Source organism: Oncorhynchus clarkii, chromosome 12, assembly GCF_045791955.1.
Source record: "Oncorhynchus clarkii lewisi isolate Uvic-CL-2024 chromosome 12, UVic_Ocla_1.0, whole genome shotgun sequence".
Taxonomy (NCBI): Eukaryota; Metazoa; Chordata; class Actinopteri; order Salmoniformes; family Salmonidae; genus Oncorhynchus; species Oncorhynchus clarkii.
In genome coordinates this window covers 92,268,680-92,412,858 of record NC_092158.1, presented here as the reverse complement: position 1 = coordinate 92,412,858, position 144,179 = coordinate 92,268,680, and the positions used below count along the sequence as shown (strand labels likewise).

At 45.1% G+C, this 144,179-nt stretch overlaps 5 protein-coding genes and 1 non-coding gene across 14 annotated transcripts in view; 3 read left to right on the top strand and 3 right to left on the bottom strand.

Annotated features, from left to right (window-relative positions):
• Positions 1 to 11,920, bottom strand: part of LOC139422359 (calcium-responsive transcription factor-like) — a 12,127-nt gene extending 207 nt beyond the window's left edge. Inside the window, exons 1-5 of the mRNA XM_071173563.1 lie at positions 11,772 to 11,920; positions 3,378 to 3,544; positions 1,437 to 1,547; positions 1,052 to 1,204; positions 1 to 953 (exon numbers count right to left, since the gene is read on the bottom strand). The exon at positions 1 to 953 is cut by the window's left edge and continues 207 nt beyond it. Coding sequence (XP_071029664.1) covers positions 321 to 953; positions 1,052 to 1,204; positions 1,437 to 1,547; positions 3,378 to 3,544; positions 11,772 to 11,889 — 1,182 coding nt within the window. The 5' untranslated portion in view covers positions 11,890 to 11,920 and the 3' untranslated portion in view covers positions 1 to 320. The remainder of the gene's footprint in view (positions 954 to 1,051; positions 1,205 to 1,436; positions 1,548 to 3,377; positions 3,545 to 11,771) is intronic.
• Positions 11,921 to 13,431: 1,511 nt separating this feature from the next.
• Positions 13,432 to 16,030, top strand: LOC139422360 (calcium-responsive transcription factor-like). 2 transcript variants are annotated; one of them, XR_011635731.1, is made up of 6 exons: positions 13,432 to 13,558; positions 13,752 to 13,918; positions 14,193 to 14,303; positions 14,468 to 14,620; positions 14,721 to 15,609; positions 15,694 to 16,030. XR_011635731.1 is itself a non-coding variant. In XM_071173564.1 (5 exons), the coding sequence occupies exons 1-5, from the start codon at positions 13,441 to 13,443 to the stop codon at positions 15,318 to 15,320; spliced, it is 1,149 nt and encodes a 382-aa protein (XP_071029665.1). In that variant the 5' UTR covers positions 13,432 to 13,440; the 3' UTR covers positions 15,321 to 16,030. The 2 variants fall into 2 exon arrangements, 1 of the variants encoding a protein (XP_071029665.1); XM_071173564.1 differs by having other exon boundaries at positions 14,721 to 16,030.
• Positions 16,031 to 32,098: 16,068 nt separating this feature from the next.
• On the bottom strand, positions 32,099 to 38,808 carry LOC139422358 (mpv17-like protein). 5 transcript variants are annotated; one of them, XR_011635728.1, is made up of 6 exons: positions 38,341 to 38,808; positions 37,546 to 37,976; positions 37,144 to 37,214; positions 35,883 to 35,912; positions 32,378 to 33,594; positions 32,099 to 32,305 (listed from the first exon to the last, which is right to left on the bottom strand). XR_011635728.1 is itself a non-coding variant. In XM_071173562.1 (4 exons), exons 1-4 carry the CDS (start codon positions 37,865 to 37,867, stop codon positions 33,361 to 33,363), a joined length of 657 nt encoding a protein of 218 aa, XP_071029663.1. In that variant the 5' UTR covers positions 37,868 to 38,497; the 3' UTR covers positions 32,314 to 33,360. The 5 variants fall into 5 exon arrangements, 1 of the variants encoding a protein (XP_071029663.1); XR_011635730.1 differs by having other exon boundaries at positions 38,515 to 38,808; XR_011635729.1 differs by having other exon boundaries at positions 38,270 to 38,497.
• A 2,269-nt stretch (positions 38,809 to 41,077) lies between these two features.
• Positions 41,078 to 77,396, top strand: LOC139421665 (cytokine receptor-like factor 3). Of its 4 annotated transcripts, none has more exons than XM_071172753.1 (10): positions 41,078 to 41,201; positions 52,363 to 52,499; positions 61,616 to 61,823; positions 63,582 to 63,669; positions 63,965 to 64,142; positions 64,870 to 64,927; positions 72,396 to 72,560; positions 73,839 to 73,977; positions 74,147 to 74,259; positions 74,806 to 77,394. In XM_071172753.1, exons 2-10 carry the CDS (start codon positions 52,383 to 52,385, stop codon positions 75,072 to 75,074), a joined length of 1,335 nt encoding a protein of 444 aa, XP_071028854.1. In that variant the 5' UTR covers positions 41,078 to 41,201; positions 52,363 to 52,382; the 3' UTR covers positions 75,075 to 77,394. The 4 variants fall into 4 exon arrangements, with proteins under 4 accessions (XP_071028854.1, XP_071028852.1, XP_071028856.1 ...); XM_071172751.1 differs by having other exon boundaries at positions 41,090 to 41,201; positions 64,870 to 64,939; XM_071172755.1 differs by having other exon boundaries at positions 41,117 to 41,201; positions 52,370 to 52,499; positions 74,806 to 77,396.
• Positions 77,397 to 84,556: 7,160 nt separating this feature from the next.
• On the bottom strand, positions 84,557 to 126,257 carry LOC139421664 (polycomb protein suz12-A-like). The gene is made up of 16 exons (XM_071172750.1): positions 125,490 to 126,257; positions 121,687 to 121,733; positions 121,123 to 121,187; positions 117,577 to 117,645; positions 113,778 to 113,827; positions 105,772 to 105,857; positions 105,105 to 105,348; positions 102,743 to 102,842; positions 97,977 to 98,082; positions 95,678 to 95,861; positions 94,716 to 94,807; positions 92,508 to 92,651; positions 92,023 to 92,180; positions 90,197 to 90,395; positions 86,829 to 86,908; positions 84,557 to 85,187 (listed from the first exon to the last, which is right to left on the bottom strand). Exons 1-16 carry the CDS (start codon positions 125,689 to 125,691, stop codon positions 84,773 to 84,775), a joined length of 2,241 nt encoding a protein of 746 aa, XP_071028851.1. The 5' UTR covers positions 125,692 to 126,257; the 3' UTR covers positions 84,557 to 84,772.
• A 14,417-nt stretch (positions 126,258 to 140,674) lies between these two features.
• Positions 140,675 to 140,746, top strand: trnat-cgu (transfer RNA threonine (anticodon CGU)). Its single transcript has one exon. It is a non-coding gene; the product is annotated as a tRNA-Thr (tRNA).
• The last annotated feature ends 3,433 nt before the right edge of the window (positions 140,747 to 144,179 follow it).

Sequence of the window (144,179 nt, the reverse complement as noted above, 5' to 3'; positions counted from 1 at the left end):
TTGTAACGTAACAAAATGTGGATAAAAGGGGGAAGGTGTCTGAAAACTTTCCGAACCAATGTCGTCAGAAATCATACAAACACAAATTAAGATCAAAAAGCAAATTTAAGGTTAGAAATGAGGGTTAGCAGTGTGGTTAACAATTAGGTTTAAAATCTGATTTTATGAATGTGCCAGCTAGTGAGCACTCCGCAGCGCTGCCTCCAGAATAACATTCAAAACTAAGAATGCTCTTCCCTCTTGACCCCCCCCCCTTATCAAGTGGTGTTGACAGAATGCTAATATTAGTTGAAATAAAAGTTACACTACCCAAAATATACTCAATTTGTGGAAGGACCCACACACTCGGTCCTCAGCCCTAGGCTCAATGCCAACAAGGTATCCACACTCACTATGTCCTCTGTATGCTGTTCTAACCCGTCTATGAAAGGGTGTGATGCACTCTTGGTTGGAATGAGGTCCATGTCCATCTCAGCTTTTCTCTTCCTTGGAGAAAAGGTCAGTGGAAGGTCTTTATCCTGTGGAACATGGGCCTTCATATCCAGCAGCACGCTTCTGAGCTGTGAAGACAGGTCAGTCACGTACTGTTCCTCTTGGAGATGATAAGTGAGTTCTGTGATCTCTTTAAGATATCCTGCACATTGCCTCCGTAACCGCAACAGCTTCCTAGAAGACCTCTTCTTTCCTCTTCCAGATGGACCTTCGTATGGACGGTCAATGTTGGAGTCTCCGGTGGCCCGCTTGGTCTTAAACATGACATTTCTTATGTCACTGTCAGTGGGGTAATAGCGCCTGCGAGTAGGTGGAGGGGGCTGCTCTCCATGGAAAAGCTCTTCCACCACAAAGGTGTTCAGATGACACTTCATTTCAGTCATCTTTCTCACACCAGACAGAGTCAGCTGCTCAATCTTCTCTCTCAGCCTGGCATCTACAGCTTCCCTAACATGAGCTGCCTGTTGGAGAAAGAACACATGGGTTTATCATAAAGGGGTCAGTGGGTCAGGGGGTAACTTAACCAACACTATTATATAGGTTCTATAGTTATATTTACCTCGCCATCAACTGCATGTGAGCTGTGCTCAGAGAGGGAGGGGAACCTGACGCAGTAGATAACCTCTGCCTTCACGGAGCTGGGTGTTTCACTTAGTGCTGCCTTCAGAGTTTGGGAGGCCTCCTTTTTAGAGCACACTGTACTTTCCTCAATCTAGACATGAAAAAGTGATATTTGTTACATATGTACTGGTACTATGTACGGTGTTAGGCTGATTCACACAGACAGTCCAATTCTGATCTTTTTCCCCCCCCCCACTAATTGATCTTTTGACCAATCAGATCAGCTCTTTTGCCCATAATTGGAAATGGGCTGGCTGTGTAAACACGGCCTTAGACTTTTTGACCAACTGTAGGCATAGACCTTAAAACCTTTTCATATTTACCTTAAAATCAGGAAAGCGGATAACTTGGGCGATGTTTATTATAGCCTTGCAGTCCACCTTTTTGGTATTTTGTACCAGTTTCCGTTTCTGTAGAAAGGTATGGTCTTCAAGCTACGGAATATATAATAATACATTTTATTTTTATAGCAAAACATTTAATAATAATAAAATACATTTACTTACCAGTTAAAAGTTTGGACACAGCTACTCATTCAATTTGTACTATTTTCTACATTGTAGAATAATAGTGACGACATCAAACCTATGATATAACACATATGGAATCACGTAGTCACCAAAAAAAAGTGTTAAACAATTCCAAATATATTTTTGATTCTTTAAAGTAGCCACCCTTTGCCTTGACAGTTTTTGTACACGCTTGGCATTCTCTCAACCAGCTTCACCTGGAATGCTTTTCCAACAGTTGAGTTCCCACATATGCTGAGCACTTGTTGGCTGCTTTTCTTTCACTCTGCGGTCCAACTCATCGCAAACTATCTCAATTGGGTTGAGGTCAGGTGATTGTGTAGGCCAGGTCATCTGCTGCAGCATTCCATCACTCTCCTTCTTGGTCAAATAGCTGGCTAGAGGTGTGTTTGGTCATTGTCCTGTTGAAAAACAAATGAGTCTCACTAAGCGCAAACCAGATGGGATGGCGTATCGCTGCAGAATGCTGTTAAGTGTGCCTTGAATTCTAAATAAAATCACTGACAGTGTCACCAGCAAAGCACCTCCACACCATCACACCTCCTCCTCCATGCTTCACGGTGGGAACCACACTTGCAGAGATCATCCGTTCACCTACTCTGCGTCTCACAAAGACACGGCGGTTGGAACCAAAAATCTCCAATTTGGACTCCACCGGTTTTCCACCGGTTTAACATCCATTGCTCGTGTTTATTGGCCCAAGCAAATCCCTTCTTCTTGTTGATGTCCTTTAGTAGTGGTTTCTTTGTAGCAATTCGACCATGAAGGCCTGATCCACGCAGTCTCCTCTGAGCAGTTGATGTTGAGATGTGTCTGTTACTTGAAGTCTGTTATGCAATAATTTGGGCTGCAATTTCTGACGCTGGAAACTCTAATGAACTTACCCTCTGCAGCAGAGGTAACTCTGGGTCTTCCTTTCCTGTGGTGGTCCTCAAGAGGCAGTTTCATCATAGCGCTTGATGGTTTTTGCAACTGCACTGGAAGAAACTCAAAGTTCTTGAAATTTTCTGAATTGACTGACCTTCATGTCTTAAAAGTAAAGATGGACTGTCATTTGTCTTTACTTATTTGAGCTGTTCTTGCCATAATACGGACTTGGTCTTTTACCAAATAAGGCTGTCTTCTGTATATCACCCCTACATTGTCACAACACAACTGATTGGCTCAAACGCATAAAGGAGGAAAGAAATTCCACAAATTAACTTTTAACAAGGCACACCTGTTAATTGAAATGCATTCCAGGTGACTACCTCATGAAGCTGGTTGAGAGAATGCCAAGAGTGTGCTTGACAAAGCTGTCATCAAGGCAAAGGTGGCTACTTTGAAGTATCTCAAATATAACATATATTTTTATTTAACACTTTTTTGGTTACTATATGATTCCATGTGTGTTATTTCATAAGTTTTGATGTCTTCACTATAATTCTACAATGTATAAAATAGTAAAAATAAAGAAAAACCCTGGAATGAGGTGGTGTGTCCAAACTTTCGACTGGCACTTTTCTAGACACCCAACGCTCTTCACAGTGTACAGGGAAACTCACCACCCTAACCCCACCTACATACTCTTGCAATAAGTGCCATGGCCTCTTTAGTGACCACAGCGTTAGGACAACCCGTTAAAGTCCCATCTTATTGAGGAACATTCCACTGTTAGTCCTTCCACATTATTCTAATTAAATGTCATATAAAAAGTGTGTGGTGTAAAGGACAGTGATCCGTCTATGAACTTACTTCCTTCTTGTCTCTTTCAGCAGCATATCTCTCTTTGGCTTTTGTCTGTCTGTCTTTGCCCTGGTGGCATTCATACGTCTTTGTGCCAACAACTTGAAACGGAACACCGTTGAACGGAATACTTTTACTCTCCCAGCTGAGTTTTTTCCGTGCCAAAGGCTGTGCATCTGTTAAAAAGGTCAACAATATGATATATTACTATTAGAATGATAGGCTTGTGGGGGGGGGGAACTAACAGAGTTGCTCTCTGTCAAATAACTCATCTGTTCTTCAAAATGGATCCTTTTATGCTGATGATGCAATAGCAATTTTGAGGCAATGAAGTTGAGCGTCGTTGCCATGGCAGCATTGGTTGCTGCAACCAATGTACTCTTAAGGAGTGTAGGTGAGTCTACCATTACTCTGTAGGTGAGTCTACCATTACTCTGTAGGTGAGTCTACCATTACTCTGTAGGTGAGTCTACCATTACTCTGTAGGTGAGTCTACCATTACTCTTTAAGGTCAAAGGACCTTATACACTACACGATCAAAAAAATATATGGACACCTGCTCGTCGAACATCTCATTCCAAAAATAATGGGTATTAATATGGACTTGGTCCCAACTTTTCCTGCTATAACAGCCTCCACTCTTCCGGGAAGGCTTTCCACTAGATGTTGGAACATTACTGAGGAGACTTTCTTCCATTCAGACACTAAGAGCATTAGTGAGGTCGGGCACTGATGTTGGGCGATTAGGCCTGGCTCGCAGTCGGCCTTCCAATACATCCCAAAGATGTTCGATGGGGTTGAGGTCAGGGCTACGTGCAGGCCAGTGAAGTTCTTCCACACAGATCTCGACAAACCATTTCTGTATGGACCTCTTTGTGCATGGAAGTATTTAGGGGAATATTCAGGGGAATATTCAGGGGAGTATTCAGGGGAGTATTCAGGAGTGGAAACTTTCCATGGGGATTATATGCAAATTCATATTAATACCGTTTAAATGTAGATGTGTTTTGCATTGGATATCTTTACCATATCATATGGAGACAGAAACATAAACCTTTTACTTTATCAGAAATAGATATAATTGCAAAATATTAAATCCTTCTAATAGAAATATGAAAAACAATTTAGTTACAAATTGAACTTTAATTAAATGAGTTGACTCTTCACGTGGGATGATTTCACTGAACAACAAAAGAAAGGGAATATTGAATGCTCCCCAATGATCCATCACTTCTCCCAAAAAGGTTTTCAACATACATCTGTAAAATTATAGTCTAGAAAAAGCTTTGGTTGTCTTCCTCTCAGGCTTCCATGTCTTCTCCTTGGACCTCCTCAATGTCCACCTCTTGACCATCAGACTCTGAGGCCTCATCTTCACTATCACTTTCCAACCTTGTTGAGGATCGCTCATTGTTAGGCTCAAAAAGTCTCAAATTTGTCCGGATGGCCACAAATTTTTCAACCCTTGTATTGGTCAACCTGTTGCGTGCTTTGGTGTGTGTGTTCCCAAACAAGGACCCGTTGCGCTTTGAGGCGGCTGATGTTGGTGGGATTTGTAGGATGATGGAGGCAACAGGGGAAAGAGCCTCAGATCCACAAAGTCCCTTCTACCAGGTGGTTCCACCAGGAGATATGTTGGCACGACTGCCATATTGCATCTCCATCCCAAAGCCCTTGCTTGGAAGTGTACTTCGCTAGACTGCCAAGAACCTTGACCTCATCCAGGCCAAGGTGGCGAGACACGGTAGTGATGACACCATAGGCCTTGTTGATCGCTGCACCAGACAGGATGCAGCATACTTGGGGTCCAACATGTACGCTGCGGCGTGTTTGGGCAGAAGTCTTCACACTTTTTGGTGTATTTCAGAACTGAAGTTTCCTCTGCTTGGAGCAATACTGAAGTGGGCAGGCTAGTATGGATGTCTTCTCTTACATCTGCAAGCAGAGTCTGAACATCAGACTGCACAGATTGAGGGAGACAATGCCATCCTATGGTTACTGCTATAGGTTTCAGGAGTTTTGGGCGGCTTACCACTCTCCCAAAATACATCATTCAGGAGGATCCTCTTGATGGGGCTGTCCATATCAGCAGACTGTGATATGGCCATTTCTTGGAGAGACTCCTTCCCCTCCAGGAGACCGTCAAACATGATGACAAAACCACCCCAACGGGTGTTGCTGGGCAGCTTCAATGTGGTGCTCTTATTCTTCTCACGTTGCTTGGTGAGGTAGATTGCTGTTATAACTTGATGACCCTTCACATACCTAACCATTTCCTTGGCTCTCATTGTTTTCAGTGCCATGATGTCCTTGAGAAGCAGATTCAATGCATGAGCAGCACAGCCAATGGGTGTGATGTGAGGGAAGGACTCCTCCACTTTAGACCAAGCAGCCTTCATGTTCGCAGCATTGTCTGTCACCGGTGCCTTCTGTGGTCCAAGGTCATTGATGACTGCCTTCAGCTCATCTGCAATGTAGAGACCGATGTGTCCGTTGTCCCTTGGGTCTGTGCTCTTGTAGAATACTGTGCAAAATAGTGCTATTTTGTTCATTTTTTTGCGTTGTTTGTAACTTTTTTTTGTTGTACTTATTTTGTACATAATGTTGCTGCTACCGTCTCTTGTGACCGAAAATAACTTCTGGACATCAGAACTGGGATTTACTCACCACGAACTGGAAGAAGATTTCTCCTTTAACGAGTCCAACGAGAAAGATATACTGCTCTCCCGGGAACAGGCCCAAATCCCCGTTATTTGGTGAAGAAAAGACAGAGGAAGCGGATTGGGCTGCCTTTTGAGAATCCATAGGCCAGCGAGTAAACTCCCCACTGCCATCAATTCTACTTGCTAACATGCATATTGGAAAATAAAATCGATGACCTACAATTATCCTACCAACCGGACATTAAGAACTGTAATGTTTCACCAAGTCGTGGCTGAACGACGACACGGATAATAGAGCCGGAGGGATTTTCAATGCGCCGGCAGAACAGAGAAGCTAAGACGAGGGGTGGGGGGGGTGTCTTTTTGTCAATAACACCTGGTGTGCGATGTCTAATATTAAAGAGGTCTTGAGGTATTGCTCGCCTGAAGTAGAGCACCTTATGATAAGCTGTAGACCACACTATCTATCTAGATTATTCGTAGCCGTCTATTTACCACCACAGACCAATGCTGGCACTAAGACCGCACTCAACCAACTCTATAAGGCCATAAGCAAACAAGAAAATGCTCACCCTGGAGTGGTGCTCCTTGTGGCCGGGGGCTTTAATGCAGGCAAACTTAAATCAGTTTGACCAAATTTTTAGCAGCATGTCACATGTGCAACCAGAGGGAAAAAAAACACTAGACCACCTTTACTTCACACACAGAGATGCATACAAAGCTCTCCCCAGCCCTCCATTTGGCAAATCTGACTATAATTCAATCCTCCTGATTCCTGCTTACAAGCAAAAACTAAAGCAGGAAGTACCAGTGACTCGCTCAATATGGAAGTGATCAGATGACGCGGATGCTACGCTACAGGACTGTTTTGCTAGCACAGACTGGAATGCGTTCTGGGATTCATCCAATGGCATTGAGGAGTATAGTACCTCAGTCATCGGCTTCATCAATAAGTGCATCGACGATGTCGCCCCCACAGTAACCGTACGTACATAACCCAACCAGAAGCCATGGATTACAGGCAACATCCAAATCGAGCTAAAGGCTAGAGCTGCCGCTTTCAAGGAGCGGGACACTAATCCGGACGCCTATAAGATATCCCGCTATGCTCTCAGATGAAACATCAAACAAGCAAATCAACAATACAGGATTAAGATTGAATCCTACTGCACCGGCTCTGACGCTCGTTAGATGTAGCAGGGCTTGAAAACTATTACGGACTACAAAGGGAAACCCAGACGCGAGCTGCCCAGTGACGTAAGCCTACCAGACGAGCTAAATGCCTTTTATGCTCGCTTCAAGGCAAGCAACACTGGAGCATGCACAAGAGCACCAGTTGTTCTGGATGACTGTGTGATAACACTCTCGGTAGCCGATGTGACCAAGACCTTTAAACAGGTCAACATTCACAAAGCCGCGGGGCCAGATGGATTACCAGGACGTGTACTCAAAGCATGCGCGGACCAACTGGCAAGTGTGTTCACTGACATTTTCAACCTCTCCCTGACAGTCTGTAATACCAACCTCTCCCTGACAGTCTGTAATACCTACATGTTTCAAGCAGACCACCATAGTCCCTGTGCCCAAGGACGCAAAGATGACCTGCCTAAATGATTACGGCCCCATAGCACTCACGTCGGTAGCCATGAAGTGCTTTGAAAGTCTGATTATCATATCAACAGCATCCTCTCGGATACCCTTGACCCACTCCAATTTGTATACCGCTCCAACAAATCCACAGATGATGCAATCTCAACCGCACTCCACACTGCCCTTTCCCACCTGGACAAAAGGAACACCTATGTGAGAATGCTGTTCATTGACTACAGCTCAGCGTTCAACACCATAGTGCTCACGAAGCTCATCACTAAGCTAAGGACCCTGGGACAACACCTCCCTCTGACGGGCTGCCCCCAGGTGGTAAAGGTAGGCAACAACATGTCTGCCACGCTGATCCTCAACACTATGGCCCCTCAGGGGTGTGTACTTAGTCCCCTCCTGTACTCCCTGTTCACCCACGACTGCATGGCCAAACACGACTCCAACACCATCATTAAGTTTGCTGACGACACAACAGTGGTAGGCCTGATCACCGACAACGATGAGAGAACTGGCATTGTGGTGCCAGGACAACAACCTCCCCCTCAATGTGAGCAAGACAAAGGAGCTGATCATGGAATACAGGAAAAGGCTTGCCGAACAAGCCCCCATTAACATCAACGGGGCTGTAATGGAGCGGGTCGAGAGTATCAGGTTCCTTGGTGTCCACATCACCAATGATCTATCATGGGCCAAACTAGAGGTTGACCGATTAATCGGAATGGCCGATTAATTAGGTCCGATTTCAGGTTTTCATAACAATCGGAAATCTGTATTTTTGGGCACCGACTTTGCCGTTTTTTTTATACCTTTATTTAACTAGGCAAGTCAGTCAGTTAAGAACACATTCTTATTTTCAATGACGGCCTGGGAACGGTGGGTTAACTGCCTTGTTCAGGGGCAGAATGACAGATTTTCACCTTGTCAGCTCGGGGGATACAATCTTGCAACCTTTCAGTTAACTAGTCCAACGCTCTAACCACCTGCCTCTCATTGCACTTCACGAGGAGCCTGCCTGTTACGCGAATGCAGTAGAAGCCAAGGTAAGTTGCTAGCTAGCATTAAACTTATCTTATAAAAAAAATAATCAATCAATCATAATCACTAGTTAACTACACATGGTTGATGATATTACTAGTTTATCTAGCGTGTCCTGCGTTGCATATCATCGATGCAACGCTGGGGGATGATTTAACAAAAGCGCATTTGCGGAAAAAAAGCACAATCGTTGGACGACTGTACCTAACCATAAACATCAATGCCTTTCTTAAAATCAATACACAGAAGTATATATTTTTTAAACCTGCATAGTTAATAGAAATCCAGGTTCGCAGGCAATATTAACCAGGTGAAATTGAAATTGTGTCATTTCTCTTGCGTTCAGTGCACGCAGAGTCAGGGTATATGCAACAGTTTGGGCCGCCTGGCTCATTGCGAACTAATTTGCCAGAATTTTACGTAATTATGACATAACATTGAAGGTTGTACAATGTAACAGCAATATTTAGACTTAGGGATGCCACCCGTTAGATAAAATACCGAACGGTTCCGTATTTCACTGAAATAATAAACGTTTTGTTTTCGAAATGATAGTTTCCGGATTAGACCATATTAATGACCAAAGGCAGTCTGACTGAGCGATGGTAGGCAGCAGCAAGCTCGTAAGCATTCATTCAAACAGCACTTTCGTGCATTTTGCCAGCAGTTCTTCGCAAGCACAGCGCTGTTTATGACTTCAAGCCTATCAGCCTAATGGCTGGTGTAACCCATGTGAAATGGCTAGCTAGTTAGCTGGGTGGTCGCTAATAGCGTTTCAAACGTCACTCGCTCTGAGACTTGGAGTAGTTATTCCCCTAACGCTGCTTCGAGCGTGGCTGTTGTCGATGTGTTCCTGGTTCGAGCCCAGGTAGGGGCGAGGAGAGGGACGGAAGCTATACTTTTACACTGGAAAAACTATAGTGCCTATAAGAACATCCAATAGTCAAACGTATATGAAATACAAATGGTATAGAGAGAAATAGTCCTATAAATACTATATTGAGTACAACCTAAAAACCTCTCACCTTGGAATATTGAAGTCTCATGTTAAAAGGAACCACCAACTTTCATATGATCTCATGTTCTGAGCCAGGAACTCAAACGTTAGCTTTTTTACATGGCACATATTGCACTTTTACTTCTCCAACACTTTGTTTTTGCATTATTTAAACCAAATTGAACATGTTTCATTATTTATTTGAGGCTAAATTGATTTTTATTGGTGTATTATATTAAGTTAAAATAAGTGTTCATTCAGTATTGTTGTAATTGTCATTATTACAAACAAAATACATTTTAAATCGTCCGATTAATCGGTATCGGCGTTGAAAAATCATAATCGGTCGACCTCTAGGCCAAACACACCAAGACAGTCGTAAAGAGGCCAAGACAAAACCTTTTCCCCCTCAGGAGACTGAAACGATTTTTCATGGGTCCCCAGATCCTCAAAAAGTTCTACAGCTGCACCATCGAGAGCATCCTGACCGGTTGCATCACCGCTTGGTATGGCAACTGCTTGGCATCTGACCATAAGGCGCTACAGAGGGTAGTGCGTATGGCCCAGTACATCACTGGGGCCAAGCTTCTTGCAATCCAGGGCCTCTATAATAGGCAGTGTCAGAGGAAAACACAAGCCATAAAAGACTGCTGAACAATTCATCAAATGGCCACTGGACTATTACATTGACCCCCTCCATTTGTTTTGTACACTGCTGCTACTCGCTGTTTATTATCTATACATAGTCACTTCACCCCTACCTACATGTACAAATTACCTCTAACCTCTACCCCCACACACTGACTCTGTACTGGTACCCCCTGTATATAGCCTCATTATTGTTATGTTATTGTGTTAATTTTGACTTTAGCTTATTTGGCAAATATTTTCTTAACTCTTCTTGAACTGCACTGTTGGTTAAGGGCTTGTAAGTAAAGCATTTCACTGTAAGGTCTACACTGTTGGTTAAGGGCTTGTCAGTAAAGCATTTCACGGTACGGTCTACACTGTTGGTTAAGGGCTTGTAAGTAATCATTTCACTGTGAGGTCTACACTTGTTGTATTCGGCGCATGTGACAAATAGTTTGATTTGACATTATCATAATTGACTGTAGCACATATAAAACGCCCACAAGCTACCAGTGGCTGAAAACACAATTGCAGCGGGATGTACGAGTGACGAATTTCCGGGCAAGGATGGTCCATTTAAAATGAATTCCTTCCTCCCTCGCCCTGCAAGTGTAAACTCGTCAGACGTCATGATAAGTCATCCGAAGTGTCCACTTAATTTGAGGGTTGAGGGGAGAGTGTGTTTTGAATGCAGCCTTTATTGTACAATCCTTACTGTTGACCAATCACCGACGAAGTGGCTTAGACTTCGGCTTGCCTCTAGAAAGAAATGTTGTGTGCCCGAACAACAGACCGAAAGGGTGAACCAGACACGTCTTCGGGGCTATAAAGCTGAAGCGTCCCTTTAGAATGGTAGTGAGAGGAAATCCAGTCGCGGGAGCGGATGGAAGTAGCGGAAACTGGGCCGACATTCTGCTAATTTTGTCGTCGATGAAACATCCGATCTCAATACATTTTTAATGTCCCAAAAGTACAATATGTTACGAGCACAGTGCGTTAAGTTTTATAGACTTCAAGCTTTGCCGAAGTTTAAAAAAATTGCGTTTAGGAGTGCAAGGTCGAATTGAGTTTGTGCTTGGCTTTGCCCACTATGCTCATACTGTAAACAGCACAGATGAACTAACTTCGTTTTGGAAACAATTTCCAAAACAAACGAGAAAGCCTAAATGTCATAATATATGCACGAATTTTCCAAACTGTTCGGCTGGGAAGAATCCATGGAAAGACTGACTGAGACGGGCAAACCCCACTCCGTTGCCAGCAACATTGCATAGCAATATTGCCCCCCCAGAAATGGCCAGTGTATCATTAGCCGTCACGTAAGTAACTTAGTTATTTCAACAGTAATTAATGAAAATGTCTAATTTATTGGGCTAGTGTATCATCAGCTTTAGGTCATTTTAGATGAGTATCAAAAGTAAGCTACTAGCTACCTAATGTTAGCTATGTAACGTTGTGTTTTTAAAGATAACTTACCCTTTTGCCCAAAACTTTTGTCCTTTCTCAATGTTATGAATTTCAGTGACGTTTCCAATTCTTGTTCCCGAATGTATTTAGTTATTTCGTCCTCAAACTTGAACTCGAGGTATGCCATTTCGAAAATGCGGCGTTTTCCACCATAGATATTAAGCAGTGTGCTAGCACAGTTTCTAAACCTAGAGACGCAACATCGCGATACTTCCGGGAACGCTTGCGGACCAGGTCGACGCCTCGATCACACCAACAGTTTTCCCCTCCCCCGTTTTGGAACACCAGAAGTACATTCATTTCCGATTTAACGCTGTGTTTGCATTACAGTATTACTGAGGCAGTTATATATATATATATATAGAGAGAGAGAGATGTCCTTGTTTTTGAAAGAAAAACACTTTTTTTTGTCCATTAAAATAACATCAAATTGATCAGAAATACAGTGTAGACGTGTAATTGTAATTGATTCAAACTGTAATTGAAGTGTAATTGATTCAAACTACATAATAGGCTGATACACAGCCAATACAGTAGGTGGCCCCATGCCCCTAGAACAATTGTTAGAAGAACAACAATAACAACGTTTGGCCTCACACTCCAGAACAGTAGGTGGCGCCAAGTGGTTTGTGCTGATTGTACGGAGATTGTGACAGCCTGGTTAAATGGTGTCCCTTGACAAGGCAAGAACAAGATGTATGTCAGGAGAAGTGCAGTATTATCATAAGGAGACTTATACTTGGAAATGGAGGAGGAGTGGAGGGAAAAAGAGTGGCAGAGGAGGTCTAAGAGAGAGATGGAGGAAGAGGGTGAACTTGAGTCAGTTAAAAATGGTGGGGGGAAAAAAGTGGGGTGGTCGGTGTGGTGAAGTTATCAGAGCCCGAGGCGTGCACCGAGAGTCAGGATAAAGATGAGCCTGTGACAGCAGGAGTAAAGTTTTTGGAAAAAGTGGACGCCTGCCTTTTGGCTGATCCATTTGTGGTTTCAGGGTGAGTGAAAACGGAGTTGGGTGCTGTGGAATCGGTGAGGGTAACCAGAAGTGGTCTTGTGGTAATTGTACGTGTTTCTGCTGGTCAGAGGGAGAAGGCGCTCCGCGTTAAACGAATGGGGACAAGAGGTGTGAATTGTTTTGCTCTCAAGAAAAGGGTGCCATTGAAAGGAGTGATTACTGGGGTAGCAGTAAAAGCTGACCAACTGAAGGGGAAGATTCCCGGTGTTCGTGATTTTTTAAATTTATTTAACTAGGCAAGTCAGTTAAGAACAAATTCTTATTTTCAATGACAGCCAAGGAACAGTGGGTTAACTGCATGTTCAGGGGCAGAATGACAGATTTGTACCTTGTCAGCTCGAGGGTTTGACCTAGCAACCTTTCAGTTACTGGCTCAATGCTCTAACCACTAGGCTACCGTGCCGCCCCAATAGTGGAGCATGGTATTTATTATGATGTATTAATATTTTGTGAGTGTAGTGTGAAATTGTAGGGTATTTGTTGTAATTTTTTAATATACATATATATATATATATTTAGCAAAGTATAAGGGAGTTACTCCAGTCTATTGGTAGCGGTAGACCTCATCGGAGAATAACAGTAGGTGGCAGTGTATGCTGCTAAAGGTTGAATGCGATCCGCCAACCCAATCTCAAAGAAGAACGTATTCGCTAACGCCGCATTTTCGAAATGGCATATCTCGAGTTCAAGTTTGAGGACGAAATAACTAAATACATTCGGGAACAAGAATTGGCAACGTCACTGAAATTCGTAATATTGGGAAAGGACAAAAGTTTTGGACAAAAGGGTACGTTGTCTTTTTTTATTTTATAACTAGTAGCTAACTTTTGCTACTCTCATCTAAAATGATGCTAGCTATGTTAGCTCGCTAGCATAACAGATTCCATTCCAAGCGCTCGACCAGAGAGCAACTTTGTTAGTTTCCCTACAAGCCTATCATTCTAATAGTAATATATCATATTGTTGACCTTTTTTAACAGATGCACAGCCTTTGGCACGGAAAAAACTCAGCTGGGAGAGTAAAAGTATCCCGTTCAACGGTGTTCCGTTTCAAGTTGTTGGCACAAAGACGTATGAATGCCACCAGGGCAAAGACAGACAGACAAAAGCCAAAGAGAAATATGCTGCTGAAAGAGACAAGAAGGAAGTAAGTTCATAGACGGATCACTGTCCTTTACACCACACACTTGATATAACATTTAATTAGAATCATGTGGAAGGACTAACAGTGGAATGTTCCTCAATAAGATGGGACTTTAAAGGGTTGTCCTAACGCTGTGGTCACTAAAGAGGCCATGGCACTTATTGCAAGAGTATGTAGGTGGGGTTAGGGTGGTGAGTTTCCCTGTACACTGTGAAGAGCTTTGGGTGTCTAGAAAAGTGCTATAAAAGTCTTAATGTATTATTTATATCTTCCGTAGCTTGAAGACCATGCCTTTGTAAAGAGACGGAAACTGGTACAAAATACCAAAAAGGTGGACTGCAAGGCTATAATAAACATCGCCCAAGTTATCCGCTTTCTGGATTTTAAGGTAAACATGAAAACTTATATCAAGGCCTTCTGTTGGTCTGTCTAAAAAATAAAAAACAATGTATCAGAATTGAGCTGGATATGTAAACACAACCTGTGAATCAGCCTAACACCGTACATAGTACCAGTACATATGTAACAAATACCACTTGTTTTTATGTCTAGATTGAGGAAAGTACAGTGCGCTCTAAAAAGGAGGCCTCCCAAACTCTGAAGGCAGCACTAAGTGAAACACCCAGCTCCGTGAAGGCAGAGGTTGTCTACTGCGTCAGGTTCCCCTCCCTCTCTGAACACAGCTCACATGCAGTTGATGGCGAGGTAAATATAACTATAGAACCTATATAATATTGTGTTGGTTAAGTTACCCCCTTACCCACTGACCCCTTTATAATAAACCCATGTATTCTTTCTCCAACAGGCAGCTCATGTTAGGGAAGCTGTAGATGCCAGGCTGAGAGAGAAGATTGAGCAGCTGACTCTGTCTGGTGTGAGAAAGATGACTGAAATGAAGTGTCATCTGAACACCTTTGTAATGGAAGAGCTTTTCCATGGAGAGCAGCCCCCTCCACCTACTCGCAGGCGCTATTACCCCACTGACAGTGACATAAGAAATGTCATGTTTAAGACCAAGCGGGCCACCGGAGACTCCAACATTGACCGTCCATACGAAGGTCCATCTGGAAGAGGAAAGAAGAGGTCCTCTAGGAAGCTGTTGCGGTTACGGAGGCAATGTGCAGGATATCTTAAAGAGATCACAGAACTCACTTATCATCTCCAAGAGGAACAGTATGTGACTGACCTGTCTTCACAGCTCAGAAGCGTGCTGCTGGATATGAAGGCCCATGTTCCACAGGATAAAGACCTTCCACTGACCTTTTCTCCAAGGAAGAGAAAAGCTGAGATGGACATGGACCTCATTCCAACCAAGAGTGCATCACACCCTTTCATAGATGGGTTAGAACAGCATACAGAGGACATAGTGAGTGTGGATACCTTGTTGGCATTGAGCCTAGGGTAGTAAGGCTGAGTGGATACTTTGTTGGCATTGAGCCTAGGTTAGTAGGGCTGAGTGGATACCTTGTTGGCGTTGAGCCTAGGTTAGTAGGGCTGAGTGGATACCTTGTTGGCATTGAGCCTAGGTTAGTAGGGCTGAGTGGATACCTTGTTGGCGTTGAGCCTAGGTTAGTAGGGCTGAGTGGATACCTTGTTGGCATTGAGCCTAGGTTAGTAGGGCTGAGTGGATACCTTGTTGGCATTGAGCCTAGGTTAGTAGGGCTGAGTGGATACCTTGTTGGCATTGAGCCTAGGTTAGTAGGGCTGCATGGATATCTTGTTGGCATTGAGCCTAAGGTAGTAGGGCTGCGTGGATACCTTTTTGGCATTGAGCCTAGGTTAGTAGGGCTGAGTGGATACATTGTTGGTATTTAGCCTAGGGCTGATGACTGGGTGGGTTCTGCCACCAATTGAGTATATTTTGGGTAGTGTAACTTTTTTATTTCAACTAATGTTAATATTCTGTTAATGTAACAGATGTGAAATGGCTTGCTAGATGAAAGTTATACTGTTACATTAACAACTTCATAAAAACATGTTTTCTCATCTCAAGATGTAAAACAAATACATGACTATAGTAAGTCATTTAGGAGGCATATAAACACACTGTTCCACTCATCTGCAGCTACTCTCTACTTTATTGTATTATGGTCTGTCCTGATGCCTAGTCACTTTACCCTGATCTGGTACTTCCTGTATATGGTTGCACATTTATCTCCTTGATCTGGTACTTCCTGTATATAGTCGCACATTTATCTCCTTGATCTGGTACTTCCTGTATATAGTCGCACATTTATCTCCTTGATCTGGTACTTCCTGTATATAGTCGCACATTTATCTCCTTGATCTGGTACTTCCTGTATATAGTCGCACATTTATCTCCTTGATCTGGTACTTCCTGTATATAGTCGCACATTTATCTCCTTGATCTTGTACTTCCTGTATATAATCGCACATTGATCTGGTACTGGTAATCCCTGTATATAGCTGCACATTGATCTGGTACTGGTAATCCCTGTATATAGCTGCACATTGATCTGGTACTGGTAATCCCTGTATATAGCTGCACATTGATCTGGTACTGGTAATCCCTGTATATAGCTGCACATTGATCTGGTACTGGTAATCCCTGTATATAGCTGCACATTGATCTGGTACTGGTAATCCCTGTATATAGCTGCACATTGATCTGGTACTGGTAATCCCTGTATATAGCTGCACATTGATCTGGTACTGGTAATCCCTGTATATAGCTGCACATTGATCTGGTACTGGTAATCCCTGTATATAGCTGCACATTGATCTGGTACTGGTAATCCCTGTATATAGCTGCACATTGATCTGGTACTGGTAATCCCTGTATATAGCTGCACATTGATCTGGTACTGGTAATCCCTGTATATAGCTGCACATTGATCTGGTACTGGTAATCCCTGTATATAGCTGCACATTGATCTGGTACTGGTAATCCCTGTATATAGCTGCACATTGATCTGGTACTGGTAATCCCTGTATATAGCTGCACATTGATCTGGTACTGGTAATCCCTGTATATAGCTGCACATTGATCTGGTACTGGTAATCCCTGTATATAGCTGCACATTGATCTGGTACTGGTAATCCCTGTATATAGCTGCACATTGATCTGGTACTGGTAATCCCTGTATATAGCTGCACATTGATCTGGTACTGGTAATCCCTGTATATAGCTGCACATTGATCTGGTACTGGTAATCCCTGTATATAGCTGCACATTGATCTGGTACTGGTAATCCCTGTATATAGCTGCACATTGATCTGGTACTGGTAATCCCTGTATATAGCTGCACATTGATCTGGTACTGGTAATCCCTGTATATAGCTGCACATTGATCTGGTACTGGTAATCCCTGTATATAGCTGCACATTAATCTGGTACTGGTAATCCCTGTATATAGCTGCACATTGATCTGGTACTGGTAATCCCTGTATATAGCTGCACATTGATCTGGTACTGGTAATCCCTGTATATAGCTGCACATTGATCTGGTACTGGTAATCCCTGTATATAGCTGCACATTGATCTGGTACTGGTAATCCCTGTATATAGTTGCACATTGATCTGGTACTGGTAATCCCTGTATATAGCTGCACATTGATCTGGTAATCCCTGTATATAGCTGCACATTGATCTGGTACTGGTAATCCCGGTATATAGCTGCACATTGATCTGGTACTGGTAATCCCTGTATATAGCTGCACATTGATCTGGTACTGGTAATCCCTGTATATAGCTGCACATTGATCTGGTACTGGTAATCCCTGTATATAGCTGCACATTGATCTGGTACTGGTAATCCCTGTATATAGCTGCACATTGATCTGGTACTCCCTGTATATAGCTGCACATTGATCTGGTACTGGTAATCCCTGTATATAGCTGCACATTGATCTGGTACTCCCTGTATATAGCTGCACATTGATCTGGTACTGGTAATCCCTGTATATAGCTGCACATTGATCTGGTACTGGTAATCCCTGTATATAGCTGCACATTGATCTGGTACTGGTAATCCCTGTATATAGCTGCACATTGATCTGGTACTGGTAATCCCTGTATATAGCTGCACATTGATCTGGTACTGGTAATCCCTGTATATAGCTGCACATTGATCTGGTACTGGTAATCCCTGTATATAGCTGCACATTGATCTGGTACTGGTAATCCCTGTATATAGCTGCACATTGATCTGGTACTGGTAATCCCTGTATATAGCTGCACATTGATCTGGTACTGGTAATCCCTGTATATAGCTGCACATTGATCTGGTACTGGTAATCCCTGTATATAGCTGCACATTGATCTGGTACTGGTAATCCCTGTATATAGCTGCACATTGATCTGGTACTGGTAATCCCTGTATATAGCTGCACATTGATCTGGTACTGGTAATCCCTGTATATAGCTGCACATTGATCTGGTACTGGTAATCCCTGTATATAGCTGCACATTGATCTGGTACTGGTAATCCCTGTATATAGCTGCACATTAATCTGGTACTGGTAATCCCTGTATATAGCTGCACATTGATCTGGTACTGGTAATCCCTGTATATAGCTGCACATTGATCTGGTAATCCCGGTATATTATGTTATTATTGTGCATTCTATTCCTCTTGTTACAATCCCCATGTTTTTTTATTTTATTTTTTTACTTTGAATCGTTGTGAAGGGCTGTAAGCCAGAATTTCACGGTTTAGTCTACACACCCGTTATATTCGGCGCATGTGACAAATACAATTTGTTTTGAAGTGCCCAAATAAAGTAACTGGGTTGACTTTAAAAGTGTTGACGTTTTAATCTTAAATCAGACCATTTCTAAATATGCATTAACGACCGTTTCTTTGAAGCTGTGTACGTTTTACTTGTGGATTTTTTGAAAACAAAAATTTAAAATCAAGATGTATCAAATTTGTTTGTTTTTATAATGGCATGTAGATATTGGAGTAAACCTTTTTTGGGTTAAAATAAGTAACTCTTGTGTAAAGGCCAACATGATTAGCTTGCAATCTGATTGAGTGGTTGATCTGGTTGAGTGCATTGTTTTACAACTAAATATTCCCTTTCCTTGAATAAGCAACCTGGTCTCAGAGCATTTGGTATTATTCTGTACGTAAAACCGAGATGCTCCATTTTAGTATATGTTTCGTATGGAATATATTAATCTGGGGATGTCCATCACCCATTCCGTATGATATCTTACGAAGTACAATTAATATTCTATTTTACGAATTTGCAGAAAATATGCTATGTTACGAATTCAAGCTAGGTGGGTAATGTTAGCCAGGCTAGGGGAAGGGTTAGCTAACATGCTAAGTAGTTGCAAAGTAGCTAAAATGCTAAAGTTGTCCGTGATGAGTTTCAAACTCTCAACCTTTGGCTGTGTTACACACCTACCCAGCCCCCTGACTTCAGTAACCATACCAAAGGTAACATACGGTGCATTCAGACCCCTTTCCTTTTCCCACATTTTGTTACGTTACAGCCTTATTCTAAAATGGATTCAATTAAATGTTCATCAATCTACACACCATACCCGCTAATGACAAAGCAAAACCAGGTTTTTATACAGTTTTGTTAATTTATTTAAAAAAAATTTAATCTAAAACATACCTTATTTGCATAGGTTTTCAGACCCTTTGTGATGAGCCTTGAAATTGATCTCGGGTACAGCCTGTTTCCATTGATCAACCTTGATGTTTCTATAACTTGATTGGAGTCCACCTGTGTTAAATTCAATTGATTGGACATGATTTGGAAAGATGCATACCTGGTCTATATAAGGTCCCACAGTTGACCGTGCATGTCAGAGTGCAAAAACCAAGCTATGAGGTCGAAGGAATTGTCCGTAGAGCGCCGAGACAGGATTGTGTCGAGGCACGGGTCTGGGGAAGGATGCCAAAACATGTCTGAAGCATTGAACGTCCCCAAGAACACAGTGGCCTCCATCATTCTGGAATGGAGAAGTTTGGAACCATCAAGACTCTTGCTAGAGCTGGCCGCCTGGTCCAACTGAGCAATCGGGAGAGAAGGGCCTTGGTCAGGGAGGTGATCAAGAACCTGATGGTCACTCTGACAGAGCTCTAGAGTTCCTCTGTGGAGATGAGAGAACCTTCCGGAATGACAACCATCTCTGCAGCACTCCACCAATCAGGCCTTTATGGTAGAGTGGCCTGATGGAAGCCACTCCTCAGCCCGCTTGGAGTTTGCCAAAAGGCATCTAAAGGACTCTCAGAAAAAAATGGAAACAAATTCTCTGGTCTGATGAAACCAAGATTGAACTCTTGAAGCCTGAATGCCAAGCGTCCCATCTGAAGGAAACCTGGCACCATCCCTACTGTGAAGCATGGTGGTGGTGGCATCATGCCTTGGGGATGTTTTTCAGCGACAGGGACTGAGAATGTCCTTGAGTCTGAATGTTCTTGAGTGGCCCAGCCAGAACCTGGACTTGAATTAGATCGAACATCACTGGAGAGACCTGAAAATAGCTGTGCAGAGACGCTCCCCATCCAACCTGACAGCGCTTGAGTGTATCTGCAGAGATGAATGGGAGAAACTGCCCAAATACAGGTGTAGAGTCATACCCAAGAAGACTGATCGCTGTAAAAGAGTCTAGCCTGTCCATTTTGTTATGAGCCTGTCCATTTTGTTATGAGCCTGTCCATTTTGTTATGAGCCTGTCCATTTTGTTATGAGCCTGTCCATTTTGTTATGAGTCTAGCCTGTCCATTTTGTTATGAGCCTAGTCTAGCCTGTCCATTTTGTTATGAGCCTGTCCATTTTGTTATGAGTCTAGCCTGTCCATTTTGTTATGAGCCTAGTCTAGCCTGTCCATTTTGTTATGAGCCTAGTCTAGCCTGTCCATTTTGTTATGAGCCTAGTCTAGCCTGTCCATTTTGTTATGAACCTAGTCTAGCCTGTCCATTTTGTTATGAGCCTAGCCTGTCCATTTTGATATGAGCCTAGCCTGTCCATTTTGTTATGAGCCTGTCCATTTTGTTATGAGTCTAGCCTGTCCATTTTGTTATGAGCCTAGTCTAGCCTGTCCATTTTGTTTTGAGTCTAGCCTGTCCATTTTGTTATGAGCCTGTCCATTTTGTTATGAGCCTAGTCTAGCCTGTCCATTTTGTTATGAGCCTAGTCTAGCCTGTCCATTTTGTTATGAACCTAGTCTAGCCTGTCCATTTTGTTATGAGCCTAGCCTGTCCATTTTGATATGAGCCTAGCCTGTCCATTTTGTTATGAGCCTGTCCATTTTGTTATGAGTCTAGCCTGTCCATTTTGTTATGAGCCTAGTCTAGCCTGTCCATTTTGTTTTGAGTCTAGCCTGTCCATTTTGTTATGAGCCTGTCCATTTTGTTATGAGTCTAGTCTGTCCATTTTGTTATGAGTCTAGCCTGTCCATTTTGTTATGAGCCTGTCCTGTCCATTTTGGTATGAGCCTAGTCTAGCCTGTCCATTTTGTTATGAGCCTGTCCATGTTGTTATGAGCCTAGTCTAGCCTGTCCATTTTGTTATGAGCCTGTCCATTTTGTTATGAGTCTAGCCTGTCCATTTTGTTATGAGCCTAGTCTAGCCTGTCCATGTTGTTATGGGCCTAGTCTAGCCTGTCCATGTTGTTATGGGCCTAGCCTAGCCTGTCCATGTTGTTATGGGCCTAGTCTTGCCTGTCCATGTTGTTATGGGCCTAGCCTAGCCTGTCCATGTTGTTATGGGCCTAGTCTTGCCTGTCCATTTTTGTTATGAGCCTAGTCTAGCCTGTCCATTTTGATATGAGCCTGTCCATTTTGTTATGAACCTAGTCTAGCCTGTCCATTTTGATATGAGCCTAGCCTGTCCATTTTGATATGAGCCTAGCCTGTCCATTTTGTTATGAGCCTGTCCATTTTGTTATGAGCCTAGTCTAGCCTGTCCATTTTGTTATGAGCCTAGTCTAGCCTGTCCATTTTGTTATGAGCCTAGCCTGTCCATTTTGATATGAGCCTAGCCTGTCCATTTTGTTATGAGCCTAGTCTAGCCTGTCCATTTTTAAAAGCAGCCCAGAATATTTCAGTCACTACTCAGAGGATGTGGGCCTAGTCTAGCCTGTCCATTTTTAAAAGCAGCCCAGAATATTCCAGTCACTATCTCAGAGGATGTGGGCCTAGTCCATTTTTAGCAGCTGTCCTATTTTTAAATTTTTAGCAGCCCATAATATTCCAGTCACTATCTCAGAGGATGTGACCTAGTCTAGCCTGTCCATTTTTAAAAGCAGCCCAGAATATTTCAGTCACTATCTCAGAGGATGTGGGCCTAGTCTAGCCTGTCCATGTTGTTATGGGCCTAGCCTGTCCATTTTGTTATGAGCCTAGCCTGTCCATTTTTAAAAGCAGCCCATAATATTCCAGTCACTATCTCAGAGGATGTGGGCCTAGTCTAGCCTGTCCATTTTTAAAAGCAGCCCAGAATATTCCAGTCACTATCTCAGAGGAGGTGGGCCTAGTCTAGCCTGTCCATGTTGTTATGGGCCTAGCCTGTCCATTTTTAAAAGCAGCCCATAATATTCCAGTCACTATCTCAGAGGATGTGGGCCAGAAAATAGAGGTTGCGGTTATGCAATGATCTTTGCCTATCCATGTGTTGTCAATGACATACGAGGAGACTGCATGCCTAAACATATTGCAGAAACTGTTAGGGGACAGCGAGGAGACTGCATTCCTAAACATATTGCAGAAACTGTTAGGGGACAGTGAGGAGACTGCATGCCTAAACATATTGCAGAAACTGTTAGGGGACAGTGAGGAGACTGCATTCCTAAACATATTACAGAAACTGTTAGGGGACAGCGAGGAGACTGCATTCCTAAACATATTACAGAAACTGTTAGGGGACAGTGAGGAGACTGCATTCCTAAACATATTACAGAAACTGTTAGGGGACAGCGAGGAGACTGCATTCCTAAACATATTGTTGAAACTGTTTGGGGACAGTGAGGAGACTGCATTCCTAAACATATTGCAGAAACTGTTAGGGGACAGTGAGTCTCCACCTGTAGCTGAATGGAAGAAACTACAGTTAAAATTTAATGTAGCATTCTGTCAAGATTATGTTTTGACCATTTCAATGAAATAATGAGAACTCTCCAATACCTTTAACGTTAAATCCCTTTATTTGGACCCACTGCTGATCTATTCATTTATACAATGGGTGTCTTTCCACAAACCATCGTAACAAAATGTGTCACTCATGTTATGACCAAGGCATTTCCATTCTTTTCACGAATCACACACGGATCATCATTATAGTCAAAACACACACAGTTCATCATTACAGTCAAAACACACACGGTTCCTCATTATAGTCAAAACACACACGGTTCATCATTATAGTCAAAACACACACGGTTCATCATTATAGTCAAAACACACACAGTTCATCATTATAGTCAAAACACACACGGTTCATCATTATAGTCAAAACACACACGGTTCATCATTATAGTCAAAACACACACGGTTCATCATTATAGTCAACACACACGGTTCATCATTATAGTCAAAACACACTTGGTTCATCATTATAGTCAAAACACACACGGTTCATCATTATAGTCAACACACACGGTTCATCATTATAGTCAAAACACACACATGGTTCATCATTATAGTCAAAACACACATGGTTCATCATTATAGTCAAAACACACACGGTTCATCATTATAGTCAAAACACACACGGTTCATCATTATAGTCAAAACACACACAGTTCATCATTATAGTCAAAACACACACGGTTCATCATTATAGTCAAAACACACACGGTTCATCATTATAGTCAAAACACACTTGGATCATCATTATAGTCAAAACACACTTTGCTTTTAAACAACAAATTATAAAATCCAAATGTTGATGCATTCATTGGGACAGTTTCAGATGAGCAGTATTACATTCTCCATTTTGGCAGAGAGTAGACAGTAGGCCTTCTCTAGGGCCTAGACCACAGAGAGTAGACAGTAGGCCTTCTCTAGGGCCTAGACCACAGAGAGTAGACAGTAGGCCTTCTCTAGGGCCTAGACCACAGAGAGTAGACAGTAGGCCTTCTCTAGGGCCTAGACCACAGAGAGTAGACAGTAGGCCTTCTCTAGGGCCTAGACCACAGAGAGTAGACAGTAGGCCTTCTCTAGGGCCTAGACCACAGAGAGTAGACAGTAGGCCTTCTCTAGGGCCTAGACCACAGAGAGTAGACAGTAGGCCTTCTCTAGGGCCCTACACCACAGAGAGTAGACAGTAGGCCTTCTCTAGGGCCTAGACCACAGAGAGTAGACAGTAGGCCTTCTCTAGGGCCTAGACCACAGAGAGTAGACAGTAGGCCTTCTCTAGGGCCTAGACCACAGAGAGTAGACAGTAGGCCTTCTCTAGGGCCCTAGACCACAGAGAGTAGACAGTAGGCCTTCTCTAGGGCCCTAGACCACAGAGAGTAGACAGTAGGCCTTCTCTAGGGCCTAGACCACAGAGAGTAGACAGTAGGCCTTCTCTAGGGCCCTAGACCACAGAGAGTAGACAGTAGGCCTTCTCTAGGGCCCTAGACCACAGAGAGTAGACAGTAGGCCTTCTCCAGGGCCCTAGACCACAGAGAGTAGACAGTAGGCCTTCTCTAGGGCCCTAGACCACAGAGAGTAGACAGTAGGCCTTCTCTAGGGCCCTAGACCACAGAGAGTAGACAGTAGGCCTTCTCTAGGGCCTAGACCACAGAGAGTAGACAGTAGGCCTTCTCTAGGGCCCTAGACCACAGAGAGTAGACAGTAGGCCTTCTCTAGGGCCTAGACCACAGAGAGTAGACAGTAGGCCTTCTCTAGGGCCCTAGACCACAGAGAGTAGACAGTAGGCCTTCTCTAGGGCCCTAGACCACAGAGAGTAGACAGTAGGCCTTCTCTAGGGCCCTGTCCAGAAACAACACAAACAGCCCAGAGGCCTAGGCCACAACTCAGTCATGTGTTGATGTCAGTGGGAGACTAAATGAAAACGTAACATAAATGGAAGTCAGGGTTGAGACCAACCTGCTGACAGCTATCCATTCCTTTCAGAACTACGTGAAGTGGTTAGGCCATGGGTAGAGGGGTTAGGGGCTGTTTCTGGACAGGGCCCAGCCAGGTTCTAGGAGTTCAAATACTTTCTTTTACAGGGGTCGGAGGTCAGCCAAACAGGGATGTCTGGGTCACTTTGCGCCTTCAGAGATTACCAATGTGATCCTGGTTAATCCACATGCTAACTATCAGCAGGCAGGGCCCCACGCTGTTCTCTCACTCACTCACTCACTCACTCACTATCAGCAGGCAGGGCCCCACGCTGTTCTCTCTCTCACTCACTATCAGCAGGCAGGGCCCCACGCTGTTCTCTCACTCACTCACTCACTCACTATCAGCAGGCAGGGCCCCACACTGTTCTCTCGCTCACTCACTCAGCGTAGCCTAGTGGTTAGAGTGTAGAGGCGGCAGGGTAGCCTAGTGGTTAGAGTGTAGAGGCGGCAGGGTAGCCTAGTGGTTAAGAGCGTTGGACTAGTAACCTGAAGGTTGCAAGTTCAAACCCCCGAGCTGACAAGGTACAAATATGTCGTTCTGCCCCTGAACAGGCAGTTAACCCACTGTTCCTAGACCAGTTAACCCACTGTTCCTAGGCCGTCATTGAAAATAAGATTTTTTTCTTAACTGACTTGCCTAGTTAAATAAAGATAAACATTTTTAAAAACTCACTCACACACCAAGAGAAATCTACAGGATCTGCTCTCTCTCTCTTTGAATAGAATAGATGATGTTTAAACCACAGTAAACCATGATGTCTGGGCCACCATGTGGCATCACCACCACCAGCAGATTAAACAGATCAGTGTCTGTCTTCACCTGTCAATCACAGACTCATGGCACCCTATTCCCTACATAGTGCACTACTTTAGACCAGGTCCTTGGCGCCCTATTCCCTACATAGTGCACTACTTTAGACCAGGTCCTTGGCACCCTATTCCCTACATAGTGCACTACTTTAGACCTGGGTCCTGGTCCTGGGTGTCATTTTGGATGCACACTTAGTGACCTTCAGTGCGAGAGCAGTTGAGGTCAGAATGAAGTTGTTTAGCTTCACGTCCACCACACTAAGGGCTCAGGTTACGGGGTTGCCAGGGGATTCCACCACACTAAGGGCTCAGATTACGGGGTTGCCAGGGGATTCCACCACACTAAGGGCTCAGGTTACGCGGTTGCCAGGGGATTCCACCACACTAAGGGCTCAGATTACGGGGTTGCCAGGGGATTCCACCACACTAAGGGCTCAGGTTACGGGGTTGCCAGGGGATTCCACCACACTAAGGGCTCAGGTTACGGGGTTGCCAGGGGATTCCACCACACTAAGGGCTCAGGTTACGGGGTTGCCAGGGGATTCCACCACACTAAGGGCTCAGGTTACGGGGTTGCCAGGGGATTCCACCACACTAAGGGCTCAGGTTACGGGGTTGCCAGGGGATTCCACCACACTAAGGGCTCAGGTTACGCGGTTGCCAGGGGATTCCACCACACTAAGGGCTCAGGTTACGCGGTTGCCAGGGGATTCCAATATCACAAGGTAAAAGAACAGTGCACACTGATTGACTGATGCTCCTGTGTGGTTTATTGAAACAATGTGAGGACTGGGAACACACTGTAACGAGACACCCGTTAGTGACCCTCAGAGACATTTAGAGTTGGGACATGGACGTAGCATTTACATGACACCACAATATTCTAAAGGCGGCCATGTTGGTTCCCCATTAACATTTCACAGGGAATATTTAAACACGATGCTATACAAATGGATGTTCCACTTCAGTCATCGCCCTTTGCCCTCTTCCTACTGCGCAGCACCCTGACTGTGTGATCTATCCAGGTCACGGCAGTGGCACCGCTGTCAGAGCACGTCGTGTTCTACCCCAAGCTAGCCTGCGGGCCAATCTGCTTCTGCTCTTTCTGCCGACTACTCCTGGAGTTGCCATGCCAACAATGACAACGGAGGAGCAGGCCAAATCTCAACCAGACCTGGGGACCAGGCCTGACGCCAAGCGGAGCTGGAGCTCTCACAACGTTGGACTTTAATGGGCAACATCACACGTCACTCGTAGTCAGCCGACAACAGTCTTCGCCAACAGAGCAAGAGATTAGTCTGTCTCTCCATGACAGTTGGCTTTACATCTCAGTGAAGGTGAAGGTCACTGATGAACTCCAGCCAACATGCTACACCAGTGGTCCCCAATCCTGGTCTTAGGGACCCAAAGGAGTTTCCCCCCTGAGCACTAATACACTTCATTCAACTAATCAACAAGCTTTTTATTATTTCAATCAGGTGTGTAGTTATGGTGAGCCTTCACTCTGCCGATTACTACACCATGTTATGGTGAGCCTTCACTCTGCCGACTACTACACCATGTTATGGTGAGCCTTCACTCTGCCGACTACTACACCATGTTATGGTGAGCCTTCACTCTGCCGACTACTACACCATGTTATGGTGAGCCTTCACTCTGCCGACTACTACACCATGTTATGGTGAGCCTTCGCTCTGCCGATTACTACACCATGTTATGGTGAGCCTTCGCTCTGCCGACTACTACACCATGTTATGGTGAGCCTTCGCTCTGCCGATTACTACACCATGTTATGGTGAGCCTTCACTCTGCCGACTACTACACCATGTTATGGTGAGCCTTCGCTCTGCCGATTACTACACCATGTTATGGTGAGCCTTCGCCCTGCCGACTACTACACCATGTTATGGTGAGCCTTCGCTCTGCCGATTACTACACCATGTTATGGTGAGCCTTCGCTCTGCCGATTACTACACCATGTTATGGTGAGCCTTCGCTCTGCCGATTACTACACCATGTTATGGTGAGCCTTCGCTCTGCCGATTACTACACCATGTTATGGTGAGCCTTCGCTCTGCCGATTACTACACCATGTTATGGTGAGCCTTCGCTCTGCCGATTACTACACCATGTTATGGTGAGCCTTCGCTCTGCCGATTACTACACCATGTTATGGTGAGCCTTCGCTCTGCCGATTACTACACCATGTTATGGTGAGCCTTCGCTCTGCCGATTACTACACCATGTTATGGTGAGCCTTCGCTCTGCCGATTACTACACCATGTTATGGTGAGCCTTCGCTCTGCCGATTACTACACCATGTTATGGTGAGCCTTCGCTCTGCCGATTACTACACCATGTTATGGTGAGCCTTCGCTCTGCCGATTACTACACCATGTTATGGTGAGCCTTAATTCGTAAAAATCCAAATACCTTCACAGATCTAAATTGTGAAGGGTGCTTGTTCAATGAACCATAAACAATTAATAAAGGTGCACCTGTGGAACGGCCGTTAAGACACAAACAGCTTACAGACGGTAGGCAATTAAGGTCACAGTTATGAAAACTTAGTAGAGGCCTTTCTACTGACTCTGAAAAACACACAAAAAAAGATGCCCAGGGTCCCTGCTCATCTGTGTGAAAGTGCCTTAGGCATTCTGCAAGGAGGCATGAGGACTGCAGATGTGGCCAGGGCACTAAATTGCAATGTTCGTACTGTGAGACGCCTAAGACAGAGCTACAGGGAGAAAGGACGGACAGCTGATTGTCCTCGCAGTGGCAGACCACGTTTAACAACACCTGCACAGGATCGGTACATCTGAACATCACACCTGCAGGAAAGGTACAGGATGGCAACAACAACTGCCCGAGTTACATCAGGAACACACAATCCCTCCATCAGTGCTCAGACTGTCCGCAATAGGCTGAGAGAGGCTGGACTGAGGGCTTGTAGGCCTGTTGTAAGGCAGGTCCTCACCAGACATCACCGGCAACAACGTTGCCTATGGGCACAAACACACCTTCGCTGGACCAGACAGGACTGGCAACCAGACAGGACTGGCAAAAAGTGCTCTTCAGTGACGAGTCGCGGTTTAGTCTCACCAGGAGGTGATGGTCGTATTCGCGTTTATCGCCAAAGGAATGAGCGTTACACTAAGGCCTGTACTCTGGAGCGGGATCGATTTGGAGGTGGAGGGTCCGTCATGGTCTGGGACGGTGTGTCACAGCATCATCGGTCTGAGCTTGTTGTCATTGCAGGCAATCTCAACACTGTGCGTTACAGGGAAGACATCCTTCTCTCTCATGTGGTACCCTTCCTGCAGGCTCATTCTGACATGACCCTCCAGCATGACAATGCCACCAGCCATACTGCTCGTTCTGTGCATGATTTCCTGCAAGACAGGAATGTCAGTGTTCTGCCATGGCCAGCGAAGAGCCCGGATCTCAATCCCATTGAGCACGTCTGGGACCTGTTGGATTGGAGGGTGAGGGCTAAGGTCCCCCAGAAATGTCCAAGAACTTGCAGGTGCCTTGGTGGAAGAGTGGGGTAACATCTCACAGCAAGAACTGGCAAATCTGGTGCAGTCCATGAGGAGGAGATGCACTGCAGTACTTAATGCAGCTGGTGGCCACACCAGATACTGACTGTTACTTTTGATTTTGACCCCCCCTTTGTTCAGGGACACATAATTCCATTTCTGTTAGTCACATGTCTGTGGAACTTGTTCAGTTTTCGTCTCAGTTGTTGAATCTTGTTATGTTCATACAAATATTTACACATGTTAAGTTTGCTGAAAATCAACGCAGTCGACAGTGAGAGGACGTTTCTTTTTTTTTTGTTTAGTAACAAGATACACAGCATTAGTCAACAATCTCACACTGATTGCTTGTTCTGACATGCTAAAATCTATATAACATTATGTTAATGTCCTTTGTGTCTACACTGTGCATGCATGTCGTAGTTCTCCATAATGTATCCCATTGGAATAATATGGTATAGTATTTGAAGGATAGAAGATTTAGTCTAGGATGTCATCCCCCCTGGCTCTTTGTCAGCATTGTACCTTTTTAAAGGCAACGTTCCCTTGTCGCGGAGACCGCATTAATGGTCAACGCTACGTACGTCAGCTCATTGAGAAATTGATTTTAAATGGCGCGTAGCTGACAAGGCATGATCATTTGAATCCTGATCTTAGCCTGTGAGGTTTGAGGCTAATATACCTCTGTCTGTACAGTAAGTACCTCTACTAACGTGATAACTTCTACTTGAAGAGGCGAAGAAAAGGAGGTATGACTTGAGCTTGGATTTTTATTTCTCTATCTATTCATTCAATGTAATGCCATGACACAACTGTTCTATGAAACAGTAAACACAGGTCACAAATGTTGAGTACAATATGTGTCATATTAACACCTCTTATGTAGATTATACAGTAGGGTGGAACTGAGTAAATCCCAATATCCCCGGATATCTTTCTTTCTTATACCCTTCAGATTCCAGGAATATTTCAACCGGGATTTGTGGAAAACCTGGGAATTTGGGGAAAATTCCACAGTAAGGTTTGACTTAAGTGAAGAATGTTTCAGATCTTCACTACATTGATGGGATGCAACATTCCTGAACATTTCCCAGACTCCCAGGGTTGGAAAAACAACAAACTGGAATTGGCAAGGAGTAAGGAGGAAATCCGGGAATCCTCCAATGGGTATTTCTGGAAAACCTATGAATTTGGGGTATTTTGATTTTGCAGCCCTAATGGTGTGTATACCTCTTGTTCATGGATATATGTACGTTATAAGGTAACCGGGTCGATGGCAACCTGGTAGGTTAAAATAAATAAATAAGACAATTCAAGTAACAGGACAGGGTAGCACTTTATCCTTCGATGGTCAATCTGGAGATGAGTTATACAACACAGTACCAGTCAACAGTTGGGACACACCTACTCATTCTACGGATTTAATTACATTTTTACTATTTTTTTTACATTGTAGAATAATAGTAAAGACATAAAAATGATGAAATAACACATATGGGATCATGTAGTAACCAAAAAAGTGTTAAACAAATGACAACTTTGAACACACATGGCATTCTCTCAACCAGCTTCATGAGGTAGTCACCTGGAATGCATTTCAATTAACAGGTGTGCCTTGTTAAAAGTTAATTTGTGGAATTTCTTTCCTTCTTAATGCGTTTGAGCCAATCAGTTGAGTTGTGACAAGGTAGGGGTGGTATACAGAAGATACCCCTTTTTGGTAAAAGACCAAGTCCATATTATGGCAAGAAAAGCTCAAATAAGCAAAGAGAAACGACAGGCACACGTAACCAGCATGGCTACCACAGCATTCTGCAGCGATACGCCATCCCATCTGGTTTGCGCTTAGTGGGACTATAATTTTGTTTTTCAACAGGACAATGACCCAACACACCTCCAGGCTGTGTAAGGGCTATTTAACCAAGGAGAGTGATGGAGTGCTGCATCAGATGACCTGGCCTCCACAATCACCCGACCTCAATCCAATTGAGATGGTTTGGGATGAGTTGGACAGCAGAGTGAAGGAAAGAAGCCAACAAGTGCTCAGCATATGTGGGAACTCCTTCAAGACTGTTGGAAAAGCATTCCAGGTGAAGCTGGTTGAGAGAATGTCAAGACTGTGCAAAGCTGTCATCAAGGCAAAGGGTAGCTACTTTGAAGAATCAAAAATATAAAATATATTTAGATTTGTTTAACACTTTTTTTGGTTACAACATGATTCCATATGTGTTATTTCATAGTTTTGATGTCTACATTATTATTCTACAATGTAGAAAATAGTAAACATAAAGAAAAACCCTTGAATTAATAGGTGTGTCCAAACTTTTGACTGGTAGTGTATAAATATATACACACACACACGCAAAACACACACAGTTTCTCTGAGTAAGAACTAACTAAATCTAGAGCAGAACATGAAGGGCTCTTGTTACCAACAGAAGGCACAACCGATGGGACATAGAAATTGAGAGCATAGAATAAACACATTTTATATATATACATGAACATCAAATACACACCCTGAGGAACCTCTCTACAAATCACAACATCTAACACCTCTCCCTGAGAAACATCCCTGCAAATTACAACATCTAACACCTCCTCTCCCCGAGGAACATCCCTGTAAATCACAACATCTAACACCTCCTCTCCCTGAGGAACATCCCTGCAAATCACAACATCTAACACCTCCTCTCCCTGAGGAACATCCCTGCAAATCACAACATCTAACACCTCCTCTCCCTGGGGAACATCCCTGCAAATCACAACATCTAACACATCCTCTCCCCGAGGAACATCCCTGCAAATCACAACATCTAACACCTCCTCTCCCTGGGGAACATCCCTGCAAATCACAACATCTAACACCTCCTCTCCCTGAGGAACATCCCTGCAAATCACAACATCTAACACCTCCTCTCCCTGAGGAACATCCCTGCAAATCACAACATCTAACACCTCCTCTCCCTGAGGAACATCCCTGCAAATCACAACATCTAACACCTCCTCTCCCTGCGGAGCATCTAACACCTCCTCTCCCTGAGGAACATCCCTGTAAATCACAACATCTAACACCTTCTCTCTCTCTCATCCATCCAACATGTTTGTCTTACAAACAACTTCAAGGGACGTACATGTATATGTATCTCAGAGTAACTTGTTCTGTTTCAAGTAATGTATTGCACTTCTACACCTGTACAGTCTGAATGTCTGTAAGTAATGTGTTCCGTGTCCGACTGTGTTTTCTGGGTTGCCCCTGACGGGATTGATAAAGTTGCATTGAATTGAATCAGTGATGTAACGTCTGTAATGTAGACCCACTGTACGTGTTGCTGGCATTGTAATAGATGGATGTATTTGTATATGTACAGTAGGCTTAAATTATATAACTGTGCTCCAACGATGATTCCTCCTTGCCCCTGAGGATATCAATAAAGTTATATTCACTCCTCCTTGCCCCTGAGGATATCAATAAAGTTATATTCACTCCTCCTTGCCCCTGAGGATATCAATAAAGTTATATTCACTCCTCCTTGCCCCTGAGGATATCAATAAAGTTATATTCACTCCTCCTTGCCCCTGAGGATATCAATAAAGTTATATTTACTCTTCCTTGCCCCTGAGGATATCAATAAAGTTACATTCAATCCAACTGATTCAATTCTCACTGTTTTTTTGTGTTTTTTGTAAGGTGTGAGAGCCTGCCCTGGCCTCACATGATGACGTTGTGTTCTCACCCTCTAACCATGCCCTCGTTCCTTGCCTTGTTGCCCTTGAAGACAGGGAGATATAACTACGTTTTGTTGAAATTCAATTGAAATAACATTTTAGCAGTTCAGTTCTCAGTGCTCAGGTCTTCTTCTGTTTTCTGTTTCCTGAATTGAATCGAATCTCATTGAACCAATTCAGTTCAGTTCTCAGTGCTCAGGTCCTCTTCTGTTTTCTGTTTCCTGAATTGAATCGAATCTCATTGAACCAATTCATTCAGTTGTCAGTGCTCTGGTCCTCTTCTGTTTTCTGTCTCCTGAATTGAATCGAATCTCATTGAACCAATTCATTTAGTTGCCAGTGCTCTGCTGCTGTTCCTCCTCTTCTTTCTGTTTCTTGCGGGCGAGGTGGGCTTCCCGGGCGGCCTGCAGCCTCTGTTTGGGATACAGGACGAAGGCGAGGGCAACGCTGGCCGTACCGTCCCCACTCTGCCGGGAGAAACACAGGAAGGTGGCCCACAGGAACGCACAGCAGCCCATGAAGACTGTCCTCAGGTACAGAGGCATCAGGATGAAGTTTAGGAACTGGGGAGGGAGGGAGGGTGAGTGAGAGTGAGTGGGGGAGGGGGAAGGAGAGGGAGGGGGTGAAGAGGGAGGGAGAAGCAGAGGTAGGGGTGAAGAGGGAGGGAGAGTGAGGGGGGTGAAGAGGGAGGGAGAAGCAGAGGTAGGGGTGAAGATGGAGGGAGAAGCAGAGGTAGGGGTGAAGAGGGAGGGAGAGTGAGGGGGGTGAAGAGAGAGAAGCAGAGGGAGAGGGTGAAGAGGGAGGGAGAGTGAGGGAGTGAAGAGGGAGGGAGAGTGAGGGGGTGAAGAGGGAGGGAGAAGCAGAGGGAGAGGTGAAGAGGGAGGGAGAGTGAGGGGGGTGAAGAGGGAGGGAGAAGCAGAGGGAGAGGGTGAAGAGGGTAGAAGAGGGAGGGAGAGAGGAAGGGGGAGATAAAAACAGGTGTCAGTTTGAAGTGCATCAGAAAAGAACACTAGTATTGTATTACAGCACACTGCACATGCACCACTGACTGACAGACCAATACTGGTTCATAACATGTGACAGACCAACACCTCACGAGGCTTCTTCTCTCTAAGCTGAGACCTTGAAACTGAGATATCTTTCGTTCTCAAAACAAAGGTCTGGGCGTACTGACAAATTGCAGCTAAAGATAGTGAGGATTCATTCAGTCAGTCACTTGCATGAACACAGACATTAGTTATTACAGCACATGAATAGAACACAGACATTAGTTATTAGAACAGCACATGAATAGAACACAGACATTAGTTATTAGAACAGCACATGAATAGAACACAGACATTAGTTATTAGAACAGCACATGAATAGAACACAGCCATTAGTTATTAGAACAGCACATGAATAGAACACAGACATTAGTTATTAGAACAGCACATAAATAGAACACAGACATTAGTTATTACAGCACATGAATAGAACACAGACATGAGTTATTACAGCACATGACTAGAACACAGACATTAGTTATTAGAACAGCACATGAATAGAACACAGCCATTAGTTATTAGAACAGCACATGAATAGAACACAGACATTAGTTATTAGAACAGCACATGAATAGAACACAGACATTAGTTATTACAGCACATGAATAGAACACAGACATTAGTTATTAGAACAGCACATGAATAGAACACAGACATTAGTTATTAGAACAGCACATGAATAGAACACAGACATTAGTTATTAGAACAGCACATGAATAGAACACAGCCATTAGTTATTAGAACAGCACATGAATAGAACACAGACATTAGTTATTAGAACAGCACATGAATAGAACACAGACATTAGTTATTACAGCACATGAATAGAACACAGACATTAGTTATTAGAACAGCACATGAATAGAACACAGACATTAGTTATTAGAACAGCACATGACTAGAACACAGACATTAGTTATTACAGCACATGACTAGAACACAGACATTAGTTATTAGAACAGCACATAAATAGAACACAGACATTAGTTATTAGAACAGCACATAAATAGAACACAGACATTAGTTATTAGAACAGCACATGAATAGAACACAGACATTAGTTATTAGAACAGCACATGAATAGAACACAGCCATTAGTTATTAGAACAGCACATGAATAGAACACAGACATTAGTTATTAGAACAGCACATGAATAGAACACAGACATTAGTTATTACAGCACATGAATAGAACACAGACATTAGTTATTAGAACAGCACATGAATAGAACACAGACATTAGTTATTAGAACAGCACATGACTAGAACACAGACATTAGTTATTACAGCACATGACTAGAACACAGACATTAGTTATTAGAACAGCACATAAATAGAACACAGACATTAGTTATTAGAACAGCACATAAATAGAACACAGACATTAGTTATTAGAACAGCACAAACATAGAAAGTTCCAGCACACTATTATGACATCAGATCATCACTTCCGCAGAAGAAGGTGGTTATCTCTAACAGTAAATAAACCATCATACTGAAATAGAACTGTGTGTGTGTGTGTGTGTGTGTGTGTGTGTGTGTGTGTGTGTGTGCGTGTGTGTGTGTGTGTGTGTGTGTGTGTGTGTGTGTTTGCGTATGTGCGTGCGTGCATGCGCGTGTGTGTGTGTGTGTGTGTGTGTGTGTGTGTGACATTACTGTATTGACACAGCACAGGGTCAACCTGATGTTTATAGTAAATTCAGAGCATGAGGTTATGTCTTCACACAATATAGTTTATCATCAATACAATGGGATATTTACAGGACAGTGATACACTGTCTATCAATAGCATCCTTATCATTTACCTGCATGAAAGGCCAGTACATGAGTCCAGTCTGAAATTCAAAGAGACAAGATACATGTTAATAATCAAACCAAGTCTCATACAGTATTCCAAGAGCTCCGTTCTGGCACAGATCCTTCATATCATAAACTGACTAGCAGGTCTGGTCAGTCTGCCTCTCATGTCTTCCTTCCTTCCTTCCTTCCTTCCTTCTGTCTGTCTGCTCAGTTCATCTCTCCGTTTGTATTTCCTTCGTAAAGTGGATTGCGAGACTGTGATAACAAAGCAATTTAAATAAAGCTTGATTTTCCACTCATATAACAATCAGAGACTTCTTCCAGCAGCACCCCTATAGATCTACCACTCAGATCAATGGGACTTCTTCCAGCAGCTCCCCTCTCTATATGTCCAGATCTATAGATCTACCACTCAGATCAATGGGACTTCTTCCAGCAGCATCCCTCTCTATATGTCCAGATCTATAGATCTACCACTCAGATCAATGGGACTTCTTCCAGCAGCATCCCTCTCTATATGTCCAGATCTATAGATCTACCACTCAGATCAATGGGACTTCTTCCAGCAGCATCCCTCTCTATATGTCCAGATCTATAGATCTACCACTCAGATCAATGGGACTTCTTCCAGCAGCATCCCTCTCTATATGTCCAGATCTATAGATCTACCACTCAGATCAATGGGACTTCTTCCAGCAGCATCCCTCTCTATATGTCCAGATCTATAGATCTACCACTCAGATCAATGGGACTTCTTCCAGCAGCACCCCTCTCTATATGTCCAGATCTATAGATCTACCACTCAGATCAATGGGACTTCTTCCAGCAGCATCCCTCTCTATATGTCCAGATCTATAGATCTACCACTCAGATCAATGGGACTTCTTCCAGCAGCACCCCTCTCTATATGTCCAGATCTATAGATCTACCACTCAGATCAATGGGACTTCTTCCAGCAGCACCCCTCTAACGTTCTACACTGCCCTTTCATTTGATTTCAATGGGGGGAATATGTTCTACCCAGATGTCAGTATTATTTTACAACGGTTGTTGGGCCTGGAAGAGTTGGGCTCGACTGGCAGTAATAGTCATGCATTGCCGTATCCCTGGCCGGCTGCCCATTGCTGCGCAAAAGCGGTGCCATAATCTGGGTTAATCGGGGGTGAGCTCACACCAGGCGAGCGGAAGGTGACTTTCCTTCTCTGCCTGTATGCGTGGGCCGGCCGGCCTCTCGGTCGGTTCCGGTTCGTTCTGATTTAATCTTACCTTGTACGTGTTGAGGAACTTTTCTCTCCAGTCCTCGAAGACGTCGTCTTTATTCTCCAAGAAACTCACTCCTGCAGATGAAGACGGCGAGAGAGTACAAATTGTAGGTCACACTTGTGCCCATTTCACGCATCACTCAAACCTCGTGCATTTGACCTTTTGAACGAGTACACTTTAGAGCACTGTCCGTTCATCACGTTCAGCATTTACAAATACACACATACAAGGTTAGGCTATAGGAGAGTAGCCTAACCTAGGCCTATTACCCAATGGACATGACGCGTTGGTCTGTTTCTATATATAAGGTTATTCTTATGTAGGCCACATTAGAAAATTCGAAAATTGTTGTAGGCTACAATAGATACACTTCAATTAAACTTCCCACATTAAAATGCACGTTACCTGTGTAGAAGACACTCGTTGCCAAGGGTGATGCAAAACTTTGGTCCAGAAGCAGTTTGCGGAAGAGCATTCCGGGAGATTTTCCCGGGAAACGGCTTTCCAAAGCCCGCAACCAGAAATAATTAAAGTTTCCATGGAAGCTGATGGCCACTATGGCAACATTTCTGGTGTGTTTCCAGTCTATCTCTTCTCTTTGTGCGATCATCTGATGAACAAAGTCGCCGCCGGCAAACAGGCAGCCATACAGAGTAACGTTGGCAAGCCATGGAAAGCGTTTAACCGCTTCTTTTAATACGGCTTTCCTCATTTTCAACACGTTCATTTTGAACTGCGGTGTTCTACGACAACAGAACAGAGTAGAATATAATCGTGTAGTCCATTGCTGGGTGAAACTTCAAAAGTAAAGTTGTCTTCTGCCTTTCCAAACCCTCCTAGGTGAAGAAACACACACGTTGAGAGAGGCACCGGTCGGTCAGTGGCAGAAACAGCGGCCCTGGAGCAGGTTATAGGTTAAGTGCCCTACCCAAGGGCACAATGGCGGGATAGATATTTTAAAGTTCCTCCTATTCACACACTTGGCATGCCAGCTAAATGTAGTCTACGCTTGTATACCTGAGATTATTATCTGATGTTAGTGAGCAAGCAGAACTCGACAATACATTCATTTTAGCCAAAAGGTTTAGATGTTACTTCCAACCATTAAAGTACCGTTACGCATTCTTACATCTGCTTGTTTTAGTGAGAAAGTTAAACGGCTCCATCACAAACGTCCCACAAGACCGTGTTGTAACGCACCAAATCTGCCACCATTCCGTTGGGTCTCTTCATTTTGGAATCGAAACAGGAATGGTCCATATTTAGCTCTCCCGTCATAGCTCATCTAGCCTATTTAACGATTAGGACTACACACATTCTATCCTTATAACAACGGACTAATTTGATAATAGGAAGAGTATCGAAATAAGTTACATTTAAAGCATTTCATTCGTCCATTCTAGATCATCCCGTCCCTGTATACCGACGTCCCTGTATACCGACCAGTACCGTACAGTATCAGGTTGCTATCTACGAAATCCATCCTCTGCGTCAACCGCTAATCTAGAGGATTGTCCCGTGAGGCGCTCAGATGTATAGCGCGCTTCAACAACTCCACAAATCACAATGACCCCTGTTAGTTTTTAGAGTGGTGGGCATGCGGATTTTAAACCAATCAAATGTGTTGTTAATCTGTAAAACTGCGAGCACTGGACACCGTACTTCACTTTTACACGCATGTATGGTGGCCGGCGGGTACTTTTACGCACAGCTTGTTCTCTCTAGCTCTTACCCCTCCCTCTACCTCTCTCTCTCTCTCTCAGATGTTTGGCATCGGAAACATATATTTACATTGCCAAAGCAAGTGAAAGGGATAATAAATACAAGTGAAATAAACAATCAAAAATGAAAAGTAATCATTACACTCACAAAAGTTCCAAAGGAATAGATAGATACACTTCAAATCTCTCTATCGCGCGCACACATAGAACACTCACACAGAGCAATCAACATGTAAAACCACCTTCTATATTATTCTGATTGGATAAGCATACCAAGTTGTTGTTTTCTAAGAGGTTTTCTGCCTGAAATGCTTTAACCAACGATGACAAGTTTTGACAACAGTTTGATTTATAAAACCTTAGAGCTCAAATAAATACAGCGTCTTTGCCGACCTATCATCGATAGGTGCTCTGGAAACGGTATACAGACAGAGAGCCATTTCTGTCTATCACCACTAGGGGGTGCTCTTGAAACGGTATACAGACAGAGAGCCATGGCTCTTCATGTGGCTATATACTGTATATTATTCTGTTTTTAGATAGAGATTTTTTTTAGATCCCCATTAGCCGACTCCAATGGCGACAATGGCTTGTCTTCCTGGGTCCGACACACAACGAAAAAGACATCACAGACAAAAATACTTTACGATTGACAAACATTTTAAAACGTTAATGTGTCGGGGAGAGGGGTTGTGTTGTAAGATGTTGTTTTATTCGGGGGTTTTTAAAGCTAATTTAGCTGTTTGTTTGACTACTAATAAAACTAATGCAGACTGAACTGTATGCTATTTTGATACCATATTAATAGCATTGTGTTTTAGTCCACTGATTGATAAAGCCTCATGGTGATGCACCATCGAGAGCATCCTGACCATTTGCATCACCGCCTGGTATGGCAACTGCTCCACATCTGACCATAAGGCGCAACAGGGGGGTAGTGCGTACGGCCCAGTACATCACTGGGGCCAAGCTTTCTGCCATCCAGGACCTATATAACAGGCGGTGTCTGAGGAAAGCCCAAAAAATTGTTAGAGACTCCAGTCATCCAAGTCATAGTCTGTTTTCTCTACTACCGCACGGTAAGCGGTACCGCTCCTTAACAGCTTCTACCCCCCAAGCCATAAGACTGCAGAACAATTAATCAAATGGCCACTGGACAATCTACATTGACCCCCCCTTGTACACTGCTGCTACTCGCTGTTTATTGTCTTTGCATAGTCACTTCACCCCTACCTACATGTACAAATGACCTCAACTAACCTGTACCCTCACACTGACTCGGTACCGGTGCCCACTGTATATGGCCTCGTTATTGTTATGTTGTTGTGTTACTTTTTATAATTGTTTACTTTAGTTTATTTGGTAAATCATTTCTTAACTCTTCTTGAACTGCACTGTTGGTTAAGGGCTTGTAAGTAAAGCATTTCACTGTGAGGTCTACACTGTTGCTTAAGGGCTTGTAAGTCAGCATTTCACGGTAAGGTCTACACTGTTGGTTAAGGGCTTGTAAGTCAGCATTTCACGGTAAGGTCTACACTGTTGGTTAAGGGCTTGTAGGTAAAGCATTTCACGGTAAGGTCTACACTGTTGGTTAAGGGCTTGTAAGTCAGCATTTCACTGTAAGGGCTACACTGTTGGTTAAGGGCTTGTAAGTAAGCATTTCACTGTAAGGTCTATACTGTTGGTTAAGGGCTTGTAAGTCAGCATTTCACTGTGAGGTCTACACTGTTGGTTAAGGGCTTGTAAGTAAGCATTTCACTGTAAGGTCTACACTGTTGGTTAAGGGCTTGTAAGTCAGCATTTCACTGTAAGGTCTACACTGTTGGTTAAGGGCTACACTGTTGGTTAAGGGCTTGTCAGTAAGCATTTCACGGTAAGGTCTACACTTGTATCCGATGCATGTGACAAATAAAGTTTGATTTGATTTGATAGCTGTCATGATTCAGTCACTTAGGGTCGACTGCAGTACATGTATTCTCAATCACATGCATATTTTGGCGATGATAAAATGTCCATACAATAAAATCACACAGTTAGAATGTAAATTTATTTGGTTGAGACTTGACTTGGGACGTTTATGCCAATGCATCATTCGAGTTTCATCAGTGGTTTTAACTATAACACAGCAAGGCTATTGTATCACATTTGCAACTCAGAGGGCGGGCACACGGAGAGGAAGACTGGGCGATATCCTTATTCTATTGGCTAGTGGAGCTGCCGATCAGCAGAAAGCCCAGTAAATTGTTTTTTTTTTTGGACTGGCGCAAGAACGTCTTTGCTTTGGTCGGTAGCCGAAACGGCATCGAACTTTAGAATGACCAGAAACTAAGTTCGAATCAGGTAGGATTCGTTATCGCATTATTTAATAGGCTACATGAAGCGTTTACTAATGTCTCGAATATTACTTTTGATGTACTATGAACTGGCTTACTTGGGTGTTTTCTTTGACATTTTCTGGAAATGTATTGTATCCTGAGGGTTGGTGAAAGCCAAGCCCTCGATGCTTTACTTTCATTCATCATCAACAATAACCTCAATTGTGTGAAGTGCATATGTATCGATAAAGGCATGTTGGGTGATGGCTTCTCGTGAAACGGGGGTGTTTTAGAATTACGGAAGTTGATTTTGAGCGAGTATGGGCATGTTTTTCTGTTGCGCAAAGTTGCGTTGCATCTCCGTGTCATCCGCTCGCTACGTGATAATAATAGTTGCGGTCGAAGCTCCACACTCGTCTTTATGTGAGCATCTGTCATAACTTTCCACGTTGAACACACAATGACAGACAGTAGAATGACACGTCTGATGTAGGATTCTAGTGATTCTAATGATTGTAGTAGCCTACTGCTGGATATGGTGAAATTAAATGAAAGCTCTAGAAATAACTATCAGAATGGCAGTTGTCCAAAGTGATGAGATTTTGTAGGTTACTAAATCAATCAATCCATCAAATCAATAAAAATTTATTTATAAAGCCCTTTTTACATCAGCTGATATCTCAAAGTGCTGTACAGAAACCCAGCCTAAAACCCCAAACAGCAAGCAATGCAGATGTAGAAGCACGATGGCTAGGAATGATTATACTGGATAGTGATTATGGAATAAGATTTGTTCCTTTCCTTTCTTGACTTAGCTATCAGTAACACTCTTGGAATTAAAGTGTAGACATGCCAGTAGGACTGTTTCCTAGCAACAGATCAAGACGTATCTATAGGTCAGTGGTCTATGTTCATAGCAAGTCCGAAAGCCAAACACACTGTATGGATTTCCGTGCATACGCGAAGTCCTGAAAAACAACGTTTGCGTCCCAAATAGCATCATATTCCCTACATAGTGCACTAACTTTTGACCAGGACCGTAGCAGACTTTGTTTCAGCTGGAGTGAGGGTGATTTCATGCTTCACTGACAGCATCTTCTCAACAATAGTTTGAGGCTTTCTGCGATCAACATTGTGTGTGTGTGTGTGTGTGTGTGATTATCCATGTGACCTGAATGTTCCTCCCACGCTGGGGTGAATCTGTTATATTGCTCCAAGATTACTGACTTTAAATCCTGTGTGTGTGTGGAGGGAGGGAGGGAGGGGGTCTAGTCTTAGAAGTGGGGCATACACATCCACGCCATACTATCCCTGTCACATGTAAATGCATGTGACAGAGATGAGAGAAAGAGAGAGAGAGACCAGGGCCAATGGGGATCAGACCCAACAGTAGTGCACTACATAGGGACTATTAGGGTTCTATTTGTGATGTAGCCAGTGTGTTCAGGCAGGAGGCCCGGTCTGAATCTAGGTCACCACCAGCAGCAGCATCATCAGCGGCAGCAGCATCATCACATAGACAACACTGTAGCATACACCTCTAACACACACACACACACACTCATATACACACGTTCGTACACTCTCAAGCGCACACACACACTCACAAAGTTCTCCATCTTTCTAGTCCCAACTCGGTGCTAACTCAGTCCTAACCAACGTTCCCTCTAAACTGAGCGCAGCGCGCAGTGGCCTGAGATTGCTGCACAGCAAGAAATATCAGCCCACTGAGAGAAGCACCTGATTGAACTTTACTCAACTTTCTAGAGTGTGTTCCCTGTTAGTTAACACCAATCTACATTTCGCTTTACTGTGGCGACAGTGGCCAATTTCAATGCAAACATACCTGAAACAAAACTACCCATGCAAGAGATTTTGTTGAAGGCAGAACGCGTCCGAGTAGGATTCTATTGAGCACGACTCAGCCCGTACTCTACACAGACTGGTGGGGCATAACCAATCAGAACTGCAGTTAGGCCTATATGCAAATAGATCATTGCCATATATGGATCTGTGGCATTTCCTTTAAACTGGACTGTGTTTACAGCTGTGGTATCACTGACGTCGCTCGTCCAAATATTTATACGTTCTTAATTCCATTCCTTTAACTGAGATTTGTGTGTAAATGTTGTGAAATTGTTAGATATTATTTGCACTGTCGGAGCTAGGAAACACGAGCATTTCACTACACCCGCAATAACATCTGCTGAACACGTGTATGTGACCAATAACATCTGACTTGATAGTGAGTAGATGTGCTTGTTTTGAGATCAAATCAAGAGCAGCATGTAGCCACGTGTCCACATTTGAGTTCATATCCTTTACTAGTCAGTGCGTTATTAGCCCAGTTATAGATCATTAGTAGTCAGTAGTAGGGGAGTGATTGCTTCCTACAAGAGCACAACACATTTCTAGACAAGTAGGTCAGGTAAAGAGCTTTCCTTTGTCTTTAAAGGGACAGTGTTGTATTTTGAGACAGGCTTGAATAAACTAAGTAGCCAATAGGCAGAGGGCAGCATCATGTGTCTGATTCTCTGTAATAATGCTATGGGAATAATCATGCATTTTATTTTGTAAAGTGTAAACAACACAACAACATTTTCAGTCACCTCCTTGTCTGAAGGACAAGTAGATAAACAGGTTCATGTCAAGCCCTGTATGTTTTTTTTTTTTTCTTTCAAAAGTCTCATGGAATGTCGGCCGACATTGAACACCACACATTGGCTGCTACTGTAGGCTGAATGACAGAACAGCTATTTACATGTTAAATTGTTATTGGATGCATTTTCTCAATTGTTGTTGATGGTAGGCCACTCTGGTAGGCCACTCTGGTAGGCCACTCTGGTAGGCCACTCTGGTAGGCCACTCTGGTAGGCCACTCTGGTAGGCCTACATTATGATCACATAGCCATAGTAGCCTACTTGACCACTGTTAAAACTAGAGGTCGACCGATTAATCGGCACGGCCGATTTAATTAGGGCAGATTTCAAGTTTTCATAACAATCGGTAATTGGCATTTTTGGACGCCGATTATGGCATTGCTCTCCACGAGGAGACTGACTGGCAGGCTGACCACCTGTTACTCCACGAGGAGACTGAGTGGCAGGCTGACCACCTGTTACTCCACGAGGAGACTGAGTGGCAGGCTGACCACCTGTTACACGAGTGCAGCAAGGAGCCAAGGTAAGGTGCTAGCTAGCATTAAACTTATCTTATAAAAAACAATCAATCTTCACATAATCACTAGTTAACTACACATGGTTGATGATATTACTAGTGTAACTAGCTTGTCCTGCGTTGCATATAATCGATGCGGTGCCTGTTAATTTATCGTCGAATCTAATTACCTAATACCTAGTTACCTAATTCGCCAAACGGGTGATGATTTAACAAAAGCGCATTTGCGTCAGGGTATATGCAGCAGTTTGGGCCGCCTGGCTCGTTGAGAACTGTGTGAAGACCATTTATTTCTAACAAAGACCGTAATTAATTTGCCAGAATTTTACATAATTATGACATAACATTGAAGGTTGTACAATGTAACAGGAATATTTAGACTGATGGATGCCACCCGTTAGATAAAATACAGAACGGTTCCGTATTTCACTGAAAAAATAAACGTTTTGTTTTGGTAGTTTCCAGATTTGACCGTATTAATGACCAAAGGCTCGTATTTCTGTGTGTTATTATATTATAATTAAGTCTATGATTTGATATTTGATAGAGCAGTCTGACTGAGCGGTGGTAGGCAGCAGCAGGCTCGTAAGCATTCATTCAAACAGCACTATCCTGCGTTTGCCAGCAGCTCTTCGCAATGCTTGCTTCACAGCGCTGTTTATGACTTCAAGCCTATCAACTCCAGAGATTAGGCTGACAATACTAGTGTGCCTATAAGAACATCCAATAGTCAAAGGTATATGAAATACAAATGGTATAGAGAGAAATAGTCCTATAATTCCTACAATAACTCCAACCTAAAACGTATTACCTGGGAATATTGAAGACTCAAGTTAAAAGGAACCACCAGCTTTCATATGTTCTCATGTTCTGAGCAAGGAACTCAAACGTTAGTTTTCTTACAAGGCACATATTGTACTTTTACTTTCTTCTCCAACACTTTGTTTTTGCATTATTTAAACCAAATTGAACATGTTTCATTATTTGAGACTAAATGGATTTTATTTATGTTTTATATTAAGTAAAATAAGTGTTCATTGTTCATTCAATATTGTTGTAATTGTCATTATATATATATATATATATATATATAAATAAATCGGCCGATTAATCGGTATCGGCTTTTTTTTGATCCTCCAATAATCGGTATCGGTATTGGCGTTGAAAAATGATAATCGGTTGACCTCTAGTTAAAACTGTGACTTAAAGCAGGTACAGCCTCAGTGTTCACAGTAAAACTGTAACTTAAAGCAGGTACAGCCTCAGTGTTCACAGTAAAACTGTAACTTAAAGCAGGTACAGCCTCAGTGTTCACAGTAACACTGTAACTTAAAGCGGCTACAGCCTCAGTGTTCACAGTAAACGCACCCTGGAAGTTGCACAGAATTTTTACAACGTTCAAGTTTGTGCTCAGCAGACCTGAAACCTGAAACTTGCTTAGTGCCTAAAAATGTTTGAGGTAACTCTGTGCCAGGACAGACAGGGAAAGGAAGCTGCTGTAGCAGCCAATAGCCTGCAGAGTTATATCGACTTTTTGACATCACTGTGACACTACTAACACCTTCCTGTTTGGTTTTCATGTTGGCAGCACACAGGTACAACAGGAATATATGGAATGGAAAATATGGCCTGAATATATTAATTGATATGAATCTGAATATTGTATCTGTAACCCCCAACTAAAAAAAGACCAAATTAATATAAATGTGGTCAGTAGTGGACATTTCCTGTATTTACCAAATCATGAGACCAAACCACCACACAAGTCAAGAGTTATCATAAAGTCCATCTTTAATTATTATGAGCTCCATCACAACCCTGTGACTCTCAGATCAATTCAGTGTCTATCAATGAATTCTCCGAGAGTCCCTTACACATTGCAACTGAGATCCTTTATAGCAAAGACACACATAGCCAGACAGCATTGGCTATAAATTATCGTTCAGCTTTGTCTCCTAAACTATGTTCTTATCTCGCTCTTGGTACCACTCAGGACCATTAAAACAAAACCTCATCAACAGGCATATATCAAATACACCCCCTCCTGGACAAGATCACAGAGACACAGTGACTGGCACACAGACATTGTGGAGCCAAGAGATAATTGGTTCCCCCTCAATCATCCCTTCACATGGTTTAAAAGATATGTTTACATATGAAGACAAGCTTGACCTCTCCCCTCTCTGTGGCCCAAGTAACTGACCCCAGGACAGAGAACAGAGAACTGCAACCGGCCACCACTATAGTACAACAAGATACATTCTGATGAGAAGTAACTCACAAGCATATCATGAAAATAAAACATCTTATCTATGTTACCCAACTATTCTGATTAATCCCCAACAGGTCACACAAATGAGGACTTTTTTGTTGATCATCTTTAGGAGCCCTGAGAGAGACAGAGACAGTGTGTTATAATCTGTAGGATTCTAGAGAGTGTGTTATAATCTGTAGGATTCTAGAGACAGTGTGTTATAATCTGTAGGATTCTAGAGACAGTGTGTTATAATCTGTAGGATTCTAGAGACAGTGTTATAATCTGCAGGATTCTAGAGACAGTGTGTTATAATCTGCAGGATTCTAGAGACAGTGTGTTATAATCTGTAGGATTCTAGAGACAGTGTGTTATAATCTGCAGGATTCTAGAGACAGTGTGTTATAATCTGCAGGATTCTAGAGACAGTGTGTTATAATCTGCAGGATTCTAGAGACAGTGTGTTATAATCTGTAGGATTCTAGAGACAGTGTGTTTTAATCTGTAAGATTCTAGAGACAGTGTGTTTTAATCTGTAGGATTCTAGAGACAGTGTGTTATAATCTGTAGGATTCTAGAGACAGTGTGTTATAATATGTAGGGTTCTAGAGACAGAGAACAGCTACCAACAACAAACCACACCCTTTTAGAAAGCTTTCTGAAAAACATACACTAGTTATTTTCTAACAGATCAGTGACAAAGAAGCACATCTCAATATGCTGTAGTGTAACTGTGTCTGTGTGGTTCTGTTAGATTGACTGTGTCTGTGTGGTTCTGTTAGATTGACTGTGTGGTTCTGTTAGATTGACTGTGTCTGTGTGGTTCTGTTAGATTGACTGTGTGGTTCTGTTAGATTGTCCGTGTGGTTCTGTTAGATTGACTGTGTCTGTGTGGTTCTGTTAGATTGACTGTGTCTGTGTGGTTCTGTTAGATTGACTGTGTCTGTGTGGTTCTGTTAGGCCTACAGTCACAGTCAATCTATCTGTTAGGTCTGTAGATTGAACCAAAGATGTCCGCAGGGGGAGATGGAACCACTCTCTGCATCCCAAATGGCACCCTACTCCCTAAATACTGGACTCCGTTTTACCAGGGGGAGTTCTTTAAGGGACAGACCATGTGTTTTGTTTTATCCGTCTGGAGGGAAACGGGGTGGGTTCAGCCCAGTGGGTCATGTGGTTCCACTGGTGTTGTTGTCCTGCAACACTAACTCTGACCCTCCCGGTGTCTGTGTGTGTTCGACAGTCGTACCGCGACCCTTTGAACAGTCTCACTCACTCAATCAATCAATCAATCAATCAATCAATCAATCAATCAATCAATCAATGAACCTCCCAGATGTCCTCACTAAGGTGTGTGTTTGGGGGCAGGGTAGGATACATTGTGTACACTGGGATGGCTTCTAGTGAAAACCTGTCCATCTCCTCTTTCTGCCTCTGGTGAAACCAGTCTTTATACAGTCTATGTGTGAAACCAGTCTTTATACAGTCTGTGTGTGAAACCAGTCTGTATACAAGTCTATGTGAAACCAGTCTTTATACAGTCTATGTGTGAAACCAGTCTGTGTGAAACCAGTCTTTATACAGTCTATGTGTGAAACCAGTCTTTATACAGTCTATGTGTGAAACCAGTCTGTATACAAGTCTATGTGAAACCAGTCTTTATACAGTCTGTGTGAAACCAGTCTTTATACAGTCTATGTGTGAAACCAGTCTGTATACAAGTCTATGTGAAACCAGTCTTTATACAGTCTATGTGTGAAACCAGTCTGTGTGAAACCAGTCTTTATACGGTCTGTGTGAAACCAGTCTTTATACAGTCTATGTGAAACCAGTCTTTATACAGTCTATGTGAAACCAGTCTTTATACAGTCTATGTGTGAAACCAGTCTGTATACAAGTCTATGTGAAACCAGTCTTTATACAGTCTATGTGTGAAACAAGTCTTTATACAGTCTATGTGTGAAACCAGTCTTTATACAGTCTATGTGAAACCAGTCTTTATACAGTCTATGTGTGAAACCAGTCTGTGTGAAACCAGTCTTTATACAGTCTATGTGAAACCAGTCTTTATACAGTCTATGTGTGAAACCAGTCTTTATACAGTCTGTGAAACCAGTCTTTATACAGTCTGTGTGTGAAACCAATCTTTATACAGTCTGTGTGAAACCAGTCTTTATACAGTCTATGTGTGAAACCAGTCTTTATACAGTCTATGTGAAACCAGTCTTTATACAGTCTGTGTGAAACCAGTCTGTGTGAAACCAGTCTTTATACAAGTCTATATGTGAAACCAGTCTTTATACAGTCTATATGTGAAACCAGTCTTTATACAGTCTATGTGTGAAACCAGTCTTTATGCAGTCTGTGAAATCAGTCTTTATACAGTCTGTGTGTGAAACCAGTCTGTATACAGTCTGTGAAACCAGTCTTTATACAGTCTGTGTGAAACCAGTCTTTATACAGTCTGTGAAACCAGTCTTTATACAGTCTGTGTGAAACCAGTCTTTATACAAGTCTGTGAAACCAGTCTTTATACAGTCTGTGTGAAACCAGTCTTTATACAAGTCTGTGTGAAACCAGTCTGTATACAGTCTATGTGTGAAACCAGTCTTTATACAGTCTGTGTGAAACCAGTCTTTATACAAGTCTATGTGTGAAACCAGTCTTTATACAGTCTGTGTGAAACCAGTCTTTATACAAGTCTATGTGTGAAACCAGTCTTTATACAGTCTATGGGAAACCAGTCTTTATACAGTCTGTGTGAAACCAGTCTTTATACAGTCAATGTGTGAAACCAGTCTTTATACAGTCTATGTGAAACAAGTCTATGGGCGAAAACAATGCACTTGAGATGGAGGTTTTAGTGAAGACTGAAGTAAGCTTCTTCTATCCTGTACCTTCAGCCAAACTACCTCAACATGTTCTGGTCTGGTACAGGCAGTACTCTACCTTCAGCCAAACTACCTCAACATGTTCTGGTCTGGTACAGACTGTACTCTATCCTGTACCTTCAGCCAAACTACCTCAGCATGTTCTGGTCTGGTACAGGCAGTACTCTACCTTCAGCCAAACTACCTCAGCATGTTCTGGTCTGGTACAGACTGTACTCTATCCTCTACCTTCAGCCAAACTACCTCAACATGTTCTGGTCTGGTACAGGCAGTACTCTACCTTCAGCCAAACTACCTCAACATGTTCTGGTCTGGTACAGGCAGTACTCTACCTTCAGCCAAACTACCTCAACATGTTCTGGTCTGGTACAGACTACTCTACCTTCAGCCAAACTACCTCAGCATGTTCTGGTCTGGTACAGGCAGTACTCTACCTTCAGCCAAACTACCTCAGCATGTTCTGTTCTGGTGCAGGCTGTACTCTACCTTCAGCCAAACTACCTCAGCATGTTCTGGTCTGGTACAGACTGTACTCTATCCTGTACCTTCAGCCAAACTGCCTCAGCATGTTCTGGTCTGGTACAGACAGTACTCTACCTTCAGCCAAACTACCTCAGCATGTTCTGGTCTGGTACAGACTGTACTCTATCCTGTACCTTCAGCCAAACTACCTCAACATGTTCTGGTCTGGTACAGGCAGTACTCTACCTTCAGCCAAACTACCTCAACATGTTCTGGTCTGGTACAGGCAGTACTCTACCTTCAGCCAAACTACCTCAACATGTTCTGGTCTGGTACAGACTACTCTACCTTCAGCCAAACTACCTCAGCATGTTCTGGTCTGGTGCAGGCTGTACTCTACCTTCAGCCAAACTACCTCAGCATGTTCTGGTCTGGTACAGACTGTACTATATCCTGTACCTTCAGCCAAACTACCTCAACATGTTCTGGTCCGGTACAGGCGGTACTCTACCTTCAGCCAAACTACCTCAGCATGTTCTGGTCTGGTACAGGCTGTATTGTACCTTCAGTCAAACTACCTCAACATGTTCTGGTCTGGTACAGGCTGTACTGTACCTTAAGCCAAACTACCTCAGCATGTTCTGGTCTGGTACAGGCTTCTTCTATCCTGTACCTTCAGCCAAACTACCTCAGCATGTTCTGGTCTGGTACAGGCTGTACTCTACCTTCAGACAAACTACCTCAGCATGTTCTGGTCTGGTACAGGCTTCTTCTATCCTGTACCTTCAGCCAAACTACCTCAGCATGTTCTGGTCTGGTACAGGCTGTACTCTACCTTCAGCCAAACTACCTCAGCATGTTCTGGTCTGGTACAGGCTGTATTGTACCTTCAGTCAAACTACCTCAGCATGTTCTGGTCTGGTACAGGCTTCTTCTATCCTGTACCTTCAGCCAAACTACCTCAACATGTTCTGGTCTGGTACAGGCTGTACTGTACCTTCAGCCAAACTACCTCAGCATGTTCTGGTCTGGTACAGACTGTACTCTACCTTCAGCCAAACTACCTCAGCATGTTCTGGTCTGGTACAGGCTTCTTCTATCCTGTACCTTCAGCCAAACTACCTCAGCATGTTCTGGTCTGGTACAGGCTGTACTCTACCTTCAGACAAACTACCTCAGCATGTTCTGGTCTGGTACAGGCTTCTTCTATCCTGTACCTTCAGCCAAACTACCTCAGCATGTTCTGGTCTGGTACAGGCTGTACTCTACCTTCAGACAAACTACCTCAGCATGTTCTGGTCTGGTACAGACTGTACTCGAACCCATAGCATCAGTAGAGCTCTTTTGTGTCATACCCATGGATTTCTGTTTGTATCTGCTATGAAGTCATCTTGAATGTGAATAGGGACTATCTGCTTGAAGCTGGTTGCTGCTAGTGTCTGGTCTCTGGTTGGCTGGTTGCTGCTAGCGTCTGGTCTCTGGTTGGTTGCTGCTAGTGTCTGGTTGGCTGGTTGCTGCTAGTGTCTGGTCTCTGGTTGGCTGGTTGCTGCTAGTGTCTGGTCTCTGGTTGGCTGGTTGCTTTCCTCCAGTTAAAGGGAAGTGGTTTGATCTGTTTTGCACATCATCGTCAGACATCCTCTACTCTCCTCTTATCTCCCCTACTGTCTCTCCTCACTGCTGTCTGCCTGGTCTACAAGCTACTGTCTCTCCTCACTACTGTCTGTCTGGTCTACAAGCTACTGTCTCTCCTCACTGCTGTCTGTCTGGTCTACAAGCTACTGTCTCTCCTCACTGCTGTCTGTCTGGTCTACAAGCTACTGTCTCTCCTCACTGCTGTCTGTCTGGTCTACAAGCTACTGTCTCTCCTCACTGCTGTCTGTCTGGTCTACAAGCTACTGTCTCTCCTCACTGCTGTCTGTCTGGTCTACAAGCTACTGTCTCTCCTCACTGCTGTCTGGTCTACGAGCTACTGTCTCTCCTCACTGCTGTCTGTCTGGTCTACAAGCTACTGTCTCTCCTCACTGCTGTCTGGTCTACGAGCTACTGTCTCTCCTCACTGCTGTCTGTCTGGTCTACAAGCTACTGTCTCTCCTCACTGCTGTCTGTCTGGTCTACGAGCTACTGTCTCTCCTCACTGCTCTCTGGTCTACAAGCTACTGTCTCTCCTCACTGCTGTCTGTCTGGTGTACAAGCTCCTGTCTCTCCTCCCTGCTGTCTGTCTGACCCTCCTTGTTGTAGTACTGTGGTGGTGCAGAGCGTCAAACTGATTTCAGGGGAAATACACACGTTCCAGTCTGAACGCTGTCAGAGTGAAGAGTATCAGACCACAGGGACACGAAGTTACAAACATCCGCTAATGACGTGTGTGTGTGTGTGTGTGTGTGTGTGTGTGTGTGTGTAGGAGCCAGGCGGTACAGCAGGATGTCTATAGAAGCTGAGGCGTTGCTGCAGGAGGCTAAGGAGAGTATAGAAGCAGCTCAGAATTACAGGAGCGAACTACAACAACGCCTACATGGACTCAGCCAAGCACGCAAACAGGTAACAACACAACTACACTGGTCCAACCCTCACGCAAACAGGTAACAACACAACTACACTGGTCCAACCCGCACGCAAACAGGTAACAACACACCTACACTGGTCCAACCCTCACGCAAACAGGTAACAACACAACTACACTGGTCCAACCCGCACGCAAACAGGTAACAACACAACTACACTGGTCCAACCCTCACGCAAACAGGTAACAACACAACTACACTGGTCCAACCCTCACGCAAACAGGTAACAACACAACTACACTGGTCCAACCCTCACTCAACCAGGTAACAACACAACTACACTGGTCCAACCCTCACGCAAACAGGTAACAACACAACTACAATGGTCCAACCCTCACGCAACCAGGTAACAACACAACTACACTGGTCCAACCCGCACGCAAACAGGTAACAACACAACTACACGCAAACAGGTAACAACACAACTACACTGGTCCAACCCGCATGCAAACAGGTAACAACACAACTACACTGGTCCAACCCTCACTCAAACAGGTAACAACACAACTACACTGGTCCAACCCTCACGCAAACAGGTGATAACACAACTACACTGGTCCAACCCTCACGCAAACAGGTAACAACATAACTACACTGGTCCAACCCTCACGCAAACAGGTAACAACACAACTACACTGGGTCAACCCTCACGCAAACAGGTAACAACACAACTACACTGGTCCAACCCTCACTCAACCAGGTATTAACACAACTACACTGGTCCAACCCTCACTCAAACAGGTAACAACACAACTACACTGGTCCAACCCTCACGCAAACAGGTAACAACACAACTACACTGGTCCAACCCTCACGCAAACAGGTAACAACACAACTACACTGGTCCAACCCTCACGCAAACAGGTAACAACACAACTACACTGGTCCAACCCTCACGCAAACAGGTAACAACACAACTACACTGGTCCAACCCTCACGCAAACAGGTAACAACACAACTACACTGGTCCAAGCCTCACGCAAACAGGTAACAACACAACTACACTGGTCCAACCCTCATTCAGATTAGAGGTCGACCTACGGCCGATTAATTAGCTCCGATTTCAAGTTTTCATAACAATCGGTAATCTGCATTTTTGGACAGCTATTCTGGCCGATTACATTGCAATGGGGCGGCAGGGTAGCCTAGTGGTTAGAGCGTAGGAGCGGCAGGGTAGCCTAGTGGTTAGAGTGTAGAGGCGGCAGGGTAGCCTAGTGGTTAGAGCGTTGGACTCGTAACCGGAAGGTTGCAAGTTCAAACCCCCGAGCTGACAAGGTACAAGCTGTCTCTGTCATTCTGCCCCTGAACAGGCAGTTAACCTGCCTGTTCATTGAAAATTTTTAACTGACTTTCCCAGTTAAATAAAAAAAATGTAATCCATGAGGAGACTGAGTGGCAGGCTGACTACCTGTTACACGAGTGCAGCAAGGAGCCAAGGTAAGGTGCTAGCTAGCATTACACTTATCTTATAAAAAACAATCTTCACATAATCACTACACATGTAGTGTAGTTAACTACACATGGTTGATGATATCACTAGTTTATCTAGCTTGTTGCATATAATTAATTCGCCAAACGGGTGATGATTTAACAAAAGCACAATCGTTGGACGAATGTACCTAACCATAAACAGTGCAAGCAGAGTCAGGGTATATGCAGCAGTTTGGGCTGCCTGGCTCGTTGTGAACTGTGCATCAGAGTCAGGGTATATGCAGCAGTTTGGGCTGCCTGGCTCGTTGTGAACTGTGCATCAGAGTCAGGGTATATGCAGCAGTTTGGGCTGCCTGGCTCGTTGTGAACTGTGTGAAGACCATTTCTTCCTAACAAAGACTGTAATTCATTTGCCAGAATTTTATGTAATTATGACATTACATTGAAGGTTGTGTAATGTGACAGGAATATTTAGACTTAGGGATGCCACCCGTTAGATAAATAAGAAACGGTTCTGTATTTCACTGAAAGTACAAATGTTTTGTTTTGGAAATGATAGTTTCTGGATTCGACCATATTAATGACTTAAGGCTCATATTTCTGTGTGTTTATTATAATTAAGTCTATGATTTGATATTTGGTAGAGCAGTCTGACTGAGCGGTGGTAGGTTGCTGCAGGCTCCTAAGCATTCATTCAAACTTCACTTTCCTGCATTTGCCAGCAGCTCTTCGCTGTGCTTCAAGCATTGCGCTGTTTATAACTTCAAGCCTATCAACTCCTGAGATTAGGCTGACAATACTAAAGTACCTATTAGAACATCCAATAGTCAAAGGTATATGAAATACAAATGGTAGAGAGAAATAGTCCTATAAATACTATATTAACTACAACCTAAAACTTCTTACCTGGGAATATTGAAGACTCATGTTAAAAGGAACCACCAGCTTTCATATGTTCTCATGTTCAGTATCGGTGTTGAAAAATCATAATCGTTCGACCTCTAATTCAGATAAATCAATTAGCTGAATAATCAGGGCCGGAACTAAAGACTGCACAGCCGAGAGTTCTCCAGGACCATTCATCTAGTATCAGGAAGATGTTACAACCTTCCTCCCTCCCTCTCCCCTCCCCCCTCTCCTCCCTCTCCCCACCTCCCTCCCCCTCCTCTCTCCCCCCCTCTCCTCCCCTGTCCCCCCCTCTCCTCCCCTCTCCCCGTTCGTTCCTCCCCCTCCCCTTTCCTCCCTCTCCTCCCCCTCCCCTTCCTCCCTCCCTCTCCCCTTCCTCCCTCCCTCTCCCCCTTCCTCCCTCTCCCCTCCCCTTCCTCCCTCCCTCTCCCCCTTCCTCCCTCTCCCCTCCCCTCCCTCCCTCCCTCTCCTGCTCTCCCCCCTCCTCCCTCTCCCCTCCTCCCTCTCCCCCCTCCTCCCTCTCCTGTTGTTATTTCCTGCTCCTCTAAAAGTAAAACAGAGAAAGAGAGGTATATGAAAAGAGAGAGAGAGAGACTCCCCCTCTCCCCTCCTCTCCTCTCTCCCCTCTCCCCCTCCTCCCTCTCCCCTCCCCCTTCAGGCTAATTGTAAACGATGTTGTTATTTCCTGCTCCTCTAAAAGTAAAACAGAGAAAGAGAGGTATATGAAAAGAGAGAGAGAGACAAACACGACTCATTGGCCAAACCGGAGGCGGAGTCGTCCAACCCCATTCTATTGAGAACAGGCTGTTTAGTTCAGGTGAGGACTTCATGTGCGTCTGTAACATCCATCCATCTGGCGACAGATCAGAATGTTCTAGAATCCTGATTAAAACCAAGATGTCTCCGTTTCCCCCCCCCAGAGAGATGTTTCCATCCATCTGGTGACAGATCGGAATGTTCTAGAATCCTGATTAAAACCAAGATGTCTCCGCCCCCCCCCCCCAGAGAGATGTTTCCATCCATCTGGCGACAGATCAGAATGTTCTAGAATCCTGATTAAAACCAAGATGTCTCCGTTTCCCCCAGAGAGATGTTTCCATCCATCTGGCGACAGATCAGAATGTTCTAGAATCCTGATTAAAACCAAGATGTCTCCGTTTCCCCCCCCAGAGAGATGTTTCCATCCATCTGGCGACAGATCAGAATGTTCTAGAATCCTGATTAAAACCAAGATGTCTCCGTTTCCCCAGCTTCCATCCAGCTGACGTGTTGCAGGTGAAAGGCAGTGTGTGATGACGTAGTGTGTATAAAACAACTACTTCTGTGGTTCAATTCCCATCTACTGAATACGGGGTGTAACGGTACTGGCGCTGAATCGTTCAGTACGGGGCCCTCGGGTTCGGTCTGCACTGTGAAACCCGGAATCTATATATTTTTTAAATACTGTGACGATGCTGAGTAAATCTGAGCTGAAAAACATTCCGTAAAAAAACAAAAAACAGAGTCTATGTGCACGTTGTGATCAATATTCAAATGTTCATTGGTTCATTTCAAACTTGTCCTTTTGTGAGGCGTAGCTGGGACTAGTTGTGTATGATGGCGACCTGGTGGGGCTTCAATAAACCAGGAGGATTCTCCATCCTTTAAATCTACATTTGGCTTCCCAGTAAATTACAATTTAAAAACTTTTTTGTTTGTTTTACCTTTATTTAACTAGGCAAGTCAGTTAAGAACAAATTCTTATTTACAATGACGGCCTAGGAACAGTGGGTTAACTGATACTTCCTGATACTAGATGAATGGTCCTGGAGAACTCTCGGCTGTGCAGTCAGATTTGTACCTTGTCAGCTCGGGGGTTTGAACTTGCAACCTTCCGGTTACTAGTCCAACGCTCTAACCACTAGGCTATGCTGCCGCACCAATGGCGATTGACAGAGAGTTGTGGCTGAAACCTTCCCCGTACTGTCACTGCTCAGCCAGACTTGTCACAGACTCCAGTCACCCAAGTTATAGACTGTTTTCTGTGCTACCGGAGCACCAAGTCTAGGACCAAAAGGCTCCTCAACAGCTTCTACCCCCAAGCCATAAGACTGCTGAACAATTTATAGAAATTATAGAAATATTTACATTGATCCCCCCCCCCTCTTGTATACTGCTGCTACTCGCTGTTTATTATCTATACATAGTCACTTCACCCCTACCTACATGTACAAATGACCTCTAACCTGTACATAACCTCCACACTGACTCGGTACCGGTACCCCCTGTATATAACCTCCACACTGACTCAGTACCGGTACCCCCTGTACAGTGCCTTGCGAAAGTATTCGGCCCCCTTGAACTTTGCAACCTTTTGCCACATTTCAGGCTTCAAACATAAAGATATAAAACTGTATTTTTTTGTGAAGAATCAACAACAAGTGGGACACAATCATGAAGTGGAACGACATTTATTGGATATTTCAAACTTTTTTAACAAATCAAAAACTGAAAAATTGGGCGTGCAAAATTATTCAGCCCCCTTAAGTTAATACTTTGTAGCGCCACCTTTTGCTGCGATTACAGCTGTAAGTCGCTTGGGGTATGTCTCTATCAGTTTTGCACATCGAGAGACTGAAATGTTTTCCCATTCCTCCTTGCAAAACAGCTCGAGCTCAGTGAGGTTGGATGGAGAGCATTTGTGAACAGCAGTTTTCAGTTCTTTCCACAGATTCTCGATTGGATTCAGGTCTGGACTTTGACTTGGCCATTCTAACACCTGGATATGTTTATTTTTGAACCATTCCATTGTAGATTTTGCTTTATGTTTTGGATCATTGTCTTGTTGGAAGACAAATCTCCGTCCCAGTCTCAGGTCTTTTGCAGACTCCATCAGGTTTTCTTCCAGAATGGTCCTGTATTTGGCTCCATCCATCTTCCCATCAATTTTAACCATCTTCCCTGTCCCTGCTGAAGAAAAGCAGGCCCAAACCATGATGCTGCCACCACCATGTTTGACATTGGGGATGGTGTGTTCAGCTGTGTTGCTTTTACGCCAAACATAACGTTTTGCATTGTTGCCAAAAAGTTCAATTTTGGTTTCATCTGACCAGAGCACCTTCTTCCACGTGTTTGGTGTGTCTCCCAGGTGGCTTGTGGCAAACTTTAAACAACACTTTTTATGGATATCTTTAAGAAATGGCTTTCTTCTTGCCACTCTTCCATAAAGGCCAGATTTGTCCTATGGACAGAGTCTCCCACCTCCGCTGTAGATCTCTGCAGTTCATCCAGAGTGATCATGGGCCTCTTGGCTGCATCTCTGATCAGTCTTCTCCTTGTATGAGCTGAAAGTTTAGAGGGACGGCCAGGTCTTGGTAGATTTGCAGTGGTCTGATACTCCTTCCATTTCAATATTATCGCTTGCACAGTGCTCCTTGGGATGTTTAAAGCTTGGGAAATCTTTTTGTATCCAAATCCGGCTTTAAACTTCTTCACAACAGTATCTCGGACCTGCCTGGTGTGTTCCTTGTTCTTCATGATGCTCTCTGCGCTTTTAACGGACCTCTGAGACTATCACAGTGCAGGTGCATTTATACGGAGACTTGATTACACACAGGTGGATTGTATTTATCATCATTAGTCATTTAGGTCAACATTGGATCATTCAGAGATCCTCACTGAACTTCTGGAGAGAGTTTGCTGCACTGAAAGTAAAGGGGCTGAATAATTTTGCACGCCCAATTTTTCAGTTTTTGATTTGTTAAAAAAGTTTGAAATATCGTTCCACTTCATGATTGTGTCCCACTTGGTGTTGATTCTACACAAAAAAATACAGTTTTATATCTTTATGTTTGAAGCCTGAAATGTGGCAAAAGGTCGCAAAGTTCAAGGGGGCCGAATACTTTCGCAAGGCACTGTATATAGCCTCCACACTGACTCAGTACTGGTACCCCCTGTATATAACCTCCACACTGACTCAGTACCGGTACCCCCTGTACATAACCTCCACACTGACTCGGTACCGGTACCCCCTGTATATAGCCTCCACACTGACTCTGTACCGGTACCCCCTGTATATAGCCTCCACACTGACTCAGTACCGGTACCCCCTGTATATAGCCTCCACACTGACTCAGTACTGGTACCCCCTGTATATAGCCTCCACACTGACTCAGTACCGGTACCCCCTGTATATAGCCTCCACACTGACTCAGTACCGGTACCACCTGTATATAGCCTCCACACTGACTCAGTGCCGGTGCCCCCTGTATATAGCCTCCACACTGACTCAGTACCGGTACCCCCTGTATATAGCCTCCACACTGACTCAGTACCGGTACCCCCTGTATATAGCCTCCACACTGACTCAGTACCGGTACCCCCTGTATATAACCTCCACACTGACTCAGTACCGGTACCCCCTGTATATAACCTCCACACTGACTCTGTACGGGTACCTCCTGTATATAACCTCCACACTGACTCAGTACTGGTACCCCCTGTATATAACCTCCACACTGACTCAGTACCGGTACCCCCTGTATATAGCCTCCACACTGACTCAGTACCGGTACCCCCTGTATATAACCTCCACACTGACTCAGTACCGGTACCCCCTGTATATAGCCTCCACACTGACTCAGTACCGGTACCCCCTGTATATAGCCTCCACACTGACTCAGTACCGGTACCCCCTGTATATAACCTCCACATTGACTCTGTACCAGTACCCCCTGTATATAACCTCCACACTTTTATCTACTGACTGGTTCTGTTCTGCTGCTCTCTGGGCCCACTGTTCCCACCCCATTATCTGGCACACATCTCTCTCCTTTCCCAGCTGTAGAGTCCAGTTTTGGGCCATTTTTTCCATAACCCCCCTCTTCCCCAGGGATGAGTCATCATCACTGTAATATGAGACGAGGCAGGCAGGAAATGCTGCTCTGTCACACACACAGATTACCAGGATGGTGTGACGTCCGTGAGCAGTGTGTGTGTCTTAGATACTTCTGGCTTCTGGAAGAGAGGGAGTCAAAACATCCTGTAGTTGTCTCTCTCTGGTCTCTCTCTCTCTCTGGTCTCTCTCTCTCTCTGGTCTCTCTCTCTCTCTGGTCTCTCTCTCTCTCTGGTCTGTCTCTCTCTCTGGTCTGTCTCTCTCTCTGGTCTGTCTCTCTCTCTCTGGTCTGTCTCTCTCTCTCTGGTCTGTCTCTCTCTCTCTGGTCTGTCTCTCTCTCTCTGGTCTGTCTCTCTCTCTCTGGTCTGTCTCTCTCTGGTCTCTCTCTCTCTGGTCTGTCTCTCTCTGGTCTCTCTCTCTCTCTCTCTCTCTGGTCTCTCTCTCTCTCTCTGGTCTCTCTCTCTCTCTCTCTGGTCTCTTTCTCTCTCTCTGGTATCTCGCTCGCTCTCTCTCTCCTCTCACTCTCTCTCTCTCTGGTATCTCGCTCTCTCTAACTCCTCTCTCTCTCATACCTCTTATCTCTCTCTCCCCAGCCTGTATGCCCTCTACTCCCAATGGACATGTCATTGTATTCCAGATGACAATATTAGCTTTCCCATCCTTCACCGTCCCAAAATATACATGATCTTTGGCAACATCCCAAATGGCACCCTATTCCCTCCATAGTGAACTACCTTTGGGTCCTGGTCAAAATGAGTTCACTATATAGAGAATAGGGTGCCATTTAGGATACTGCCCTTATCTCCACAAAACTGATAGACACCAGGAAGTGATGCAATGGCTCCAGTGAGGCATTTCCTGTGTCCTGCTGTCCATACACACTGATCTCTGATAGTGTTCTATGTAGGTCTTTCCATCCTCATCCAACTATTATTTTCTCTTGTTTATCAGTGCAGCTCCTCTGCTCTTCTGTTTCCTTCTCTCTCTCGCTCGCTCACTGGTCTCTCTCGCTCGCTCACTGGTCTCTCTCGCTCGCTCACTGGTCTCTCTCGCTCGCTCACTGGTCTCTCTCGCTCGCTCACTGGTCGCTCTCTCACTGGTCTCTCTCGCTCACTGGTCTCTCTCTCACTGGTCTCTCTCGCTCACTGGTCTCTCTCTCGGTCGCTCACTGGTCTCTCTCACTGGTCTCTCTCACTGGTCTCTCTCTCTGGTCTCTCTCTCTCTCTGGTCTCCCCTTCTCTCTCTGGTCTCTCTCTCACTGGTCTCTCTCTCTCTCTCTGGTCTCTCTCTCTCTCTCACTGGTCTCCCCTTCTCTCTCTGGTCTTTCTCTCTCACTGGTCTCTCTCTCACTGGTCTCTCTCTCACTGGTCTCTTTCTCTCTCTGTCACTGGTCTCTCTCTCTGGTCTCTCTCTCTCTCTCTGGTCTCTCTCTCTGGTCTCTCTCTCTCTCATAGTCAGTCATAGTGAGAGGAGGACTGTCAGTTAGTGGGTGTGTCCCAAAAAGCTCCCTATATAGTGCACTACTTTTGACCAGAGCTCCATTGGCCCTTTCTCCCTTATGGGCCCCTCCTCTCTATGAGCACTAGTGCACTATAAAGACACTAAGGGTGCCATTTGGGACTGAGACAGTCTGGTAGTTTCATAATGACAGGAGTTCAGCTCAGCATGATTGTCTGTTAAGAGGAACTGAAACAGAGACTAAGTTTCACTGCAAACGACTAACCACCAGCTTCCTGTTCCGTTGGGGGACTGGTTACGACTGGTTACGATTTGGAAACAGTGCGTTTTAGCATTTTTGGTACAAAGTTAGCATATCAATTGAACCTCTCCCACCCCCTCTCTCTCTCTCCCTCCTCTCTCTTCCTCTCCTCTCGCTCCTCCAGGTACGAGGCAGCTCGTCTCAGGCCAGAGAGGGGTTGAAGCGTCATTTCTCAGAGCTCCAGACGGCTGTGACCCGCCTCCTGACGGAGCGTCTGAGCGTGCTCCTTAGCGAGGTGGATGTCATCGAGCAGGACAGCGTTCGACCGTTGGACGACTGTCAGAAACTCATAGAACACGGAGTCAACACTGCAGACGAGCTGCTCCGAGAGGGTGAGGTATAGATAGACGGAGGGACGCATGGTTCAAATCCCCGAGCCCTTGAGCAAGGCACTTAACAAGGTGACCCTGGCCGTGACCCCACTCCTTGAGACTGTCTCAGGGGGAGTAGGGATATGCAAAATACACATGTCCCTTACACACTGTGTGTAACAGGACTAATATAATAATAATATAATATAATAATATAATCACCTCTCAAATTATTATGACTCTTACACACCATCAGAATCATGTTTCTCCTCCTCCTCCTCCTCAGTACCATCAGAATCATGTTTCTCCTCTTCCTCCTCCTCAGTTCCATCAGAATCATGTTTCTCCTCTTCCTCCTCCTCAGTTCCATCAGAATCATGTTTCTCCTCTTCCTCCTCCTCAGTACCATCAGAATCATGTTTCTCCTCTTCCTCCTCCTCAGTTCCATCAGAATCATGTTCCTCCTCCTCCTCCTCCTCCTCAGTACCATCAGAATCATGTTTCTCCTCTTCCTCCTCCTCAGTTCCATCAGAATCATGTTTCTCCTCCTCCTCCTCCTCCTCCTCCTCCTCAGTACCATCAGAATCATGTTTCTTCTCCTCCTCCTCCTCCTCCTCCTCCTCCTCAGTACCATCAGAATCATGTTTCTCCTCCTCCTCCTCCTCCTCAGTACCATCAGAATCATGTTTCTCCTCCTCCTCCTCCTCCTCCTCCTCCTCCTCCTCCTCAGTACCATCAGAATCATGTTTCTCCTCCTCCTCCTCCTCCTCCTCAGTACCATCAGAATCATGTTTCTCCTCTTCCTCCTCCTCAGTTCCATCAGAATCATGTTTCTCCTCATCCTCCTCATTACCATCAAAATCATGTTTCTCCTCCTCCTCCTCAGTACCATCAGAATCATGTTTCTCCTGTCCTCCTCCTCCTCCTCCTCCTCCTCAGTACCATCAGAATCATGTTTCTCCTGTCCTCTTCCTCCTCCTCCTCAGTACCATCAGAATCATGTTTCTCCTCCTCCTCCTCCTCCTCAGTACCATCAGAATCATGTTTCTCCTGTCCTCTTCCTCCTCATTACCATCAGAATCATGTTTCTCCTCCTCCTCAGTACCATCAGAATCATGTTTCTCCTGTCCTCTTCCTCCTCCTCCTCATTACCATCAGAATCATGTTTCTCCTGTCCTCCTCCTCCTCCTCCTCCTCAGTACCATCAGAATCATGTTTCTCCTGTCCTCTTCCTCCTCCTCCTCAGTACCATCAGAATCATGTTTCTCCTCCTCCTCCTCCTCCTCTTCCTCCTCCTCCTCAGTACCATCAGAATCATGTTTCTCCTGTCCTCTTCCTCCTCAGTACCATCAGAATCATGTTTCTCCTGTCCTCTTCCTCCTCCTCCTCAGTACCATCAGAATCATGTTTCTCTTGTCCTCTTCCTCCTCAGTACCATCAGAATCATGTTTCTCCTGTCCTCTTCCTCCTCCTCCTCAGTACCATCAGAATCATGTTTCTCCTCCTCCTCAGTACCGTCAGAATCGTGTTTCTCCTGTCCTCTTCCTCCTCAGTACCATCAGAATCATGTTTCTCCTGTCCTCTTCCTCCTCAGTACCATCAGAATCATGTTTCTCCTCCTCCTCCTCAGTTCCATCATGTTTCTCCTGTCCTCTTCCTCCTCAGTACCATCAGAATCATGTTTCTCCTGTCCTCCTCCTCCTCAGTGATCTCCTATGTAATGATTCACACTGTAATTAAACACTGATTAAAGGTTGTAATCCCTCCCCCTGTCTCCAGGTGAGGTAGCTATCCGTTGTGGTCTGGGGGAGAAGGAGGACCTGCTGGGCTGTTTCACCAAGAAGGCCCTTCAGATCCATCTGGACAGGTGAAGGAGAGAGAGGGAGTTGTCAGACTCTCTTTCACTATGTCATAACCTTTACATTGTCGTCTTAAAGTTAACTCGGTGTGTGTGTGTGGTGTGTGTGTGTGGTGTGTGTGTGTGTGTGTGCATTGTGTGTGTGTGTGTGTATATGTGTGTGCATTGTGTGTGTGCATTGTGTGTGTGTGTGTGTGTGTGCGCATTGTGTGTGTGTGTGGTGTGTGTTGTGTGTGTGTGTGTGCGTTGTGTGTGGTGTGTGTGTGTGTGTGTGTGTGTGTGTGTCTCTGTGTGTGTGTCTCAGCCTCCCGGAGGTACCAGTGTTAGTAGACGTGCCGTGTGTGTCTGCCCAGCTGGATGACTCTCTGCTGTACGCCGTGAGAGACAGAGTGTCACGACACGGATCCGTCTCTTCACACCCTCCAGTCCAGATAGAGGAGCTCCAGGAGAGACCTGGCAGTGTGTTAGTACGCTGGTGTAAGGTGAGGACACACACACACACACACTCTACAGGTGTTTTGACACTGATATTAACTAACTACTACACTGTACTGTGGGGTTGTGTGTTTCATAACATCTCTGTCTGTGTCCCTCTGTGTGTCTCTCTCTGTGTTTCTCTGTCTCTCTGTGTGTCTCTGTGTTTGTCTCTCTCTGTGTTTCTTTGTCTCTCTCTGTTTCTCTGTGTCTCTCTCTGTCTCTCTCTGTGTCTGTCTCTCTCTGTGTCTGTCTCTCTCTGTGTCTGTCTCTCTCTGTGTCTGTCTCTCTCTGTGTCTGTGTCTCTCTGTTTCTGTGTCTCTCTGTTTCTGTGTCTCTCTGTTTCTGTGTCTCTCTGTCTCTCTGTCTCTCTCTCTGTCTCTCTCTCTCTCTCTCTCTCTCTCTGTGTCTCTCTCTCTCTGTGTCTCTCTCTCTCTGTGTCTCTCTCTCTCTGTGTCTCTCTCTCTCTGTGTCTCTCTCTCTCTGTGTCTCTCTCTCTCTGTGTCTCTCTCTGTGTCTCTCTCTGTGTCTCTCTGTGTCTCTCTCTGTTTCTCTGTCTCTGTTTCTCTCTCTCTGTGTCTCTCTCTCTCTGTGTCTCTCTCTCTCTGTGTCTCTCTCTCTCTGTGTCTCTCTCTCTCTCTGTGTCTCTCTCTCTGTGTCTCTCTCTCTCTGTGTCTCTCTGTGTCTCTCTCTCTGTGTCTCTCTATGTCTCTCTCGCTCTGTGTCTCTCTCTAGGTGGATGATGAGTTTGCGGTGCAGGACTACCGTCTGCAGTATCGTCGCTCAGTGTCTGGTCAGTACCCAGGTCAAAAATGATTTAATATCCCAGAACTTATTCATTTCTTTGTGATGGTATGTCAATCGTATTTATTCAAAATTATTATAATAATCTAAGTCGGAATGTTTTAATAAAACATAACTTTTAAAAACGGATAAATACGTTTCTGAACAAAGGGACCAGCGACTGTCTCTCAGTGCAACAAAGGGACCGGCGACTGTCTCTCAGTGCAACAAAGGGACCGGCGACTGTCTCTCAGTGCAACAAAGGGACCGACGACTGTCTCTCAGTGCAACAAAGGGACCGGCGACTGTCTCTTATGGCAACAAAGGGACCGACGACTGTCTCTCAGTGCAACAAAGGGACCGGCGACTGTCTCTCAGTGCAACAAAGGGACCGGCGACTGTCTCTTATGGCAACAAAGGGACCGACGACTGTCTCTCAGTGCAACAAAGGGACCGGCGACTGTCTCTCAGTGCAACAAAGGGACCGGCGACTGTCTCTTATGGCAACAAAGGGACCGACGACTGTCTCTCAGTGCAACAAAGGGACCGGCGACTGTCTCTCAGTGCAACAAAGGGACCGGCGACTGTCTCTTATGGCAACAAAGGGACCGACGACTGTCTCTCAGTGCAACAAAGGGACCGGCGACTGTCTCTCAGTGCAACAAAGGGACCGACGACTGTCTCTCAGTGCAACAAAGGGACCGGCGACTGTCTCTTATGGCAACAAAGGGACCGACGACTGTCTCTCAGTGCAACAAAGGGACCGGCGACTGTCTCTCAGTGCAACAAAGGGACCGGCGACTGTCTCTTATGGCAACAAAGGGACCGACGACTGTCTCTCAGTGCAACAAAGGGACCGGCGACTGTCTCTCAGTGCAACAAAGGGACCGGCGACTGTCTCTTATGGCAACAAAGGGACCGACGACTGTCTCTCAGTGCAACAAAGGGACCGGCGACTGTCTCTCAGTGCAACAAAGGGACCGGCGACTGTCTCTTATGGCAACAAAGGGACCGACGACTGTCTCTCAGTGCAACAAAGGGACCGGCGACTGTCTCTCAGTGCAACAAAGGGACCGGCGACTGTCTCTTATGGCAACAAAGGGACCGACGACTGTCTCTCAGTGCAACAAAGGGACCGGCGACTGTCTCTCAGTGCAACAAAGGGACCGGCGACTGTCTCTTATGGCAACAAAGGGACCGACGACTGTCTCTCAGTGCAACAAAGGGACCGGCGACTGTCTCTCAGTGCAACAAAGGGACCGGCGACTGTCTCTTAGTGCAACAAAGGGACCGACGACTGTCTCTCAGTGCAACAAAGGGACCGGCGACTGTCTCTCAGTGCAACAAAGGGACCGGCGACTGTCTCTCAGTGCAACAAAAGGACCGGCGACTGTCTCTCAGTGCAACAAAAGGACCGGCGACTGTCTCTTATGGCAACAAAGGGACCGGCGACTGTCTCTCAGTGCAACAAAAGGACCGGCGACTGTCTCTTATGGCAACAAAGGGACCGGCGACTGTCTCTCAGTGCAACAAAGGGACCGGCGACTGTCTCTCAGTGCAACAAAGGGACCGGCGACTGTCTCTTATGGCAACAAAGGGACCGGCGACTGTCTCTTATGGCAACAAAGGGACCGACGACTGTCTCTCAGTGCAACAAAGGGACCGGCGACTGTCTCTCAGTGCAACAAAGGGACCGGCGACTGTCTCTTATGGCAACAAAGGGACCGACGACTGTCTCTCAGTGCAACAAAGGGACCGGCGACTGTCTCTCAGTGCAACAAAGGGACCGGCGACTGTCTCTTATGGCAACAAAGGGACCGACGACTGTCTCTCAGTGCAACAAAGGGACCGGCGACTGTCTCTCAGTGCAACAAAGGGACCGGCGACTGTCTCTTAGTGCAACAAAGGGACCGACGACTGTCTCTCAGTGCAACAAAGGGACCGGCGACTGTCTCTCAGTGCAACAAAGGGACCGGCGACTGTCTCTCAGTGCAACAAAAGGACCGGCGACTGTCTCTCAGTGCAACAAAAGGACCGGCGACTGTCTCTTATGGCAACAAAGGGACCGGCGACTGTCTCTCAGTGCAACAAAAGGACCGGCGACTGTCTCTTATGGCAACAAAGGGACCGGCGACTGTCTCTCAGTGCAACAAAGGGACCGGCGACTGTCTCTCAGTGCAACAAAGGGACCGGCGACTGTCTCTTATGGCAACAAAGGGACCGGCGACTGTCTCTTATGGCAACAAAGGGACCGGCGACTGTCTCTTAGTGCAACAAAGGGACCGGCGACTGTCTCTCAGTGCAACAAAGGGACCGGCGACTGTCTCTCAGTGCAACAAAGGGACCGGCGACTGTCTCTCAGTGCAACAAAGGGACCGGCGACTGTCTCTTATGGCAACAAAGGGACCGGCGACTGTCTCTTATGGCAACAAAGGGACCGGCGACTGTCTCTCAGTGCAACAAAGGGACCGGCGACTGTCTCTTATGGCAACAAAGGGACCGGCGACTGTCTCTCAGTGCAACAAAGGGACCGGCGACTGTCTCTCAGTGCAACAAAGGGACCGGCGACTGTCTCTCAGTGCAACAAAGGGACCGGCGACTGTCTCTCAGTGCAACAAAGGGACCGGCGACTGTCTCTCAGTGCAACAAAGGGACCGGCGACTGTCTCTCAGTGCAACAAAGGGACCGGCGACTGTCTCTCAGTGCAACAAAGGGACCGGCGACTGTCTCTCAGTGCAACAAAGGGACCGGCGACTGTCTCTTATGGCAACAAAGGGACCGGCGACTGTCTCTTATGGCAACAAAGGGACCGGCGACTGTCTCTCAGTGCAACAAAGGGACCGGCGACTGTCTCTTATGGCAACAAAGGGACCGGCGACTGTCTCTCAGTGCAACAAAGGGACCGGCGACTGTCTCTCAGTGCAACAAAGGGACCGGCGACTGTCTCTCAGTGCAACAAAGGGACCGGCGACTGTCTCTCAGTGCAACAAAGGGACCGGCGACTGTCTCTCAGTGCAACAAAGGGACCGGCGACTGTCTCTTATGGCAACAAAGGGACCGGCGACTGTCTCTTATGGCAACAAAGGGACCGGCGACTGTCTCTCAGTGCAACAAAGGGACCGGCGACTGTCTCTTATGGCAACAAAGGGACCGGCGACTGTCTCTCAGTGCAACAAAGGGACCGGCGACTGTCTCTCAGTGCAACAAAGGGACCGGCGACTGTCTCTTATGGCAACAAAGGGACCGGCGACTGTCTCTCAGTGCAACAAAGGGACCGGCGACTGTCTCTCAGTGCAACAAAGGGACTGGCGACTGTCTCTCAGTGCAACAAAGGGACCGGCGACTGTCTCTCAGTGCAACAAAGGGACCGGCGACTGTCTCTTATGGCAACAAAGGGACCGGCGACTGTCTCTTATGGCAACAAAGGGACCGACGACTGTCTCTCAGTGCAACAAAGGGACCGGCGACTGTCTCTCAGTGCAACAAAGGGACCGGCGACTGTCTCTCAGTGCAACAAAAGGACCGGCGACTGTCTCTCAGTGCAACAAAAGGACCGGCGACTGTCTCTTATGGCAACAAAGGGACCGGCGACTGTCTCTCAGTGCAACAAAAGGACCGGCGACTGTCTCTTATGGCAACAAAGGGACCGGCGACTGTCTCTCAGTGCAACAAAGGGACCGGCGACTGTCTCTCAGTGCAACAAAGGGACCGGCGACTGTCTCTTATGGCAACAAAGGGACCGGCGACTGTCTCTTATGGCAACAAAGGGACCGACGACTGTCTCTCAGTGCAACAAAGGGACCGGCGACTGTCTCTCAGTGCAACAAAGGGACCGGCGACTGTCTCTTATGGCAACAAAGGGACCGACGACTGTCTCTCAGTGCAACAAAGGGACCGGCGACTGTCTCTCAGTGCAACAAAGGGACCGGCGACTGTCTCTTATGGCAACAAAGGGACCGACGACTGTCTCTCAGTGCAACAAAGGGACCGGCGACTGTCTCTCAGTGCAACAAAGGGACCGGCGACTGTCTCTTAGTGCAACAAAGGGACCGACGACTGTCTCTCAGTGCAACAAAGGGACCGGCGACTGTCTCTCAGTGCAACAAAGGGACCGGCGACTGTCTCTCAGTGCAACAAAAGGACCGGCGACTGTCTCTCAGTGCAACAAAAGGACCGGCGACTGTCTCTTATGGCAACAAAGGGACCGGCGACTGTCTCTCAGTGCAACAAAAGGACCGGCGACTGTCTCTTATGGCAACAAAGGGACCGGCGACTGTCTCTCAGTGCAACAAAGGGACCGGCGACTGTCTCTCAGTGCAACAAAGGGACCGGCGACTGTCTCTTATGGCAACAAAGGGACCGGCGACTGTCTCTTATGGCAACAAAGGGACCGGCGACTGTCTCTTAGTGCAACAAAGGGACCGGCGACTGTCTCTCAGTGCAACAAAGGGACCGGCGACTGTCTCTCAGTGCAACAAAGGGACCGGCGACTGTCTCTCAGTGCAACAAAGGGACCGGCGACTGTCTCTTATGGCAACAAAGGGACCGGCGACTGTCTCTTATGGCAACAAAGGGACCGGCGACTGTCTCTCAGTGCAACAAAGGGACCGGCGACTGTCTCTTATGGCAACAAAGGGACCGGCGACTGTCTCTCAGTGCAACAAAGGGACCGGCGACTGTCTCTCAGTGCAACAAAGGGACCGGCGACTGTCTCTCAGTGCAACAAAGGGACCGGCGACTGTCTCTCAGTGCAACAAAGGGACCGGCGACTGTCTCTCAGTGCAACAAAGGGACCGGCGACTGTCTCTTATGGCAACAAAGGGACCGGCGACTGTCTCTTATGGCAACAAAGGGACCGGCGACTGTCTCTCAGTGCAACAAAGGGACCGGCGACTGTCTCTCAGTGCAACAAAGGGACCGGCGACTGTCTCTCAGTGCAACAAAGGGACCGGCGACTGTCTCTCAGTGCAACAAAGGGACCGGCGACTGTCTCTCAGTGAAACAAAGGGACCGGCGACTGTCTCTTATGGCAACAAAGGGACCGGCGACTGTCTCTTATGGCAACAAAGGGACCGGCGACTGTCTCTCAGTGCAACAAAGGGACCGGCGACTGTCTCTTATGGCAACAAAGGGACCGGCGACTGTCTCTCAGTGCAACAAAGGGACCGGCGACTGTCTCTCAGTGCAACAAAGGGACCGGCGACTGTCTCTTATGGCAACAAAGGGACCGGCGACTGTCTCTCAGTGCAACAAAGGGACCGGCGACTGTCTCTCAGTGCAACAAAGGGACCGGCGACTGTCTCTCAGTGCAACAAAGGGACCGGCGACTGTCTCTCAGTGCAACAAAGGGACCGGCGACTGTCTCTTATGGCAACAAAGGGACCGGCGACTGTCTCTTATGGCAACAAAGGGACCGGCGACTGTCTCTCAGTGCAACAAAGGGACCGGCGACTGTCTCTTATGGCAACAAAGGGACCGGCGACTGTCTCTCAGTGCAACAAAGGGACCGGCGACTGTCTCTCAGTGCAACAAAGGGACCGGCGACTGTCTCTCAGTGCAACAAAGGGACCGGCGACTGTCTCTCAGTGCAACAAAGGGACCGGCGACTGTCTCTCAGTGCAACAAAGGGACCGGCGACTGTCTCTCAGTGCAACAAAGGGACCGGCGACTGTCTCTTATGGCAACAAAGGGACCGGCGACTGTCTCTTATGGCAACAAAGGGACCGGCGACTGTCTCTCAGTGCAACAAAGGGACCGGCGACTGTCTCTCAGTGCAACAAAGGGACCGGCGACTGTCTCTTATGGCAACAAAGGGACCGGCGACTGTCTCTCAGTGCAACAAAGGGACCGGCGACTGTCTCTCAGTGCAACAAAGGGACCGGCGACTGTCTTTCAGTGCAACAAAGGGACCGGCGACTGTCTTTCAGTGCAACAAAGGGACCGGCGACTGTCTCTCAGTGCAACAAAGGGACCGGCGACTGTCTCTCAGTGCAACAAAGGGACCAGCGACTGTCTCTCAGTGCAACAAAGGGACCGGCGACTGTCTCTCAGTGCAACAAAGGGACCGACGACTGTCTCTCAGTGCAACAAAGGGACCGGCGACTGTCTCTCAGTGCAACAAAGGGACCGGCGACTGTCTCTCAGTGCAACAAAGGGACCGGCGACTGTCTCTCAGTGCAACAAAGGGACCGGCGACTGTCTCTCAGTGCAACAAAGGGACCGGCGACTGTCTCTCAGTGCAACAAAGGGACCGGCGACTGTCTCTTATGGCAACAAAGGGACCGGCGACTGTCTCTTATGGCAACAAAGGGACCGGCGACTGTCTCTTATGGCAACAAAGGGACCGGCGACTGTCTCTTATGGCAACAAAGGGACCGGCGACTGTCTCTTATGGCAACAAAGGGACCGGCGACTGTCTCTCAGTGCAACAAAGGGACCGGCGACTGTCTCTTATGGCAACAAAGGGACCGGCGACTGTCTCTTATGGCAACAAAGGGACCGGCGACTGTCTCTCAGTGCAACAAAGGGACCGGCGACTGTCTCTCAGTGCAACAAAGGGACCGGCGACTGTCTCTCAGTGCAACAAAGGGACCGGCGACTGTCTCTCAGTGCAACAAAGGGACCAGCGACTGTCTCTTACGGCAACAAAGGGACCGGCGACTGTCTCTCAGTGCAACAAAGGGACCGGCGACTGTCTCTCAGTGCAACAAAGGGACCGGCGACTGTCTCTCAGTGCAACAAAGGGACCGGCGACTGTCTCTCAGTGCAACAAAGGGACCGGCGACTGTCTCTCAGTGCAACAAAGGGACCGGCGACTGTCTCTTATGGCAACAAAGGGACCAGTCCTGATCCCATGAATCTGTTTGGGCCTGTAGATATGTTGTCCTAACCACAGAATTACATATTAGTACTACTTTATTAATATAGTATTAATATTATTAAGCTCTATCATATTATAACGTGAAATATATTCTAAAATGTAATTGTATGAATGGTACATTATAATATGAATAATATGTTTTAATTGAATAGTACTTTATCATATGAATAGTTCTTTATCATATGAATAGTACTTTATCATATGAATAGTACTTTATCATATGACTAGTACTTTATAGTATGAATAGTACTTTATAATAGGAATAGTACTTTATCATATGAATAGTACTTTATAATAGGAATAGTACTTTATCATATGAATAGTTATTTATCATATGAATAGTACTTTATAATATGAATAGTACTTTATCATATGAATAGTTCTTTATCATATGAATAGTACTTTATAATAGGAATAGTACTTTATCATATGAATAGTACTTTATAATAGGAATAGTACTTTATCATATGAATAGTTATTTATCATATGAATAGTACTTTATATGAATAGTACTTTATAATATGACTAGTACTTTCTACTAGAATAGTGCTTTGTTAATGGTAGTTGATGGTCCTAACCTTGGTATCTTCCCCTTCAGGTCAGTACGAAGACACCTACATCGGGCCGGAGCAGGAGTTCCTGGTCCTACACCTGGACCCCCACACTGATCATCTGTTCAGGGTGTGTGCCCGGGGGGAGGGACGTACCGAGTGGAGCCCCTGGAGTGTCCCACAGACAGGATACACCACGCTGGCACCCCATGGTAAACACACACACTATAGGGTAAACACTCACACACTATAGGGTAAACACACACGACATGGTAAACACACACACACCACAGGGTAAACACACACACACACACACACACACCACAGGGTAAACAGAGACACACACACCCCAGGGTAAACACAGACACCCCAGGGTAAACACAGACACACCTGGAGCAGATACAGGGTGATGCGTTCAGCTAAAGGTTCTGCATGCTGACACAGTGTGGTCTACGAACCTCAAAGTACGTCTCTGATGGTATTTCTGTGTCTCAGATGGTATTTCTGTGTCTCTGATGGTATTTCTGTGTCTCTGATGGTATTTCTGTGTCTCTGATGGTATTTCTGTGTCTCAGATGGTATTTTTGCGTCTCAGATGGTATTTCTGTGTCTCTGATGGTATTTCTGTGTCTCAGATGGTGTTTCTGTGTCTCTGATGGTGTGTGCTCGCGTAACCTGTAGACGTTTGTTGGTCTCGTGTATCGTGAGACACTAGCTCTGGTCCAGGGCATCAGTGTGTTAGGCACATAATAGTCAGGGTACTAGTTCTGGTCCAGGGTGTAATGTTAACCATTGTTGTTTGTGCAGCTAGCTAGTACGCACACACTAGCTACTTAGTACACACTAGCTACCTAGTACACACTAGCTACTTAGCACACACTAGCTACTTAGCACACACTAGCTACCTAGTACACACTAGCTACCTAGTACACACTAGCTACTTAGTACACACTAGCTACTTAGTACACACTAGCTACCTAGTACACACTAGCTACTTAGTACACACTAGCTACCTAGTACACACTAGCTACTTAGCACACACTAGCTACTTAGCACACACTAGCTACTTAGCACACACTAGCTACTTAGCACACACTAGCTACTTAGTACACACTAGCTACTTAGCACACACTAGCTGCTTAGCACACACTAGCTGCTTAGCACACACTAGCTACTTAGCACACACTAGCTACTTAGCACACACTAGCTACCTAGTTTGTAATTTCACCTCCCGTGCTGTTGGTGTCAGTAAAGCACCGTCCTCTCTGGCATCACTCAAAATCCTGTCTCATCTCCTGTGTCTCAGTGTCTGTGGCGTGAGAAGGTGTGTCTCCTGGAGCCAGACCTGTTGAAATGCAGTCGGGCCTCGACTGAAGATGTACTGTTGTCATGGTTTCTGTCTTCTTCTCGGTGGTGTGTGTTTCTCTGACTGTGTGTGTGTTTCTCTGACCATGTGTGTGTGTGTTTCTCTGACCGTGTGTGTGTTCCAGAGTGGTGTCCAGGCAGTGAGGGCTACATCCTCAGCAGTAGAAGGAACATCGCCATGCGGAGTGACTCGTCCCCCTCTAAAGCTGGGGTTCTCTACTCCAACGCTCCAACCTACTTCTGTGGACAGACGCTCACCTTCAAGTCAGTGCACACACTCCCTCCCTCTCTCTCTCTCCCCCTGTCTCTCTCTCTCCCTCTCTCTCTCTCTCTCCCTCTGTCTCCCTCCCTCTCTCTCTCTCTGTCTCTCTCCATCACAATCTCTAGCGTAATGTTATGCTGTGATTAATGTGTGTATGGTGTGCTTGCGTAGGATCTCTGCGACGGGCCAGATGGACAAGCGGGACAGTATCGGGGTGTGTGTGGGGTGTGAGGGAGAGGCGGAGTCTCTGCAGAGGGACCAGGCTGTCTGTATCTCCACCAACGGTACGTTGCTCACAGTCACTTTTTATTTTGGTAAAGCGTACAATTACAGAGTAGCAGCAGCGTTAAAAGGTAAAACGTCAAGATTTTTTTCTCACCTTCTCTTTATCCCTCTTCTCTCCCCCTCTTCCTTTTCTCTTTATCTCTCTTCTCTCTCTCCCCCCTCTTCTTTCTCCCTCTTCTCTCTCTCCCTTTTCTCTTTATCTCTCTTCTCTCTCTCCCTTTTCTCTTTCTCTCTTCTCTCTCTCCTCTCTCTCCCTCCTCTCTTCCCCTCTTCTTTCTCCCTCTCCCTTTTCTCTTTCTCTCTTCTCTCCCTCCCCCTCTTCTCTCTCTCCCTCTTCTCTCTCCCCCTCTTCTCTCTCTCCCCCTCTTCTCTCTCTCCCTCTTCTCTCTCTCTCCCTCTTCTCTCTCTCTCCCTCTTCTCTCTCTCTCCCTCTTCTCTCTCTCCCCCTCTTCTCTCTCTCCCTCTTCTCTTTATCTCTCTTCTCTCTCTCTCCCTCTTCTCTCTCTCTCTTCCTCTTCTCTCTCTCCCCCTCTTCTCCCCTCCAGGAGCAGTGTTTGTCAACGGTAAAGAGATGACCAACCAGCTGCCTTCCATCACCCTCGGCTCTGCTGTGACCTTCGATATGGAAGTGGTCAACCTACTTCCTATTAGCAACAACAACAACCTTAGCGACGGAGGCAACTTCAAGCTGAGGGTTACGATTGGCTCAGGGAACCGGGAAGTGGTGTTTGATTGGCTGCTGGACCAGGGGGTGGACTGCCTGTTCTTTGGCTGCTCCTTAGCCCACCCTGGTTGGAAGGTGCTGGTGTTCTGAGGCTGCTGATTGGACAGCAGACCTGTCAGTCAACACAAAGGGACAAGCAGGGTAACAGTCCTGTCTGCTGGAGTTGTCCTGTCCCAAATCAACCCCTAGACCAGTGCTATTCAAACTTTTTAGCAGGGACTCTATTTTGTTGTGTGCAATTTTTCATGAACCCAACCCCAAAATAATAAAAAAACAGTACATTTTAGATTTTTACATCAACGAATAACCCTTAATTCATGACATTTACAAGAAACCAAAATAAATGTACTCAATTTTATTTTTCAAATACGTTTGTACATTGTCTCATACAATAATCTGTACTCGTACTATTTGTTTAGTGGGGGGGGTCGCGATCCTCGCCTTTGAATACCACTGCCTTCGACACTTAGCCTCTACCCCCTATAGCAACTGTTCAGTGTTGGGGTATTTCTAAATGTGAATTCAACTGTTGTTTACAGTAAATGTACCCCTCTTTAACCCACTGTGACTCATCTGGTCCTTTCACCCCGGGAAAGGTTTCATCTGGCGCAGCGATCTGTGCTTCCTCCAGGTATGACTGGTGATGGCTGAGAGTTGTCTGCTCCGGTATCAGAAAATCTCAACTTTCTCCTCTTGGGCACCTGGATGGACAATGTACACAAAGCCCTTTCTGACCTGTCTGATACGATATCCTGCCATCTGATACAGACTGATGTACCAGAACTGACCAATCATTATTCCTTTTCAAGACACACTCAGGCTGTGCATGAAATGGCACCCTATTCCCTACATAGTGCTATGGGCCTTGGTCAAAAGTAGTGGACTATATAGGGAATAGGGTGTCATTCCTGTGCCCTATTTCAGATGCACATTCTCTCCAAACGTCCTAAAATTGTTTTTTTTTAAACTTTTGAATGTGTGAACAATCAAATCAAATCAAATTTTATTTGTCACATACATGGTTAACAATAAGGTGGTCTCGCTCAGAGAAGTGAGACGTTGCCTTTCATCAAACACTTGAGCTGCAAAGCATGCTGGTCTGGTTTACCACAGAATAAAACACCATCACTGTGAAAAACGACTCACTCCAGAGATCGTAACCTCTTCTTCGTCGGTCTCTCCTCTCCCCGTCGACCCCAGTTTTCAGTTCTCTAGCTCGGTGTGAGCAGAACTCATGCGGTGTACAACGTTCAGATTCTGTAAGTGTTCTGAATCCGATTCAGATCAGATTTCATGCTCTTAATGTGCTTTTTAAAAAGTTTTTTTTGCTAACAGTATTCACAACCATGTAATGTAACTTCCCTTGTAGACATTGATGTACTTTCATGTGAATTTTTGGGGGAACTTGTTCTACTTGTGAGAGGTGAATTCATATTTTCAAAACGGCATCCCATTTCCTCTAGACCACTATAGGGACTAGGGGGCCGTTGTGGGTTGCTTCCTGCGGTTCTGCAGAGATGGTATGGTTGCTGTGGTTACAGAGCGCTCTTCAGCAGACTGACTGTTGAGTTCGATGGTTCAAATTTAAAATGAACCTTTATTTAACTAGGCAAGTCAGGAACGAACTAAATGTTATTTACAATGACTGCCTACCCTCCTCCCCTAACCCGGGCGATGCTGGGCCAAACCCTATGGGACTCCCGATCATGGCCGGTTGTGTGACAGCCTGGAAACGAACCAGGGTCTGTAGTGACTTCTCTGGCACTGCAATACAGTGCCTTAGACCGCTGCGCCACTCGGGGAGTGTGACAGGTTAACAGTGGTCATACATGCTGTAAGACACTGCTAGATAAAAGCTATAGCTTGGATACAGTATATAGCTGTATAGTTACTCTGTGGCAGTGTTGCTTCACGTCCAAATCATCTGATATCAGTGAAAGGCTGCCAATGGCGCAAGGGAAGGAGTGTGGGGTTGGGTTGGAACCAGGCCACCTGTTATAGTGGGGTCGTCCTCAGCTGTCTTGTCATCCACCACCCTCTTCATGCAAACAGCCGTCTCAGATTCCTTTAACTGTGTGTCTGAGTCCCAAATAGCACCCTATCCCCTATCTAGTGCACTACTTTTTGACCAGGATCCATAGGGCCGGTTAAAAGAAGTGCATCAGATAGGGTGCCATTTGGAATGCTGACTGTGACTTGTAATCAGGGTTGGGGGCTCAGTTTCATTTCAATTCGGGGAGTTTAACTGAACTTCCGATTTGCGTTAAAGTGGAATGTGAGTCGACTTCCTAAAATGGCATTGACCCCAGTCCTGCTTGTTATCAGGCTTATTATTGACATCTGTGTTTGTGTCTTCCTTCAGTACAGAACGAATGTCCCAGAAACATCCAATAAATTGCTTAGTCATCTATTTTTGGTAATTTTTTTGTGTCTGAAATATGAAACAATCCAAAATTGGAGCTACACCAAGAGATGGACAGAAGTCAGGATGTTGGGTCAGCCAGGCTAGCAGACCATTTCTACTAGCCAGGGTAACAACGGGGTCCAAAATGTGCCGGCCCGTGTCATGGGTTGGAAATACAACATTTGGCTGGTCTGACGGGCTAGTTGGGCACATTCCTACTGGCCCAGTCTGAAAAGTTCTGTTCTCGGGCTCGCTGAAGGTCTATCCCCTTTCCTAACATGTGAATGAGAGTTACAGTAATGTGACCAGTAGTGTTAGAACCGTATCCATGAGATAGTGACCAGTAGTGTTAGAACCGTATCCATGAGAACGTGACAAGTAGTGTTAGAACCGTATCCGTGAGATAGTTACAGTAACGTGACCAGTAGTGTTAGAACCGTATCCATGAGACAGTAACGTGACAAGTAGTGTTAGAACCGTATCCATGAGAACGTGACAAGTAGTGTTAGAACCGTATCCATGAGATAGTTACAGTAACGTGACTAGTAGTGTTAGAACCGTATCCATGAGACAGTAACGTGACAAGTAGTGTTAGAACCGTATCCATGAGAACGTGACAAGTAGTGTTAGAACCGTATCCGTGAGATAGTTACAGTAACGTGACCAGTAGTGTTAGAACCGTATCCATGAGAACGTGACCAGTAGTGTTAGAACCGTATCCATGAGAACGTGACCAGTAGTGTTAGAACCGTATCCGTGAGATAGTTACAGTAACGTGACCAGTAGTGTTAGAACCGTATCCATGAGAACGTGACCAGTAGTGTTAGAACCGTATCCATGAGAACGTGACCAGTAGTGTTAGAACCGTATCCGTGAGATAGTTACAGTAACGTGACCAGTAGTGTTAGAACCGTATCCATGAGAACGTGACCAGTAGTGTTAGAACCGTATCCATGAGAACGTGACCAGTAGTGTTAGAACCGTATCCATTCAATTAAAACCATATGAGACGTTAATGGTAATAGTACAAAATATCTTTATTCTTTTAAATAGAAAACATTTTCTATGACTCCTTGATTACTAAATTCCAACGTCCAGCTGGTTTTAGGATGTTGGTGAACAAAGTCCTGTTTTTCTTATCTGGGTTCGCTAGAGCAAAATGTTGCTCCTTTTTCCTGAAGTGACATATATATACACACAAACCTGGGTCATGTTCACTGAGGCGCACTGTAGCAAAACGTTTTGCAACAGAAGATAAATGTTTTATTGGATTAGTACAGATAGTACCTCCAACTCCCTCGTTTTGAGTGCTTTCTAGCGTTTTGTGCCAAATGAACATGACCCTAGTCAACACAGCTACAGAACGTATCCACAGCTTCCTTTGTTTGGGTCCTGATTGATTGCAATTTGAGTTCACACCTGAAAAGATCCACCCCATTACTGGAGAAGCAATGACACCCTGTTTCCTATATCTGAAATGACACCCTATTTCCTATATAGTGCACTCCTGTTGACCAGGGCCCATACCAGTGGAGGCTGCTGAGGGGAGGACGGCTCATAATGGCATCAAACACGTGGAAATCACATGTTAGATACCATTCCGCACGAGCCCGTCCTCCCCAATTAAAGCTGCCACCAACCTCCTGTGGTCCATGCTACTTTTGACCAGGGCCCGTCCTCCCCAATTAAAGCTGCCACCAACCTCCTGTGGTCCATGCTACTTTTGACCAGGGCTCTATGGTACACTATATATATCGGAAATAAGATGCTAATTGGGACAGTTTCACAGGTGAGGAAAACAGTAGAAAATCTCCAGCAGATCCAACTCCCTTTGGCCAGGAAACCCAACAACATTTAACTCTCCACTGTAATGTTGATGTCCAGCAGATCCAACTCCCTTTGGCCAGGAAACCCAACAACATTTAACTCTCCACTGTAATGTTGATGTCCAGCAGATCCAACTCCCTTTGGCCAGGAAACTCAACAACATTTAACTCTCCACTGTAATGTTGATGTCCAGCAGATCCAACTCCCTTTGGCCAGGAAACCCAACAACATTTAACTCTCCACTGTAATGTTGATGTCCAGCAGATCCAACTCCCTTTGGCCAGGAAACCCAACAACATTTAACTCTCCACTGTAATGTTGATGTCCAGCAGATCCAACTCCCTTTGGCCAGGAAACCCAACAACATTTAACTCTCCACTGTAATGTTGATGTCCAGCAGATCCAACTCCCTTTGGCCAGGAAACCCAACAACATTTAACTCTCCACTGTAATGTTGATGTCCAGCAGATCCAACTCCCTTTGGCCAGGAAACCCAACAACATTTAACTCTCCACTGTAATGTTGATGTCCAGCAGATCCAACTCCCTTTGGCCAGGAAACCCAACAACATTTAACTCTCCACTGTAATGTTGATGTCCAGCAGATCCAACTCCCTTTGGCCAGGAAACCCAACAACATTTAACTCTCCACTGTAATGTTGATGTCCAGCAGATCCAACTCCCTTTGGCCAGGAAACCCAACAACATTTAACTCTCCACTGTAATGTTGATGTCCAGCAGATCCAACTCCCTTTGGCCAGGAAACCCAACAACAGTTAACTCTCCACTGTAATGTTGATGTCCAGCAGATCCAACTCCCTTTGGCCAGGAAACCCAACAACAGTTAACTCTCCACTGTAATGTTGATGTCCAGCAGATCCAACTCCCTTTGGCCAGGAAACTCAACAACATTTAACTCTCCACTGTAATGTTGATGTCCAGCAGATCCAACTCCCTTTGGCCAGGAAACCCAACAACATTTAACTCTCCACTGTAATGTTGATGTCCAGCAGATCCAACTCCCTTTGGCCAGGAAACTCAACAACATTTAACTCTCCACTGTAATGTTGATGTCCAGCAGATCCAACTCCCTTTGGCCAGGAAACCTAACAACATTTAACTCTCCACTGTAATGTTGATGTCCAGCAGATCCAACTCCCTTTGGCCAGGAAACCTAACAACATTTAACTCTCCACTGTAATGTTGATGTCCAGCAGATCCAACTCCCTTTGGCCAGGAAACCCAACAACATTTAACTCTCCACTGTAATGTTGATGTCCAGCAGATCCAACTCCCTTTGGCCAGGAAACCCAACAACATTTAACTCTCCACTGTAATGTTGATGTCCAGCAGATCCAACTCCCTTTGGCCAGGAAACCCAACAACATTTAACTCTTCACTGTAATGTTGATGTCCAGCAGATCCAACTCCCTTTGGCCAGGAAACCCAACAACATTTAACTCTCCACTGTAATGTTGATGTCCAGCAGATCCAACTCCCTTTGGCCAGGAAACTCAACAACATTTAACTCTCCACTGTATGTTGATGTCCAGCAGATCCAACTCCCTTTGGCCAGGAAACTCAACAACATTTAACTCTCCACTGTAATGTTGATGTCCAGCAGATCCAACTCCCTTTGGCCAGGAAACCCAACAACATTTAACTCTCCACTGTAATGTTGATGTCCAGCAGATCCAACTCCCTTTGGCCAGGAAACCCAACAACATTTAACTCTCCACTGTAATGTTGATGTCCAGCAGATCCAACTCCCTTTGGCCAGGAAACCCAACAACATTTAACTCTCCACTGTAATGTTGATGTCCAGCAGATCCAACTCCCTTTGGCCAGGAAACCCAACAACATTTAACTCTCCACTGTAATGTTGATGTCCAGCAGATCCAACTCCCTTTGGCCAGGAAACTCAACAACATTTAACTCTCCACTGTATGTTGATGTCCAGCAGATCCAACTCCCTTTGGCCAGGAAACTCAACAACATTTAACTCTCCACTGTAATGTTGATGTCCAGCAGATCCAACTCCCTTTGGCCAGGAAACTCAACATTTAACTCTCCACTGTAATGTGGATGTCCAGCAGATCCAACTCCCTTTGGCCAGGAAACCCAACAACATTTAACTCTCCACTGTAATGTTGATGTCCAGCAGATCCAACTCCCTTTGGCCAGGAAACCCAACAACATTTAACTCTCCACTGTAATGTTGATGTCCAGCAGATCCAACTCCCTTTGGCCAGGAAACCCAACAACATTTAACTCTCCACTGTAATGTTGATGTCCAGCAGATCCAACTCCCTTTGGCCAGGAAACCCAACAACATTTAACTCTCCACTGTAATGTTGATGTCCAGCAGATCCAACTCCCTTTGGCCAGGAAACCCAACAACATTTAACTCTCCACTGTAATGTTGATGTCCAGCAGATCCAACTCCCTTTGGCCAGGAAACTCAACATTTAACTCTCCACTGTAATGTTGATGTCCAGCAGATCCAACTCCCTTTGGCCAGGAAACCCAACAACATTTAACTCTCCACTGTAATGTTGATGTCCAGCAGATCCAACTCCCTTTGGCCAGGAAACCCAACAACATTTAACTCTCCACTGTAATGTTGATGTCCAGCAGATCCAACTCCCTTTGGCCAGGAAACTCAACATTTAACTCTCCACTGTAATGTTGATGTCCAGCAGATCCAACTCCCTTTGGCCAGGAAACCCAACAACATTTAACTCTCCACTGTAATGTTGATGTCCAGCAGATCCAACTCCCTTTGGCCAGGAAACCCAACAACATTTAACTCTCCACTGTAATGTTGATGTCCAGCAGATCCAACTCCCTTTGGCCAGGAAACTCAACAACATTTAACTCTCCACTGTAATACTTACTACAGTTGATGTCCAGCAGGTCAACATGTCACCTTTCTGAAGACCGTGCCCAAATTACTCCAACATAGTAAGAGTGCGTCCCAAATGGCACCTTATTCCCTATAAGTAGTGCACTACCCTATGGACCCTGGTCAAAAGTAGTATACCAGATAGGGAGCCATTCGGGACACTACCCAAAAGCAGTGAGTGGATGCGGGTGCTGCACGGTTTCAGCTTGATGATGAATGTGGTCATGCAGTGTAACTGAACCTTGACCTAATGACCTGACAACCTCAAAAAGGTTACAGATGACTGAGATCTGTGCTCGCTGAGGGCCTGAATCATCTGTCTAGTAGCACCATTGGATCCTGTGACTGACTTGAGTGCTAACCAGACCTGAGTTCAAATACTTGATCAGTGCTTGATTGAGCTTGCCTGGCTTAAATGGACCTAAAAGACTAGTCCCAAAACTGCAACTCCCCTCCCATCTAGCACTCCAGGCAGGCTAGAGCAAACGTTAAAGACTCCAAATAGTATTTAAACAGAGGTCTGACAGCAATACACATTTAGTTTAGGATGGGGGGGGGCAAAGTGATGTTTCTACCCTGAGCCAGACACCTTTTAGTCCAACACTGTTTCCAAGAGCTGGACTTCAGTCCCTCAAGTTTAGTCTCAAAATGGCCCCCATAGTAATAAACATAACAATAAAATGCTCAAATTCAGAATGCATCATCATCAACCATTCCCCTTGTAAAAAAAATAAAAACAATACAATACAGCAGAGTCTGTCCGTCATCAGGGTTGTATTCATTAGTGCACACTGTAGCAAAAACGTCTAGCAAACGAAAACAAACGTTTATATTGTTCAGGTAGTCCATCCCAAGTGAAGACGACCCAAGTCTTTTCGGTTCGTCTCATATATATATGCAAATATCCCAAATGGCACCCTATTTCCTGTCTAGTGCACAGACACCCAAGTCTGTCTCAAACAGGCACCTGAGACAAGACAGGTGCTAAAGTAGGTTGGACCAGTGAGGATGGACACTACTGATGAACCAGTGAGGATGGACAGTACTGATGAACCAGTGAGGATGGACACAGTACTGATGAACCAGTGAGGATGGACACTACTGATGATATCCTATTCCATAAATGCCTCACTGCTTCTGTAGTGAGGCAGCTTGATGTACAAGTACACCTCCTGGACAGAATGCTAGTCTATAGCAGACAGCTTGATGTACAAGTACCACTCCTGGACAGAATGATAGTCTATAGCAGACAGCTTGATGTACAAGTACACCTCCTGGACAGAATGCTAGTCTATAGCAGACAGCTTGATGTACAAGTACACCTCCTGGACAGAATGCTAGTCTATAGCAGACAGCTTGATGTACAAGTACCACTCCTGGACAGAATGATAGTCTATAGCAGACAGCTTGATGTACAAGTACACCTCCTGGACAGAATGATAGTCTATAGCAGACAGCTTGATGTACAAGTACCACTCCTGGACAGAATGCTATCTATAGCAGACAGCTTGATGTACAAGTACACCTCCTGGACAGAATGATAGTCTATAGCAGACAGCTTGATGTACAAGTACCACTCCTGGACAGAATGCTATCTATAGCAGACAGCTTGATGTACAAGTACCACTCCTGGACAGAATGCTAGTCTATAGCAGACAGCTTGATGTACAAGTACACCTCCTGGACAGAATGCTAGTCTATAGCAGACAGCTTGATGTACAAGTACACCTCCTGGACAGAATGCTAGTCTATAGCAGACAGCTTGATGTACAAGTACCACTCCTGGACAGAATGCTAGTCTATAGCAGACAGCTTGATGTACAAGTACACCTCCTGGACAGAATGCTAATCTATAGCAGACAGCTTGATGTACAAGTACATCCCTTGGACAGAATGCTAGTCTATAGCAGACAGCTTGATGTACAAGTACACCTCCTGGACAGAATGCTAGTCTATAGCAGACAGCTTGATGTACAAGTACACCTCCTGGACAGAATGCTAGTCTATAGCAGACAGCTTGATGTACAAGTACACCCCCTTGTCTATAGCAGACTGCTTGATGTACAAGTACACCCCGTGGACAGAATGCTATTCTATAGCAGACAGCTTGATGTACAAGTACATCCCCTGGACAGAATGCTAGTCTATAGCAGACAGCTTGATGTACAAGTACATCCCCTAGTCTATAGCAGACAGCTTGATGTACAAGTACACCCCCTAGTCTATAGCAGGGCCTGGTAAAAAGTAGTGCACACTAGTATAGAGGAATATGGTGCCAGTTGGGACTAAGTTATTGCTAAAGTGTTGCGTTTACAGACCTCATGGTCACTGTAACATCAGTCTAATGACATCAAAGCAAGACTGAATAACCAGACATGGGGGAAAACTAGACCAAGGTTTCCCTACTATAACCAGTGGGACTCTGTGTGTGTGTGTGTGTGTGTGTGTCCAAATTGACTTAAATGATTCTGGCCCACCACCTCTATACGGTAAACCCAACACCCAGTGCTTGTTTGGAATGATGTCATCATGAGTCTCTCTTATTATTCCCTCCAATCACCACCAACACACCCTCTTTCACCCTCCACTCAGCCAATCACCGGGCATCATTTTAGATACTCATCACTCCTCCAGGAGAGGGCCGGAGGGTACCTCACAACTTATGCCTCTTGCTCGGCCTGGACGTTTCCACAGCAACAGAACTACCAGCTTCATCGCCATCGCCGATGACGATTCCATTCGTGCGGCCATTACCATGGTTACTCTTACCATCCGTGTGGTCGTCATTACATGTGGCATAGTCGGGTTGCAGCTCAGACGGAGACTCCAGCGCTGTCACCCAATACTCTCCTCCATCCCCCTCTCCATCTTCCTGCCGCTGGGTCTGCTGGATGTGTCGGAGGCGTGTCATGGCCTGGTTGATGGTTGTCGTGGTAACCAGTTTAAAGTCATGCATGCTGACCAGGTGTAACAGGAAGTTCCTACAGAGGTTCTTCCTGGCAATGTACGCTCCGCAACCTTCCACAAACGCCAGACAGGCTCCGTTCATCTGGTTATCTGCTATGTAACTGAGGGGCAGAGAGAGAGAGTGGGGGGAGAGAGAGAGGGGAGGGGAGAGAGAGAGGGGAGAGAGAGAGAGGGGAGAGAGAGAGAGGGGGGGGAAGAGAGAGAGAGGGGAGGGGGGAGAGAGAGAAGGGGGAAGAGAGAGAGAAGGGGGAAGAGAGAGAGAGAAGGGGGAAGAGAGAGAGAGAAGGGGGAAGAGAGAGAGAGAAGGGGGAAGAGAGAGAGAGAGAAGGGGGAAGAGAGAGAGAGAGAAGGGGGAAGAGAGAGAGGGGAGGGGAGAGAGAGAGGGGGGGGGGGGGGGGGGGGGGGGAGAGAGAGAGAGAGGGGGGGGAAGAGAGAGAGAGGAGGGGGATTAGAGTAGGGACGTCAAACGTTCAGCCTGCGCCACAGACACTATGGAGCCTCTAGTCGAGAGCGCCTGGTTCATACGAATTCATTTGGGGGCAGCAGGTAGCCTAGTGGTTAGAGCGTTGGGCCAGTAACCGAAAGGTTGCTAGATTGAATCCCCGAGCTGACAAGGAAATAACCTGTCGTTCTGCCCCTGAACAAGGCAGTTAACCCACTGTTCCTAGGCTGTCATTGAAAATAAGAATTTGTTCTTAACCGACTTGCCTAGTTCAATAAAAAATACAAATAATACAGAGATTCTGTTGAGATTGAGAGCATTTTTAAACTCTAAATGAGTGAGAAATAGATGTCATTAAGCAGGTTTCCATCCAATGTGGAAGTAAACTTGGGAGTCATGCGACAAGTCATACGATTCACAGTTTAAGCTACAGATTTAATAAGTGATGAACTTCACAGGGAGGTGAAAGTGCACGGTGATGAACTTCACAGGGAGGTGAAAGTGCACGGTGATGAACTTCACAGGGAGGTGAAAGTGCACGGTGATGAACTTGATGATCCTTCACAATAAATATCCAGGGTCATTTGACCCCTCCCCCCAAAAATAAATCTAGCCCTTATCCATAATAATCTCATCATGTCGGCTAACCTCACACTGTATGTGCCAGCTGTTGGCTCAAGTGCACAAGCCAAGACCACAGCAAAGTCTAGAGAACGACACACAGCAACGTCTGATGATGCTTTAGAGAACGACACACAGCAACGTCTGATGATGCTTTAGAGAACGACACACAGCAACGTCTGATGATGCTTTAGAGAACGACACACAGCAACGTCTGATGATGCTTTAGAGAACGACACACAGCAACGTCTAGAGAACGACACACAGCAACGTCTGATGATGCTTTAGAGAACGACACACAGCAACGTCTAGAGAACGACACACAGCAACGTCTAGAGAACGACACATAGCAACGTCTGATGAACCTCTAGAGAACGACACACAGCAACGTCTAGAGAACGCCACACAGCAACGTCTAGAGAACGACACATAGCAACGTCTGATGAACCTCTAGAGAACGACACACAGCAACGTCTAGAGAACGCCACACAGCAACGTCTAGAGAACGACACACAGCAACGTCTAGAGAACGCCACACAGCAACGTCTAGAGAACGCCACACAGCAACGTCTAGAGAACGCCACACAGCAACGTCTAGAGAACGACACACAGCAACGTCTGATGATGCTTTAAACAGAGGCTGTATAACGAGGCCAGGGCTTTAACGTGGGGTACGTACCCATACTTCATAACGTGAAGGTTCCATAGCTTCATCACCTCCTTCTCTCCATCGTTCACGTCTGTAAACTCCTGGATTTGCTGTAGACAGAACAACAGTCAGAGTGGATCCAGAGTCAAGTTGGAGACTCCAAACCCAATGTCAGTGTGGCTCTGTTGTAATGGTAGACCTGGGTTTGTATTGGCCTAATACCTACAGTCTGTACTGGTGCAGAGTAGACCTGGGTTTGTATTGGCCTAATACCTACAGTCTGTACTGATGCAGAGTAGACCTGGGTTTGTATTGGCCTAATACCTACAGTCTGTACTGGTGCAGAGTAGACCTGGGTTTGTATGGGCCTAATACCTACAGTCTGTACTGGTGCAGAGTAGACCTGGGTTTGTATGGGCCTAATACCTACAGTCTGTACTGATGCAGAGTAGACCTGGGTTTGTATTGGCCTAATACCTACAGTCTGTACTGGTGCAGAGTAGACCTGGGTTTGTATGGGCCTAAAACCTACAGTCTGTACTGGTGCAGAGTAGACCTGGGTTTGTATGGGCCTAATACCTACAGTCTGTACTGGTGCAGAGTAGACCTGGGTTTGTATTGGCCTAATACCTACAGTCTGTACTGGTGCAGAGTAGACCTGGGTTTGTATTGGCCTAATACCTACAGTCTGTACTGGTGCAGAGTAGACCTGGGTTTGTATGGGCCTAATACCTACAGTCTGTACTGATGCAGAGTAGACCTGGGTTTGTATGGGCCTAAAAACTACAGTCTGTAATGTGGTAGCTACCTGCTCAGTGTGTATCTCACCATGTGTGGTAGCTACCTGCTCAGTGTGTATCTCACCATGTGTGGTAGCTACCTGCTCAGTGTGTATCTCACCATGTGTGGTAGCTACCTGCTCAGTGTGTATCTCACCATGTGTGGTTGGTAGCTACCTGCTCAGTGTGTATCTCACCATGTGTGGTAGCTAGCTACCTGCTCAGTGTGTATCTCACCATGTGTGGTTGGTAGCTACCTGCTCAGTGTGTATCTCACCATGTGTGGTAGCTAGCTACCTGCTCAGTGTGTATCTCACCATGTGTGGTAGCTAGCTACCTGCTCAGTGTGTATCTCACCATGTGTGGTAGCTAGCTACCTGCTCAGTGTGTATCTCACCATGTGTGGTAGCTACCTGCTCAGTGTGTATCTCACCATGTGTGGTAGCTACCTGCTCAGTGTGTATCTCACCATGTGTGGTATCTACCTGCTCAGTGTGTATCTCACCATGTGTGGTAGCTACCTGCTCAGTGTGTATCTCACCATGTGTGGTTGGTAGCTACCTGCTCAGTGTGTATCTCACCATGTGTGGTAGCTACCTGCTCAGTGTGTATCTCACCATGTGTGGTTGGTAGCTACCTGCTCAGTGTGTATCTCACCATGTGTGGTTGGTAGCTACCTGCTCAGTGTGTATCTCACCATGTGTGGTTGGTAGCTACCTGCTCAGTGTGTATCTCACCATGTGTGGTAGCTAGCTACCTGCTCAGTGTGTATCTCACCATGTGTGGTAGCTAGCTACCTGCTCAGTGTGTATCTCACCATGTGTGGTTGGTAGCTACCTGCTCAGTGTGTATCTCACCATGTGTGGTTGGTAGCTACCTGCTCAGTGTGTATCTCACCATGTGTGGTAGCTAGCTACCTGCTCAGTGTGTATCTCACCATGTGTGGTAGCTAGCTACCTGCTCAGTGTGTATCTCACCATGTGTGGTAGCTAGCTACCTGCTCAGTGTGTATCTCACCATGTGTGGTAGCTAGCTACCTGCTCAGTGTGTATCTCACCATGTGTGGTAGCTAGCTACCTGCTCAGTGTGTATCTCACCATGTGTGGTAGCTAGCTACCTGCTCAGTGTGTATCTCACCATGTGTGGTAGCTAGCTACCTGCTCAGTGTGTATCTCACCATGTGTGGTAGCTAGCTACCTGCTCAGTGTGTATCTCACCATGTGTGGTAGCTAGCTACCTGCTCAGTGTGTATCTCACCATGTGTGGTAGCTAGCTACCTGCTCAGTGTGTATCTCACCATGTGTGGTAGCTAGCTACCTGCTCAGTGTGTATCTCACCATGTGTGGTAGCTAGCTACCTGCTCAGTGTGTATCTCACCATGTGTGGTAGCTAGCTACCTGCTCAGTGTGTATCTCACCATGTGTGGTAGCTAGCTACCTGCTCAGTGTGTATCTCACCATGTGTGGTAGCTAGCTACCTGCTCAGTGTGTATCTCACCATGTGTGGTAGCTAGCTACCTGCTCAGTGTGTATCTCACCATGTGTGGTAGCTAGCTACCTGCTCAGTGTGTATCTCACCATGTGTGGTAGCTAGCTACCTGCTCAGTGTGTATCTCACCATGTGTGGTAGCTAGCTACCTGCTCAGTGTGTATCTCACCATGTGTGGTAGCTAGCTACCTGCTCAGTGTGTATCTCACCATGTGTGGTAGCTAGCTACCTGCTCAGTGTGTATCTCACCATGTGTGGTAGCTAGCTACCTGCTCAGTGTGTATCTCACCATGTGTGGTAGCTAGCTACCTGCTCAGTGTGTATCTCACCATGTGTGGTAGCTAGCTACCTGCTCAGTGTGTATCTCACCATGTGTGGTAGCTAGCTACCTGCTCAGTGTGTATCTCACCATGTGTGGTAGCTAGCTACCTGCTCAGTGTGTATCTCACCATGTGTGGTAGCTAGCTACCTGCTCAGTGTGTATCTCACCATGTGTGGTAGCTAGCTACCTGCTCAGTGTATCTCACCATGTGTGGTAGCTACCTACCTGCTCAGTGTATCTCACCATGTGTGGTAGCTAGCTACCTGCTCAGTGTGTATCTCACCATGTGTGGTAGCTAGCTACCTGCTCAGTGTGTATCTCACCATGTGTGGTAGCTACCTGCTCAGTGTGTATCTCACCATGTGTGGTAGCTAGCTACCTGCTCAGTGTGTATCTCACCATGTGTGGTAGCTACCTGCTCAGTGTGTATCTCACCATGTGTGGTAGCTACCTGCTCAGTGTATCTCACCATGTGTGGTAGCTACTTGCTCCGTGTGTATCTCACCATGTGGGGTAGCTACCTGCTCAGTGTATCTCACCATGTGGGGTAGCTAGCTACCTGCTCAGTGTATCTCACCATGTGGGGTAGCTAGCTACCTGCTCAGTGTATCTCACCATGTGGGGTAGCTAGCTACCTGCTCAGTGTATCTCACCATGTGTGGTAGCTAGCTACCTGCTCAGTGTGTATCTCACCATGTGTGGTAGCTACCTGCTCAGTGTGTATCTCACCATGTGTGGTAGCTACCTGCTCAGTGTGTATCTCACCATGTGTGGTAGCTACCTGCTCAGCGTGTGTTTGCGTCTCTCACCATGATGGTCCTCTCTCGGAGCCAGAAGGGGTCTGTCTCATCCTCACTGTCGTGATCTACCTCCTGTGGTGTTTTGGGGGTACAGCTGTCTGAGCGGAAGTAGAGGCGGTTGTGACCGGGGATGATTCTCTGCTGGTCTCCCTCTCCTCCATCAGCCTCCAGGAACTCACACAGACTGGGGGGGAGGAGACGCTTCGGTCTGGGGGGAGGAGAGGGAGGGGTTAGTAAGTGACTGTCAATTGTACCTGAATACATACATGCTTTAGCCTACAGGAAGAGAGGAGATGGGTAGGGGGAGAATGAATACATATAAATATGAGTGAGAGGAGAGATGAGAGAGGAGAGAGGAGAGAGAGGTAAAGATCCTATAGGAAGGAGAACAGAAGAGAGGGAAAGAGAGAGAGGTAAAGATCCTACAGGAAGGAGAACAGAAGAGAGGGAAAGAGAGAGGTAAAGATCCTACAGGAAGGAGAACAGAAGAGAGGGAAAGAGAGAGAGGTAAAGATCCTACAGGAAGGAGAACAGAAGAGAGGGAAAGAGAGAGAGGTAAAGATCCTACAGGAAGGAGAACAGAAGAGAGGGAAAGAGAGAGAGGTAAAGATCCTATAGGAAGGAGAACAGAAGAGAGGGAAAGAGAGAGAGGTAAAGATCCTACAGGAAGGAGAACAGGAGAGAGGTAAAGATCCTACAGGAAGGAGAACAGAAGAGAGGGAAAGATCCTACAGGAAGGAGAACAGAAGAGAGGTAAAGAGAGAGAGGTAAAGATCCTACAGGAAGGAGAACAGAGGAGAGGTAAAGAGAGAGAGGTAAAGATCCTACAGGAAAGAGAACAGAAGAGAGGTAAAGAGAGAGGTAAAGATCCTACTGGAAGGAGAACAGAGGAGAGGGAAAGAGAGAGGTAAAGATCCTACAGGAAAGAGAACAGAAGAGAGGGAAAGAGAGAGGTAAAGATCCTACTGGAAGGAGAACAGAGGAGAGGGAAAGAGAGGTAAAGATCCTACAGGAAAGAGAACAGAAGAGAGGGAAAGAGAGAGGTAAAGATGGATGTTCAAAGCAGCACTTATTTCTCAATGGCAGAAACACATATAGTAGTAACTTAGAGCACCCCAAGAAAACATTCCCAAATTACAAACTCTAAAATCAATTGTTATAATATGTTGTTCTAAAAGTTGGGTTTGAGGTTCTCTCCAAATCAGTTCTACTTTGGAAAAAATCCTACAACGTCCCGTGGTCAGATTTTTTAAAGATTGTGAGAATGATGTGGAAGAATTGGTCCCACACTGCTAACCTTATGCCTAACCTTGACCTTAAATGAAGACCAAAAAGCACATTTTCAGGAATTTATAGGATAAAGACAATTTTGACTTTGTGTCTGTGGTACACTATATACACAAAAGTATGTGGACACCCATTCAAATGAGTGGATTGGTCTATTTCAGCCACACCGGTTGCTGACAGGTGTATAAAAATCAAGCAAACAGCCATGCAATCTCCATAGACAAACATTGGCAGTAGAATGGCCTTACTGAAGAGCTCAGTGACATTCAAAGTGGTACTGTCCTAGGAGGCCACCTTTCCAACAAGTCGGTTCGTCAAATTTGTGCCCTGGTCAACTGTTAGTACTGTTATTGTGAAGTGGAAATGTCTAGTAGCAACAACGGCTCAGCCGCGAAGTGGTAGGCCACACGAGCTCACAGAAAGAGACCGGCGAGTGCTGAAACGTGTACTGCCTGCAGATGAAGGTGTGTGTGTCTGTCTGTCTGCGTTACCTGCAGATAAAGGTGTGTGTGTGTGTGTGTGTGATCCAGACGTGTGTACCCAGTTACCTGCAGACGAGGATGTGTGTGACGGGGGATCTCTTGACGGGTCCGTTCCTGCTGAAGGCGAAGCCGGGCTGACTGTGAATATCCCGAGGATTCCCAGCGTGCACCCCGTCGTAACGCTCATTAATAGACACGTCTATCCTCGCTCCTTTAGGGTGGGGCTGGTGAGGTCATAGAACATGTCAATCACAACGGACCTGTATAGTTTAATAACCAGCCCTTATTCAGCCCCCCAATATGTACAGCTCCTGACAGTACAACCCCCACCCCCCCCCGGTTTCTCTCACCTCCTAGGCTGTTTACACAGCCAGCCCAATTATTGGCAAAATATCAGAATTGGGCTGCCTGCCTAAATGCAGTCATAGTTGAAGATTAATCTGCTGTGGGCCAGTTTGAGGAGACTGTAGTCCTCTACAGTTCAGAGTGCACCAGACACACACACACACTCTGGGTCTCTCTCTCTCTCTCTCGCTTCCCCTCGTTCTCACCACGTAGTTGAAGATGAATCTGCTGTGGGCCAGTTTGAGGTGTTTGAGGAGACTGTAGAGTCTCCTACAGTTCAGAGTGCACCAGGGACAGTGGAGGTCATCTCTAGCCTCGGTCTGCTGCTGTGTGTTGTGGTTATACAGGAACTAGAGAGAGAAGGAGAGAGAGGGAGGGAGAGAGAGAAGGAGAGAGAGGGAGAGAGAGAGGGAGAGAGAGGGAGGGGGAGAGAGAGAGAGGGAGGGAGAGAGAGAGGGAGGGAGAGAGGGGGGGAGGGAGAGAAAGAGGGGTGAGGGAGGGAGGGAGGGAGAGAGAGAGGGGTGAGGGAGGGAGGGAGGGAGAGAGAGAGGGGTGAGGGAGGGATGGAGGGAGGGAGAGAGAGAGGGGTGAGGGAGGGAGAGTGAGAAGGATATAGACTATGTAATTCTACACAAAAGGTCAGCCAGTCTGACCATAGAGTATGAGTCAGTAGAAACTATGAAACTCGCCATCATAGACAGCCAAGTCTGAAATACATTGTACCAAATGGGACCCTATTGCCTATATAGTGAACCATGGGCCCTGGTCAAATGAAGGGCACTATATAGGGAACAGGATGCAGACCTGCTATAAAGGACCAGGTCTCTAATACCATCCACCTCCCAGTCAGACCTGTTATAAAGGACCAGGTCTCTAATAACCCCCAGTCAGACCTGTTATAAAGGACCAGGTCTCTAATACCATCCACCCTCCAGTCAGACCTGTTATAAAGGACCAGGTCTCTCATAACCCCCAGTCAGACCTGTTATAAAGGACCAGGTCTCTAATAACCCCCAGTCAGACCTGTTCTAAAGGACCAGGTCTCTAATACCATCCACCCCCAGTCAGACCTGTTATAAAGGACCAGGTCTCTCATACCATCCACCCCCCCCCCAGTCAGACCTGTTATAAAGGACCAGGTCTCTCATACTATCCACCCCCCAGTCAGACCTGTTATAAAGGACCAGGTCTCTCATACCATCCACCCCCCAGTCAGACCTGCTATAAAGGACCAGGTCTCTAATACCATCCACCCCCCAGTCAGACCTGTTATAAAGGACCAGGTCTCTAATAACCCCCAGTCAGACCTGTTATAAAGGACCAGGTCTCTAATACCATCCACCCTCCAGTCAGACCTGTTATAAAGGACCAGGTCTCTCATAACCCCCAGTCAGACCTGTTATAAAGGACCAGGTCTCTAATAACCCCCAGTCAGACCTGTTATAAAGGACTAGGTCTCTAATAACCCCCAGTCAGACCTGTTATAAAGGACCAGGTCTCTCATACCATCCACCCCCCAGTCAGACCTGTTATAAAGGACCAGGTCTCTAATAACCCCCAGTCAGACCTGTTATAAAGGACCAGGTCTCTCATACCATCCACCTCCAGTCAGACCTGTTATAAAGGACCAGGTCTCTCATACCATCCACCCCCCAGTCAGACCTGTTATAAAGGACCAGGTCTCTAATAACCCCCAGTCAGACCTGTTATAAAGGACCAGGTCTCTCATACCACCCACCCCCCAGTCAGACCTGTTATAAAGGACCAGGTCTGTAATAACCCCCAGTCAGACCTGTTATAAAGGACTAGGTCTCTAATACCATCCACCCCCCAGTCAGACCTGTTATAAAGGACCAGGTCTCTCATACCATCCACCTCCAGTCAGACCTGTTATAAAGGACTAGGTCTCTAATACCATCCACCCCCCAGTCAGACCTGTTATAAAGGACCAGGTCTCTAATAACCCCCAGTCAGACCTGTTATAAAGGACCAGGTCTCTAATACCATCCACCCTCCAGTCAGACCTGTTATAAAGGACCAGGTCTCTCATACCATCCACCCCCCAGTCAGACCTGTTATAAAGGACCAGGTCTCTAATAACCCCCAGTCAGACCTGTTATAAAGGACCAGGTCTCTCATACCATCCACCCCCCAGTCAGACCTGTTATAAAGGACCAGGTCTCTCATACCATCCACCCCCCAGTCAGACCTGTTATAAAGGACCAGGTCTCTCATACCATCCACCCTCCAGTCAGACCTGTTATAAAGGACCAGGTCTCTCATACCATCCACCTCCAGTCAGACACATAACAAGAGAACAAAAGACAAGCACAACACAACTGTGATTCAGACATGGATTGCACAATGCAATCTGCTCTAAAGTCAAGAATACAAGTGGTGTTTCTCCCTCTCACCTGGTAGAATATGCGTAGATTGTCACTTGGTTCCTCAAGTGTGTGTTCTTGTTTCATCTGAAACTCTGAACTGCTGAAGGAGTCTTTCACAGCTACAGAGAGAGGGAAGAAACGTGTTCCACGTTTAAAGGGATTCTTTAAGGTGTTCCATGTTTAAAGGGATTCTTTAACGTGTTCCACGTTTAAAGGGATTCTTTAAGGTGTTCCATGTTTAAAGGGATTCTTTAACGTGTTCCATGTTTAAAGGGATTCTTTAAGGTGTTCCATGTTTAAAGGGATTCTTTAAGGTGTTCCATGTTTAAAGGGATTCTTTAACGTGTTCCAGGTTTAAAGGGATTCTTTAATGTGTACCATGTTTAAAGGGATTCTTTAAGGTGTTCCACGTTTAAAGGGATTCTTTAAGGTGTTCCATGTTTAAAGGGATTCTTTAAGGTGTTCCATGTTTAAAGGGATTCTTTAATGTGTACCATGTTTAAAGGGATTCTTTAAGGTGTTCCATGTTTAAAGGGATTCTTTAAGGTGTACCATGTTTAAAGGGATTCTTTAAGGTGTTCCACGTTTAAAGGGATTCTTTAATGTGTTCCACGTTTAAAGGGATACTTCAGGATTTTGGTAATGAGGCCCTTTATCGACTTCCCCAGAAATCAGATCAACTCGTGGATACTACTTTTATTTCTCGGTGTCCAGTATGAAGGATGTTGCTAACTATCACTGGCGCAATTGCTAACTAATGTTTGCTAGCAGATAGCACAATGACAGAAAGTCTGTGGTAACGCTAGTTAGCATTGGCTCACAAAACTACCTCTTAACTTCCTTTATAACGGACGCAAAGACATAAAAATGATATTCATTTAAACATGGTATATGTTAAAGTATCCCTTTAAATTGACACCATTTAGTGAGCTTCTACAGATTACAACAGTCCGTCTGTGTACGCGTGCGTCGTCTGGCCCGTGTCTCACCTACGGTCTGAGTGGGTCTGAGGGAGCAGGGCTTAGGGTCGGAGGTCAGGCTGCTAGCGTCAGCGTTCCGTGTGGCGAGGGGTTTGGCCACAGGGGCCGTCGACCTATCACTGGGCTCGCCTGTCCAACGCAGTGTGAACTGGAGAGTAGGACCCTTGGAGAACGTCTCAAACGGAGGGAGGAGCTACAGAAAGTGGGGGAGGGAGAGAGAGAGAGAGCGAGAGAGAGACAAAGACATGAGTAAAGGGAAGTGCTGACCTCTTCCTGTCTGTTCAGAGAGGAAGACCAGGGGCCTGGGAAGAGGAATTACACACTAGTGATGCACCCTATACAAAACTTCTGTACTTTTTTTATACAATAATTTTATTTTCGGTACTTCTGCCAAATGTGTCTCACGGATCAAATTTGTTTATCAACGCAGTCGATGTCCCCCACGGAGTGCACCGTGCCTGTCGCCACTTAGCCTGTACTGGGAGTCTGGACTGTATCATGTTAGCTCCCCACTTAGCCTCCACTGGGAGTCTGGACTGTATCATGTTAGCTCCCCACTTAGCCTGTACTGGGAGTCTGGACTGTATCATGTTAGCTCCCCACTTAGCCTGTACTGGGAGTCTGGACTGTATCATGTTAGCTCTCCACTTAGCCTCCACTGGGAGTCTGGACTGTATCATGTTAGCTCCCCACTTAGCCTCCACTGGGAGTCTGGACTGTATCATGTTAGCTCTCCACTTAGCCTCCACTGGGAGTCTGGACTGTATCGTGTTAGCTCTCCACTTAGCCTCCACTGGGAGTCTGGACTGAGAGTCTGGACTGTATCATGTTAGCTCCCCACTTAGTCTGGACTATATCATGTTAGCTCTCCACTTAGCCTCCACTGGGAGTCTGGACTGTATCATGTTAGCTCTCCACTTAGCCTGCACTGGGAGTCTGGACTGTATCATGTTAGCTCTCCACTTAGCCTCCACTGGGAGTCTGGACTGTATCATGTTAGCTCCCCACTTAGCCTGTACTGGGAGTCTGGACGGTATCATGTTAGCTCCCCACTTAGCCTCCACTGGGAGTCTGGACTGTATCATGTTAGCTCTCCACTTAGCCTCCACTGGGAGTCTGGACTGTATCATGTTAGCTCCCCACTTAGCCTCCACTGGGAGTCTGGACTGTATCATGTTAGCTCTCCACTTAGCCTGTACTGAGAGTCTGGACTGTATCATGTTAGCTCCCCACTTATTCTGGACTGGGAGTCTGGACTGTATCATGTTAGCTCCCCACTTAGCCTCCACTGGGAGTCTGGACTGTATCATGTTAGCTCTCCACTTAGTCTGGACTGTATCATGTTAGCTCCCCACTTAGTCTTGACTGTATCATGTTAGCTCCCCACTTAGTCTGGACTGTATCATGTTAGCTCTCCACTTAGCCTGCACTGGGAGTCTGGACTGTATCATGTTAGCTCTCCACTTAGCCTGCACTGGGAGTCTGGACTGTATCATGTTAGCTCCCCACTTAGTCTGGACTGTATCATGTTAGCTCCCCACTTAGCCTCCACTGGGAGTCTGGACTGTATCATTTTAGCTCTCCAGTTAGTCTGGACTGTATCATGTTAGCTCCCCACTTAGTCTCCACTGGGAGTCTGGACTGTATCATTTTAGCTCTCCAGTTAGTCTGGACTGTATCATGTTAGCTCCCCACTTAGTCTGGACTGTATCATGTTAGCTCCCCACTTAGCCTCCACTGGGAGTCTGGACTCCAGTTCATCTGACTGGATCAGGAGCCTAACTATTGAACAGAGTAGTAGCTGAGTTCATCTGACTGGATCAGGAGCCATTCTGGGACTTGTTAATATACCTTTTATTTATTTACATTTAACTTTATTTAACTAGGCAAGTCAGTTAAGAACAAATTTCTCTTATTTACAATGAGGGCCTGCCAAAAGGCAAATGGCCTCCTGCGGGGACGAGGGCTGGGATTAAAAATGATATATACACACACACACACATATAATATAAATATATATATATAATATATATATTATATATATAAATTATATATATATATATATATTATATATATATAATATATATTATATATATAATATATATTATATATATATATAAAAAATATAGGACAAAACACACATCACGACGAGAGACAACACAACAGTACATAAAGAGAGACCTAAAGACAACAACATAGCAAGGCAGCAGCACATGACAACACAGGTATTGTTTTGGTTTGGAGTAACGTGATACTAAACCTGGTTTCCAAGTCCAAATTGTGGTCTGGTGACAACACACACACACACCTTTCCATCCAGGTTCGTTTCCCAGGTGGCTCTCTTCTTGTTGACAGGACAGTCCACCATCTGCTGCATAGACACCTCATACTCTCCATCTAACAACTGCAGACGCCTACACACACACACACGGAAACATTAACAGCAACAGATACAGCCCATCCAACAACTGCAGACACCTGAAAGGTCTTCCAGAGCTTCATATCGGTGATGAAGAGTCGGTTTTTGTAAAGAAAGGTGATTTCTAGACGGCCAACTGCAATGCAGTTGTTGTGGGACAAGCCCCACAGTCCTCCAGAGACGCACGCGGGACAAGCCCCACAGTCCTCCAGAGACGCACGCGGGACAAGCCCCACAGTCCTCCAGAGACGCGGGACAAGCCCCACAGTCCTCCAGAGACGCGGGACAAGCCCCACAGTCCTCCAGAGACGCGGGACAAGCCCCACAGTCCTCCAGAGACGTGGAACAAGCCCCACAGTCCTCCAGAGACGCGGGACAAGCCCCACAGTCCTCCAGAGACGCGGGACAAGCCCCACAGTCCTCCAGAGACGCGGAACAAGCCCCACAGTCCTCCAGAGACGTGGAACAAGCCCCACAGTCCTCCAGAGACGTGGGACAAGCCCCACAGTCCTCCAGAGACGCGGGACAAGCCCCACAGTCCTCCAGAGACGTGGAACAAGCCCCACAGTCCTCCAGAGACGCGGGACAAGCCCCACAGTCCTCCAGAGACGCGGAACAAGCCCCACAGTCCGCCAGAGACGCACGCGGGACAAGCCCCACAGTCCGCCAGAGACGCACGCGGGACAAGCCCCACAGTCCTCCAGAGACGCGGGACAAGCCCCACAGTCCTCCAGAGACGCGGGACAAGCCCCACAGTCCTCCAGAGACGCGGGACAAGCCCCACAGTCCTCCAGAGACGCGGGACAAGCCCCACAGTCCTCCAGAGACGTGGGACAAGCCCCACAGTCCTCCAGAGACAAGCCCCACAGTCCTCCAGAGACGTGGGACAAGCCCCACAGTCCTCCAGAGACGCGGGACAAGCCCCACAGTCCTCCAGAGACGTGGGACAAGCCCCACAGTCCGCCAGAGACGCACGCGGGACAAGCCCCACAGTCCTCCAGAGACGCACGCGGGACAAGCCCCACAGTCCTCCAGAGACGCACGCGGGACAAGCCCCACAGTCCTCCAGAGACGCGGGACAAGCCCCACAGTCCTCCAGAGACGCGGGACAAGCCCCACAGTCCTCCAGAGACGCGGACCAAGCCCCACAGTCCTCCAGAGACGCGGGACAAGCCCCACAGTCCTCCAGAGACGCGGAACAAGCCCCACAGTCCTCCAGAGACGCGGAACAAGCCCCACAGTCCTCCAGAGACGTGGAACAAGCCCCACAGTCCTCCAGAGACGCGGGACAAGCCCCACAGTCCTCCAGAGACGCGGGACAAGCCCCACAGTCCTCCAGAGACGCGGGACAAGCCCCACAGTCCTCCAGAGACGCGGAACAAGCCCCACAGTCCTCCAGAGACGCGGAACAAGCCCCACAGTCCTCCAGAGACGTGGAACAAGCCCCACAGTCCTCCAGAGACGCGGGACAAGCCCCACAGTCCTCCAGAGACGCGGGACAAGCCCCACAGTCCTCCAGAGACGCGGGACAAGCCCCACAGTCCTCCAGAGACGCGGGACAAGCCCCACAGTCCTCCAGAGACGCGGGACAAGCCCCACAGTCCTCCAGAGACGTAGGACAAGCCCCACAGTCCTCCAGAGACGTGGGACAAGCCCCACAGTCCTCCAGAGACGTGGACCAAGCCCCACAGTCCTCCAGAGACGTGGAACAAGCCCCACAGTCCTCCAGAGACGTGGAACAAGCCACGCAGTCCTCCAGAGACGCGGAACAAGCCCCACAGTCCTCCAGAGACGTGGAACAAGCCTGCCAGAGACGTGGAACAAGCCACGCAGTCCTCCAGAGACGCGGAACAAGCCCGCCAGAGACGTGGAACAAGCCCCACAGTCCCCCGGAGACGTGTGCAGCATATGAGTGAGAATTAAAAAGAGACAGTGTGTGTTTGTGTGTGAAAGAGGAATAACAAAAGAACACAACCCTGTATGTGTGTCTCTGTGTGTGTGTGTGTGTGTGTACACATACTATACTGGTGAGTATCTAAAGTCCAAGAGTAGTAAACCAACTACAATTCAGACAAGTGAGGACATTCAGCCGGTCCTCACTTGTTAAAGTCTATTTTATGGTTAGGTTTAGGGGTTAGGTTTAGGGGTTAAGTTTTAGGGTTAGGTTTAGGGGTTAAGTTTTAGGGTTAGGTTTAGGGGTTAAGTTTTAGGGTTAGGTTTAGGGGTTAAGTTTAAGGGTTAGGTTTAGGGCTTAAGTTTTAGGGTTAGGTTTAGGGGTTAAGTTTAAGGGTTAGGTTTAAGGGTTAAGTTTTAGGGGTTAAGTTTTAGGGTTAGGTTTAGGGGTTAAGTTTTAGGGTTAGGGTTAGGGGTTAAGTTTTAGGGTTAGGTTTAGGGGTTAAGTTTAAGGGTTAGGTTTAGGGGTTAAGTTTAAGGGTTAGGTTTAGGGGTTAGGGGTTAAGTTTAAGGGTTAGGGGTTAAGTTTAAGGGTTAGAGGTTAAGTTTTAGGGTTAGGTTTAGGGGTTAAGTTTTAGGGTTAGGTTTAGGGGTTAAGTTTTAGGGTTAGGTTTAGGGGTTAAGTTTTAGGGTTAGGTTTAGGGGTTAAGTTTTAGGGTTAGGTTTAGGGGTTAAGTTTTAGGGTTAGGTTTAGGGGTTAAGTTTAAGGGTTAGGGGTTAAGTTTTAGGGTTAGGTTTAGGGGTTAAGTTTTAGGGTTAGGTTTAGGGGTTAAGTTTTAGGGTTAGGTTTAGGGGTTAAGTTTTAGGGTTAGGTTTAGGGGTTAAGTTTTAGGGTTAGGTTTAGGGGTTAAGTTTAAGGGTTAAGTTTTAGGGTTAGGTTTAGGGGTTAAGTTTTAGGGTTAGGGTTAGGGGTTAAGTTTTAGGGTTAGGTTTAGGGGTTAAGTTTAAGGGTTAGGTTTAGGGGTTAAGTTTAAGGGTTAGGTTTAGGGGTTAGGGGTTAAGTTTAAGGGTTAGGGGTTAAGTTTAAGGGTTAGAGGTTAAGTTTTAGGGTTAGGTTTAGGGGTTAAGTTTTAGGGTTAGGTTTAGGGGTTAAGTTTAAGGGTTAGGTTTAGGGCTTAAGTTTTAGGGTTAGGTTTAGGGGTTAAGTTTAAGGGTTAGGTTTAAGGGTTAAGTTTTAGGGGTTAAGTTTTAGGGTTAGGTTTAGGGGTTAAGTTTTAGGGTTAGGGTTAGGGGTTAAGTTTTAGGGTTAGGTTTAGGGGTTAAGTTTAAGGGTTAGGTTTAGGGGTTAAGTTTAAGGGTTAGGTTTAGGGGTTAGGGGTTAAGTTTAAGGGTTAGGGGTTAAGTTTAAGGGTTAGAGGTTAAGTTTTAGGGTTAGGTTTAGGGGTTAAGTTTTAGGGTTAGGTTTAGGGGTTAAGTTTTAGGGTTAGGTTTAGGGGTTAAGTTTTAGGGTTAGGTTTAGGGGTTAAGTTTTAGGGTTAGGTTTAGGGGTTAAGTTTTAGGGTTAGGTTTAGGGGTTAAGTTTAAGGGTTAGGGGTTAAGTTTTAGGGTTAGGTTTAGGGGTTAAGTTTTAGGGTTAGGTTTAGGGGTTAAGTTTTAGGGTTAGGTTTAGGGGTTAAGTTTTAGGGTTAGGTTTAGGGGTTAAGTTTTAGGGTTAGGTTTAGGGGTTAAGTTTAAGGGTTAGGTTTAAGGGTTAAGTTTTAGGGGTTAAGTTTTAGGGTTAGGTTTAGGGGTTAAGTTTTAGGGTTAGGGTTAGGGGTTAAGTTTTAGGGTTAGGTTTAGGGGTTAAGTTTAAGGGTTAGGTTTAGGGGTTAAGTTTAAGGGTTAGGTTTAGGGGTTAGGGGTTAAGTTTAAGGGTTAGGGGTTAAGTTTAAGGGTTAGAGGTTAAGTTTTAGGGTTAGGTTTAGGGGTTAAGTTTTAGGGTTAGGTTTAGGGGTTAAGTTTTAGGGTTAGGTTTAGGGGTTAAGTTTTAGGGTTAGGTTTAGGGGTTAAGTTTTAGGGTTAGGTTTAGGGGTTAAGTTTTAGGGTTAGGTTTAGGGGTTAAGTTTAAGGGTTAGGGGTTAAGTTTTAGGGTTAGGTTTAGGGGTTAAGTTTTAGGGTTAGGTTTAGGGGTTAAGTTTTAGGGTTAGGTTTAGGGGTTAAGTTTTAGGGTTAGGTTTAGGGGTTAAGTTTAAGGGTTAGGTTTAGGGGTTAAGTTTTAGGGTTAGGTTTAGGGGTTAAGTTTTAGGGTTAGGTTTAGGGGTTAAGTTTAAGGGTTAGGTTTAGGGGTTAAGTTTAAGGGTTAGGTTTAGGGGTTAAGTTTTAGGGTTAGGGGTTAAGTTTTAGGGTTAGGGGTTAAGTTTTAGGGTTAGGTTTAGGGGTTAAGTTTTAGGGTTAGGTTTAGGGGTTAAGTTTTAGGGTTAGGTTTAGGGGTTAAGTTTAAGGGTTAGGTTTAGGGGTTAAGTTTTAGGGTTAGGTTTAGGGGTTAAGTTTTAGGGTTAGGTTTAGGGGTTAAGTTTTAGGGTTAGGTTTAGGGGTTAAGTTTAAGGGTTAGGTTTAGGGGTTAAGTTTTAGGGTTAGGTTTAGGGGTTAATTTTAAGGGTTAGGTTTAGGGGTTACGTTTTAGGGTTAGGGAAAATAAGAACTTGAATGGGAATCAAATTGTTGGTTCCCAAAAAGTCCTCAAGTATAGTAAGACATATCTCTCTGTGTGTGTGTGTCTGTACCTGTTCTTATCAAACACAGTCATCTGAGCTACGAACGTCGTTTCTCCAACTTCTTCTTGTCTGACGGTGGAGCTTCTCTTCTTCCTGTTACACACATCCTCTGTACCAATACAAGACTGGGGTTAACACACACACACACACACATCCTCTGTACCAATACAAGATTGGGGTTAACACACACACACATCCTCTGTACCAATACTAGACTGGGGTTAACACACACACACATCCTCTGTACCAATACAAGACTGGGGTTAACACACACACACACCCTCTGTACCAATACAAGACTAGGGTTAACACACACACACACACACACACATCCTCTGTACCAATACAAGAATGGGGTTAACACACACACACATCCTCTGTACCAATACAAGACTGGGGTTAACACACACACACATCCTCTGTACCAATACAAGACTGGGGTTAACACACACACATCCTCTGTACCAATACAAGACTGGGGTTAACACACACACACACACACACACATCCTCTGTACCAATACAAGACTGGGGTTAACACACACACACATCCTCTGTACCAATACAAGACTGGGGTTAACACACACACACACACACACACACACACACACACACACACATCCTCTATTCCAATACAAGACTGGGGTTAACAAACACACACACACACACACACACACACATCCTCTGTTCCAATAGAAGACTGGGGTTAACACACACACACATCCTCTGTTCCAATACAAGACTGGGGTTAACACACACACACACACATCCTCTGTACCAATACAAGACTGGGGTTAACACACACACACACACACACACATCCTCTGTTCCAATACAAGACTGGGGTTAACACACACACACATCCTCTGTTCCAATACAAGACTGGGGTTAACACACACACACATCCTCTGTACCAATACAAGACTGGGGTTAACACACACACACACACACATCCTCTGTTCCAATACAAGACTGGGGTTAACACACACACACATCCTCTGTTCCAATACAAGACTGGGGTTAACACACACACACATCCTCTGTTCCAATACAAGACTGGGGTTAACACACACACACACACACACACATCCTCTGTACCAATACAAGACTAGGGTTAACACACACACACACACACACACGCATCCTCTGTTCCAATAGAAGACTGGGGTTAACACACACACACACACACATCCTCTGTTCCAATACAAGACTGGGGTTAACACACACACACACACATCCTCTGTACCAATACAAGACTGGGGTTAACACACACACACACACACACATCCTCTGTACCAATACAAGACTGGGGTTAACACACACACATCCTCTGTTCCAATACAAGACTGGGGTTAACACACACACACATCCTCTGTTCCAATACAAGACTGGGGTTAACACACACACACATCCTCTGTTCCAATACAAGACTGGGGTTAACACACACACACATCCTCTGTTCCAATACAAGACTGGGGTTAACACACACACACATCCTCTGTACCAATACAAGACTGGGGTTAACACACACACACACACACACATCCTCTGTTCCAATACAAGACTGGGGTTAACACACACACACATCCTCTGTTCCAATACAAGACTGGGGTTAACACACACACACATCCTCTGTTCCAATACAAGACTGGGGTTAACACACACACACACATCCTCTGTTCCAATACAAGACTGGGGTTAACACACACACACACACACACATCCTCTGTACCAATACAAGACTGGGGTTAACACACACACACACACACACACACATCCTCTGTTCCAATACGAGACTGGGGTTAACACACACACACACACACATCCTCTGTACCAATACAAGACTAGGGTTAACACACACACACACATCCTCTGTACCAATACAAGACTAGGGTTAACACACACACACACACACACATCCTCTGTTCCGATACAAGACTGGAGTTAACACACACACACATCCTCAGTACCAATACAAGACTGGGGTTCACACACACACACACATCCTCAGTGCCAAATCAAGACTGGGGTTCACACACACACCCTGTACCAATACAAGACTGGGGTTCACACACACACACACCCTGTACCAATACAAGACTGGGGTTCACACACACACACACACACCCTGTACCAATACAAGACTGGGGTTCACACACACACACACACACTGTTACAATACAAGACTGGGGTTAACACACACACACACATCCTCTGTACCAATACAAGACTGGGGTTAACACACACACACACACACACACACACCCCCCCCTGTACCAATACAAGCCTGGGGTTAACACACATCCTCAGTACCAAATCAAGACTGGAGTTCCCCCCACCCACATGTAGTTTAACTCCAGCACTAAGCCCACCTATATTCTCATTGGTCTGTCCATTGACCAGTCCGTTGTGCTGCGTCCTGCCTGGTCCAGACACTCTGAACAACAGGGAGTAGGACTTGACCGTGTGGCCGTTGCTGGCATCAAACTCACTACTGGACACCACCAGAGAAGGACAGGAGCCCGGCTTGGACTGACTGCTGGGACTGCTGCTGTCTGGGTTCAGAGGCACCTGTTTCTTCCCTGTAGGAACCTGCTTCACTGGACAGCTCACATCCTGGAGGTGGGAGAGAACAGGGGGAGTGGAAATGTGTATGGGAGAGTGGGGTGAAAAGAGAGAAGAGGATGAGAGAGATAGAGGGAGTGGGAATGTGTATGGGAGAGTGGGGAGAAAAGAGAGGATGAGAGAGAACGGGGGAGTGGAAATGTGTATGGGAGAGTGGGGAGTGGGAATGTGTATGGGAGAGTGGGGAGTGGGAATGTGTATGGGAGAGTGGGGAGTGGAAATGTGTATGGGAGAGTGGGGAGTGGGAATGTGTATGGGAGAGTGGGGAGTGGGAATGTGTATGGGAGAGTGGGGAGTGGAAATGTGTATGGGAGAGTGGGGAGTGGAAATGTGTATGGGAGAGTGGGGAGTGGAAATGTGTATGGGAGACACACACATTTTTGTCACTTAGCAGACGCACTCTCTCTCTCTTACCTTCCTCTTCTTGTGACAGACTTTAACCAGCAGCACCTCTAGAGAAACAGAGTTCTGCTCATTCTCTGAGGCTACGGATGACTTCTCTGTAGAGGGAATGAGAAGACAGTAACCGTCAGGATGAGAGGGGAATAAGGAGACAGTAACCGTCAGGATGAGAGGGGAATAAGGAGACAGTAACCGTCGGGATGAGAGGGGAATAAGGAGACAGTAACCGTCAGGATGAGAGGGGAATAAGGAGACAGTAACCGTCAGGATTAGAGGGGAATGAGGAGACAGTAACCGTCAGGATGAGAGGGGAATGAGAAGACAGTAACCGTCAGGATGAGAGGGGAATGAGGAGACAGTAACCGTCAGGATTAGAGGGGAATAAGAAGAGAGTAACCGTCGGGATGAGAGGGGAATAAGAAGACAGTAACCGTCAGGATGAGAGGGGAATAAGAAGACAGTAACCGTCGGGATGAGAGGGGAATAAGAAGACAGTAACCGTCAGGATTAGAGAGGAATAAGGAGACAGTAACCGTCAGGATGAGAGGGGAATAAGGAGACAGTAACCGTCAGGATGAGAGGGGAGTAACCGTCAGGATGAGAGGGGAATAAGAAGAGAGTAACCGTCGGGATGAGAGGGGAATGAGAAGACAGTAACCGTCAGGATGAGAGGGGAATAAGAAGACAGTAACCATCAGGATGAGAGGGGAGTAACCGTCAGGATGAGAGAGGAATAAGAAGACAGTAACCGTCGGGATGAGAGGGGAATGAGAAGACAGTAACCGTCAGGATTAGAGGAGAATAAGAAGACAGTAACCGTCAGGATGAGAGGGGAATAAGAAGACAGTAACCGTCAGGATGAGAGGGGAATAAGAAGACAGTAACCGTCAGGATGAGAGGGGAATAAGAAGACAGTAACCGTCAGGATGAGAGGGGAATAAGAAGACAGTAACCGTCAGGATGAGAGGGGAATAAGAAGACAGTAACCGTCGGGATGAGAGTGGAAAAATAAGACAGTAACCGTCGGGATGAGAGGGGAATAAGAAGACAGTAACCGTCAGGATGAGAAGGGAATAAGAAGACAGTAACCGTCAGGATGAGAGGGGAATAAGAAGACAGTAACCGTCAGGATGAGAGGGGAATAAGGAGACAGTAACCGTCAGGATGAGAGGGGAATGAGAAGACAGTAACCGTCAGGATGAGAGGGGAATAAGGAGACAGTAACCGTCAGGATGAGAGGGGAATAAGAAGACCGTAACCGTCAGGATGAGAGGGGAGTAACCGTCAGGATGAGAGGGGAATAAGAAGACAGTAACCGTCAGGATGAGAGGGGAAAAAGAAGACAGTAACCGTCGGGATTAGAGGGGAATAAGGAGACAGTAACCGTCAGGATTAGAGGGGAATAAGAAGACCGTAACCGTCAGGATTAAAGGGGAATAAGAAGACAGTAACCGTCAGGATGAGAGGGGAATAAGAAGACAGTAACCGTCAGGATGAGAGGGGAATAAGAAGACAGTAACCGTCAGGATGAGAGGGGAAAAAGAAGACAGTAACCGTCGGGATTAGAGGGGAATAAGGAGACAGTAACCGTCAGGATTAGAGGGGAATAAGAAGACCGTAACCGTCAGGATTAGAGGGGAATAAGGAGACAGTAACCGTCAGGATGAGAGGGGAATAAGAAGACAGTAACCGTCAGGATTAGAGGGGAATAAGAAGACAGTAACCGTCAGGATGAGAGGGGAATAAGAAGACAGTAACCGTCGGGATGAGAGGGGAGTAACCGTCAGGATGAGAGGGGAATAAGAAGACAGTAACCGTCAGGATTAGAGGGGAATAAGAAGACAGTAACCGTCAGGATTAGAGGGGAATAAGGAGACAGTAACCGTCGGGATTAGAGGGGAATAAGGAGACAGTAACCGTCAGGATGAGAGGGGAATGAGAAGACAGTAACCGTCAGGATGAGAGGGGAATGAGGAGACAGTAACCGTCAGGATGAGAGGGGAATGAGAAGACAGTAACCGTCAGGATGAGAGGGGAATGAGAAGACAGTAACCGTCAGGATGAGAGGGGAATAAGAAGAGAGTAACCGTCGGGATGAGAGGGGAATAAGAAGACAGTAACCGTCATGATGAGAGGGGAATAAGAAGACAGTAACCGTCGGGATGAGAGGGGAATAAGAAGACAGTAACCGTCAGGATTAGAGAGGAATAAGGAGACAGTAACCGTCAGGATGAGAGGGGAATAAGGAGACAGTAACCGTCAGGATGAGAGGGGAGTAACCGTCAGGATGAGAGGGGAATAAGAAGACAGTAACCGTCTGGATGAGAGGGGAATGAGAAGACAGTAACCGTCAGGATGAGAGGGGAATAAGAAGACAGTAACCATCAGGATGAGAGGGGAGTAACCGTCAGGATGAGAGAGGAATAAGAAGACAGTAACCGTCGGGATGAGAGGGGAATGAGAAGACAGTAACCGTCAGGATGAGAGGGGAATAAGAAGACAGTAACCGTCAGGATGAGAGGGGAATAAGAAGACAGTAACCGTCAGGATGAGAGGGGAATAAGAAGACAGTAACCGTCAGGATGAGAGGGGAATAAGAAGACAGTAACCGTCAGGATGAGAGGGGAATAAGAAGACAGTAACCGTCGGGATGAGAGTGGAAAAATAAGACAGTAACCGTCGGGATGAGAGGGGAATAAGAAGACAGTAACCGTCAGGATGAGAAGGGAATAAGAAGACAGTAACCGTCAGGATGAGAGGGGAATAAGAAGACAGTAACCGTCAGGATGAGAGGGGAATAAGGAGACAGTAACCGTCAGGATGAGAGGGGAATGAGAAGACAGTAACCGTCAGGATGAGAGGGGAATAAGGAGACAGTAACCGTCAGGATGAGAGGGGAATGAGAAGACAGTAACCGTCAGGATGAGAGGGGAATGAGGAGACAGTAACCGTCAGGATTAGAGGGGAATAAGAAGAGAGTAACCGTCGGGATGAGAGGGGAATAAGAAGACAGTAACCGTCTGGATGAGAGTGGAATAAGAAGACAGTAACCGTCGGGATGAGAGGGGAATAAGAAGACAGTAACCGTCAGGATTAGAGAGGAATAAGGAGACAGTAACCGTCAGGATGAGAGGGGAATAAGGAGACAGTAACCGTCAGGATGAGAGGGGAGTAACCGTCAGGATGAGAGGGGAATAAGAAGAGAGTAACCGTCGGGATGAGAGGGGAATGAGAAGACAGTAACCGTCAGGATGAGAGGGGAATAAGAAGACAGTAACCATCAGGATGAGAGGGGAGTAACCGTCAGGATGAGAGAGGAATAAGAAGACAGTAACCGTCGGGATGAGAGGGGAATGAGAAGACAGTAACCGTCAGGATTAGAGGAGAATAAGAAGACAGTAACCGTCAGGATGAGAGGGGAATAAGAAGACAGTAACCGTCAGGATGAGAGGGGAATAAGAAGACAGTAACCGTCAGGATGAGAGGGGAATAAGAAGACAGTAACCGTCAGGATGAGAGGGGAATAAGGAGACAGTAACCGTCAGGATGAGAGGGGAATGAGAAGACAGTAACCGTCAGGATGAGAGGGGAATAAGGAGACAGTAACCGTCAGGATGAGAGGGGAATGAGAAGACAGTAACCGTCAGGATGAGAGGGGAATGAGGAGACAGTAACCGTCAGGATTAGAGGGGAATAAGAAGAGAGTAACCGTCGGGATGAGAGGGGAATAAGAAGACAGTAACCGTCAGGATGAGAGGGGAATAAGAAGACAGTAACCGTCGGGATGAGAGGGGAATAAGAAGACAGTAACCGTCAGGATTAGAGAGGAATAAGGAGACAGTAACCGTCAGGATGAGAGGGGAATAAGGAGACAGTAACCGTCAGGATGAGAGGGGAGTAACCGTCAGGATGAGAGGGGAATAAGAAGAGAGTAACCGTCGGGATGAGAGGGGAATGAGAAGACAGTAACCGTCAGGATGAGAGGGGAATAAGAAGACAGTAACCATCAGGATGAGAGGGGAGTAACCGTCAGGATGAGAGAGGAATAAGAAGACAGTAACCGTCGGGATGAGAGGGGAATGAGAAGACAGTAACCGTCAGGATTAGAGGAGAATAAGAAGACAGTAACCGTCAGGATGAGAGGGGAATAAGAAGACAGTAACCGTCAGGATGAGAGGGGAATAAGAAGACAGTAACCGTCAGGATGAGAGGGGAATAAGAAGACAGTAACCGTCAGGATGAGAGGGGAATAAGAAGACAGTAACCGTCAGGATGAGAGGGGAATAAGAAGACAGTAACCGTCGGGATGAGAGTGGAAAAATAAGACAGTAACCGTCGGGATGAGAGGGGAATAAGAAGACAGTAACCGTCAGGATGAGAAGGGAATAAGAAGACAGTAACCGTCAGGATGAGAGGGGAATAAGAAGACAGTAACCGTCAGGATGAGAGGGGAATAAGGAGACAGTAACCGTCAGGATGAGAGGGGAATGAGAAGACAGTAACCGTCAGGATGAGAGGGGAATAAGGAGACAGTAACCGTCAGGATGAGAGGGGAATAAGAAGACCGTAACCGTCAGGATGAGAGGGGAGTAACCGTCAGGATGAGAGGGGAATAAGAAGACAGTAACCGTCAGGATGAGAGGGGAAAAAGAAGACAGTAACCGTCGGGATTAGAGGGGAATAAGGAGACAGTAACCGTCAGGATTAGAGGGGAATAAGAAGACCGTAACCGTCAGGATTAGAGGGGAATAAGAAGACAGTAACCGTCAGGATGAGAGGGGAATAAGAAGACAGTAACCGTCAGGATGAGAGGGGAATAAGAAGACAGTAACCGTCAGGATGAGAGGGGAAAAAGAAGACAGTAACCGTCGGGATTAGAGGGGAATAAGGAGACAGTAACCGTCAGGATTAGAGGGGAATAAGAAGACCGTAACCGTCAGGATTAGAGGGGAATAAGGAGACAGTAACCGTCAGGATGAGAGGGGAATAAGAAGACAGTAACCGTCAGGATTAGAGGGGAATAAGAAGACAGTAACCGTCAGGATGAGAGGGGAATAAGAAGACAGTAACCGTCGGGATGAGAGGGGAGTAACCGTCAGGATGAGAGGGGAATAAGAAGACAGTAACCGTCAGGATTAGAGGGGAATAAGAAGACAGTAACCGTCAGGATTAGAGGGGAATAAGGAGACAGTAACCGTCGGGATTAGAGGGGAATAAGGAGACAGTAACCGTCAGGATGAGAGGGGAATGAGAAGACAGTAACCGTCAGGATGAGAGGGGAATGAGGAGACAGTAACCGTCAGGATGAGAGGGGAATGAGAAGACAGTAACCGTCAGGATGAGAGGGGAATGAGAAGACAGTAACCGTCAGGATGAGAGGGGAATAAGAAGAGAGTAACCGTCGGGATGAGAGGGGAATAAGAAGACAGTAACCGTCATGATGAGAGGGGAATAAGAAGACAGTAACCGTCGGGATGAGAGGGGAATAAGAAGACAGTAACCGTCAGGATTAGAGAGGAATAAGGAGACAGTAACCGTCAGGATGAGAGGGGAATAAGAAGACAGTAACCGTCAGGATGAGAGGGGAGTAACCGTCAGGATGAGAGGGGAATAAGAAGAGAGTAACCGTCGGGATGAGAGGGGAATGAGAAGACAGTAACCGTCAGGATGAGAGGGGAATAAGAAGTCAGTAACCATCAGGATGAGAGGGGAGTAACCGTCAGGATGAGAGAGGAATAAGAAGACAGTAACCGTCGGGATGAGAGGGGAATGAGAAGACAGTAACCGTCAGGATGAGAGGGGAATAAGAAGACAGTAACCGTCAGGATGAGAGGGGAATAAGAAGACAGTAACCGTCAGGATGAGAGGGGAATAAGAAGACAGTAACCGTCAGGATGAGAGGGGAATAAGAAGACAGTAACCGTCAGGATGAGAGGGGAATAAGAAGACAGTAACCGTCGGGATGAGAGTGGAAAAATAAGACAGTAACCGTCGGGATGAGAGGGGAATAAGAAGACAGTAACCGTCAGGATGAGAAGGGAATAAGAAGACAGTAACCGTCAGGATGAGAGGGGAATAAGAAGACAGTAACCGTCAGGATGAGAGGGGAATAAGGAGACAGTAACCGTCAGGATGAGAGGGGAATGAGAAGACAGTAACCGTCAGGATGAGAGGGGAATAAGGAGACAGTAACCGTCAGGATGAGAGGGGAATAAGAAGACAGTAACCGTCAGGATGAGAGGGGAGTAACCGTCAGGATGAGAGGGGAATAAGAAGACAGTAACCGTCAGGATGAGAGGGGAAAAAGAAGACAGTAACCGTCGGGATTAGAGGGGAATAAGGAGACAGTAACCGTCAGGATTAGAGGGGAATAAGAAGACCGTAACCGTCAGGATTAGAGGGGAATAAGAAGACAGTAACCGTCAGGATGAGAGGGGAATAAGAAGACAGTAACCGTCAGGATGAGAGGGGAATAAGAAGACAGTAACCGTCAGGATGAGAGGGGAAAAAGAAGACAGTAACCGTCGGGATTAGAGGGGAATAAGGAGACAGTAACCGTCAGGATTAGAGGGGAATAAGAAGACCGTAACCGTCAGGATTAGAGGGGAATAAGGAGACAGTAACCGTCAGGATGAGAGGGGAATAAGAAGACAGTAACCGTCAGGATTAGAGGGGAATAAGAAGACAGTAACCGTCAGGATGAGAGGGGAATAAGAAGCCAGTAACCGTCGGGATGAGAGGGGAGTAACCGTCAGGATGAGAGGGGAATAAGAAGTCAGTAACCGTCAGGATTAGAGGGGAATAAGAAGACAGTAACCGTCAGGATTAGAGGGGAATAAGGAGACAGTAACCGTCGGGATTAGAGGGGAATAAGGAGACAGTAACCGTCAGGATTAGAGGGGAATAAGAAGACCGTAACCGTCAGGATTAGAGGGGAATAAGAAGACAGTAACCGTCAGGATGAGAGGGGAATAAGAAGACAGTAACCGTCAGGATGAGAGGGGAATAAGAAGACAGTAACCGTCAGGATGAGAGGGGAAAAAGAAGACAGTAACCGTCGGGATTAGAGGGGAATAAGGAGACAGTAACCGTCAGGATTAGAGGGGAATAAGAAGACCGTAACCGTCAGGATTAGAGGGGAATAAGGAGACAGTAACCGTCAGGATGAGAGGGGAATAAGAAGACAGTAACCGTCAGGATTAGAGGGGAATAAGAAGACAGTAACCGTCAGGATGAGAGGGGAATAAGAAGACAGTAACCGTCGGGATGAGAGGGGAGTAACCGTCAGGATGAGAGGGGAATAAGAAGACCGTAACCGTCAGGATTAGAGGGGAATAAGAAGACAGTAACCGTCAGGATGAGAGGGGAATAAGAAGACAGTAACCGTCAGGATTAGAGGGGAATAAGAAGACAGTAACCGTCAGGATTAGAGGGGAATAAGAAGACAGTAACCGTCAGGATTAGAGGGGAATAAGAAGACAGTAACCGTCAGGATTAGAGGGGAATAAGAAGACAGTAACCGTCAGGATTAGAGGGGAATAAGGAGCCAGTAACCGTCAGGATTAGAGGGGAATAAGGAGACAGTAACCGTCAGGATTAGAGGGGAATAAGAAGACAGTAACCGTCAGGATTAGAGGGGAATAAGGAGACAGTAACCGTCAGGATGAGAGGGGAATAAGAAGACAGTAACCGTCAGGATTAGAGGGGAATAAGAAGACAGTAACCGTCAGGATTAGAGGGGAATAAGAAGACAGTAACCGTCAGGATTAGAGGGGAATAAGAAGACAGTAACCGTCAGGATTAGAGGGGAATAAGGAGCCAGTAACCGTCAGGATTAGAGGGGAATAAGGAGACAGTAACCGTCAGGATTAGAGGGGAATAAGAAGACAGTAATTGTCAGGATTTAAACAAATACTGTGCATGTGATATCTGATTAAATTGATATTTGCCATCGTCCCTGCAAACAAGTTAAACACTTACCGACCATCATCCCTACAAACATCAAGTTAAACACTTACCGACTTTATGAAAGAACCCAGTGAAGGTGAGTTGCAGGTGTGAAGCCAGGCTGGAGACAGAGTTATACAAGAGTTACCAAAAAGACCTTAGATCTCATTATTTCAGGTATGAATGGATTCATTCAGGACTATGGATATCAAGCACTTTGGGAGTTAAAGTAATAGTCCACTCAAAAAAAATATTCTGGTATTCTACTCATTGATACAGTCCCATTTTGTTTTGCAAGTCATTGGTTAAAGTACATGACTTTGGCCTGGAGAACTTTCAACTAGGAAAATGATACAGTGATGATGTGGCCTGCTACAACAGTGGACTAATGGAAAGAGACCAGAGCTGTGTTCGAATACCCATACTAACATACTGTATACTACCTACTTAATGAGTACCCATACTAACATACTGTATACTACCTACTTAATGAGTACCCATACTAACATACTGTATACTACCTACTTAATGAGTACCCATACTAACATACTGTATACTACCTATTTAATGAGTACCCATACTAACATACTGTATACTACCTATTTAATGAGTACCCATACTAACCTACTGTATACTACCTACTTAATGAGTACCCATACTAACATACTGTATACTATCTACTTAATGAGTACCCATACTAACATACTGTATACTACCTACTTAATGAATACCCATACTAACATACTGTATACTACCTACTTAATGAGTACCCATACTAACATACTGTATACTACCTACTTAATGAGTACCCATACTAACATACTGTATACTACCTACTTAATGAGTACCCATACTAACATACTGTATACTACCTACTTAATGAGTACCCATACTAACCTACTGTATACTACCTACTTAATGAGTACCCATACTAACATACTACCTACTTAATGAGTACCCATACTAACATACTGTATACTACCTACTTAATGAGTACCCATACTAACATACTGTATACAACCTACTTAATGAGTACCCATACTAACATACTACCTACTTAATGAGTACCCATACTAACATACTGTATACTACCTACTTAATGAGTACCCATACTAACATACTGTATACAACCTACTTAATGAGTACCCATACTAACCTACTGTATACTACCTACTTAATGAGTACCCATACTAACATACTACCTACTTAATGAGTACCCATACTAACATACTGTATACTACCTACTTAATGAGTACCCATACTAACATACTGTATACAACCTACTTAATGAGTACCCATACTAACCTACTGTATACTACCTACTTAATGAGTACCCATACTAACATACTGTATACTACCTACTTAATGAGTACCCATACTAACCTACTGTATACTACCTACTTAATGAGTACCCATACTAACATACTGTATACTATCTACTTAATGAATACCCATACTAACATACTGTATACTACCTACTTAATGAGTACCCATACTAACATACTGTATACTACCTACTTAATGAGTACCCATACTAACCTACTGTATACTATCTACTTAATGAGTACCCATACTAACATACTGTATACTACCTACTTAATGAGTACCCATACTAACATACTGTATACTACCTACTTAATGAGTACCCATACTAACATACGGTATACTACATACTTAATGAGTACCCATACTAACATACTGTATACTACCTACTTAATGAGTACCCATACTAACATACTGTATACTACCTACTTAATGAGTACCCATACTAACCTACTGTATACCCATACTAACATACTGTATACTACCTACTTAATGAGTACCCATACTAACATACTGTATACCCATACTAACATACTGTATACTACCTACTTAATGAGTACCCATACTAACCTACTGTATACCCATACTAACATACTGTATACTACCTACTTAATGAGTACCCATACTAACATACTGTATACTACCTACTTAATGAGTACCCATACTAACATACTGTATACTATCTACTTAATGAATACCCATACTAACATACTGTATACTACCTACTTAATGAGTACCCATACTAACATACTGTATACTACCTACTTAATGAGTACCCATACTAACCTACTGTATACTATCTACTTAATGAGTACCCATACTAACATACTGTATACTACCTACTTAATGAGTACCCATACTAACATACTGTATACTACCTACTTAATGAGTACCCATACTAACATACGGTATACTACATACTTAATGAGTACCCATACTAACATACTGTATACTACCTACTTAATGAGTACCCATACTAACATACTGTATACTACCTACTTAATGAGTACCCATACTAACATACTGTATACTACCTACTTAATGAGTACCCATACTAACATACTTTATACTACCTACTTAATGAGTACCCATACTAACATACTGTATACTACCTACTTAATGAGTACCCATACTAACATACTGTATACTACCTATTTAATGAGTACCCATACTAACCTACTGTATACTACCTACTTAATGAGTACCCATACTAACATACTGTATACTACCTACTTAATGAATACCCATCCTAACATACTGTATACTACCTACTTAATGAGTACCCATACTAACATACTGTATACTACCTACTTAATGAGTACCCATACTAACATACTGTATACTACCTACTTAATGAGTACCCATACTAACATACTGTATACTACCTACTTAATGAGTACCCATACTAACATACTGTATACTACCTACTTAATGAGTACCCATACTAACATACTGTATACTACCTACTTAATGAGTACCCATACTAACATACTGTATACTACCTACTTAATGAGTACCCATACTAACATACTGTATACTACCTACTTAATGAGTACCCATACTAACATACTGTATACTACCTACTTAATGAGTACCCATACTAACATACTGTATACTACCTATTTAATGAGTACCCATACTAACCTACTGTATACTACCTACTTAATGAGTACCCATACTAACATACTGTATACTACCTACTTAATGAATACCCATCCTAACATACTGTATACTACCTACTTAATGAGTACCCATACTAACATACTGTATACTACCTACTTAATGAGTACCCATACTAACATACTGTATACTACCTACTTAATGAGTACCCATACTAACATACTGTATACTACCTACTTAATGAGTACCCATACTAACATACTGTATACTACCTACTTAATGAGTACCCATACTAACATACTGTATACTACCTACTTAATGAGTACCCATACTAACATACTGTATACTACCTACTTAATGAGTACCCATACTAACATACTGTATACTACCTACTTAATGAATACCCATACTAACATACTGTATACTACCTATTTAATGAGTACCCATACTAACATACTGTATACTACCTACTTAATGAGTACCCATACTAACATACTGTATACTACCTACTTAATGAGTACCCATACTAACATACTGTATACTACATACTTAATGAATATATACTATTAGTAAAAATGTAAGTAAACTGTAAACAAACAGTATCCTTTCAGTTGAGCGTACTAGCTCTTCGCCCGTCTGCAGGAAGTTGATTCTGTTGCTATGCAACCTCTTGCTAGCTTGTTAGCATAACAAATAACTAGCTAGACATTTTACGACTTCGGGTGTGTTCATAAATTCAAATCTGGACTGCCAGAGTTGTGTTGTCAGATTGTCTGTTTGTAAATTCAGAGTGTTTGGCTCTCAAAGTGTTAACCCTAGTGGGATTTGAACTTGCAACCTTCCGGTTACTAGTCCAATGCTACCCAGTCGCCCCAGTTAGTGTGGTTAGTATCGGAACACAGCTCTGGAAGATGATGGTCTGTTTACCTGTGTGCCTTCTGCTCAGCCCTCTTCTTCTCCACTCTGTACAGCAGGTGATCCACCCTGGAGGACTTCCTGACCCCCCCCCCAGAGAACCCCCCCCCAGGGTTAATAGACAGAACACACTGGGGATTTACACTGCATCTCTGAGGCTGTGTCCTCCTCCTCCTCCACACTTGTGTTGCATACTCCCCGTCAAGGATTTAACCACGCTGGAAAGGTGCCCCACCCACTGCTCCACCCACTGCCCCACCCACTGCCCCACCCACTGTTCCTAGGCCGTCATTGAAAATAAGAACTTGTTCTTAACTGACTTGCCTAGTTAAATAAAGGTAAAATAAAATAAAAAACTGCTCCACCCACTTCCCCACCCACTGCTCCACCCACTGCCCCTACAACCATCCAATGATGTTAAATCCATGACAGGAAGTGTGAAAGTGGGAGAATCAGACGTCACCACTAAATGAAGATATATATCATCGTAAAGTGAGGATGTATTCAACCCACTGAGCTCTGTACACTCCTTGAAAATGGAGTGAAAATGGCAGATTTTGGGGGTATTTATAAATCTCCTAAACTGTAACAGTGGCTGTACGGTAAGACGCTATACATGATGTCAGAGCTCAGTGGCTGTACAGTAACATGCTATACATGAGGTCAGAGCTCAGTGTCTGTACAGTAACACGACATCAGAGCTCAGTGTCTGTACAGTAACACGCTATACATGACGTCAGAGCTCAGTGTCTGTTCAGTAACATGCTATACATGACATCAGAGCTCAGTGTCTGTACAGTAACATGCTATACATGACGTCAGAGCTCAGTGTCTGTACAGTAACATGCTATACATGATGTCAGAGCTCAGTGTCTGTACAGTAACATGCTATACATGATGTCAGAGCTCAGTGTCTGTACAGTAACATGCTATACATGACGTCAGAGCTCAGTGTCTGTACAGTAACATGCTATACATGACGTCAGAGCTCAGTGTCTGTACAGTAACATGCTATACATGACGTCAGACCTCAGGCTCTGTGCTTCACAGCTCTGTATGGGTTTTGACTGACAGCCGTTATGAACTAGAGCCCCGTACGTGACCAGAAGTTGTCCCCATCCCTGCCCCTAAATGGGCAACTTTTGTACATTTTTTGTTGACCGAGGGAAGGAAATGCCGTGAATGAAGAGGACTCAAATGTATTTATAAAGATGAGACGTTGAGGACTATAATAAACACTGCTTTGATGTGATACAAGCAAACCAATCATTTCCAGATGATAAAACTACACAGCGTCGACACATTCCAAGATGACATGGCGCCATATCCTGGGTTGTTCCGTTCAGAATGAGCCGGGTTCGTCACCTCGGCACACGCACCAGAATGCACTCACGACTCCTTCCCACAGGCACCAGAATGCACTCACGACTCCTTCCCACAGGCACCAGAATGCACTCACGACTCCTTCCTACACGCACCAGAATGCACTCACGACTCCTTCCTACAGGCACCAGAATGCACTCACGACTCCTTCCTACAGGCACCAGAATGCACTCCCGACTCCTTCCTACAGGCACCAGAATGCACTCACGACTCCTTCCTACAGGCACCAGAATGCACTCCCGACTCCTTCCTACAGGCACCAGAATGCACTCACGACTCCTTCCTACAGGCACCAGAATGCACTCACGACTCCTTCCTACACGCACCAGAATGCACTCCCGACTCCTTCCCACAGGCACCAGAATGCACTCCCGACTCCTTCCTACAGGCACCAGAATGCACTCCCGACTCCTTCCTACAGGCACCAGAATGCACTCACGACTCCTTCCTACAGGCACCAGAATGCACTCACGACTCCTTCCCACAGGCACCAGAATGCACTCACGACTCCTTCCTACAGGCACCAGAATGCACTCACGACTCCTTCCCACAGGCACCAGAATGCACTCACGACTCCTTCCCACAGGCACCAGAATGCACTCACGACTCCTTCCTACAGGCACCAGAATTACCATCAGATTCCCTGAATTGCCCTGTGAAAGCTTAACATCGTATTAATATCATATTTTATAACTTAGCTAGGTCATGTTGACCATAGAACCACCTTTCAAATGATGCCCATCTGACCCAGATGGCGATTTACAATAGAGAACTTTTGGGATTGCGTAAACAACAGTAATAGAATGATGGAGGAGATGCAGGGTTGTGTTCCTAACAAAACAACAAGGGTGCTCTGCTCTAGTTCCTCAACGGCACCGAGAGGAAAGATTAAGAAAAGCACCTTGTAGTTGAAGACTTCTTTCAGACATAAAAGTGCATTGAAATGACTTAGGAACTGTGAACACTTTGGAGAGGTGTGTGGACATTTGATTCTAGATATCACTATAATCAAGAAGAACTCAGGGCCCCAAATATCACTATAATCAAACGATATGCAAAACAGCTAATATAACTTAACACACCCTTTCTCATTTACATAGAGAAAGATATGGCCATTAGCCAACCAGCCTACACGTACATCGTCTCATTTCAGCAGACAATGGTCCTATGTGGTTCAGTTAGGAAGAGTGCAGCGCTAGCAACAAGGTTGATTTTCAATTCCCACAGGGATCACTGGTTTTCAAGAGCATCAAATCTGTGATGATGCATCATGGGTAAATTGATCTACAAATAATAAACAAGTAGTTATATGATGCAAGGTGATTTGTAGATCAGTCAATCTGTAGTCACCTGCAACGTTGAACAAGTCCATAGACATATGTATACATTACATCACTCAGTGAAACAGCAGGGGCAGCCTCCTCCTACACTATGCAGCCCCATGGCGGTTGGCCCTCTGTTAAGATAACAGCATACTCAACCAACCACACACACACACACTCTCCCCTGCAGTAATCCAACAGGGTTAAACCCTACCAACTCTTCAGGTTCCGAGGTCGTCGGGTTCACGGTCATTATGTCTGCTGCTCATGTAGGCTATTTTAAAAAAGACTGGAAACTCATCAAACTCGCTTCATGAGTATGCTGAGAGTGGCTAACATGTCAATGTACACGTGAAAACATTTAACAGATAGAATCAACACCTTCATGCAGGTGTAAGAATACGTCCAAGAGAAATACACAGCGCAGAGGACGAGAGGACGAGAGGACGAGAGGACTAAAAACAAAATATAAACACTAAAAATGGTCAATAGGGAATTGTCAATGTAAATAGGAGTTGGTTTTCAGTTCAACAGCCGTTTAAGAATGTGTGGAATTTTCACTCCTGAACTCAGAGCTCCGTTCTGTACAGTCTGGAGCAGGATACTGGTTATTTGGCCATTGGTCCAGTCATACTGCAAAGGAGTTTTGATTGGTCAACCCCTAGGCTATAAAACAGCATCCTGTTCCTTTGTTCGGGGGGAGAAAAGCTGAGAGGGGAGACTGAACATCTGAACATCCCAGCATAACATCTTGATTTGTCCTTCTCAAATAAACCTATTTTTCCCTCCCCTTGATTTGCTGTGGAGTTTGTGTTATTGAAGAATAACCTAAATGGCTAAGGCAGGTTTTTACCGTGTGCCGTTGGTTCTGGAGTTTCTGTGGGACATGTAGGTGAGGCTTCTGTGCAGAAATATGGGCTGAAAATACAACAACAAAATGACAAGGGAAAAAAAACTATTAGAAATCTGCACTTGCATCTTCTGCACTTTGACAGAAATGTTGCTGCACTTGCATGTTCTGCACTTTCCAATGACAGAAATGTTGCAACTGATTGTCCAATGACCAAACAGATTGTCCAATGACCAAACAGATTGTCCAATGACCAAACAGATTGTCCAATGACCAAACAGATTGTCCAATGACCAAACAGATTGTCCAATGACCAAACAGATTGTCCAATGACCAAAAGAAGGCCATTCTATCTAGTGGAACTGTGCAGCGCATCAAAACTTTACCATCTTCAAAACAGACATCATTAACCAGCCATGTTACAGCTGGTTCAAGGTAAGTCTTTATCTGCTCAACAGAACGCTATTCTAGGAGGTACATGAAATGGTTACCATCTTCATAACAGACACACCATTAGAGGCCACAGACAGTAAAGAATGACAGGTGCTGAGAAGGTTTCCAACGTACCGCTATCAAGTTCCTTGTTCTGAGAAACCTGTAGATCTGGGTCGGTTCTGGAAACACAATAGACTGGTTGAACATTCACTAAGTTCACAGTAAATTACATTGACAATAACATTATATTGATAACAACAGACTGGTGGAACATCCACTAAGTTCACAGTAAATTACATTGACAATAACATTATATTGATAACAACAGACTGGTGGAACATCCACTAAGTTCACAGTAAATTACATTGACAATAACATTATATTGATAACAACAGACTGGTGGAACATCCACTAAGTTCACAGTAAATTACATTGACAATAACATTATATTGATAACAACAGACTGGTGGAACATCCACTAAGTTCACAGTAAATTACATTGACAATAACATTATATTGATAACAACAGACTGGTGGAACATTCACTAAGTTCACAGTAAATTACATTGTTGACAATAACATTATATTGATAACAACAGACTGATGGAACATTCACTAAGTTCACAGTAAATTACATTGTTATCAATATAATGTATAATGTTATTGTCAGACTATTTATCCTAGAAGGGTAATTATTGTTGGCTCTGAAACTGACACTGGGTCAACATTTATTAGCTTACAGTAAATTACATAAACAACAATCTTACTTGTATACTCGTACAGTAGAGTTCAGTACAGTAGAGTATTGTTCAGTTCATTAGAGTTCAGTACAGTAGAGTAGAGTATAGTTCAGTAGAGTATAATGCAGTACAATAGAGTATAGTTCAGTACATTAGAGTTCAGTACAGTTCAGTAGAGGATAGTTCAGTAGAGTATAATGCAGTACAATAGAGTATAGTTCAGTAGAGTTCAGTATAGTTCAGTAGAGTAGAGTGCAGTATTGTATAGTTCCATATAGTATAGTTCAGTTCATTAGAGTTCAGTACAGTATACTCAACTAGTGTGCTCTACTGTATACTGTATGGAACTATACCTTTCTTTACTGTACTCTACTGTCCAAACATGTGAATCCAACTGTGGTTTGTGACTACTATGATTCCCCATTGTAGCCAATTTAATTGCAGAAATTCTGTTACCGATTTTTCTGAAATTCTGTTACCGATTTGATGACTGGATTTGGAGTTGTAATCACTTAATAATTCATTAAAAAAATGTATGTCAGTAAAAACACTCTAGCTAGCTATGTGGGTTTTTGACAACGAAATATCAAGGGATGGTTTTCTTAAACTTACAGAAGGCAGAAACACTTCCCCAAAACAAAATACACTGCTCAAAAAAATAAAGGGAACACTTAAACAACACAATGTAACTCCAAGTCAATCACACTTCTGTGAAATCAAACTGTCCACTTAGGAAGCAACACTGATTGACAATACATTTCACATGCTGTTGTGCAAATGGAATAGACAACAGGTGGAAATTATAGGCAATTAGCAAGACACCCCCAATAAAGGAGTGGTTCTGCAGGTGGTGACCACAGACCACTTCTCAGTTCCTATGCTTCCTGGCTGATGTTTTGGTCACTTTTGAATGCTGGCGGTGCTTTCACTCTAGTGGTAGCATGAGACGGAGTCTACAACCCACACAAGTGGCTCAGGTAGTGTAGCTCATCAGGATGGCACATCAATGCGAGCTGTGGCAAGAAGGTATGCTGTGTTTGTCAGCGTAGTGTCCAGAGCATGGAGGCGCTACCAGGAGACAGGTCAGTACATCAGGAGATGTGGAGGAGGCCGTAGGAGGGCAACAACCTAGCAGCAGGACCGCTACCGCCGCCTTTGTGCAAGGAGGAGCAAGAGGAGCACTGCCAGAGCCCTGCAAAATGACCTCCAGCAGGCCACAAATGTGCATGTTTGCTCAAACGGTCAGAAGCAGACTCCATGAGGGTGGTATGAGGGCCCGACGTCCACAGGTGGGGGTTGTGCTTACAGCCCAACACCGTGCAGGACGTTTGGCATTTGCCAGAGAACACCAAGAGTGGCAAATTCGCCACTGGCGCCCTGTGCTCTTCACAGATGAAAGCAGGTTCACACTGAGCACGTGACAGACGTGAGTCTGGAGACGCCGTGGAGAACGTTCTGCTGCCTGCAACATCCTCCAGCATGACCGGTTTGGCGGTGAGTCAGTCATGGTGTGGAGTGGCATTTCTTTGGGGGGCCACACAGCCCTCCATGTGCTCGCCAGAGGTAGCCTGGCTGCCATTAGGTACCGAGATGAGATCCTCAGACCCCTTGTGAGACCATATGCTGGTGCGGTTGGCCCTGGGTTCCTCCTAATGCAAGACAATGCTAGACCTCATGTGGCTGGAGTGTGTCAGCAGTTCCTGCAAGAGGAAGGCATTGATGCTATGGACTGGCCCGCCCGTTCCCCAGACCTGAATCGAATTGAGCACATCTGGGACATCATGTCTCGCTCCATCCACCGACTGTCCAGGAGTTGGCGGATGCTTTAGTCCAGGTCTGGGAGGAGATCCCTCAGGAGACCATCCGCCACCTCATCAGGAGCATGCCCAGGCGTTGTAGGGAGGTCATACAGGCACGTGGAGGCCACACACACTACTGAGCCTCATTTTGACTTGTTTTAAGGACATTACATCAAAGTTGGATCAGCCTGTAGTGTGGTTTTCCACTTTAATTTTGAGTGTCACTCCAAATCCAGACCTCCATGGGTTGATAAATTTGATTTCCATTGATCATTTTTGTTTGATTTTGTTGTCAACACATTCAACGATGTAAAGAAAAAAGTATTTAATAAGAATATTTCATTCATTCAGATCTAGGATGTGTTATTTTAGTGTTCCCTTTATTTTTTTGAGCAGTGTATAAGGGTTGATTTTAGGAGTCTTTACTTCCAACATGGTTGTGTTTTAATGCATTTCTAAAACCTTTTAATACTTTCTGGTAGATGTTTTCTAAGACCCCCTTTTCCATATGTTTGACCAGAAATCAAAGCCTTTGCTTATTCCTAATTTTTAGGATGGGAAATGGTTGAAAAATATATATATATATATACACACCTTTAAATTTTCCACAAATATAGACTTCCCATGTTGGTGATCATGGGTCCCTTTAACGTGAAAGTGACCCTATACATATTTATGTGTGTTGCATTAATAAATCAAATGTATTTATGAAGCCCTTCTTACATCAACTGATGTCACAAAGTGCTCTACAGAAACCCAGCCTAAAACACCAAACAGCAAGCAATGCAGGTGTAGAAGCACGTTAGTTAGTACACAGTTGCTACCATGCTGTGTTGTCATGTGTTGCTGCCATGCTATGTTGTCTTAGGTCTCTCTTTATGGACTGTTGTGTTGTCTCTCGTCGTGATGTGTGTTTGGTCCTATATTTTTATTTTAATCCCAGCCCCCGTCCACGCAGTGGGTCTTTTGCCTTTTGGTAGGCCGTCAATGTAAATAAGAATTTGTTCTTAATTAGTTAAAAGGTTCAATAAAAAAATTAAACAAATATTTAAAAGGCAGCACGTGCTCATTTCTTAAAGTAGTTCTGGCACATCTCTTCAGAGGAGGAAGTAAGCAAACACGTGGTAAAATAAATTAACTACAGTAGTTAGCTATAAATCTAAAATAGGGGTCAGATTTCTTTGTATACTGATGACTGTCAAATCATGTTGTCAGATGCTTTGAACATGACGTCTTTCTGGTGAAATGTGGTTCTAATTTTGTTTTTCGAAAGATGCCTCACAAGGGACACTATATAAACTAGATTAAATAGAGATTGATTGTAAATGACAATCTAGCAATAAAAAGATAGCTAATCATGCAACAACATTATATGACGACAATGACAGCAACTCACTTTCAAATGCCTGCAAGAACAACTCATGATCGGCTTGAACCAGTTCCATTTTCGGCTTCTTGGCTGCGGGCATCACAACTGCAGTTGTCTGGTGGTGGTAGACACGGCCGTTCGCTCTGCCGCCACCGGTACCAACGTATCCCACAGCCGGACCCGATACGTTGTTGCCGCCGTCAGAAGAACCGTGCTTCTGGGGAGACATGGCCCAGGAAATACAAAATGTCCCAGGTATATTCCAAATATGGAAGAAAAAAAAGTCAAGTCCTTTGTCAAAACAAAGAGTAACGTTACCAAAAACGAGCAGGCTGAAGCTAGCCAGGCGGTGTTAGCCAGCAAAGTTAGCTAGCTATCTTCTTGTCAAATTCATGGAATAAACATTAGTCTTGTTGTAGAAATGCATTGTTTGTTGGCTAGAAAAAAGTTCGTCAGAGAAACTATTTCGATTAAATCGCAAGGACGCACGAAATTAGAGAAGTTAGCAAGCACCCGGCACGTTCACCTAGCTATCTGTGTGTAGCTATGTTTCCTACTGAACGTCAGTTAGCTAGTTATGCTAACCCTGAGCTAGCTTGTTAGCTGGACCTGCTGAATCGCTGTAGATATCACAACAAATAAGGTGAGTTGGAAAGATGCCATGAAATAATGCTATGTTGGTTTGGTAAAGCTACAAAACTCTACGCAAATGAACCATTTCCTGAGAGCTTCTACGAAACAGTCAAATTGACCGTTTTTTTTCTCTCCCACATATCAGGCATAAACTCCCTGAACGCAATAATTCAAATGGTGACTTGAAAGCAACCGCCCTCACAGATCCTAGTCGAATCAGAGACGTTGTTTGGAGAAGTGAGAGTTGTGATTGGTGCGAATCATCACGGGTTGGCAGATGACGTTCGGTAGAGAAACGTTTGCCACTCACACGCAAGTCGTTACTAGTTACCGCAGCCACAAAGTCAGAAGACCCGCCTATCCGACCAATCAGATGAGGGAGTGTGATGACGCATTTTCCGTTTCGCGGGAAACGCCTAATTTTCGAAATGGCGTGTCTGGAGTTCAAGTTTGAGGGCCAATGGTGCTATCAAGACAACTGGGAACTGGAAAAAGTGAGGTCAGTGATCTTCGGGTTGGAAAGTCGGAGCTCAAGAAAAGATGCCAGAGTTCCCGACTTGGACAACCTTTCAAAGCAATTTTTTTTCCAAGTCAGAGATCGTTTTTTTTCTCAACTTCCCAGTTGGCAACATCACTCAAATTTATAACATTGAGTAAGGCCACAAGTTTTGGGGAAAAAAATGGAAAGTTGTCTTTTCTATTTTAGATGGTAGCTAACTTTTGCTACTCTCATCTAAAATGAGCTAGCTAGCTAGCATAAATATTGATGGGAAACCAAGACTTTTCTGAAGCCTTTGGGGCTTTCACCAAATCATGCTGAAAAAAATATTAATTATGCAAATCTTTTAACAATATGCACATTAATGACATCTGCTGGTCAGCAATGAAAAGCAGCATTTGACCTCCGAAAAAAAGAGCAATTTCCAAACGCCTGAAGGTACCACGTTCACCTGTACAAACAATTGTACGTAAGTTTAAACACCATGGGACCACGCAGCCGTCATACCGCTCAGGAAGGAGACGCGTTCTGTCTCCTAGAGATGAACGCACTTTGGTGAGAAAAGTGCAAATCAATCCCAGAACAACAGTAAAGGACCTTGTGAAGATGCTGGAGGAAACCGGAACAAAAGTATCTATCCACAGTAAAATTAGTCCTATATCGACATAACCTGAAAGGCTGCTCCAAAACCGCCATAAAAAAGCCAGACTACGGTTTGCAACTGAAACAAAATGATGAAACAAAAATATAACTGTTAGGCCATCATTATGTTTGGAGGAAAAAGCTTGCAAGTCGAAGAACACCATCCCAACCGTGAAGCGCAGTGGTGGTAGCATCATGTTGTGGCGGTGCTTTGCTGAAGGAGGGACTGGTGCACTTCACAAAATAGATGGCATCATGAGATATAACAAAGCCCTGACCTCAATCCCATAGAAAATTTGTGGGCAGAACTGAAAAAGCGTGTGAAAGCAAGGAGGCCTAAAAACCTGACTCAGTTACACCAGTTCTGTCAGGAGGAATGGGCCAAAATTCACCCAACAAGGCTACCCAAAACCTTTGACCAAAGTGAAACAATTTATAGGCAATGCTACCAAATACTAATTGCGTGTATGTAAACTTCTGACCCAACTGGGAAATGTGATGAAAGAAATAAAAGCTGTAATAAATCCTTCTCTCTACTATTATTCTGACATTTCACATTCTTAAAATAAAGTGGGTATCCTAACTGACCTCAGACAGGGAATTTTTACTAGGATTAAATGTCAGGAATGGTGAAAAACAGAGTTTAAATGTATTTGGCTAAGGTGTATGTAAACTTCTGACTTCAACTGTAGAGCGTGCAACTCTCTTAATTTTTTTTTTTATAGCCTCCCATTTCAAGTTGTGGGCAAAAAGACATACAGTACCTTTAGAAAGTATTCAGACCCCTTGACTTAGTCCACATTTTTGTTGTGTTACAGCCTGAATTCAAACTGGATAAAAACAAATGCTCACCTATTTACAACACACCCCATAATGAAAAAGTTAAAACATGTTTTTAGAAATTTTTAGCAAATTTTTTGAAAATGAAATACAGAAATATCTAATTTACTCTAAGTATTCACATCCCAGAGTCAATACATGTTAGAATCACCTTTGGCAGCAATTACAGCTGTGCATCTTTCTGGGTAAGTCTCTAAGAACTTTGCACACCTGGATCGTACAATATTTGCCTATTTATTGTTTTCTAATCTATTCTTTTCAGAAGTCTTGCCATAGATTTTCAAGCAGATTTAAGTCACAACTCGGCCACTCTGGAAAATTCACTGTCTTCTATGGTAAGAAACTCCAGTGTGAATTGGGTGGTGATTATATGGCATTTCGTGTACATGATCCATCAATTTAGACTAGTTTCTGAGTAAGCGTAATCTAATAATTATAAAATCTTTGAGTCTGGACACGTTCTATTGTTACTATGTAAATAACCATGTATTTCTGTATCCTGTGACAAATACACTTTAAATTCATATAGTGTGTGTTTATCAGAGACAGTAATGTGAAGAACAACATTACATTTTAGTAATTTAAGCAGACACTCTTATCCAGAGCGACTTCATACATTTTTCATACTGGTCTCCTGTGGGAATCGAACCCACAACTCTGGTGTTGTAAGCACCACTAACTGAGCCACACGGGACCACACCAAAGTCAGACTACGATAAAGGTCAAGGACTAGATAGTGTATTTTTTACTTGGAGTTTTTCCTTATTGTAGGCTACTACTTTCACAACTTTTAGTCTTGAAATCTTTGGTTGTTAACTACATTTCTAACTCTGTTTAGCACATGACCTCACGTGTGAATCCTTAAAGAGACGGGTGGGGCTAAGGCTTAAGAGGGTGTGAACAATGCTGAATGGGTGTGGTCTAAGGCTTAAGAGGGTGTGAACAATGCTGAATGGGTGTGGTCTAAGGCTTAAGAGCGTGTGAACAATGCTGAATGGGTGTGGTCTAAGGCTTAAGAGGGTGTGAACAATGCTGAATGGGTGTGGTCTAAGGCTTAAGAGGGTGTGAACAATGCTGAATGGGTGTGGTCTAAGGCTTAAGAGGGTGTGAACAATGCTGAATGGGTGTGGTCTAAGGCTTAAGAGCGTGTGAACAATGCTGAATGGGTGTGGTCTAAGGCTTAAGAGGGTGTGAACAATGCTAAATGGGTGTGGTCTAAAGCTTAAGAGGGTGTGAGCAATGCTGAATGGGTGTGGTCTAAGGCTTAAGAGCATGTGAGCAATGCTGAATGGGTGTGGTCTAAGGCTTAAGAGGGTGTGAGCAATGCTGAATGGGTGTGGTCTAAGGCTTAAGAGGGTGTGAACAATGCTGAATGGGTGTGGTCTAAGGCTTAAGAGCATGTGAACAATGCTGAATGGGTGTGGTCTAAGGCTTAAGAGCATGTGAGCAATGCTGAATGGGTGTGGTCTAAGGCTTAAGAGGGTGTGAACAATGCTGAATGGGTGTGGTCTAAGGCTTAAGAGCATGTGAACAATGCTGAATGGGTGTGGTCTAAGGCTTAAGAGCGTGTGAACAATGCTGAATGGGTGTAGACAAAGAAGGGCTCTTCAGTAGGTCTACCAAAACATTCAAGGGCCATTTTCTCAAAAAGTGGGGTTACAAGTTTATCAACTTTCAAAACATAATTACTTTCCCATTGTTCCTCAACTGCAGTGTAGCTCTACTTTTATCTAGTGTTTAAAAACAACATTTGAAATGTTGCTACGTAAGACCGAATCGGGGCGGTCGGTCACATTTTTACTCCTGAACTTAATTAGGCTTGCCATAAAAAGGTAGAATACTTATTGACTCAAAACATTTCAGATTTTAATTTTTAATACATTTCTAAAAACATCATTCCACTTTGACATTATGGGGTTTTGTGTGTAGGCCAGTGACCAAAAAAACATCTAAATTCAGGCTGTGACACAAGACAACTAGGACAAAGTCAAGGGGTGTAAATACTTTCTGAAGGCTCTGTATGAATGGCACCAGAGGAAGGACTAGCCAAAGAGAAGTACTGGCCACCCCCCTCTTGCTTGCTGTTAGGCTGGGTTTCTGTACAGCACTTTGAGATATCAGCTGATGTACGAAGGGCTATATAAATACATTTGATTTGATAAGTACAGTGCCTTGCGAAAGTATTCGGCCCCCTTGAACTTTGCGACCTTTTGCCACATTTCAGGCTTCAAACATAAAGATATAAAACTGTATTTTTTTGTGAAGAATCAACAACAAGTGGGACACAATCATGAAGTGGAACGACATTTATTGGATATTTCAAACTTTTTTAACAAATCAAAAACTGAAAAATTGGGCGTGCAAAATTATTCAGCCCCCTTAAGTTAATACTTTGTAGCGCCACCTTTTGCTGCGATTACAGCTGTAAGTCGCTTGGGGTATGTCTCTATCAGTTTTGCACATTGAGAGACTGACATTTTTTCCCATTCCTCCTTGCAAAACAGCTCGAGCTCAGTGAGGTTGGATGGAGAGCATTTGTGAACAGCAGTTTTCAGTTCTTTCCACAGATTCTCGATTGGATTCAGGTCTGAACTTTGACTTGGCCATTCTAACACCTGGATATGTTTATTTTTGAACCATTCCATTGTAGATTTTGCTTTATGTTTTGGATCATTGTCTTGTTGGAAGACAAATCTCCGTCCCAGTCTCAGGTCTTTTGCAGACTCCATCCATCAGGTTTTCTTCCAGAATGGTCCTGTATTTGGCTCCATCCATCTTCCCATCAATTTTAACCATCTTCCCTGTCCCTGCTGAAGAAAAGCAGGCCCAAACCATGATGCTGCCACCACCATGTTTGACAGTGGGGATGGTGTGTTCAGCTGTGTTGCTTTTACGCCAAACATAACGTTTTGCATTGTTGCCAAAAAGTTCAATTTTGGTTTCATCTGACCAGAGCACCTTCTTCCACATGTTTGGTGTGTCTCCCAGGTGGCTTGTGGCAAACTTTAAACAACACTTTTTATGGATATCTTTAAGAAATGGCTTTCTTCTTGCCACTCTTCCATAAAGGCCAGATTTGTGCAATATACGACTGATTGTTGTCCTATGGACAGCTCAGCTGTAGATCTCTGCAGTTCATCCAGAGTGATCATGGGCCTCTTGGCTGCATCTCTGATCAGTCTTCTCCTTGTATGAGCTGAAAGTTTAGAGGGACGGCCAGGTCTTGGTAGATTTGCAGTGGTCTGATACTCCTTCCATTTCAATATTATCGCTTGCACAGTGCTCCTTGGGATGTTTAAAGCTTGGGAAATCTTTTTGTATCCAAATCCGGCTTTAAACTTCTTCACAACAGTATCTCGGACCTGCCTGGTGTGTGCCTTGTTCTTCATGATGCTCTCTGCGCTTTTAACGGACCTCTGAGACTATCACAGTGCAGGTGCATTTATACGGAGACTTGATTACACACAGGTGGATTGTATTTATCATCATTAGTCATTTAGGTCAACATTGGATCATTCAGAGATCCTCACTGAACTTCTGGAGAGAGTTTGCTGCACTGAAAGTAAAGGGGCTGAATAATTTTGCACGCCCAATTTTTCAGTTTTTGATTTGTTAAAAAAGTTTGAAATATCCAATAAATGTCGTTCCATTTCATGATTGTGTCCCACTTGTTGTTGATTCTTCACAAAAAAATACAGTTTTATATCTTTATGTTTGAAGCCTGAAATGTGGCAAAAGGTCGCAAAGTTCAAGGGGGCCGAATACTGTCGCAATGCACTGTATGCTGCTGAAAGAGACAAGAAGGAAGTAAGTTTATAGACGGATCACTGTCCTTTACACCATACACTTCATATAACATTTAATTAGAATAATGTTGAAGTACTAACAGTGGAATGTTCCTCAATAAGATGGAAGAAGATGGGTCACTAAAGATTCGATGACACTTATTGCAAGAGTATGTAATGATTATTTGAATGAAAATGTTTTGACCATATTCCATAGCTTGAAGACCATGCCTTTGGAAACTGGTACAAAATACCAAAAAGATGGATTTAAATAAAGTAACAGGGTAGACATTTTCATCTTAAATCAGACAATTTCCAAAATTGAAATGTGTGTGAACATTTCTGTGAAACTGTAAACGTTTTACTCGCGGATTTTGAAAATAAAGATCTAAAATTAAAGATATATCAATTTGTTGGTCTTACGTGCCATTTTAAAAACGATGCAGCTTAAGGCAAACATCCTGAGCTTGAATAAGACATCTGATTACCACTTTGCATTTAGAACGGTTGGTTTAATGATGGATCACTGGATAAAAGAAATACAGGTCTCTTTTCTGCCCCTGCGAGCCGGTCGGCAAACAAGTCATCACACTCCCTCACCTGATTGGTCGTTTCCCACGAAGCGTAAGCCAGCATTCACGTCATCACACTCCCACATCTGATTGGTCGAGTAGGCGGGCCTTCTTACCTTGTGGCTGTGGTAACTAGTGACGCACACACGCGCTACTTCTTTTTCTTTATATGTATTGGGGCAGACTACACTCAAAAAGTGTATTGCCGCCACCTACTGTACGGGATGAAAACAAAACGAGCACAAAAATAGAAACATTGTCGGTGTTGAGGGGACAAAAATTATCCAAAACATCTTAGTTCTTCTGTTAAAACCAAACTGCCAAATCCAAGCTCAGGCTCAGGAGCCTGGGAGTGTGGCACATCTTCCATTGATTTATTTGATACTTTGTGCTGTACAATTAATAACAGTTGTAATAAATGCTATAAAACCCACCTTTTGAACACACTGTTGTCTTGCTTGACCCGCGGGCTGTGTTGCATCTGCGTATCATACCTTCAACACTGTCACTTGCTTCCTCAACTCTTTTGGTTGCATCCCCATAGGAGATCTGATGGACCGTCCTGACCTTCGTCCGGTTCAACTTCCTTCAGCCTGTTACAGGGCACTTCAACAACTGGATCATGATCTCCACCACAATCACAGTCCTGACCTTCGTCCGGTTCAACTTCCTTCAGCCTGTTACAGGGCACTTCAACAACTCTGGAACATGATCTCCACCACAATCACAGTCCTGACCTTCTTCAGTCCGATCTTCACCCTGTTACAGGGCACTTCAACAACTCTGGATCATGATCTCCACCACAATCACAGTCCTGACCTTCGTCCGGTTCAACTTCCTTCACCCTGTTACTACAGGGCACTTCAACAACTCTGGATCATGATCTCCACCACAATCACAGCCCTGACCTTTGCCCGTCCTCACCAATTAAAGCTGCCACCAACCTCCTGTGGTCCATGCTACTTTTGACCAGGGCCCGTCTTCCCCAATTAAAGGTGCCACCAACCTCCTGTGGTAGGGAGGTGTTCTTTGTAAAAAATAAATAAAAATAAATAAGAACCAATAGACTCTTTTCCCTTTCTCCATTCATTGTTCTGGTCAGGTGACAGGAAACTAACCCCACCTGCTCTTCTCTTCTCTTCTAGGTATCTGACCTCAGCTTCCATCGACATCCCGGAGATGACACCCTGAACCGAGTTCAGAACACCACACTTCGGATGTCACGATTCTTGGGATTCCCACTTCCTTCTTTCTCTCTGTTCCTGTGATTCCCACTGCATTCTTTCTCTCTGTTCCCGTGAATCAAATCACATTTATTTATATAGCCATTCGTACATCAGCTGATATCTCAAGATGCTGTACAGAAACCCAGCCTAAAACTCCAAACAACAAGCAATGCAGGTGTAGATTCCCACTGCACTCTTTCTCTCTATTCCTGTGATTCCCACTTCCCTCTTTCTCTCTGTTCCTGGGTGTTTCCACGCACGACAGTGTCTAGGGTTTACAGAGAATGGTGTGACAAATCAACAAACATCCAGTCAGCAGCGGGTCCTGTGGGAGAAAACAGTTTGTTGATGAGAGAGGGTTGAAGAAGAATGGCAAGAATGGTGCAAGCTAAAAGGCAGGCCACAAACAGACAAATAACAGCACAGTGTAACAGTGGTGTTCAAAACGGGTCCTCGTCACAGATTGGCTATCGAAAGCAGACGACCACACCGAATTCCCTCCTATCAGCTCAAAACAAGGAAGTGTCTCCAGTGAGCACGCGATCACCAACACTGGACAATTGAGGAGTGGAAAACCATTCCCTGGTCCAATTGAATCCCAGTTCCTGTTGCCGGCAGAGTCAGGATTGGGCGTAAGCAGCGTGAGTCCATGACCACATCCTGCCTGGTGTCAACGGTACAGGCTGGTGGTGACGGTGTTGTAATGGTGTGGGGAGTGTTTTCCTGGCGCACGTTAGATCCCTTGATCCCAATTGAGCAACGTTTGAAAGCCACACCTTGTAGAATCCATGCCCTGAATAATTCGGGCTGTTCTGGAGGCAACGTGTGGTCCGACCCGGTTCTTAATGGGTGTACCTAATAAACAGAGTAGATATCAGACATGTGGAAGTGAAGAGTATGGTACTAATAAGAATGGACTGACCCACAAACATAATGAGGACGGGAATAGGCCCGACTGAGCAAATAGCCTGGTATAATGAGAGAGAGAAAGACAGATGTATTTCTTCAGCAACTTGGTCTGATGACATATTTAGGGGGCAGGCACCATAGAAGCAGCAATCCTGGGCAAGTCGACAGTTGCTCTGGAAGGAAGAAGCAGTCTCTTCCTGACATTCTCAATCCCCGATACGAATCAAGAGAAGAAGAATCTTTGACCTGGATGGACCATATTTATCTGTGGACATTCCTGAGTCCATGGCTCCATTACAACTAGCACCCTATTCCTTATGTAGTGCACTACTTTTGACCAGGGCCCATAGGGATCTAGTTAAACGTAGTGCACTACTTTTGACCAGGGCCCATAGGGATCTAGTTAAACGTAGTGCACTACTTTTGACCAGGGCCCATAGGGATCTAGTTAAACGTAGTGCACTATGTAGGGAATAGGTTGCCATTTGGGACAACGCTCATGTTATTTTATGTTGGAAACAGGAGTCACGTGAGACTATGACAGGGGCCTCCAACCCTGTTCATGGAGAGCTACCCTCCTGTAGGTTTTCACTCCAACCCCAGTTACAACAAACCTGATTCAGTTTATCAACCAGCTAATTATTAGAATCAGGTGTGCTAGATTAGGGTTGGAGTTACAATCTACAGGCCAGTAGTTCTCCAGGAACAGGGTTGTAGTTAAAACCTACAGGCCAGTAGTTCTCCAGGAACAAGGTTGTAGTTACAACCTAGGAACAAGGTTGTAGTTAAAACCTACAGGCCAGTAGTTCTCCAGGAACAAGGTTGGAGTTACAACCTACAGGACAGTAGTTCTCCAGGAACCGGGTTGGAGTAGTTCTCCAGGAACAGGGTTGGAGTTACAACCTACAGGCCAGTAGTTCTCCAGGAACAGGGTTGAAGTTACAACCTACAGGACCATAGTTCTCCAGGAACAGGGTTGGAGTTACAACCTACAGGACAGTAGTTCTCCAGGAACAGGGTTGGAGTTACAACCTACAGGACCATAGTTCTCCAGGAACAGGGTTGGAGTTACAACCTACAGGACAGTAGTTCTCCAGGAACAGGGTTGGAGTTACAACCTACAGGACAGTAGTTCTCCAGGAACAGGGTTGGAGTTACAACCTACAGGCCAGTAGTTCTCCAGGAACAAGGTTGTAGTTAAAACCTACAGGCCAGTAGTTCTCCAGGAACAGGGTTGGAGTTACAACCTACAGGACCATAGTTCTCCAGGAACAAGGTTGTAGTTAAAACCTACAGGCCAGTAGTTCTCCAGGAACAGGGTTGGTGTGAAAACCTACAGGTCAGTATCTCAGTGACGTCATGACAACCAGCTGTGACCACTGGCATGGCACCCAACTTTCAAAGGAATTACAAATCATAGTTTGTACATGATTACAATAGTTTGTAAACGAATAATTCACATACATTAAGGAGGAAAGAATAGTGCAGAGTTAATCACATTATTTATTAACCTGACATGAATACCGTTTGCTCACATAGAAACCAACAACCAGGTAGTGATTCAGCAAAATACGCACAGTAGCACTTCAGTCGACAACAATGGCCGACAGACATGATAATAGTGAACCAGGTAGACAGGGAACAGATCCAACAATGGCCAACAGACATGATAATAGTGAACCAGGGAGACAGGGAACAGATCCAACAATGATAAAAGCGTGATTTTAAAAAGGAGATGTTATGACCTACAAATACAGAGAAAACCGTTAAAAGGTGTCATCGTCATGGAAACGTGTAACAATGTTTAACCTCGACAGTAACTTTAAAAAAAAAAATGTGTTTCTCTCTCTCTTACATGGAAGATTTCAGACAGTTGAAGTCTAGTCCTGGGCTAATAATAATAATAATAATAACTTAAACGGAGATTCTCCATTGACCAGGCTTTTTATTCTAAGGACTAGGCTTAAACGGTCTGAAATCGTCCATGTAAGAAAAAGATAAACACCTTTTTAAGAAAAGCGGTTTATAATGTTTAGTCCCAACAGTGTCATCATTATGTTGGCTTATTCTACAGTGACATGGACAGAAGCCATGTTTCACAAATCCCTTTCGGCAATATAACAGGACCAAAATGAATCAATCACATTCAATGGATGATGGCCTGAGTTAGCCTGGTCCTAGATCTGTTTGTATGGTCTTGCCCACGCCTACGGTCCTTATGGTCATTGTTGGCAAGACAGCACAAACAGATCAGGGACCAGGCTAGAGACGTCAGTATCCACACAGTAGCAAAATACAGTGTTTTCTGATCACAGCCAGTCATGATAGACGGGTCCCAGATCTGTTGGCGCTATCATGTCAATTCCATGTTTGGCATGGCAAGGAGTTGACACAATAGCACAAACCGATCTGGGGACCAGGCTACAGTCAACATGGCACTTGAGCTCTCAGATTGAAGAACCCCTCTCCAGCTTCCCTCAGCTCCCAGACTTCCTCTCAATCCCGTTCCAAGTAACGAGACCTGGAGGGATGACTCTACTCCAACCAGCTCTGATAGAGCCTTTGCCCAAGTAACGGCAGAGTGACGAACGAGACCTGGAGGGATGACTCTACTCCAACCAGCTCTGATAGAGCCTTTGCCCAAGTAACGGCAGAGTGACGAACGAGACCTGGAGGGATGACTCTACTCCAACCAGCTCTGATAGAGCCTTTGCCCAAGTAACGGCAGAGTGACGAACGAGACCTGGAGGGATGACTCTACTCCAACCAGCTCTGATAGAGCCTTTGCCCAAGTAACGGCAGAGTGACGAACGAGACCTGGAGGGATGACTCTACTCCAACCAGCTCTGATAGAGCCTTTGCACTGTATACCAGGGCTACTGTCCACAAGCAACTCCTCGTGGTCTCTTGAGCTCGTCTTCCAATAGTAGCGCTTTGATGAAACAGAATCCTATACCTACCCGGTTGTCATACCTATCCAGACCGTTCATTTGAGGGTCAGGGCCGAGGGGAAAGACTAGGGAGGGGTTGAGGACTGTCTGTTGAGCTCCAGTAGTAATGTGATGATCCAGCGTTACACTGCTTATACCTATCAAGACCCTTCAGATCTGCCAACACCCAAGGGTTAGTGCCAAATTATTTATCTTATGCTTATCCTACACGATGCCCCGCCCCTAAACTGACAGTCATCGCATGACATGACATAAGACAATGGGGGAGGGTTAGGGAGTGATTTGGGACTGGCTGTTAGTCTGGTGAGTAGCCGATGCTATCCGTAAATGCAGTCCTTAGGTCTAGAGTATCTAGGACCGTCTCATCTCCCATCTCCGCTAGAGTAGGGTGAAGTTGCCCCTAGATGCTGATCTTGGGTCAGTTTAGTATTTTCCCCCACTACTGGTTACAGATAGGATTGAGGGAGGGGGAAATGATCCAAGATCTGTACCTAGGGGGAAACTCCCCCCCCCCCCCCCCCCGGTGCCATCTCACTGACTGAATACAACCATGGCTTCAGTGTTTTCTCCACAGTATGTAGGTCATGAGGAGGACGAGGCCTGCGGACAGAGCTGCTATGACACACTGGTGGATGGTGAGGACACTCTCCAGGTTGCCGATGCGTTCCTCCATGGCACTGGTGTGGAAGTAGTCATAGACCCCGGCCCCGATGCTCCACACGGCCCACACAGCATCCACGATCAGGGGCATGGTAGGTCGTCAGAGGGGCTGAGGCTGGTGCTGAGGCTGGGGGGGCCCAGGGGTGTCACAGGGGTGGGACTTCAGGGTTTAACCTACACCTGGGACATGGAGGCGTGGAAGATCAACGCCGGCTTGGGACAGGGCTGGGGTGTCAGTTCAGGGTCTTTCCAGCCTCTCCCAGGTTCCTCCTGCAGTAGTGCTGATTTATAGGCTTGGGACACGGCTGGGGTGTCAGTTCAGGGTCTCTCCAGCCTCTCCCAGGTTATCCAGCCTCTCCCAGGTTCCTCCTGCAGTAGTGCTGATTTATAGGCTTGGGACACGGCTGGGGTGTCAGTTCAGGGTCTCTCCAGCCTCTCCCAGGTTCCTCCTGCAGTAGTGCTGATTTATAGGCTTGGGACAGGGCTGGGGTGTCAGTTCAGGGTCTCTCCAGCCTCTCCCGGGTTCCTCCTGCAGTAGTGCTGATTTCAAGGCTTCCTCACCTGCAAAGGAACGGTTGGGAATGTAGTTTTACCAGGTTATATATAAATGCAATATTATGAATATAGAATGCAATATGAAATTCAGTTACGGTAAGTAACATTGGTAGGCTACTCTGTTGTATCTAACTGAGAACTCGCATGGTCAAAAAAGTGAAACGCACACGTATGATCTTATAGAACACATTTCACTGCCCTGATTCAGGGAACCTGAATAATACTGTGTGTTCCACGGAACACATGTGGAACTTAGCCTGAGCTTTGAAACGAAGCTGACAACATTGTAATGTTATTGTAGCTAGCTAACAACATTGTAACGTTATTGTTGCTAGCTAAGAACATTGTAACGTTATTGTAGCTAGCTAACAACATTGTAATGTTATTGTAGCTAGCTAACAACATTGTAATGTTATTGTAGCTAGCTAACAACATTGTAATGTTATTGTAGCTAGCTAACAACATGGTAATGTTATTGTAGCTAGCTAACAACATTGTAATGTTATTGTAGCTAGCTAACAACATTGTAATGTTATTGTAGCTAGCTAACAACATTGTAACTATTGTAGCTAGCTAACAACATTGTAACTATTGTAGCTAGCTGACAACATGGTAACGTTATTGTAGCTAGCTGACAACATGGTAATGTTATTGTAGCTAGCTAAAAACATTGTAATGTTATTGTAGCTAGCTAACAACATGGTAATGTTATTGTAGCTAGCCAACAACATTGTAATGGTATTGTAGCTAGCTAACAACATTAACTATTGTAGCTAGCTGACAACATGGTAATGTTATTGTAGCTAGCTAACAACATTGTAATGTTATTGTAGCTAGCTAACAACATTGTAATGTTATTGTAGCTAGCTAACAACATTGTAACTATTGTAGCTAGCTAACAACATTGTAACTATTGTAGCTAGCTGACAACACGGTAACGTTATTGTAGCTAGCTAACAACATGGTAATGGTATTGTAGCTAGCTAACAACATTGTAATGGTATTGTAGCTAGCTAACAACATTGTAATGGTATTGTAGCTAGCGAACAACATTGTAATGGTATTGTAGCTAGCTAACAACATGGTAATGGTATTGTAGCTAGCTAACACGATTGTAATGTTATTGTAGCTAGCTAACAACATTGCAACTTGTTACAGTGCGGTGCACATATCAGACAAATAATAGTATTAGGACCATATGTATTCGAACAAAATTCCATGAATTTGCAACTTTTGGTGAACACTTTTGACAATGACACCGGTACAGAACTGGATGTACTGTATTGATCTCATATGGTTAGCTAGTTAGCGTAAGATATTTGTTTTAGTTAGCCAGCTACATCTTTGCTGAGCTAGGAACATTCCTAGGACTTACCAAAATGACCCACGCGCACAGGTTAAAATGAGCCACGCTTGCAATCTGCATCCAAGTTATCTATCTAGCTATAAATCACATAATCGTCAACATATAACGTTTGATGGTCGAGATACCAAACCGAGCTAGCAACATGATCCTTAGCTTAGTCACCCACTACATCCGGGTGCAGTGCTACATTCAGGAACACGTGGACAGGGCGTGTCCTAAAATAGCGTCATTTACAATCGAGCACTGCTGATAATAAACACAATACGTATCGGGCATCATCATCATCATCATCCTATTTTGCTTTCTAGCGGCTAAAGTCACATTTTGAAAACGACCCGTGTAGCTAACTTCCAGTAGCTAGCTACCAACGTCAGTTTTAGCTAAGCTTAGCTAAGTGGTCAACTGGAAGATGACACGGTCTTGGTTTGAAGATGTATGTTTGAGATTGCTCGTCATAAAAACGTGCTACTATCAATAAACATATTTGTATCATCCATAACATTTTCCAAACGGATTCAGTCAATTGGCAGGAAAAAGGTTTGAAAACTCATATTTTTCCTTCGCACTATTACCAGGCGCGGTGGCCAAGTGGTAAGGCGTCGGTCTCGTAAACCGAAGATCGCGGGCTCGATCCCCGTCCGTGCCTCGGAAACGAAGTCCACGGTGGACACATTTTTAAAACGGGACAGTTCCAACGTGATACTTCATGATGATATTTGATACGTATTTCAAACTCAATATTAAGTTAATGCGTTGATAAAACGTTTAAATCTCAGCCATGTACAATGTAAAAGTTATATGCTAAGACTTCTCATACATAAATGGTGTTCATCAAGACAATAAATTGTAGACATCAAGGTAAAAACAAGTTTAGAGCTAAAACAAATCTAGGAGAAATCAAAGTTAAACAGTTTAACAGCTAAAAATCTTAAACGTTTGTTTCAGACGTTTATTTGGCACGCCCCTCCTAATGACCACCAGTCGGCGCTCCAACTACAATAGTGTGTATCGACCAGTTAAGTAGCCCACTGAGATTTTATACACAGATCAGATGAGAGATCAGCCATCATAGAATGACAGACACATGGATGAAAAAAAAACTACAACTAGACTAAGACTGAGTTCTTGTCTATCTTTGTAAATATACATGTTTGTAAATATAGATCTTGTTTTCAATCCAATGCCGTAACAATATAGCCTGATAATATATGTTAGGCAAATCAACGTTATAACTTTATATTTTACTCATACTTGATAAATCCTTATGGTATACGAACACCTCCTTTTTCTGATTATTGTTTGGGAAGAGGAAGGTACAATAGTAATTTACTCCCCACACTTTTACATACGAGAGTGCAGAGCCAAACCTTTCCATTTGGTGGCAATGGTTACTGCACGATCTCAACTGTCTCCAGGACTGTTATTCTGGATTTGCGCACGCATGGAGCTCGACATACCTACTGCCTAGTCACCACCACCTAGAATTCCATTTTAGGGAGGGCCTGAAAAGGAGGCTCGCACTACGCGGCCCACACAGCACAGCCAGAGCCACTGGGTTTGGGCTACTGTCTCTAGGTTCTGTACGGGACGATCGGTCAGTACACACACAGAGAGAGGGAGAGAGATCAGGTGGGTTTATTTTTCCCCGGGCAACGTTACCGGTCTGGGACACACCGTAGCCTACTGCTTTTTTGTTCAGGAATAACTTTAGGAGAATATTCAACTGTCTTTGGAGAGATGGGTCTATGTTCCATGCCGATAGAGGCCATTCTGAAATCTGTTTCGTGTCTGACTGGACAATTAAACCTGCTTTTTGGAAGACAGCATATACATTTTTCCTAAAGGATTTTACTCATAACATGAACGTTGTTTGGGGATTGCGAAAGGGAACCCTGGTCGTGGGCTCTAGAACTCGACAAGTTTCCCCTCGTGTTCCAACTGTGCGCTTTGGACAGTGTGCCCAACCTGTGCAAGGATGACGCGCTCGTGGTGTGGCCGACTGTAGCTATGATCGATAGGTTTACATGAAGGGTACATCTATGAGGACGCTTTTTTACTGTAGTTAACTCTTTCCCTTACCCTAAATACTTTTGAGCTACAAAGAGACCAGGCCAATTTCTCTCTCAACTGAACGCTGAAGTATAAGAGCAAGACGGTTCACTTGAGGACAAGGTAATTTCAGTGGATAGATTAGCATAATGCAGATTGATCATTGTCTTTGCTTCACAACAATAGTTTTATGTTCAAAGCAACTTGACAGTTTTTTTTACCCATTTGGAATGAATAAATACAATCTTAGTAGTACATTAAAGTAGACAAATACATTGTCTTGGGGCTCCCGAATGGCGAAGCTCTCTAAACCACTGCATCTCTGTGCTAGAGATGTCACTACAGACTCTGGTTTGATTCCTGGCTGTGATTGGGAGGCCCATATGAGTGGCACACAATTGGCCCAGTGTCATTGGGGTAGGCCTTCATTGTAAATAAAATTTGTTTTTAACTGACTTGCCAAGTTAAATTTAGGTAAAATATTTTTAAAAAATAAGGGAGGACCCAGGCCCTCTTCATATAATTAATTAAAATGCCTTTATTTGTATGGCATATTCAATGGAAACAAAGATTAAAAACTTTGTTTAACCTTAGTTTTTAATCAGAGTTTTTAATCTTTGCATTGAATATGCCATACAAATAAAGGCATTTTAATTGATTATATGAAGAGTGACAAAATGTATCCCTTTTACCAAAGAGCACCTTCTGTCTACCAAAACCTACTATTGTCCCTTCCTTCTCTTTTCAACATTATCTATATCGTTTAATTCAGTAAATAGATCATTAGTGTGTTTCACAACTAGCCATGTTTTAGCCAATGTTCCATTGGTCCTGGTGCTTTATTTATATTTACTTAGTTTGAACTGTTAGTTTGTTTTGCCAATATCTCATTTGTTGTCAAGTTAAGGTTTCTTTTATTTTCAAATATCAGTTTTAGGGTGGGTCTTTGTTGTTCCATTGATCCTGGTGTGTTAGAGGGTGGGTCCTTGTTGTTCCATTGATCCTGGTGTGTTAGAGGGTGGGTCTTTGTTGTTCCATTGATCCTGGTGTGTTAGAGGGTGGGTCTTTGTTGTTCCATTGATCCTGGTGTGTTAGAGGGTGGGTCTTTGTTGTTCCATTGATCCTGGTGTGTTAGAGGGTGGGTCTTTGTTGTTCCATTGATCCTGGTGTGTTAGAGGGTGGGTCTTTGTTGTTCCATTGATCCTGGTGTGTTAGAGGGTGGGTCTTTGTTGTTCCATTGATCCTGGTGTGTTAGAGGGTGGGTCTTTGTTGTTCCATTGATCCTGGTGTGTTAGAGGGTGGGTCTTTGTTGTTCCATTGGTCCTGGTGTGTTAGAGGGTGGGTCTTTGTTGTTCCATTGGTCCTGGTGTGTTAGAGGGTGGGTCTTTGTTTGCAAGGTGAGTAGTGTTCTCTCCTCTCAACTGGCCTACAAAGTCCCAGTTTCTGGCCCACAAGATCACCCAGTTCATCTGAACCTGTAGAGCCACAATGTGACACCCCTGGAGTAGTTTAGGGGTCAAGTGCCTTGCTCGAGGGTACAACGGCAGGAGATGGTGTGGTAGGATACCTAGAATCTCACCAAATGTTTTTTTCTGTCTGACATGGGATTCAGACCAGAATCCCTGTGTGTGAGCGAGCACGTAGGAGTGTGTGTGTGTGTGTGTGTGACTGTGTGTGTGTGTGTGACTGTGTGTGTGTGTATGACTGTGTGTGTCTGTGTATGACTGTGTGTGTCTGTGTATGACTGTGTGTGTGTGTATGACTGTGTGTGTGTGTATGACTGTGTGTGTGTGTGTGACTGTGTGTGTGTGTGTGTATGACTGTGTGTGTGTGACTGTGTGTGTGTGTGTGTGACTGTGTGTGTGTGTATGACTGTGTGTGTCTGTGTATGACTGTGTGTGTCTGTGTATGACTGTGTGTGTGTGTATGACTGTGTGTGTGTGTGTATGACTGTGTGTGTGTGTGACTGTGTGTGTGTGTGTGTATGACTGTGTGTGTGTGACTGTGTGTGTGTGTGTGTGTGTGACTGT

Coding starts and splice junctions, on each gene's coding strand:
- LOC139422360 (XM_071173564.1), top strand. CDS start 13,441: ATGGCATATCTCGAGTTCAAGTTTGAGGACGAAATAACTAAATACATT. Junction 13,559..13,751: donor CAAAAGTTTTGGACAAAAGG/GTACGTTGTCTT, acceptor CTTTTTTAACAG/ATGCACAGCCTTTGGCACGG. Junction 13,919..14,192: donor CTGAAAGAGACAAGAAGGAA/GTAAGTTCATAG, acceptor TATCTTCCGTAG/CTTGAAGACCATGCCTTTGT.
- LOC139421664 (XM_071172750.1), bottom strand. CDS start 125,691: ATGTCTCCCCAGAAGCACGGTTCTTCTGACGGCGGCAACAACGTATCG. Junction 117,646..121,122: donor TCCAGAACCAACGGCACACG/GTAAAAACCTGC, acceptor GGGGGGGGTCAG/GAAGTCCTCCAGGGTGGATC. Junction 94,808..95,677: donor CAGACCCACTCAGACCGTAG/GTGAGACACGGG, acceptor CTCTCTCTGTAG/CTGTGAAAGACTCCTTCAGC.
- LOC139422358 (XM_071173562.1), bottom strand. CDS start 37,867: ATGAACGTGTTGAAAATGAGGAAAGCCGTATTAAAAGAAGCGGTTAAA. Junction 37,215..37,545: donor AACGAGTGTCTTCTACACAG/GTAACGTGCATT, acceptor CTTCATCTGCAG/GAGTGAGTTTCTTGGAGAAT. Junction 33,595..35,882: donor TGTACTGGCCTTTCATGCAG/GTAAATGATAAG, acceptor CTCCCTCCCCAG/TTCCTAAACTTCATCCTGAT.
- LOC139421665 (XM_071172751.1), top strand. CDS start 52,383: ATGTCTATAGAAGCTGAGGCGTTGCTGCAGGAGGCTAAGGAGAGTATA. Junction 52,500..61,615: donor TCAGCCAAGCACGCAAACAG/GTAACAACACAA, acceptor TCGCTCCTCCAG/GTACGAGGCAGCTCGTCTCA. Junction 64,940..72,395: donor AGTGTCTGGTCAGTACCCAG/GTCAAAAATGAT, acceptor CTTCCCCTTCAG/GTCAGTACGAAGACACCTAC.